The following is a 137,419-nucleotide window of genomic DNA, read 5'->3' as shown; positions in this document are numbered from 1 at the left end:
TCTCCCGCATTCCCCCATGAGACGCCCGTCACTGCGGGGGTGACGGCTTCTGCACTCAGCCCGTCAGGCAGCAATACTTCCTAGGACAAAACACAGTATTTGCACTTTCCTTTAAAAAAAAAAAAGAAAAAAAAAATATCCATGGACACATCTGAAATGCCAATGGCTGCTTTTGAACTTTCCTGTTTGCTCCTCGCTGGGCTGTCCAGACTAAGTCCATAGCCACCAGTGCTCCCCAGTCCCCAAAGTGGTCTGGGGGGAGAAGGAAGAGTTACCACTGCTCCAGCTGTCCTGAGGCATGGGGCAGCCCCACGACTGCTCACGTGTCACAGCAGGGGCACCCAGGGCTCGGGGACAAATGACCTCACGCAGGAAATTTGGGACGGGCACAGGGCTGAGGCCAGATGTCCCAAGCCCCAGACTGGTGCTTTATCCGTGAAACTAAGAGAAACACTATCCTATGGCTCAGCAAAAGGTCCCGATGATACTCGGTGCTTCTTTCCCACCCTCGCACTGGGCCAATTATCCCAACACCATTAAAAAACAGAGTCAGGTTTTCCAGAAGAGCCCTTGGGTGGCATTGCAAGAGTCCTGGACTCAGAGAGGGGCAGAGTAAAGCTGTTTTCCTTAATACCTGCTTTTCTGTTTGAGATGTCCCCACTCCCAGACTGGAGACCCACCAGTAAATCAGCAACAGCCTCTCACTCTCGGTGGGTCATCCAGCCTGAGCCACCAAAGGAGCATCCCAGCAGCCTGAAATGAGATTCACACACCATTCAGAGGAATTGGGAGCAGATTTAATTCAAGCCTTTCCCTGCTGTCAAAGCAAGCGGAGTTCTTGCAGCAAGCTGGATGCAGATTCAAATGCCTTCTAAATTACTATGGCAAATCCTTTCAGTGGGAACATTTCCTCTGAATGGTGTGAGCAACGGGAATTTGGGGCTGAGCTGAACAGCAGCGCCTTGCCCAAATTAAAATACTACAGGAAGGAGGAAAGGTGGAGAGAGCAACATCCCCCCGTGCTGCAGCCCTGAACTCCTCTGCCTGGCTGCTCCGGAGCCAAGGGCTATAAATTATCAGGAAGTGACTTTTCTCGTAAATGGTTTTAATTTTTGTTTTTATGTTCGGAGGGGGAACTGCATGATCTATAGCACAACAGATTGCTGCTGGTTCTCCCACAGAGCTCTTGGGCTTCTCTCAGCCTTTTTTTTTTTTTTTTCTGCTTTCCCATTAACGGGCAGCCCTAAAGCAGAGCCGAGGAGGTTCATTGTCAGTCAAGATCATTCCCAGGCCTGAGCCAGAGATGGACAGATGCAGTTGGTGCCCAATAACTGCCTCTTCCACCCCATCATTTCTCACTGGCAGGAGGAAGGAGGTAGTGAAGTCTTAAAGGGAGATGCTGCTGTGCCTGCTGGGGCACCCCTGGTTTATTGGGGCTGCTGGGCTCCGACATCTTCTCCGGGCTCAGCCCCTCCTTGCAGAGGTGTTTTGTGCTCAGGCATGCATGCACAGCATCCCTGCAGAGATGGATTTATTGCACCCTTCTGAAACAAGGAAAGGCTGGACAGTCTCTGGGGAGAGGAAAGACAGAAAGCCGTAAGGCTGCAGGTGGGGAGGGGTTTGGGGGGGTTGGAAGCAAGGTTCCTCCCAGCATGGTATTTACAACATTCCCAGCTGCAGTGCCAGGGCTTCTGCACCCTTGTGGGACAGTGATGGAGAAAATCATCCCAAATCATCTGGTACAGACAGAGCCACCGATTCATGCTGCCTGTGCAGGATGCAGAACTGGGCAGCCAGGGGACATGGGTCAGAGACAGACTAGCTCGTGGGTCACAAGCCTGCGTGGATCCTGGTGCAATCTAACGGCATGAATCTACTTTGAGTTAGCCAAGACAAGGCTGGATTTGATCAGATTGGCAGTCTGAGAGCAGCACTGGTTTGAGGATCTCTCCTCCACGCTGCTTTTCAGTGCAAATACATCCCTTACTAGCAAGCCACCAGCTTTTTCACTCTCATAAACTTCTTGGGCTCCAGTGAGATGAAGGCTGAGGTCATTAAACACAAAACACCATTACCAGCCAAAACAGCACCGGCACTGCTAAAACCATGCCGTGAGATCAGAAGAACCTGACACACGGCAGCTAGAGAGCAGCAGAGGTGTGATCTCCTGCCGAGCAGCACACCTATGATCTCTAACACTGCCAAACCCCAGTAACAAATTAACACTACAGGACTGTTAATTGGAAGACGTGTCCAAAGGAGGCACCAGCCCTCACGTCTGCATCCCAGAGCTTTAGCTTGTTTGGATGGGGGTCAGTTCTCAGGCATTATCAAAATCAGCTTCAAGCCTTTGCTCTGGATGTTCATTGCACACTTCCATGTATCCCTACCACAAACAGCATCATACACCATGACAGGCTTGCCAGTCTGGCCAGGCATCCCCAGCAGAGCTAACCATGCCACCAGACACCAACCCATGTCCCTACCAGTGCCTCCACCTCTCCTGCAAGCTGAGCTGCCTCTGCTGCCTGTGCACCGCTGTCCCACACATCGCTCCGAACAAGGTCCCAGTGCTGAGCAGAGCCGACGTGGGGGAGCACACCAGCCCCCTTCTCCATTAACGCCATGGAGGTGACGTGCACAGAAAAGCAGAGAGGCGGCAAAAAGCTTCACAGCATCTGGGATGCTATATTCTGTATCCGTGAAAGGTTTCTGCATCCATGAAAGAGCCCACCTTATCCCTTGCCAGAAATCAGTCATCTCATTTCTAACAGTGACATGTTGAGCTTCAGCCCCTTGAAGCTGGACCAAGGAGGCTGGTCCCTCCTGTTCCGCTGTCCCAGCTCATTACTATTACCGTTACCTTTTCTACCAGTTTGATTACCAGTGACAATGCATTTCCTCCTAATCCTGTCCTTTTGCAAGGTCTGCACCCAGCCTCTCCCTCCCTAATTCCTCTGCACTTTTTCTCCCCATGTCCCTACTCACCGGCTGTCTTCGGGGCACCCGAGCCTCCTGTCAGCACATGGCACGCCTTGGCTATTACCCTCACTCATGGGCTCTGGCCACATGCCACTTCGTCTCAACGCAAGCCCGAACCGCTCCCCAAACCACCAGCTGCCCCAATTGTTCATGTCTCCCTCCCTCTCTCCTTCTGCTGAGGCTACTGGCATTTGCAAGGCCACCGAGAACGTTGGGGCGATGGAGCAGATGGTATACAAGGAGATGCTGAGGAAACAGGGTTTCTTACCCCAGAAAAAAGAAGTCCAGAAGGGGAATCTAACTGCTGCCTTCAGCTCCCTAACGGGGCAGCACAGATAGGATGGAGCCAGACTCCCAAAGGTGCACTGCAGAAGGTCGGTGGCCAAAAGCTGCTATTGAAGAAAACTCCAGTTAAGTAAGAGAAAGCAAGAGGGTGGCCCTCAGGCTTGCAGAGGTCCTGTCCTACACAGATTTTTTAGTGGTTTCTACGACACGGTGAGACAGATCAGGACCTGGATCTCGTTGACCCAACAAAAATAGAGTTTGCTGCTGGAGCATGCCTCTTCACCAGCTCATGCCTGAGCAGAAAGACATGGAGCTCTCTGCCGGACTTAGCCATGGAGAGGCTGAGCTAGGAGCAGCCTCTGTGTTAATTCCCATTATCATTCCCGACAGTTTTGCTGCATTTGCGGGTTGGGTCACAAGATGGAGCAATTGCCCTACTTGTCATTCCCGGCTTGAAACCACCGGGCTGTCCTCGGCCCCGTCTTTGGGGAGCGGTGGGGATTTTTTGCATCCTGGATCAGTGGGTTTTTCTTTGCTCGGGTCCCAGGTCCCTGCCCCAGCAGACACCCGAGTCTGGACAAACCTGCTCCTCAGATTCACCCTGCAGGACCACATTCCCTGCACAAGGAACCGGCACAGCGTACCCAGCAAAAGGCCCATCCACACCGGCTGCCTTCCTACACCCACATCCCACCTCTACCCCATGGTCTGTCCCACCACTGGGCTCTCCCCACCTGGGAGGTGGGTGCTGCCTCAAAGCAGCACCCAGAAATGTCTCTATGCCCAGATTTCAGGTCTCTTCAAAGCTGCTGGGGATGAACATGCCTTTGACAGCACCACATGGGTTCAGATCTTCACGCCCAAGTGCCCTCAAGCTTCAGCAGGCAGCTGAGATCCCATCTGGGATGCAGAACTCACCTTGAGAACCACACAGGTCACAGCCTGGTGTTTTGGGATGTGGCTGCACCTCATAACTCTCCAGGAGCAATCGGGGGTAGAGGAAGAGCTGCCCCATAGCTCAGGGGATGGTGGGACTGTTTGATGGACTGCCTGCAAGCATCATGGCAGGGAGGAGGCAGCCAGCCTGGGAAAGGTTGGGAGGGAGAAAATAGCCAGGGAGGGATGCAGGAGGCTGACATCTGCCTGTGGGAAAGGTGGAGGTGGAGGAGCAATGAAGGAGGTGAGCAATGAGGTGGTCTCTTGGAGGAGGTACCTGGGGAAGGAAATAAAATGGGGCAAGGTGCCCGTTTTTCAGCCGATGTGGCGCATCTGGAGAGGTGGAGCAGTGAGATCGCGGAGCATGCCGGGGAGGCATTGCACCGCTGATCTGGCCGTGAAGAAGAGCCTCGGTGTGACTGTTCCTAGGGACTTACTGTGACTCATGCCAGCCAGGAGCCTCCCAAGCAAACCACTTTCATCAGAAAATGATGGCTCACTTGAACTGGAGCTGTTCCACTCCTCCAGATCTCTCCTCATTAAAAACATGTTTGGAACTAGTTGAAACGTCCCCTTTTTCCACAGACACATTTTTCTTAGGACAGCTTTTCCCTGCTGAAACTCACTCTGAAGTTGATTGGCACAACAAAATGGCCTCTGAAGTGAGCAGCTCCAAAATAGTCATTTGGCCTCTCACTTCCCGAAAGCTTCCATCAGGATGGGAAAACTGCGAGAGCTTGGGGAGAAATCCCTTCTCAGAAACTTCAGCCATCAGAGACCAGGCCAGCTACTTTCCTCATTCCCCATCCAAGCCAGCAGCACAAGGCATGGCTGCACGGACCCTGTGCCCCACACACCAAATATTTCGTGGAATTTCGGGGCCACCCAGCAAACAGCATGAAGCCACAGCTGTATAAATATCTGGCCATAACCCTTCCTCCAGGATCCCTGGGACCTCTCAGCATGTGTGTGGCAACCGAGGGAGAAATGCTTGAGCCTTACCCCCTGTCCCCAGTGGGCTCCAGAGAGGGAACGGCTCCAGCTTCCCTCCCGTAGAGTTGCAGCTGGGGTGCAGCAAAGGTTTTGGTTTTTCAAGCAACCCTTGTGTTCATCCCTCCACACAGCTCCGACCCACCGACCTGCTGCCAACAGCTCCAGCCTTTCCACAGGGAGCGATAATTGATATCTCACCACCACAGGGAAGGTGGCTGGACAAGGTGCCAGGTGATCTCATGAGCAGCGTAGACACCACGGATGTGCAGGGGGAGTCCCGTGAGGCTGGAGAGATGGGAAGGAGACCCTGGAGACATGTGAGACAGCAAGGTGCTGGTCCCACAGGGCTTGCCGGCTCTGGCAGAGAGCGAGCCTGAAACCACTTCGCTTGAGCCCACCAATGTTTGTGGGTCAAACCTCCCAGTCCCAGCTCACTGAGACCTGCGCCGATGGCTGATGGGGCTTGGACAGAGACAGGGAGGACAAAATGTGCATATTAGGATCTGCTTGTCTGATGGCGCCTGCATAGGATTGACTAGATCCAGAGCAGCAATGGGTTTCTCCAGCAGAGACCAGACAACACTCGCAAGCAGCAGCCGGGCAGCACACGGTCTCTCATCCTCCTCCTCCCTGAGAGCTGCTGCCTGGAATGAAAGAAGAGCTGAATTTTTCCAAGATGCCCTCACCTGTTTGGTAGCAAACAAGGCCCAATTTCCCCCATGCAAAGAGCAGCGCCAACAAGCCCCATTAACAACCCCCCCAAAAGTCCGAGAGTCGCATCTCCCTGGCTGGTCCTTCCCCGGTCCCCGCCAGCTGCCCCGGGCTGGCCCAGCTGCTCATTCCAGGCATGTTTCTCATGGCCGTCAGAGGAATGCAAAGCCCTGGGGTGTTCATGGAGACCAGCACCAGATCTCTTCCGAAAAGGGACAGCGGGGTGATGTCAGCGGAAACATATTTTTAACCCGCATTCGAATGAAAAGGAAACGACCCAGAGGAAACGCATCAAAAAAAAAAAAAAAAAAAAAAAAGAGCCTCCTGACAATGAAGAGTCCAGCTTTGCTTTCAAGTTATACTTTTCCCAGGACACTGACTCCCTCCTGCCCTCATCCAAGAGGGAAAAGAGCGAGCGAGGGAGCGAGAAGTCTCCCCGCACACCCCACAAACAGGAAGCATCGGCTATATAAAGATCGGGGCTGCGTCAGGAGGCAGAGGGGCAGGACATGGGACGTGCCAGGGTTCTGTGACATCCACCTGGACCACCAGCCCGCCTGAAGACAGGCACGTTGGCTGGGCCAGCTCGTGCAGAGCAGGGCAGCGCTGACGCCGTCCGACCTTCTTTCCTATGGCCGTGCAGCCGGTGTAAGGCAGCCAGCAGGAAGATGCATGCTTGCATCCTCATCCACAGCAAGATAAACCCCAGGGAAATGGAATGAAGGGGCTGCTTCTGCAAGGAAGAGTCTTCAAACATTTTCTTTTCCACAATACAGTGGACAGAGCCTGCTGGGTTGGGCAGCAGGCAGGGCTGCAAGTCCAAGCCATAGCTCAGCAGACAAAAATCCCTGCAGCAAAACCTGGGCAGGGGGGGCCAACACATGACAGCAGGGGTTTTCTAGAGCCTCAGCACCCCAATTGCCATCAGGCTCCCATCATCCCAACAGGATCTGGATCATCATCCCAGCAAGACCCAAATTTCACTCCTAGGGAAAGCCATTAACTTCAGATTTGCTACTAGCTCCAGCCAAGCGTGTCATTTTGATGGGGAGGAAGCAATGGGAGAACTTTCTCCCACTTTGTCCTGCAACATGGAGTGACCTGGTGGCTTGGGGGGTCCCAGTGGCAGCAGAGGGGCTCCAGCAGCTGGCAGGAGTTGAGGGATGGGGCCAAGGTGACGCAGGCAGGAGCAGCAGACCTCACGGTCTGGAGGGCCTCTGTCACGAAGCTTTGTAGTTTCTCATCTTCCAGGGAGCCTCACCAGACACCTAATACCAACTTGCCTCTTGGGAAATATTGTCCAGGTTGAATTTCTTTCCACCCTGCAAAGATATCCCATAAACCTTCACCCACAGTCTAAACCAACCCTTTGTTTGTCTGCATCCCTCCCCAGAAATGCTCTGGGCACCCTCCACTCCTCACCAGCCAGCTGCAATGCTGAACATGCATAAATAGCAATGCAGTGAGTTTCAAGAGAGTGAAACCATCCAGCAGTCAGAGACCACTTCTCCTCTTCCCCACCCAGAGCCAGCAGGTCTCAGCCCATCCAGGACACTATCCCTCCCCACCCCAGAGCTGGGCTGTCACACGGGAATTAAGGCTCTGAGCCTCTCCACTGGCCTGACAGCTGGTCGATGCACAGAAGAAGGAGGTTCACCAGCCCCAGGCATGGCCTTTCACCCTCCCCTCCCCTGAACCCATCCATTCCCATCCAGTGGGCTGGGGAAGAGCCATTGGTTGAAACCTCTGCCAGAGAGGCTCATTAATGCCATTTAATACTCCATTCCTGGAAAGTATGAGGTTCCTGGGCACAGAGAGGGAGAGGGACAAGGAGGGACAGAGGGAGGGAGGGAAGAGAGAAGCAGTATTCCCATGCAGGGCATGCCTGGCCCCACGTGGCACCGTGTGCTGTGAGCTAGCGCAGAGAGTGAATCCCCAAAAAAAGCTTAACACCCCATTAGACTGAAAGTGGATCTGCTCCCCAGACCAGCTCCCCATCCCTCTGCAGATACCCGAACGGATCACCCAGGCACCTGAAGGCAGGGCTGAAACCCAGGAGCTGAGGCTGAGGAGGGCAGGAATGCCCCATGAGGTCCCATGGCGCACAGATGGCTCCAGGACATTTCCAGGGGTGGATCCTCTCCACCAACCTGAAGATCCCCCTGTGCTGTGTCCCGCTGTGGTCTGTCAGGGGCTGAGCCCTGGGCGGCTCAAGTGGGCATGACCTGCCAACCCCGCACAGCCCACGCTGTACACGGAGGCTGCATTTGGAGCATCTCCAAAGCCCTGGGGCCACTCCATCCCTGGGCGAGTAGGTAACGTTTGCCCTCAAAGGCTGGAGCAACACAGCGCGGCAGCTCCAAGCCCCAGCACACCGCGGGTCAGCTTGTCCGAGAGGCATCGGCTGCCTCTTCTTTATTTCATTTTTCTTCCAGGGCTGAACTCCAGCCCAGAAGCTCTTCCCCAGACCTGCACAGAGGAGTTATTTTTAGGCACCGCAGGCAGGAGGCAGGGGCCAAGAAGAGCTTGGACCCGGCTGCAGGAAAGCAGACCTTAGCAAGGCAGGAAAGAACTGGAGGGTGGATACAAGGAGCACTCCCTGCCTGCAGTCACCGCGGCTCCTTCCTCTGTCACCACCGGCTTCCCAGAAACGGCCGCCCAAGGGGAAGACGCTCGCTTGCCCGCCTGTGCACGCAAGGACGATGGAGGGGCCCCGTGTCCAGCCGGGGCCAGGACAGGAGAGGGCAGAGGTGGCGGTGGGAGGAGAGAAGCTTCCAAGAGCATCCCGTGAGACCCCAGCCTGGGGGGATGTCCCCCGCAGAGGCCACACCAGTCACTGGTTTTGCCCCCATCCACTGCTGGTGGGAGCAGCGGGAGGAGGGGGCTGCGGAGGGAGGCAGCTCGGCAAAGGGCTGCGATGCTGCGGCACGCGGGGAAGGGTGCTGCAAGGAGAGGATTAGGGGAGCCTGAGAGCTGCACTGCTGCAACTGAGCAAGCAGGCAGGATTCAGATGCCCATAAGTATGCCTAAGTAGGGTCCATCAGCAGGCTGGAAAGGGTTTGGACCCAGGCACAGAGGGCAGAAGATGCTCCCTCCCCGGTGCTGGAGGTTCCCATCCTCCCTGTGTGCCTGCAGCCCTGAAACTGCTGCCCCAGCAGCACCCCGGTGCCTCTGGGGTGCCCAGCAAGGGCTGCTGACCCAAGCTGCCAGGCCCTCTGCAGGCTCACGGGACAGGTTTGAGAGCTTTCTGCTCTGCTGGTGCCTGGGTGGCATCAGTATGATGCTGATGGGCAGCTTCTTCACCTGGGAAACACAATAGAAGAGGAATAAAAAGAAAAAGAACAGCTTGAAGCTGCAGTTTCCCAGGCTTTAAGGCAAACCCTCCAATCAAGCGACTGTCTGATCTCAGTGTGTCCCATTTGCATCCCCATTTGCCTTATGCCAGTGAGATGATGCCCCCCACTCAGAGCGGCAGCAAGAAGAGATGTGGCACAGCCCCAGCCTCCTCGCTTGCAAAAATGTGGGCAGCACATTCCCTCATCAGTCAGTCTCCATGCCCATAAGAAGATGTGATAATTAGGTGTGTATTTCCTAAAGCGGTATGCACCCACCTGCCCAGCAACACGTACCCAATAGGTTTTGTGTGTATTTGAGGAGGGTGTCTTCTTTCTTGCCTCATGTTTTTGGGAAAGCCTATTTGCCTCAGTGGTCTGTCTGCCTCCAAAATTATGTGCCTGCCCTTGCTGTGTATCTGACAGTTTTGGCACTTTGAGGTAGATTTACTTCTGTTTTAGGCAAGAAGACCTGGTAGACCAATCTTTATCTGCAGATCGGATTTTTCCCTGAAATCGCTTTCCAGCCCCCACGCTCTACCCAAGCAAATGCAAAGTCTTGCTGCAAGGAAATTGTTCCCAGGCTTGCATCAGTGAGTTCCTTGGGTCTGATGGGCCCGGGAAAGTGCGGCTTATCTGTGGGAGAAGAGGGAAAAGGGCAAAGCAGCAGGGCCAGAAGTTTGCTCTGCTGTCCCTCCGCTCAGCTCCCCCAGACGGTCCCTATCTCCTGGCCGGCAAACTGCCCGCAGGTATTCCCACAGTCCCCCCCTCCCCAGCTTTGATGGACAACTTCCTTCACGCTGAATGACACTTGGGGACCCACCAGGGTGTGTGAGGGGTTTCAAGGATGGCTGACCCGGTCTCCACCCCGCAACAGTGACAAGAATGAGCCCTCGCCCCCTCCTTAATCCACCTTCGCCCCCGTCGCCGAGAGGAGCCCATGAACCCTGTCCCCTGAGCTGCGAAATGTGAAAGGGAGGAGGCAGCGAGGGGGGGGAAGGCAGGACCCGCCGAGGCTGGCCAGCACTGGGCATCCCCCGGGGCTTCGGGCCACCCCCAGCACTCGCCGCCCCGCATTGTGGACCGGGAGCGGGGAGGAAGGGGCGCTGGGGACGACCCCATCCCGCCGGCGCTGTGAAAGCCGCCTTTGTTGCGGGGCTGTCACCCGGGCCAAGGCATCCTGGCCTCTGGTTTCTAGGACAACAGGAGGAGGAGGAGGAGGAGGAGGGTGGGCTGATGGGGAGGAAGGTGAGAGACGGCAGCAGGAAGGTTTGGACAGTGCGGGCAAAAGCGAGTCCCAAAAAGTGGCTCGGTGGTTTCTTCAGGGTACCCTCTTGCTGGAAGGGGAGATGCCAAAGCTGAGCCCTGAATGGCAGCCAAGCCCATGCTGGGTGTGGGGTGAGTGAGGAGGTCAGGATGTGGCCCATGGGCCTGACTTGGCTGTAACCCCCACCAAGCTCGGTGGGGTCCCTTCTGCTCGCATCTCTTGGTCTCAGATCAAACCTTCCCCAGTTTCCTCTTGCTCACAGAGTGTGTCACCATTTGAGCTTGCAATGGGACCTGTCAGTCCCAACGGCTCCTTGCCCACTCCAGCTGCCAGCTTACACCGTCCCCAACCTCCCCCACCCATCCCACCTAGCAGACAGGGCTCACGTATATTTTTAGCTGAATATTTATGGTTTGTCCCCTTTCAGCTCTCCAGTTCCATCAGATTTCAGGGGAGTTCAAAGGTGTTTTCCTGCCTCCTACAAGCTCAAGGCTATTTATAGCCGTCAGATGTTGGCAGCTCAGCTTTCATGGACAACTGTACAGTGATGATGTGCACATGGAAGTGGCTCATGGCTTGTGAGTAACTCCAGGACCAGCCACGAGCCTGAGGAGTGACAGGGTATTGCTTACAGTCCTGTGTATGAGAGAGTCAGAAAGGGTGGGTGGTGAAGAGCAAAGAGACACTCCTTTAGGCTGGATATGAGAAAAAAAGAAAAATACCAAATTTTCCAGGGAGATCTCTTAACGCTTGGGATGTTCCTCAGGGGAAACGATGCTAATCCTGCCCCATGGGCTATTTCAAGCGAGGGTGGCCTAGTTGCCGTAGCTGTTCTCGCTGGTTCTAGCTCTGGGGATGCTCTTATTCTTCATTAGGTGCTCCGGAGAGGACGAATATCATAGTGGCACAACACTGTTGCTGATCCCAAAGCCCTGCCTGTTCTGACCTGGATGCCTCCACAATGTGCCACAAGCCCCTCAGATGCCTGTATCCAGCTCCCAGGCTGCAAAAAGGCTTCCTCTGGCTGGGACCTGGGGAAATATTATCCAGGGCTGCATCGCCAAGAGCCAAAAGGGTCACTTCTAACATAGCCACTGGCATGCAGCTGGGCTGACCTTTCCCAGAGATGCCAACAGCCCTGATGGTGACCAGATGAGCTACCAACCATGGGCAAGATCTGACCCACCGTCACGGCAGAGGGAGAGACCGTGGTCTCCTGCACTCGGCCATCTGGCTTGAAGTCTGGCCAGGCTGTAGGGAGAAACCAAAGGGGACTTCAGACTAGAGCTTTGTCTTTCCATAGTGACCATCGTGTCCAGGGACACCGAAAAAGACTCAGCTTTTGGGTCTTTGGGGATTAGATTGCTTCATGGAAAAGGAGAGGTGAATCGGGACTCTTGCTTGCATTTCTGGTGTGGTGTTTTTCTCTGTAGAAGGTGCATATCCCACGTCACTGGAGAATACAGCAGGGTAAAGCAGCCATTTCAAAGTTTGAGAGACCAAGGGTCTTGCACCCCTATAAAAATTCCATACTTACTTACAAAGCTGCCAGGAATGACCAGGCACCAGTGATCTCTGAATACTACAAGGGCTTCTCAAGCCCAGGCTTTGTGGAGCTGTGCAGCCGGCCATGAGGATGAGCACCGGCCCATTCCAGACCTGACTTAAGGCTATGGCGTTTTCCACTCCTGCTAAAAACAAGCTCTCTGCCCACAGCGTGCCTCCCCTGCCGAAGGAACCTCTATCTCCTGCATCTCTTCAAGTGCTTCCCTGCTCCGACCAAGGGCAGGAAGAGGACAAGAATACCACATCCATCCGTGAGCACACAGGAACTCATAGAGAGATGGAAAAGAACTATCCGAGCTGGACAGGGTCCAGGGCAGCCGGGACACACGACCCTCTGCTCAGGAAAAGAGCCAGAGAGAGTTCCATTGCCATAGCCGCCCCGGCTCTCCATTTTACATCCCATCTGAACAAAAACACTTCACCTTCCTTTTTTTTGCGCTCGCACACACCTCTCCCTTCAGCATCAGCTGCCGGCATATGGGAGTGTGGTGGACTATTTAAGGAAAACGCCCAATAACATTACAATTACTTACCATAAAAGCCTCATGTTTCCAATAACAGCCTAATGTTCCAGGCACCTGTCCAACAGACTCAGAGTTTTCTTACCTGCCCACTGCAGGATTCATAGCCATCACACTTCCCAACAGACATCTAGATGTGCCATTGCAAAACTGCAAGGCTCTGCAACACCTCAAAATAGCTGCCACATCCGTCTGCAGCGGGGACAGCGATTAGCAGGACCTTTCATCCCTACTGGCAGTCATCTGCTGGGATCTGCAGCGGGTTGCAGGCAACAACCGGTGTGTGAGAGGCAACATCAAAACCGGGAATTCACCTGTAACCAAAGCAGTCTGTCTCGGACTGGCAGCATCTGCCCGGCTTTGACGACTACTGCAGTTCCACCATGGTCCCCGGATGGTCACAACTTCTCCTGCCGATGGCAGATGACAAGGAAGGGGCCCAGCGGGACCAGATGCCACTCTCACCTCCTAACACGGTCACCCTGACGCTGGAATGAGGTGGAAACGGACAAATGGAGCAAAAACAAAAGGGCTCATAAATGTTTTTCTCGGTCAGATCCCATGAGCCCAATCAGCGATATCCGCAATGGCTTTTACAGACCAGGCTGGGCAGCGTGATTTTGTTCAAGTGTTCCCAGGGAACAAAAAAACATCATGAACATGTGTCTTGCTGAAAACAGTCTCTCCGATATGAAACCATGATTGTTCACCAGCAAAGTTACTTGTGGGCTTGGGAAACAGTTCACGAGCAGAGGAGATGGTGTAACAGGATGTGGGCATCTAATCTCTCCGTACCAGTAGACAGTCATAAGCACTGGCACTTACCCAGCAGTCAGCTACAATTTGTTTGCACACAGGGTTTGCTGGAAAATTGCATCCAGCCGTCCAGTTAATAAAAATCATCCTCACACAGCTCACCGGCAGTGTTTGCTGAATGAGAGATGGATGCTAAATTATTCACTCTGCACCATCGGAGTCTCAGTGGTGGAAGAGAGGGGAAGAAGATTTCACTGCTGCTAGTCATGTTATGCTGTCAATTACAGAGCACTTCATTCTCAGGGCTGTAAGGCTACCATCTGGTACTAAATTCACCACGAAAAATGGAAAAAAAAGAAGGCAGCATTTTTAAGCATTGACTGCTCATCGTACAGCAGTTCTAGAACACATTTTTCTAACATTCATGAGAAGTACAAATCCAGGGGGAAGTGCAGAGTGGAAGGGATAATATGCCATTTAGAGTATTCCACCTACACAGATGTAGAAGAAACAGGAGGGCACAAAATCCCACTCCGCCTATCCTGCCCGGCACACCTGAGAGATCAGTGGCAAGAGGGTAGATGTAGCACAACCTTCTAGAGGTGTCACTGGGCTTCACAGCCAGGCACCTTCCTGTTCCTCCAAGTATTCAGCTGTTCTCTTTGGCTGCTGAGCTACCTCTCAGCCCACTTCAATTTTGAAGGGTTTTAATTCTGACGACCAGGGAAATGAACCTATTTGTAAGGTGATCAGCATTATGGGAGGTCCTTGTTCTCGGTATGCAACTAGAAATGCTCAGAGAGGAAATTTTGAGAAATTGCTGTTGGACATTCATGGCCATGTGCTTTGGTGTCCATGGTGGAAGTGTTTTGGTGGAACTGCATGGTGACAAGACTCTGGATGCATAATCTGTGTTTGGAAGCACACGCAGCCCTGCTGCATACCACATCGAGCCATTCATTTTATCAGGAACCAAACAGAGGAGACACATTAAATAACAGAGCGGAGCAAGTCCCCGCAGGCAGAGCTGGGGAAGAAGATAGAGCACCTTGGCTGGATATGAAAGGCTCCGGGAGAACAAAAGAAGAGAAGGAGGCAACAAAAATCAGATGGGAAAACAAGCTCACTAATTTGTTCAAAGACCCATAGACTCTCAGCACTGAACACTAGAGATTTTGAGGGGCTTTAATAAAGATGGAGATGAAGGCACCATGTGATTCGTTAATCTCCTACATGGCCCAGACAGGAGAGAGGGACAAAGATGCAGTACTGCCATGCAGCTTCCCACAGAGCATCGCAATGCTGGGAAGAACTAAAACAACCACAGGATGCCCTGGGTAAGTCCATTAACCAAGAGGCTTCTTCCTTTTCGTGCCTTTTTCTTCCAGGCCACGTACCTTTCACCCTCAGTACGACTCTGGAGATCATAGAGGCTGGCACTGCATGTGGAGATGATGAGGGAGCTTGAAAATCAAGTTTCAGATCTTCAACCTGCTGTGGCTTGGACTTAAAGCATCCACAACACACTCAGGAAGACAAAACTTGAGCTGTCTGATGCCTTCCCAGACCTGCCTGCTCACAGCCCATCCAGATTACATGAAGCTTTGGCTCCCGTAATATACTGAATGTACTCTGAGTATGTCCCTCCCCAGAGCTTCCAGTACAGGGCTGAGGGCTCCAGTGAAGGCTACAGTGAGTCTGGCCTGCAAGACAAATGTAGACTCATAATAGGCAGCACGGATGTGCCTGGTAAGGTCCTGTGATAGCTGCAGAAAATGCTACAACCTCACCCATCCTTTCTTTGTTTGGTCCTTTACTGAGTCATTGCTTCCAAGAGGAGATTCATCCTTCCTGCTGATGGACCACACAGCTACGTATTGGTGAGATCCCTTGCACAAGGTCTGTACTGCTAGTGGAGCTGCCCAGAGTTGGCAGATCCTATGAAGTACCCCCACTCCTCTGCAAGGTCTGAAACGTGCTTGGAAAGAGGCACCAATGATCTCTAAACCAGCCTCCACCCAGCACAGAAATGCTCCATAGATTCCCTTGTCCTTTGCGGGATTTCTGACAGTCTCCTGTTCCTCTGAGACAAACAGCTAGTCTCTGTCAGTGACTCCTTTAGCATGGGTCCAGAGCTGAGGACCCATGTCCTACCAAACACTACAAAGAGTCAGCAGAGGCAAGGGCATGAAAACCACAATAGGATGGAAAAGGAAAGTGACTGGGACACACACCTTCTCCTTCTCTCAGGAGTCTGTCCATCTTTGGGGATCTGAAGGAAGAGCCAGGCTGGAGTTTTCTGCTTCGAAGGTAGCTCAAGAGTTGACATTTGCAATGCACTGTAAGGTGAGGAGAAAAGCAACCAGCTGATCCGAGGAAGAGACTCTCAATGTGATACTAAAGCCATAGCCTTCACTAACCCAGACACAGCATCCCATGAGCTTTATAGCTGAAGCTGTTGATTTACTTACAACAAGGGTCACTTTTGCACCATATTTCATTCCTGGTGCCCCTCAATACAAGAAGGACCCACTGACAGAAGGGGGCAGAACCTGGTTCTCTCTCCTCAGCACCTTCTTCTGTGCCCCTTGCCATATACTCTGCCCATTGGCTTGACCCTTTGGACGCAGTGGCTCACAGTAGAGGAAGAAAACTCTGATATAAGCTTGAATTTCCAGTCCTCTTTGGACTGTTCCACCTCTCCCATCTCTTCCTGCTCTGGAGAACGGACTGCTGGAGCTGTGCTCATCCCAGTCACCTTGCCAGTTAAGAAGTGGTGCTCCTGCACAGCCAGAGGTGCTGGATGCTCTGCTTGCTTTCTAGCTCGCTCTCTCCCTTTCTTTCTGAAGTTGGTCTTTCTGTCCTTGAGGAGCTGAGGGACGTTCAAAAGAAAGCCAAAAACCCACAAAATACCAGGTGGTAAAGTCCATAGGTGCACTCTCCAGGTGAGGCACTCTTGCACTCACCCCCAGGTACAAACAAGGGCATTTTCCCCATCATTTATTCTCTAGCATGTCAGACTCATCCAGCCCATTTCTTTCCCTCCAAAACACGGTGGGCTTTTAGCCCAAGCATTGGGGGGTGTTGATTTTTAATGCTTACTTATTTATTTTTGACATTGCACAGGCCATTCCAGCACCCGCTTTATCTCCAGTGATCTTTGACCCCTGCCTGTCAGGAGTTCAATCTGGTACGTTCCACTCTTTGCCCCCACTTAATTCTTTTTTAGCTGCTCAGCCTTTGAAACCTGGTGCCATATGCCAGCCCAAAAGAGTCCTGATCAATACCGGGGGACCACGTCTCTGTGACCTTGCAACCTGCACCGTAAAGGGCAGAGGGCAGAGCAGAGTGTTGGCCATGTTTTCATTACGAGATTTCAGCTGCATTTGTTGGAGGGGGAGGGAGAGCCTTTCTTTCTTGCTTTCTTTCTTGCTTTCTTTTCATGAAATTTAGTCCAGCTGGGACACCAGAGCTCCTGGCTGCCTGTCGACTCCTCTGCCTCATTTAATGAAAGTGAGCAAGAGAACCGCTAAAAATCGGGATGCCTGAAAAGGTAAAATAGAAAGATCAGCAGCACATCTCGGTATAAGAAAGGAATTGTTCATGCCTGTCCCTTTCAGACAGCCAGGGTGCTTTGTGGGTGCAAAGCCTCAGTCTCCCTTGTAATGGAGGGACCCATTAAAAGTTGCTCGGTCTTTGGGGAAGAGCCCTGGCAGCAATGCTGCTGCTTTGCAAGGGGGGGCACCTGATTTCTCTCCCTCAAAGCTCAACCTGTTGCATGGCCAAGCCCCTGCCCAGGGAAAGAGTCCCTAGGAAGGTGCTGCAGATCCACAGCTGAGTTGCACGTCCTTGCCTTGCACCCCACATCGCAGGCACGGTCGTGGGGATCCCTCAGCCCACCCTGCTGAGGGGCTGTGTGAACTGTGCCTTCTCAGGGTGCACTAGTCAAGGACCACTGTATTCAAAGGCCGCTCTTTTTTCAGGCACAGACCTGCCTCTTGGTCATTTATTTTTTTTCTCCTCTTCTTTGTGCAAAAAGTACAGGCACCTGCTTTCTGCCCTGATTGCTTTCATTTTTAGAACAAGGAGAAGAACAGATGAAAAGGGAAAAGCTTGTCATGTCTCCTTGGGACAGCAGGGCTTTGATGGTGCTGCTTCCAAAGCGAGATTTAACCCAGCTTCACTTCATCATGGAGGAAAACCCAGCAGTTAAGTCTAAGCCAAGACTGTTCACCCAGGAATGGCCAGCTACCAAATATCTGCAGGATCTTCTCCATTTGCTGCTGTGGGTCCCGTCCCCTTGGCATTTGGTGCTGTGTCGTGGCAGAGCAAGGCTGCCAGGGACCATGTGGCAGGGCTGGGCTGATGGTGCTAGCATCCCGTTTGCAACACACCAACATGCTGTTTCCCTTGGGCAGAGGTCATGCCCAGTGCCATATCTATAGCTGGGAAGATGCTACTCCCCAACACAAGCACCAGACCTCCAAGGGGTGCGGGACGGAGCATGGCCATGCCATCGGCCACCACTGTGCAAGCCAGGTGTTGCCTGGACCACTGGGCTCTGAGCTCGGCAGCCAAATCCTGTTAGACGTCCTGGTTCCCCAAGGTGCTGAGCACCTCCTGTTTCCCAGGTGTCTGCAGGGAGATGTGATCAACCCACACCCTTGACAAGCAATGGAAAGGGCCAGTGGCGTGATTTCATTGGTGTGGTTTTGGCTGCTGCTTGAAGTTGGTGTTAGCACGACTGCCCAAACCAGTCCCAGCCAGACTTTCCTTTCTCCTCACCTTTGCTTCCACCCCTCTGCAGAGGGAGGGACAGTCCCTGCCAGGCTCTGCAGGACAAAGGCTGAGTCCCATCAGGAGTAAAAATTTGAACAATCCTTGCAGACTACCAGTTTGGGGTCAGTGGCTTGCATATGACTCTCTTAGAGGACTTTGGGGGATGTTTTTGAGCTTAGAGTTGACAACTCTCCCTTTTCCCTAATTACCCAAAGCCCCGTGGGGTGAGCACCGCATCCGGGCGCTCCCCAGGGTGTCTGGATTTCTCTCTGAGGCTGGAGAGTCAGGAAAGCCCCCACTTGCATTGGTCTACGACCCAAGTGTTTGCCCAAGGACAAGAACGATGGGGCACCTTACACTCAGTGTGCAGTACCCATTGGTGGCAAGGGGAGCCGATACCCCAGACAGAGGGCACTGCTGTGCACCATCTAATTAACCCTTCTGACAGCTTCGATTAAAAATAAAGGGGCCTTCAGGTCCCTGCTGGAGTGGCCTATTTTACGTGTGCATCTCCTTGGTTTTGCCTCAGCGTATGATGTTCAGGAGGCAGTTATTTCAGGAAAGGTACGCTATAGATAACTGATCTGCCAGCCAGGTGTCATGTTCCTTCATTTATTTTCAATTACTTTGTCTCTTGAGCTCCAGTGAGAATTGCCTGGTGTCAATTCATTTGGTCACCTCCGTGCCTGCCGCACCTCTCCGGAGGCACTTCTCCGGTGTGGTGTGATCTCTCCCCAGGGGCAGCCTGTTACAAAACAGCTCCGCTTCTCTTTCAGCTTCATCTTGTTCTTGTCTTCCGGGCCACCCCCAACTTCGTGCCCCTTGTCAGGGTCACACAGAGTTTCTGGGAGCAGCAGTGGTGCGAGCAGGCAGAGGAGAAAAGGTGAGAAAGCCGAACTCTGGGGTGGGAGCCTCCCCGCTGCTCCTCAGGATGCTCATGACAGCAATAAGCATGGGTAGTGGCAGTGCCCAGCACGCTCAGCTGCAAAGGTTTCCCGCAAACCTCCTTCCCAAGTGCATCTGGCTGTCGTTATTCCCTAGTGGCAAGTGCCAGGCCCCTGGACCTCCTCTGTCCCTTGGCTTATTGCTCTGAAGCTCATTTTCCCCCTCAGCTGCTGAACATTGGGCCAGTTCGGGTGTCTACGTGTGCATACAGTGAACTGGATGAGGGGGCTTGTCTGGCCAGGAGGGGTGTTTCCTTCTTTTCGTGGGGAACTCTCTCAGGCAGAGCAGTCAGGATGAGGGTGGGAATCCAGGACCCTCATTTCAGTTTCCCTATGCTATGTGCACACATATACAGGCAGAGATGCCTCAGTCCCCTAGTTCACAACCTGCCTCTCCTGGTCGAGACCCATGGTCACCCTTTCACCTGGGACAGCGTTGTCCCCTTGGAGGTGCACCCATAGGTCTAGGCTAGCAACACCCGAAAGTCATCAGAGCACAGGAGTCCGGCACTGTCCTGACAAGCATCAGTTTGTGCTGGCAGCCTCAGGGCTTGTCTCATTCCTTTTTCTCCCTCCCACCAATACCAATACCAAGACCAAGACCAACACCAAGACCTTGCTGTGCCCCTCCAGCAGCTCCTCCCCACTGCCCAGCCCCTGCTCCCTGCACAGCCCAGCCAGAGCCATCTGCTGACTCCCTGCCCATCCGTCCATGCCCACCCCGACCCCGGTTCCTTGTAACAGAGTGGGGACAACCGCTGAGACAGACAGCACCGTGCAGAGAAATGGGGATGCTCCTAACAGGGGAGGACACCAATGACACCAGATGTGCCTGGGAGAGGCAATCCAGCCCTCCTGCCTCTTGCCAGAGAATCCCACACAGTCCTTTGTCATTAAAGACGGGCTGAACCCTTCAAATCCAAATTTACCTATGCCTAAGGGAAGTCCAGACCTGCAGCTTAAGTCTAGGCTCTCCCCTAGCTGAACCCCCTCATGGTGGACCACCTTTAGGATGAAGTATCTTCATGCCTGCTTACACTTCTGAACACCTTTTTACCTGCTTGAGCTGCTCTCCAAGTGCAATCTGAGCCGTTCCTGGCATGCCCCCACCTCCCGCTGGCACCGCTGAGCTGGCAGGGCTAATGAGATGGGCTTGCTCGTCTGCCTGCTCACGGTCAGCAGCTCAGTGCTGATGGTGACAACCGCAGGGACCAAGAAGGGCATGATGTAATTTTCAGATCCGCCGGGAAGTTTTCAGCAGCGATGGCTGGAAAAGAACAGCATTTTCCTGTGAAAAAGGGCACATTTGCTCTGGTTTCAATGAGAAAGAAATAAATAGAAAGCCTGGTAGTGACTGTCCTTAATTGATTAGTCATTTCTGCAGATGATAATTGCACATCAAAAGACTGAGATCCTACTGTTTCATGCAAATGTCCTTATGAATAATAGCAAGGCACAGGGGAAGTGGATACAGGAAATAAATCCTTTAGAAGCTACTCAGGAGAATTTGGAGTTAGAGTTCCATTTCAGGAAAACAATTTTGCTCTGAATATGCCTGGAAGAAATATCCTCAACCTCAGCCACTTCCCAAGCACCAGAAACATGGAGTGGGAGGATGCCACGGGAACGCCCGGGTGAGGAGCTCTCCAGCCAGGGGAAAGCATTGCTTCTTCAGCCACAAGTGGAGAACCTTAAAATGCAGTTGGTTTCAGAGCCAGGGGCTGAGACACTGCTGGTCATGCTTGTAGGGGTATGGGAGGAAGCCCAGGAAGACCAGCAGCCATGCAACCTGGTGCATCAGCACTCAGTAGCTGCCAGGGACAGAGTCTGGGGAAGGAGTGAGGTGTCCAGGGGAAGGAGCATGTCAGTGACTGGACTAAAATTGGAAGATGGACCTCCTGTCCCTCCTGCTTTTTGAGCATCACCCCCAGTTTAAGATCCTTTCTGCACATTGCAGTTTTCTGCGCTCTCTGACATGTGTCTGGAGTGTCCAGTCTGACTCCTGATCCCCAGCCTGCAACGTCTGAGGCACCACTTGAACCGCCGTCTCCTGGGCTCACATGAGAATCTCCGTGCTCATTTAATTATTTCAGTGAAGCTGCTAGCCCTGGTGTCTGGCAAAAGAGGCTTGTGAGCATGACTCAGTCAGCCTCCAAAAGCAGCAACGAAAAACAAGAATCTGCTGTGAGCTGCATCTTGATTTTTAAGCCAATCTCGTGATGTTTTGCAGGGCCAAAGCATGGGTCTATAATATCAGGACAGCGCCATAAACTGCAGGCATTTCTGGGCACTTATAAGCAAACTGTCCATTTTGCGAAAGGCCCATGGCACGTTGTCATCATTGGGGTCATGGAGACCCTCTTGCCTGTAGGGAGCAAGACCCCCCTCCGTCCCCAGGGCTGCAGTCGCAGCATGGGTGAACATTTTGCTAGTGTCATTTCTTGTTTGGGCTATTTCAAAGGCTCCTAGCTGCCCTCACGCCTGCCCCCTCACTGGTCTGGGTGAATCCCAAACCCATGATCCCTCCAGGGCCCCATTTCCCAAACATCGCTGAGCAGCACTGAACAGTGGGAGACAAGGCAGACCCACGGGGGCAGCGTCAGACTGTGCTCCCGTGTCTGCCCAGACCGGAGCAGCATTAGCTTCTTCAGGCCAGAGCGGTGGCCAGAGGTCTGCAGAGCAATAAGCTGCCCTCAGCCCTACATAGAGGATGACTGGCCAAGCGAGGAAGTGTTTATGGCTGTGGAGAAGCCATTCTGCAAATCTCTCCAGCCTAAACTCCTGCCATATGGACCCTACAACCTATGGTGACAGCCGGGAACTAGATTTGACCTACCTGGTCCTATCCAATTCTGTATGCCCAAGTTCCTACATGCATATCACCTTCAGCACTAGTTAAAAACCAGCTGGTATTTAATTATTCCTTCGTCTCCTCATCACCGTCACTGATGAAGTCACTGACGAAGCAGGGCTTTGGAACTCAGAGTAGGCTGAATTCCCCTGCTGACCCGCTGAAACTGCCACAGCAGCCAGGTTCGGATCCATTACCTTCAGATGTCTTCGGCGTGGAGGGCTGTCGAGAGCTCCTTCCCTCTTTGTAGTCAGTGAAGAGAAATAGGCACTTTCAGGGCATGAGTCATCTGACCTATTTAGCCATCTTAGGAAGAGATGAATGAGTCCTTAAGAGGGCTTGTTTCTTTCCACTGTCTAGACAGCCAACCTCTCGACTGCAAACACCTGCCCTTGCTCTCCTGGAGCACGCCAGGCACCCTTCCCAGGCCGGTGAGGGATGCTGGCTTCTCGTGGGTTTCCAGCAAGGGCAGAGGGCTGGATCACACCTGGACATGCTCAGAGGGATTTGAGCTCAGCCTAACTTTGCTTGCTCTGAAGGCAAGGGAAGATTTCAACACCAAAAGGGTGGAAATTCACTTCTGGAAAACCTTCTCTGCCTCTGAGGGAGGGTTTCGTGGAGCTGAGCTTGCTCTGGCCGTGCTGGTCCTAGGACAGCATGGTACTGGCCATTTCAGCTCTGAACAACATCTGGCAGTGTTAGCCAAGAAAAAGTAGCTTACTATTCTAGGCTAAACCAGCAAGAATCACCCAACCATCCAGGTGGTACAGCTACATGACTGTCATCTGGTGCTAACACCAGTTCACCTGGGGCCCTGTGCTCTATGCTGTGTGCCACGGTATGCTTGAGCCTGTGGAGTCTCTACCTGGTCTTCACGTGAATGCAAAACAGAAAAGATTGTGCAGTTTAAAGAATCACCCTAATCTTAGAAGAAAGACCAATTACTGTCACTTTTTGTGATTCCTGGGACCACAATGACTTTCTTTACACAGGAGGAGGAAAATGTCTAAGCAAGCAATCTTTTTTCAGATTGTCACAGTCTGTAGGACTGAGGACCTACCTGTGCTCCTCTGCTAATCCCACATTACGGTTTAGGTCCTGAGCTCTCCTTCAGCCTTCGTCTACAGATCCACAGCTGATAACAATCCATAGATGCTGGTAAGATTTGGTGGCATGAACTGATGAGGACGGGGAAGGCTTGAGAAGGTCATACTATACAAACCAAAAGGGCTCTAACATAGTTAAAAGAAGGCTGTGCATCGTGCATCTAGGAATGAAACTGGTTGGCTGTGTCCAAGAAAGAGGGACTTTGGGACTGAAAAGAGCCAATGGGTGACAAATGGCCTAAAGTCATCTTTGGTTTTAAAAGCAGGGGAAGAGTGAGTCACAGCAGGGATTGGAATCACATCTGTACTCCACAACCCTGAGGCAGATTCTGAACACTGTGGTTGAGGCATTGGAACACATTTTGGAAAGCATGCTCTGATACCAGCGACGGTACAAGCAGGACTCCAAAACCAGTAAAACAGCCTGAGAAAAGGCTTTATGGTGAAAGACATGGAGAATGCATGTTATTAATTAAGCACAAAGGTTGAGAGGGCTCTTGAGCACAGGTCTAGCCTAGCAAAACCATCCTATGAAAGGACTCATGCAGCTAGAGAAAACAGGTTAAGCCAGAGTCACGGGCTAGAAGCTGAAGCCAACAATTCAAATGGGAATAAGGGAGGTGCCACTACCCATGGGATTCATTAGCCACCGAATCTACGTGAAAGGACTTCATGCTCTGGAAGTGCTTGAATAAAGATCCACCGTCTTTGTGAGAGAAGAGCTTTAGGTGAACAGAAGACACCCTCGAGCCAAGAAGGAGTTACTGGGCTCTGTACATGCAGAAGCACATGAAACACTGGCCTGTAATATGCATGGAGAGATCGGAGGCACCAGCCTGCTCCAGCAACTGCTGGTACTATGGCCCAGATTCATCCTTTTGGGGCTAAACACATCACTGAGGTGCCTTCTGCAGCTGGTGGGAAGAGATAGCCATGTCCAAAGTGCAGCTCCTCCTGCAGAAGATGTCCATTGCCCTGTGGCATCACCCTGTCTCTTCTGGCAGTAGAAGAGGCTTTGGGAATGTGTTGGAATCTCTGTGGAGTCACTGAAATCCTCCAAATCTCAGGGATTTCTTACCTCAGTCCCTCCCTATTTGCTCTCGCTACAGGAGCCTACCCTTCCTCAAGGATCTGGGACAGTGGCGGCAGGGAAGCACACATTGGAGATTTCTGGGGTTTTCTTTAAGCATCAGGAGAGGGCTCCCAGGGGAGATCTAATGGAGTTAAAAATGATCCCCCCAACATTCAGTCCATGCCAGCGCAAGCCCAGCCGCCCAGCACCCCGCAGCCAGTAAGAGCCCTGCCGAAGCAGGAGTCTGAGTCATGTCCCAGCCATCATGAAGACAAGAATGAGACCACGTTCAAAATTAATATATATTTTTATTGAATAGTTGCTCTAAGTGGGCTTGTGAAGCCACCCATAGAATTACTTCTTTCATCTCAGCAGTGGTTCAGTAACAGTTATTAGCTTTGCAAGAGAAGAAAACCAAACAGAAGAGGGTGCATTAAAATAAATAGGTTATTTTTTTTTCTTATCTTTAAAATAAACTTTTCAAATAAATACTTTGGGTTTTTTTATTTTTTTCCCTTAAAAGGTACAAGAGTATTGTCAAAAAACAGCCATCAGGTTATAAACATATATTATACCTTATAGAAAGGAACCCAAATAAAGACAGCCGGTGGAGGGATCTCTTTATACACTGTACAGAATGCCTTTGTACCAATTAAACAGAGAATTAGAGGCTTCGGTTCTTGGTACGAGACTCTCCTTTGAAGCCAAGGGTGATCCGTCTTCGAAGGAGAACTTTGTGCTGAGGACACCTGGGGAGGCAGGAGGCTGCACGGCCGCTGCCCGTCCGCAGAGCATCGCAAAGGCCTGAGGGAACCGCTGGGAAAGGATGGGCAGAGGGGAAAGGGAGGGGAAGGAAGGGGGAAAGGGGCTCCGCTGGGACAGAGCGGCAGCACGGGCCAGGCGGGGACCGGCCGTGCCAGCTCCAGGATGACCGCACACCTCGGGGCTGATGCTGCCATGGGGACAGAGGGTGTGAGAAACCTCCTCTCCCAATGCCCAGGCCAGCTCACCAGCAGGGGTTTGGTCCTGCTCATGCTGAAGCCCTTTGGGGTGCTGCAGGAAGGCGCAGCAGGAGAGAGACCCAGCGAGAGACCTCGCACTGCCTCCCCTCGCCCGGCACTCGCACATTCCCTCTGCCCCACGGAGGCGTGTGATCTCTTCCCAGCCATCCGACGTCCTTCCTCCTGCAAGGGGACCGTTCAGCCTCCCTGGCTTGTGCCCTCGGGGGATTCTTCCGCAACATCACCCCACGCAGGATGACGGATCTCACCCGCGCAAGCTCCCCACCTGCACTCTGGGAGAAAGAGTTTGCAAGAGATCCCGATGCTCACTGAGAAATGCCCCGAAGCAGACTGAGCCCAAAGAGATCACAGCTCTGGTTTGGCCCACATGGACCAGATGCCGACCAGCAGCCTCCAGCTGCTGCCAGCATCCCGCAGGTCTGGGCTCCGCGGGCTCCTTCAAGGAGACAAGCCTGAACTGGATCCTGCTGAAGACCAAGAATGGGCTTTGGCCTGGGGGTACATCCCTTATCTACTTTCCTCACATGGTGATCACAAAAAGTTAGACCTTCCAATATCCGAAGACCTCCCAGTTTTCTCCAGCCTCGAAACACCCAAGGGCCAGAGACAGAGAGCAAACTAACAAAGCGGGTGCTGGAGACAGCAAGTTTGGGGCACGGTGTGCTCCTTCCCTGTGCCATCCAGTTGTGCAAACCTTGCAGCAGCTCCTCTCACCCCTCCGCTCATCCCTCTTTATTGCACTAAAGCAGCCGTTCATAAACTGTTACTCTGTGCTTTGGCATCTTTTGGTCAATGACACTTGCCCGCCAGTCTTTGGGCTCACACGTGGGGATGGGGAAGAGCGAACTCGGTGGGATTTTATGGGAATCTTGAGAGTCGCAAAGAGCTTCCCCCCTATTCTTTGAGGGACTTGGCTGGCACCGATGTTTCTCAGGGATGGGTGGACAGCAGCCCGAGGACCACTTCTGCCCTTCCACCAGGAGGGATGGGGAGCTGGGATGGGAGGGAGGCTCCACCTTGGTCCCCAGTGACCCCTCCTCACCAGTGCTGGGACTGATCACACGTTTGCCAGTAAGGAAGGGGGGAGTGCAGGACCAAGGGAAGTCTTGGGGAAAGCAAGCACCAGCAAGAGCTTTTGCGTGGAGGGAGATTTGGAGGTCTGGGTGGGAAGAGGAGGGTCCTGCATTGGGAGCAGAGCAGGGGGAGCTCGGGTCCTGCTCAGTAGCTCTGTCCTCCTGCTCCTTTGGCACCTGAGTCTCTCTTTCCCTGTCTAAATCTGCCCTACAGCCCTGCACATTTCCTGGCAAAAGAGCCCACCACCGGTAGAGACACACAACACAGAGAAACGTTCCCTCACAAAGCAGATCCATCCTTGTCAAATCACAGGGGCGCAGGGAAAACAGAGGACTCAACATGCGACTCTCCCGAAAGAAAACCAAAAAAGACACGTCAGGACAGAGAGAAACCCAAACTGCCAGGACAAGCAGCTGCAAACGAACATCTGGAGCAGATGTTATCTGACTCATTACAGGGTGGGGCAGGAAAGGGGCTCACAACCCCAACCAAAATTGGAGTCCTCTCTGCAGGGAAACCAAACTGTCTGGCAGCCAGAGATGGGGAGGGAGCAGGATGGATCTGGTCTGAAGATGTTAGGAAAAGCTCAGGAAAAAAACATGATCAGAGACTACCCACAGCCTTCCTGACACCAGATGAGTTCAGTGAAGCAGAGCTGGCCTCCTTGGAGAGCTTTTGGCAGATCCCGACCTGTCCTTTCTGCTGAGAGCAAGGAATGGGAGCTCGCTGAGGCCCCCCCAGGTGGAGTGGGAAGCAGTAACCCCACGTGAAGCCACCAGCCCCTACGAGCAGGGTAGGGGCCAACAGCTCTAAACTTCTCTAGCCCATGCAACTGCAAGGCCTGGATGCGGCTTTGCATTTTGCCCTCAACACAGTCAAACCAAAGCCCTGCGCCAGTCTGACAGCCCTCAGCGCCCACCTGGGGCTCTCCTCCTCTCCAATTCCCTTCTACGTGTGCCGTATTTCATAAAATAGATCTCACAGGTTTGTCATTTCTTGGAGATGAGGCATTCAAGAGACCTGGCTGGACTCCTCAGCCTTGCACCCAGGCTATGGCATGATTCCCCGGTAGAAATGGGACTTCCGCACTGACCCAGAAAAAGCCCATTAGGTAGAAGGCGACTGGCAGGCGTCCTGGCCTCCTACCAATTTACTGAAGGTAAATATGCTGCAATAGTAGTGCAGGGCTCCGCCTCGCCGTGCTTGTGCCAAGCAAAACTGGCTCTGGGGAGCTGATACATGGACAGCCATCTTCTCATCCTACAGCTCCAGCACCTGGGGGAGGTCACCCCGTGCTTGCATGACTTCGGAGGCCGTGAAAATGATGAAGCTTCACATGTTGAGTCATTCCACCATCAGGAGAGGAAGCAATGAATTGCAAAGATACAGAGGTGGTAACTAAATTTACAAGTAGGATCCATTTAAAAAGGAGGAGGAAAAAAAATCAAAGTAGAGCAAGTTGGAAAATTCTGTTCATTAGTTTTCTTTAAAAAGTTTCAATGAACTATTTCACATTCTCATTCAAGTGAGACAGTTCCTCAGATCCTCAGTGGAAAAAGGGACCTTTTTTCCCTAAAAAAGTCTTACATTTGGGGGGGAAAAGAGGTTTAATCAGCACCAATAGAAAAGTGAACTGTGCGTTCAAAAAGAAGGGTGCCTCCTGGGGGAAGTCTCTTCCCCAAACATCGCTTGGAAGTAGGGAGCCAAGCAATTATTGGCATATGGATAAATATGTTTGCAATATATTTTATAACTGCTGCCACAGAGACATGGACTGATGGGAGTACACACAGCTCCAGGGCATGCTCTGAGAAGGTCACTGCCTTAAAACCCAAATGATTTCAGAGTCCAGGACTGGCCTCAGAGGATGTGCAAACTGCACAGATGTGGCCTTCTCCCTTCTTAATGCCAGGAGATCCTCACTGTAACCCAGAGCATCATCCTGAATTCCCCACAGCTTATGGAAGTGGGCTCTCCACCTTTGGCCAGAGGAAGCATCTTTCAACATCCCCCCTCAGGCTCTAGGCTGAAATCAGGGTGAAGATTTTGGTCATGTCCATAACATGCCCCAGGCACAAACTTCCCACCAGGGATGGGATTCATCTCCCCTTCCACAGGGAACCAGGAATTCAATGTTTGGGTCCCATTTGAGTCAAGGGAGACAGGCACCGCCAGAACATAATTTAATGAATAATGTTTTCAAGCAGGATGAATCACTCTCTGGAACTGTTTTTCTCTGCAACGGAGGGAGCTTGGATCAGCTGCGATTTTTAGATAGCAAATGTACGGAAAGAGGAATCCCATCATCAGAGTCTACCTCCTGCCTCACCCCACAGCCAGCACTAAATCCTACCCTCTTTCTGCAAAGCAGACCCCCCCAAGACAGTCTGTAAACCTCCCTTCCCCTCTCTCCCGACTACCTAGGAACTAAAGGTCTAGGATTAGCAATAAACAGACTGGGAAATCATCTTCCAGCATGTGCAAGTGTACCAGGAAGCCAAACCTTGCATCTGGCACCATTCACAGCAGTATCATGAATATTATTAGTAATAGACCTAGCCATCCTAACGTTATATTTATATATACAAAAATAGATCCACAGAACTCTACGTAAAGAGGTGGCTGAGGGAAGGCGATGGATGAACCCTGGACAGCAGGGTCTTGGAGGAAGCCAAGGGACATGTTGCATATATTTCTCCAGGGGAACCACCCGCTTCCCTCTGCACTCACACACCTCAGAGGAGGGACAGGGCAGGCAGAGCCGAGCACTGGGACATCACCCTGGCTCCAAACTCCCCCAACCGATCGGCCGACATCAGCGAGGTCACAACTGAGAGCTGGTGCCGTGCATTTGCAAGCGGAGATGGGGCTGAGTCCAGGACCAGGAGGAGCTCCCCTCAACTGCAGCGATGGGTTGGGCTTATTATCATCACAGCAAGTCAGCCGTGAAGCACTGACCCCAATTCAGGTTTCCTTCTGGTCTGCAGATGGCCCAGCCCCAGGGCTTGGTTCAGACCCATCTCCGGTTTGCCGCAGGCAGCCGCCGTTGCAGAATACCCTCAGCAGTGCCAGCAGGATTTGCCTACCGCTGGTGTTGGTGTGACACGCCGGTGGGCCAAGGAAAGCGAGGTGAGGACTCAAAGGCAACTTCTGCAGGGAGGGAAGGTCGGGTTCCCGTCTTTCAACGCCTCCTTCTGCTTCTGTTTCCCTCCAGCCCAAAGCAGGAGTCGCAGAAGTCCCTGCTGGGAAGTCCCCCAGGACTGGTGCTAATTGACAGGGAGAGCAGTGCGAGTGGCAGCTATTGACAGTTGGGTTCGGGGTATTTTTTTTTTTTAAAGTGAATTCAGTGCTGGTGGAAGGTACCAGATCGGGGCTCTCAGGGCTCAAGGATGGAGCCGGTGCCTGTGGCATCTGCTCGGTGGTGGGATGGAGCTGGGCAGCAGCTCCCATCTCGCCAGGGTTTGCGCTCTGGAGGCAGCTCTTCAAGGCTTTGGGAAATGAATGGCAATTTCAAACCAGTTTCTTGTTCTCAGCCAAATCCCAGAGGGGACCTTTCCCTCGCTGCAGTCGGGCAGAAGCGAGTGGGCTGGGCTGCCTCCGATAGCTCCTTCCCCTGCCAGAAGGTTTCTAAAGCTTCCCACACCTTCCCTTCCTCTTTGAGACAGAAAAATACGATGCCACCTCTTTTTGAAGCTCGCTTGCTTCTCCCAGCGGCTTCCAAGCCCAGAGGGAAGCCACTGCCACCGGTGGGACCCCGTGGCACCCCAGCCCCTTGGGGAAAGCGGCTGAGAGGAGAGAGGCCACCCACAAAAAGTGCTGGAGAGAAAAAGAGAGAGAGAGAAGGAGGTCTGGCTCCTGGAGGACTCTTGCACAGGGGATGCATTGACCTGCCTCTTCCCCCCCATCAGGAAGGAAGATACCATGGGGCAGCGGCAGCTCCTAAAACCCTCTGAGAGCAGAGGACTCCCCGGGTCACCCTTCCCCATGGGGCACGGCCAGGGAGGGCACCTGCAGCTCTCTCTGCCTCTCCTGGTCCCTCACCCCTGTGTGCAAAACCACCGTTTCCCACCAGCCGGGTGCCAGCTCCCAGGGCCACCCAGCCGCCTTCGTGTTCCCAGAGGCTGGGGGACCCCCCCAGTTCACCCGTCTCCTTCCTGGGAGGTGATGGTGGGTAGGGGGGAGCGCTGCAGAGCGGAGGGAGCCGAAGGAGGAGCGGGATGGAGGGGAGACGAGGAGGAGGAGGAGGAGGAGGAAGGAAGAGGAGTAAAGCCTGCTTCTCCTCCCCGGGAGGGTCATACCGGCTTATCCAGCGTCTTGGGGAAAGGCGTGCCGCTGGAGGAGGAGATCTTTCTGCAGACCGTATTGGTGTGGCTCTGGCAGCGGCAGCCGGGTCGTTTCAGGCCGTCGTAACCCCGCTGGCAAAGTTTGAGGCACCCCAGGGTAGGAAAGTAGCAGCAGAGGCAGGGCATGAGGAGAGAGAGGAAGCTCATGGCAGCCCAGCGGGCACAGCAGGACCCCGGCCCGCAGGAGCAGGGGTCGTCGGCGCAGGTGTCCTCGTCGTCGGTGGAGCAGTGGTAGAAGAGACCCTTGACGCAGCAGAGGCAAGTCCCGTAGTCGAGGAGGCTCTCCGGGGAGCAGAGGCAGCGCTGGTTGCAGAGCCAGCAGGAGGGCAGGCTGCGGGCGGCCGTGCAGCGGGCGCATTTGCATCGCCCGCACTCCTCGCAGATGAAGAGGTGGCCGGTGTGGAGGGTGGGCTTCTCCGCCACCCCCTTCAGCGGCGATTCCTCCGGTTTCAGCTCGCCGGCCCGGGGCTGCGTCCGGATGAGGGAATGCCCGGAGTGGGAGGGCGTGAGGCTGCTCAGGAGTCGCTGGTCGGAGGCGGTGGTGCTTTGGGAGACGGAGCTGGCCGTGCTGGAATGGCTCATGTGTTGCTGCAAAGGTGGCATCTGGTGCTGTTGGCTGTGGCTGCGGTGCAGGTCCTGGAAGGTGGAAGACGCCAGGCGGTCCTGGGACCACTCTTGCTTGTGTGGTGGCTGGGACAGGGATGGGTTGGAGCGGGCTTGCTGGAAGCAGACAGCCGGTCTCTCCACGTAGTTGTTGCTGGCACGGATGGAGCGGATTTGGTCAATGGACAGGACCTGCTGGAAGTCCTCAGCGGGTGGGTCCATCGTCTCGTCACAGCTGAGTTCAGCCACACTGGAAGAGAGCTGCATTTCCAGGAGCGAGGAGACCCTGCGGCATCAGGGCACATCTAAAAATCCTGAGGGATGGGGCAGGAAGACAGAGGAAACATTTGTGTTACATTTTATAATGGATCCATCCACACAGACCGGGAAGCAAAGACTGGCTGGAGAACTCCTAATGCAGTTATTTCCAACAATCGGACTCAAAGTACTTCTGTGCCTGCGGAGACTTAGGCTGGACATGTCCAAAAGGCAAGGGCTGTAAGAGCTGTCCCTTGAAACAGGGGGGGACGGCATCCCCCCACGCTTTTGAGCTTTTCGTGTCCTTCCAGAGGACTTCCCACCCCTTGCCAGCACTGACAGACCCTGTCTGTCCTCCCTCTCCTTCCCCAGGGTAAAGTGCCTGTCCTCTCTAGAGGAGGGGAAACTTGAAGCTGTGACTTATCCAGAGCCAGTGACAGAACTGGGAACGGCATCTCCTCTGGAGCAGGAGACGCTGTTTTGGGGCTTCCCAGTACACCCCCAGCAGCCTCCCAGTGCTGTAGCCTGTACACACCAGAGGCACAGGGATGGAGGGGGTCTGCACACATCTCATTTCAGGCAGCAGCAGCAACAAATTGCAACTAATGAGGCACACGCCTGGCCAGGGACAGGCCAAGCCCACAGACTCCCCGAGTCCTGGCGGTTCCCACCGCGGCATCCCTTTTTCCCATGCACAACCCAGCGACAGCCCAGGAACCAATTTACCCCCGTCACGAACGCTGAGAAGGGCAGGTTTCCCTTTAACCCCGGCACAAACGCAGGGTGAAGCAGGGAAAGCTGACTTCGCAGCAGGCAAGCCCCGTCTTGCTCCTTGCACCGAGGTTGCCATGCTGTTTGCTGTTGTTTTCAGGAAACGGCACTTCCCGAGGCTGCAGCGCTGGCAGCGGCGCCTGCTTTATCCAGAGGGAGGGTCAGGACCATCCGAGGGCGGTGGGCTGGGGCAGGGAGGACCCCCCTCATCCCACAACTTACCCCCCCCGCCCGGCCCCGGCAGGTTTGACCTGATGGCATCAGCCCCATCGCCAAAACCTGGGGCTGCCAGACCTTGCCGCTGGCGTCTGGGTAAAACCTCCGCGGGGCTGGGTGAGGAGAGGGGGCAGGCAGGAGGGGGTCTGCAACGGAGCCAGGTCTTGGCCCTGAGGAGGAAGGGAGAGAGAAACCTCCCGCTTCTGCTCCCGGCAAAACAGAGCTGCCCAGGAGCGCACAGAGGATGGAAGCAATTCATTGCATGCCAGACCCCAGCGAAGAGCTTTCCCCCAGCGCTTCCAGCCCAGATTTCAGTATCGGATACGTGCTTTCCGTGCACAGCCAACTTCCCCAGGACAAAGCCATTCTCCTCTGGCAGATCAAATAAGTGATCCCTCAGTGACACAGATACTGTCACGGTGCCCGGGCCCGCAGGAAGACTCTGTTTCAATAGAAAGCTCCCCACCGGCGTTGCACATGGTCAGCAGGCCAGGCGGCCGGCGGCGGCGGCGGCTTTCAAGTAGGTGAGGGGCCACAGGTAGAATCTGCTCATGCAGCAGAGAGAGGCAGAGGGAAGATTGATTTTCATTAGCTAGGCTGACCTTGAAGAGCAGGGAAAAGCAAAGGCAACTTACTTTGACTGTTCAAGCAAGATCTGGTCTCTCCCATCCCCCTCCCCCCGGAAAGAAAAGGCAACCGATCTGCTTAGATTTGGGGTTTTCCTGCGCACGGAGCCCACCTGCCGTCCCCTCCACGCGATCTCAAGCGAGATGCTCACCCCATCCAGGGAGACGCAGACAGTGAATGAGTCGCTCTCCCAGGACACCCACAATTGATTTGTACACCGATTTGTTTAACAGAAATATCAAGGTGAATTAGGAGGGCACGGCTGACCCAGGGAACGATTTGTGAGCATGCTACCAGGATAAGAATGGGCCGCAGAGGCAAAACACCCTTCTGTGAGCTGTCACCTGCTGCCACTGAGCTCCTCACCTGGGAAGGTCTTACTAAAGCACAGGCCAGTGACCTGAAGCTCCCTGGACCCCTGAAGAGATATGACACATCTCAGCCTGCAGCCAGGACCACGCAGAGGGGAGCAGAGAGCAGCCTCAGAGGGTTCCCACGTCCCTCGTGACCCAGATCCCATCTCGGGGTGGGATTGTTCAGGGGACAATGCTGATTTACACCCGGGGAGGAGCTGCTCCCATCTGGGTGTCCATCCCTTCTAACCTGTGCGCTGGGATTTGGCAGGACTTAGGCATGAGGAATCAGCCAGCGAGACTCCCGTGAGGTTCCTGTGTGGGGCTTGAAGCAAGGTGTGACCCAAAGGGAGAGACCGAGGCAGCAGAAGCTCCCACTGCGATGGAGGCAGTGGAACTGGGAGATAAAGAGCACCCAAAGGGCAGACCCAGTACAGCTGCCCCCAAGCCTCTATGCAAGATCCGGAGCTCAGGAGACACGAGGAGACCCGTGAGCCATGCTTAGGCAGGAGGAGATGCACAGGGGACACTGCAAGGAGGAGCAGAGCCCCGGGGACAGCAGGCAGAGAGAGGAGCTGGCAATCGGGCCATGCAGTACGTTGCAACACGGACACTTAGGATCGGGATCCAGGGCTTGGACACAGCATCCCAGGCAAAACAGGTCCTGGGAGGACCCCCAGCACTGAACCGGGGCCTGAATGCTCCTGGACCTACGATCCCCAGGTGTAGGGGTTAGACATGGACCCAGACTTGCCTGCCGGGGGGAGGCAAAGGTCCCTCTGGCACCCAAGGGGACATGAGCCAGAGGATCTGTGGGTCCCGCAGTCCAGCGGAATGGAGGGAAGAGGGACTGAATGACCGGAGCTGGGACCCTGCTCCTCCCGTCCCCCCCAACTTGCTCCCTGCTCCAGCCCGCTCCCGGGGCTGCAACCAGTCCATATCCCGGCCCCGGCTGGTCCGACCATCCCCGAGGCGCTGCCGCGCCCCTCCCTGCCTACCTGCCTGTCTGGGGGGGACCGGGGCAGCGTGTCCCCAGCCTCCTCCTCCTCCTCCTCCTCCTCCTCCTCACACCCTGCCTGCGAGGCAGGCATGCCAGCCCCGGAAACCGGGCAAGCTTTATGGCCGCCAGCAGCCCCAAACCTATAAAGTTCGTGTGATAATGGGCCAGAGGAGGGATCGTAAAAGCAAATGATTTACAGGCTGGAGGTGGCTGCAAGCCGGGGACGAGCTGCACGGGGCGCCCAGGTGGGAGAAAAGGGCTTTTTTTTCCCCCCTCCGGAGGGACCCCCTCACCCCGTCCCGGGTGGAGCGGGGCGGTGGCGGGAGGCTGATCCCGCGGGCAGCCCACGCGTGGCCCGGCTCCGGGCTGCAACCCCCGCGCGCCGGCTTCCCCCAGCCCTCCGCGCAACACACGCCACGCGTGGCTCGGACCCGGCCCGCAGCCCCCCACACCCCCCCCCGCCTTCCCAGGACCGTCCCCGTTCGGGACTCCCCAGCCCCGCCGTGCGCACGACCCACGCGTGACGCCGACCCCCCCCACCCCCCCACGCGAGCCCGGCACCCCCAGCCTCACCGCCCGCTGCCAGCCCTCCCACGTCCACCCCCCCGACCACCACCTTCCCCTCCGCAAACGCCCCACGCGCGTCCCCTCCCCGTCCCGCCGCGCACTCACCCCCCCGCCGTCCCCGCCGCCGCTCCATCCGCCCGCGGAGCGCCGAGCCCGGCCGGGGCCGGCCCCGGGACGCCGGCGGCTCGACCTCGGCGGCGGAGCCGCCTACAGCCGACCGGCCCCGGGCATGGACGCGGGGCGGCTGCCGCCCGGCCGGCCCCGCAACCGGGCCGCGCTCCCCGCGCCGGGGAAGGGCGGCGGGGCCGGGCCGGGCCGCCGGCGGGGAGAGCGAGGGAGAAGGCGGCGGGAGGGCTGCCCGGCTGCCGGTTGTGAATGCAGGCTGGTCCCCGGCGCTCCTTGTGAATGGGGGCAGCGTGGAGGATGGGAGGGAGGGAGGGATTTATTGCTGCCCGTTAGCATCTCTCTCTCTCTCTCTCCCTCTCTCTGCCGCTCGCCTTCCCGGAGCTGGAGCTCTTAATGCTTACCTAAGTGGCGTCATCCAGCTGAAATTGAATCGGCCCATTAGCGGTCCCCATAGAGCCCCGCGCATCCGCTCCCCAGATAATGACTGCAACGGAGCCCGGGGCTGCGGGATGCGGCAGGCGCTATTTAAACGTTTCCGTCGGCCTCGGGCTCCGCTTCCCTCCCTGCACCCACCGGGACAGCCCACCCCGGGACCCGCCGCCCCCCGGCCCGTCGTTCCCCCTCCCCGGGGACGCCCGCGGCGGCCACACGCTCGCCGGAGCCCGCTCGCAGGGTCGGCGCCGCCTTCGGCCCGGCGGGGGCACGCAGGACGGGCTCGCTTCGGTCCCACGGCCCGGGCGCGACGCGTGGGGAGCGGAGCGGGTCTGGCCGCGAAGGGCCCGCGTCGGCTCCCGGGCCCCGTCCCCTCGGGGGAATCGCTGGGTCCGCGAACGGCGGCGAAGTGGGCGCAGCCACCTTCCCCCCTCTCACACACCCGTCTCGCCGCTTCCCGGGCGTCTCGGGAGGCATCGGCCAGAGCCCGGCTGCCGTCCACCCCCGATACAACCACAGAGCCTAAACTAGTCCCCGAGTTAGCTCCTGCAATAGAAGCTCAGGGCAGAGAGGCTGGAAAGGGGCTTTTCCCTCCCGAGACCCACAGAACGAGCCCGCGCACATCCCGTTCTCCCAGAAACAAAAACCTCGGACTCAGGCTCCAAACAGGACCTGGACCTTCCGTCCCAGACACCTCCCTGACTCGCTGCGCGCTCCCTCCTTGTGCTGCTTTCTCGAAGGCAACCACCGCTGCTCAGGGGCACCAAGGATCCTTGCGGTACCCCTCGGCCCCATTTATAAATAAATTGGACCTGGTTTGACAGCCCCAGAGACAGAGGCCTCTCCTTGATGACACTGGACATTGGTTGTGGATCCCACCGGAGCTCCCACCCTCGCTTTATTCCTCTCAACGCTTCCAGGTTGGTCACCCATCCTTTCTGGTAGCACTCACCAGATGAGCAAAGCAACGTTACCAGCTCAGGGGAGGCTGAGAACCTGTCTCCAAGAAGCGAAGCTGAAGCCATCAAGCCCTCAACCATCCCAGCCAAGTCCCTAGCAGCACGGGAACCCGCTCCCCCGGGACAGGGAGCTGCCCGAGGCTCGGCCACGCGTTGTCGGTGTTCGCTGCCGATGGGCAGCGCAGGGTCTGGGGGTGTGAGAGTGGGGGGGGGGTGAGGGGGAGAGTTGGAACGGGAAGAGAAGGAGCCTGAATAAGGGTGACAGAACCAGCTCTGCCGCTTTTCGCTCTAACAGATGGGTATAAACCAGGCTGATCCCACTGACCTCAGTGGCTCCCTCCCAGCTGATGCCAGCAGAAGCACTGGAGTCCTCCCCAGCACGGGCCAGTGGCTCTACTCTCCCTGCGTGGTACCCAGCTGAGCCTTTCCAGGCTCATTTTTAGGCATTTCTAGGCTAAGGGTTTCTCCATCTCCATAGGATCCCACCAGAGATGCTCCTCCAGGAGGAGTTTCTCCAAGAGGAACGAGTCCCTGGCAGCATTCCTCAGCCTGGGCTACAGCTCAGAGCCTTAACGCTGCATCTCTCTGCGCTCCCACGAGCCCCTCCTCTTCTCCCCATCGCTCTCAGCTCCGTCTTTAAAGGCACAGAAAGGAACCCAGTTGCCCGGTTCCCAGCGACTGCCAGCTGGCTGCGAGCACCTGACTCCTAAAAGCACGTGTGATGTCCTCCCTTTCTCCCAGCCCAAATCTATCACTCCCACCTTGAGGTGCCGGTGATTCAGGCTTCCCTCCGCTGGCTCACAGCATCCCTAGCGCAGCCTGCGTCGTGCTCAGCCAGCGCTGCTTTATTCCTCACCCGCTGCCGAGGGAGGGCCGAAAAGGCATGAATGCAGAGATACCGAGACAAGTGGGAGGGTGGGAAGCGGAGGGAGAATAGCAGCCTCCTGGTGAGTTATTGACCGCAGCATCTCTGAGGAGGAGGGCTGGGAACCCGAATGCATTTGCAAAGCAGAAAAGTTTAGAGCCGCTCCCAAAGGAAGGGTCTGGGACAGAGCCTCCGGCAGGTTTTTGGCTGTTGGAAGGGGGATGTGGTCCCCTGATGGTGCACAGCCATGATATGAGCCATGTCAGAGGAAGGTGTGAGACTCCGTTAGATTTCTGACAATCTCTCCCGGCGCAGGGTCTGCGGGACCGAGCGGCTGCCCCTGAACGGGGGGTTTAACATCCCTCCCGCAGCGCTGTGACAGCTCGGGCTGCGCCCCACGCACCTTCGCAGCCACTACCTGCAACTGATCCCAGCTCCTCTTAACTGGTCTTTTGAATCGGTTTCACTCCTCCTCCCAGTTTGAATCTGCCACCTTTTAACCCCTCGAACGCCCTTGGGGTCCTGTCCAAAGGGACGGGGAGAGAAGCAGCTCCCAGGAGTCCCATTCTCTGCCCTTACTTTAGAGGCTGTCAGCACATCTCCTGCCTGGGACAGCTGATAGAGCCCAGATACGGGCAGTGAGATGGCAGCAGCGCATCCCCGTGTTCCCAACTCCAGCTGAGCCCGCTCGGCAAGTCCTCAGCGCCTGTTGCGGATCTCTGCCTTGGGGGAACCCTCATCCCTGGCAATCCCTGCAGGTCGCCAGCAATTCCTCCCTGCTTTCCTCTTTCCATTCCCCCTGCACATCCCCAGCACCGCAAAAAAGGTGGGGAGTCACTCACCTGCCTTCCCCTCCTCAAAACCTGTTTCTCTAGATACACACGCATATTCACAAAACCAAAAGAGCTAAATTTGGAGCCTGGAGAACTTGGTTGCAATTTTAAAACAACCAGGAGAGCTCGGCACTGTTTTCTAGGCACGTTGTCCAGCCGCCCCCAAGCCTGACCACCTCTGGTCCTGCCTGTGCAGACAGCCGAACAATTAACCGCTGTGGATCAGTCCAGAAGCGGGCAGCGGAGAGGAGAATATCCCAGAGCAAGGCTGAAGATGTCTGATCTCTTCTGATACTATTAGACAAGCTTGGGCACAGGGGGAGGGCAAATTCATCTGCAGTTGAAGATGATGTGGGGGGGGCAGGGGGAGGAAAAAAAAGGAGAGGATAAAGAGAACATGCGATTCTCCTGATTAAATCAGCCAGAAACAATGAGGTGCTGGTGCCCTCTCATTTTTAGATTCACAGATTTTAGGGCCAGAAGGGACCGTGATGTTCATCTAGCCTGACAGTCTGTATTATGTAAAAGCCACTTGAAGCCAGACAGTGCCACTAGCTTTTCAGAAGCAACAGCAAGCGCTGGGGAACTTATTAAAAGACTGCGATTCTCCTAAGGTGGAGGGACACGTGGCTCCCAACACACGCTTTGCTAAGGAGGAGGCCAGGTACATCAACCCCACCAGGCTCAAGCTGAACAGACGGCAGCGCTGAGGGAAAGAAAACATCATTTCCCTTCCCCATCACGCAGTTCCTTTGCCCAGCAAAGAGGGATAAGCAAGCAAGAAAAAAAAAAAAATAGCAACCCCTTCCTTGCATTTTCCTTTTGAACCTTCCCTAGTCCCCCAAAAGAAAACACCCTACAGGGATCCCGGCCCCAAGACATTGCTTGGCCATTTTGGTGTAAACCCCCCCCCACCGTTTGCAGCGATGCAGCTTCGTAGCAATCAGAGCTGAGCCCGACCCGCCATGCGAGCCAGATCCTGAGCTCGTTACTCAGCCTGCAGCACCGCGGAGGTGTAGTCATTGACTGCAATGTGAGTTTTTCTCTGAAGATGGAGCCAGGCAGCATAAAACATCAATAAAGAGCTCAGGATGAGTCCCTTTAATGAGCTGAGATTGTAACACGCTGACGGAGCTTGCCAGAAGCTGCCCATTCTGTCAGGAGGAGTAGATCCTGCTGGAGAAGTGTTAAGTGGGTCCTGCTGACTCATTGATGCAGATGGCTCCATCCCCACGCCGCCGGCGGCGAGGCAGGAGGTGCCGTCTCGGGGGAGAGCATCCAGCGCAGGGGCTGAGCGAGGCAGCGCCCGGGCTGAGCTGGTACCCCGGCATGTGAACCCAGCTGGAGGGTGAACATAAAAGCAGATGTTTGGGGGTTTTTTTCCCCCGTGTCCCACTGCGTATAGCGAGCGCCAAGCATTGGGCGAAGCTCAGGACGTGACGGTGCGTCAATGGGCTCCTTGTGCTTCCATGTTTGTCCCCACGAGGTTCCCTACCCAAATCCACATCACCCTCCCAGCAGAGAAACCAGAGCAAAGGCGTGACTCAAGCAGCCAGTGTGGCTCCAAACGCGCAACACAGAGACCCCAGCCCTGAGCTCCTCGGGAACCTGAGCCGGGTGGGCAAAGCCAGAGAGTGCCTTGGTTATAGAGATATTGGGGGGGGGCTGTCAATACAAGCGTTTCCTCGCCGGGAAATTGTTAACTCCATCTTCCAGCTCCCTGGAATGACTGGCAGATGCCTGGGCACATGTTCTGCCTGTGGTTCAGGCAGCCAGCTCTGGAGCTGGATCCCTCACACCGTATCAGCCAGCTGGCTGCGTGGGGTCCTTCCTTCGGCAGACGAAGGGCGCAGAGCTGAAGGCTTCTCGTTCCCATTAGGAACAGGCTGTCTTTGGTAAGCCAAAGCTTGAGGTCTGTGTGTGGGGGTGATGTATATTTCCCCACCCAAAACCCATTGCTATACCCGCTGGGGAATCAAGGACCAAAGGGTTTGCACCCTCCGGTGCAAACGTCCCCAGAAAGCCCATGGAGCACCGGTCTCTCTTGCCGGGCCTGACCCCGCATCCGCAGGACACACGCTCTTCATCCAACCTGTGTCTGTGTGGCACCTTCAACCCCTGGCTTGACGGCGATGTGATGCTCCCACGACTGTCTCTTCTGTCCCCAAGCCCTTAGGGTCACCTCTCTCCCTGGCTTCTATGCCCAACGCTCCCTGTGATGCTTCTCCACCACCCTGATCTTTTCTAGGAGCAGCCAGCACCCACTGTTTCAGGTCCTCTTCAGGCTTTCCAGAGCTCCCGGACTGAGCTCCACCACACGTATCAGGTACCCCTCCTGCAGATGCCTGGGTGTGCTCAGCTTTCAGCAGACCTGCTGGTCCATGCAGCCTCCAGCAGATCTTCCACCTCTTGTTCCCCTCCAAGCCCAGGTACCCGACCCGAGCATCCTCCCTCGCCTGGGTACCACCCTCCCCGCTCCAGACCGAGCCCTCTCACGCCCCGCTGAGCAAAACTCATTCCCCAGGGATGGAGGTGGCGGGTGGGGAGGGAGGCAGCTCCCCCCAGTTTCTTTGCTTTCAGCACTTTGAGTTCCCGTTTCAATGTCACTTTAACTTGAGCGCACGCGTGTGCAGGGGAGAAAGGCTTGGTATTAAATTGCCAATCTGGTCACATGTTGCCTGGGATTTGGCCGTAGCTAAGCAGCACCACCCCCGCATTCACTTTTTTGGCTGGTGACTCCTCTGCTCGGCGTAAAGGCAGAGCCGGCGAAGAATAGGAGAAACTGGAGGGGGAAGGAAAAAAAAAAAAAAAAAAAATAAGGCGAGTCATTGTGAATGTCAGGAGCTCCTCGGCTGCGGGTGTGACAGCGATCCTCCCCCTCCAAACTCGCTCCGGGTGAGAGCCAAAGAGAGAGGATTTCATTAGGATCTGGTAGCAGGCTATTTTCAGAGCTGACATCCTACCCACGGCTAAAAATAGCTGGTCCCCTCCACGCAAACCAGGGTTTCTTTTCTGTTAAACTTTAATAAACCTCAGCAAGGCTCAGACCTTGCTTTCTCCCCACACTCTGCTCCCTTGCTTGCTCCGCTCCCTTCCATCATCCCTTGCTTTCCCCCTTCACCATCCCTCATTTCCCGCTGCCCAGGTGTCCTCTCCCATCTGGTGGTCCCCGCTTGCAGGGACCAGAGTGGAGATGTCACCGCGGTGGGGCTGGGGGACCGGAGGGCTGGGGTCACCTCCCACCCAAAAGCACCATCCTGCACACGGAGCCGGGGGCTCTGGGAGGCCAAGTGGGCAGCGAGGGCTTGAGAGCCCCGAGCTGCTGCCAGGCACAGGCAGGGAGCCTCGAGCATCCCTCCGGAGCCCAGCCCCACTCCCAGATGCTCATCGGAGTGCCCCAAAAAGAAGGGACCAGCCGCTGTACCCCGGGAAGGTTCAAAAGCGCAGCTGGAGCCCAGCTGCAGCCCCAGGGCAACATCTCCGCCAAAGGAAGATGCTTTGCTTCGGTGCCCGACGCTCCCACGCGGTGATCCCAGGGCACGTAGCCGGGCCAGGCTCGGAGGGGTCACAGCACGAAGCCATCCCACCTGTAGAGGCTGGCTCCAGCACTCGGCCGCAGTCACCTCTAAGAGGGCTCTCCTCAGAACACCCACTAGCCTAAAAACCACGTCCCTCCCCCGGGTCCTCGGAGCCACCGCTGCTGCTGGCTCTCCTCTCCGAGGGGCTGCTCACAATTCCCTCCCTTCATTAGCACTGCCACCTCGGAGGTATTTATAGCCCGCGCACCTACCCCCTCCTCCCGGCTTTTTTAAAGACAACACAAATATAACTCCTTCCCTTGCTCCTCTTGACTCCAGCCCAGCCTGGCAACCCAAAATCCCATGGCTTGGAATAACCAACCTCTGCAGAGACCTTCCCCGCTCGGTTCATGCACCTTCCCCAAATCTTCCACCTCTCTCCGGTCCCAGCGCAGCCAAGCCTCAGCGGAGGCTGCAGCCGCTCTGGGCTCTGCTGCTCTTAGAACGGAGCAGAGGTTCATCAATAGATGCCTTCTCGGCTCACCCCAGCTGCCCAAAACAGCGGGGAATGGGTCCGTCCCTGCCAGCTCAGAGCACCCTGTGCACCGCATCCCCAGGCAGCTTGCGCCCAGCACCCGAGGCGCACGGGCAGAGCCGGTGGGGGACAGCCTGGCGCACCACGGGGACACCCAGGATGCTCGGGACCGGTACCGTCGGCTCAGCCCAGGGCCCACCAGCACCACGGGCTCCGCTCGCCTTCTCCCTCCATCCCGCGCCGGGTGCGCGCTGGCCCTTCGGAGGCCCTGGCCGCCGGCCAGCCAGCCATTTCCTGGTAATCTAATAGCTGCAGCAGATGAACTGAAAATGCATTTCCTGCCACCGTGCTGTAAAATTTTTATTAATGTAAGGAGAGAACGCAGCGCTGGCTCGCGGCACCCGGGGCCGTGGCGGGGCGGAGGGCAGCGGGGGGCCTCGGCAGAGCAGCCGGGGCCAGGGGGGGCCGAGGGATGGCAGCGGTGTCCTGGGGATGCTGTGGGAAGGTGGAGGTACGGGGCTGCATCCCCCGCCGGCAGCATCTAGTATGGGGAAACTGAGGCACGGGCAAGGGAAGTGCCTCGCATGGAAGTAAAATTGGGCAGCAGTCCCCCAGCTGCCTCCCCAGGGCAAAGGACCGCCACGGGTGGGTTTTGCAAGGTGGGCTCAGCCCACCCCGACTGCTCTCTCCAGCCACGGGACAGCTGTGTCCTTGAAAGCCACCTGGGACAGGAACCACAGATGCTGCAGGTCCTTCTTCCTTGTGCTCCTCTCCCAGGGGCACCCGCCTCCGCGAGGATCCCAGCCAGCAAAGGGGATGGAGGCAGGGTGAGGGGAGCCAGCGTGCCCTGGCAGATGGGCACCGCGGTGGGAGACCTGTCACACATTCCTGCCTGCCCTCCGTACGGCATCTCATCCACCTCCTGCCTGTCTCCGTGGCCTGGGCTGACCCCTTCCCGGCTGGCGGAGGGACATCCCAGTTAAAATCCCCCATTAAGGTGCTCCTGGGTAAGGAACAGCCTATACCAGCCAGTAAATAGTGACCACTGGCCGCTGAGTTTGCCCGGGGAGGGAGCAGAAACACTTGCTAGGGAGGAGCAAGGTGCTGGCGCTGGGACACGCGTGTCCTCGCGGCTCTATTTCAGCGGCGGTTGCTGTGTCCACACATGATCCACAGCCCTCAAGGGCTTCGCAAAAGACCTGCAGGGCCAGCAGCCAGCTCAGCATCCCCTCTACACCCCCTTCAGCATCCCCCTCCCCACTCACCCCCAGCCCCAACATCCCACCCGGAGCGTGTCACCGCCCCAGGGAATTCGGTGGGTGACATCCCTGCGGCGAGTGGGAGCCGGCAGCCCTGGGGCCACAGAGCTGGAGCCATTTGCGCAGCCCTTTTCCCACTCGGAGTCTGCTCCCTGCGCCAAGGCAGAGCTAAATTGGAAAAACACACACAATGACCTCTTGTGGAATGTAGTATGAATATTTGATAGGTCTAATGTAATCATATCCAATCGATACAGGCAGGAATATCTCTCTCCCCCCTCCCTGCGCTCTCGCTCTGCCCTGTCCCTTCCTCTCTTTCCCTCTCTCTCCCTCGCTCTCTCTTTCATTAATGCATTCTCCACTTTACATTATTTATTAACTTCCTTCCTTTTTTTTATTTAGAAAAAATAAATTAAATAACAGTGGTTATCTGGAGGCTCGGACCCTCCTGCCTAAGCGCTTTTGGGCCAGGCAAAAACTTTTCTGACCTTCTCTCACCTGCTTGCCTTCCTCTGCTGAGACAGAGAGGCTCTGCCCCACGGCCGTGACCCCCCGACACCCCATCCCTCGCTGCCCCCCAACACAGACCATCTCCCACCTCCCCATGGGCACCTGCTCTGGTGGTGATCCCCAAAAATCCCCGGGCACGTGGGATTGCAGGAGGGGCCCGAAGCCCGTACGCGAGCCCCCAAAGTGCAGGCAAAGCCTCGGAGGTTGAGGGTCTCCACGTCAGGCCAGAAGGACTGTCTGCTCCCACCTCCGGCACGGCAGGGGCCAGAGGATTTCCCCCGCTGCCCCCAAACTGAGCCCGGCTGGAGCCAGCGAAGCGGCGAGGGTGGTGGTCAGACCCGTGGTGAACTGATGCTCCGCTCCAGGGTCTCACAAACCATCCACCCCTCATCCATCCCTCGCTGGGCTTCCCAGGAAAAGCATCTTCCAAGACAAGCTTCAGGGCTCCATTGGAGAGGTGGAGGGGGTGATGCCAGTGTCCCCCAGCTGTCCGCGCACCCCCCTCCCCCAAAACCCACCTTTCAGCAGCGGCTGGAGCTTGTCCGGCTGCAGATCCCAGCCACCGGCACTCGGTGTGGTGGGACCCACAAGCGGGAGGAATGGGAGGCTAAGCACGCGACAAGGAGGGGTCTTCTCCCACACCAGCACCAACGCGGGGTGAACTCCAGCCCCGTGCCCCCACTCCTCCACACCCACAGAGCGGGCGACAGAGAGCAGCAGAGATGCTTAAAGCCCCTTAAGGGGCTGGGAAAGGTGAGGAGGAGATTGAAGCTCCCTATATGGGGCTGGGCTCTCCCTCCAGCTATTTCCAGGGACTTCCCAGAGCTGCCAGGTATGTCCTGGCAGGCCAGGGATGCTCCCCAGGGATGCTGCTGGTCCATGCTGCCCTACCAGGGTGGGCTGAGCACGGCGGCTCGCCTGAATGGGGACAACCCCACGGTCCGCCTTTGTGCCAAGCACCCTGACACTAAGACCCCCCCAGGGCCACTTATTAGGACAAAGAGACCCCGGGCTGGAGAGCTGCATTCCTCCGCTCTGAGCTGGACCCGAGGGGCCATGGAAAGGCTGGGGCAGGGCCAGGCTCAGCTGCAGGCAGTGGGAAAGTTGGGGCGGATGGGGAAAGGGGCTGTGCAGCGGCCAAAGTGGTGACCCTGGGGTGAAGGGTATCCCTGGGGTACGGGAAGGGGGGTCGTGAGCCCAGGGATGCCGCGGGAGGGGGGAAAGTTAGCAGGCAGCCCTCCGCGGTCACGCTGCCTCAACGCAGGCAGAGCTGCCCTTGCTCCAAAATAAGGCGACTGGCAAAAAGGGGGACCTGCACGCACCACCCCTCTCGTCCCCTGCCTCCGAGGTGGGTGGCATTGGGATGTCCCTTGCTCGGGGACCGCATCCAGCAGAGCTGGCCACCTTGCAAGGAGACACCACGGTGTTTTGTTGGCTAGTTTTGAGCTGGGGAACCCCGCTACAAGGCTGCGTCCCCTGCCGATGGCCGTGACGCTCCCGGGTCCCAGCGAGGTGGGAGAGGAGCCATGGCCTGAGCCCCCGGCGCAAGGGATCAGGCACAGGGATGATGCTGGGGAGCCCGTGCAGGAGCCATGGGGCAGACCTGGGGACATGGGACATGGATCCCAGTGCGGCTCCGACCCTCAGCTCGGACACACAGAGCCACTGAGGTCTTGGATTTAAGGGGCTCGGTCCCCGTGTGGCTTCCACCTGACTCATCCCACCTCCTCCCGCTCACCTCCAGCGGAGGCTGATCTCCTCCCTCCCCAAATATCTGCTCTGGGGCAGAAAGAGCATCCACCCCTGGCACAGGAGGGGAAATTCTGGCTGTACAAAGGCTCACCTTTCCCCTGTCTCCATGGGGAGGCACGGGAAGGTGCAGGTGCTGCCCCATCCCTGCACCAGCATCGCGGGTGTCTGTCCCTCCAAGGAAACCCCATTTTCCTGGGGTGAGGCAATGTGAGGCTGAAGGTTTTATTATTTTCCACGAGTGGAGGGTGTGAGAGCAGCCTAGGGGAGGATCTTCGGCTCCACAGCAAACACACAGGCAATAAAGTTCAAAGGAAGGACTCGTCTTTGCCCACACTGGCCAACTCCTCCCTTTCTGGAGGACATCACCAAGCACACATCCACGGAAATCGGCAAATTAAGCCGGTTCATGGTTCCTGACTCAGTTACCACTTCTGGTAGGTGCAATGGCTTATTTTCGGCCTGCAGTAATTTGGAAAGGATCCTTCCCGCTCCCGTGCTATGGGATATGGAGACGACCCCCAGGGCATGGCCGGAGGAGGAGGTTGGCCACTGCTCTCCAAGATGCCACGATCCAAAGCAACTTTGCTGGGGGTCATCACAGAGCAGGCTGGAAGGAGGGCGATGATCCAGCCTCAATGTTGGACGTAGCTTCTCCCCCACTGCCGGTGTCCCCAGGCAGCTCAGAGGGACATGTGGGATTTCAGCTGGGAACTGGCTTGAAAAAATCACGGGTTCCCTGGGGAAAGCACGTCCGCATCCACCTGGGTCTGTTTGGAGGGAGCAAAGGACTGTTCATCCCCCAAGCAGGGAGGGCCGAGGGTTTCCTGCTTCCCCACTGAAGGGTTTCCAGAAGAGTCCCATGGAGGAGCTGCATTTCCCCACCACTGGATCTCATGAACCAGGGCTGCTCAGGGCACAGGGCAAGAAGAGCCACCCAGGTCTCCCAGAAAACCAGACACAGCGCTGGCAGGGACCTCGGGGACCGTGACAGCTCTCCCCAGACGGCTCCCCCATCACCCTCGCACCCGGCTTGCGGACGTGACAGCACTGCCATCGCACGTGTCACCGCTGCCTGGCCCCGGCTCGTGCTCCCCTCACGGCTGGGTTTTGCTGAACCAGGAAAATCAATAGTGGCTGTCTGCTGATGGCCAGACCGGGGCGGGGGGATGAGACGGAGGAGAGGCAGGGGCTGAGGCAAGGGGGAGAGACAGAGAAGGAGCAGAGGGACCCCAGTGGCTCAGGAAAAGGCAACAGAGGCACATGGCAGGAGAAGGTTTGGACGGAGGAGACCTGCAAGGATTTGTCTCCCATCCCTGGAGGGTCTGGAGGATTCACCTTGCTGATGCAGCCCCCTCCTCCCTGCCCCCCTGGCAGAGACCCGGCTGCCGTAGACACACGGGAACCGACAGAGACTCTGCTTTAATGCGAATCACTTATTGACCCTGCAGAGCTGAGGGCGGAGGAAGATTGAAAGGAGGAAGTGTAGGGAAAGAGCTCCAATTAGCAGCATCAAAGCTATATATTATCCTCTGGAACAAGTGCCCGGGCCAGCAGGCAGCGAGCCAGTGCAGCGCCTGCTGCGCCGCGTGGTGCTGGGGGTGACCTGGCCTCGCACACAGCCCAGGGACCCCCCAGAGCATCCCCACTTGCTCCCCAGGCAAGACCCCCACGCCCACCACCCTCCTTCGCAGGAAGAGGCTGCGTGGCTCGGGATGGCCACTTTGGCAAACACGTGGGGTCGGGAGAAGGGAGCCAGAGCCGGGGAGCCCACCAAGCATCTGCTGGGACCACGGAAGGGGCAGGTGACATTGTGCCAAAAGATGGGTGGAGGGAGACCTTCTTCCTCAGCCACTCATGCTCTCCTCACTGGACCCAGATGCCCACGGTGGTGTTCTGCATCATTCGAGTGATTCCCTCCAACTTTCCCAAGGCACTGAGATGCTGGAACAGATGAGGAAATCTGCTGGGAACCCAGGGAAAAACTGCTCCATGGCAGAGGAGCAAGAAACAGAAGAGCTGCTGGGATGTGCGGCCCAAGGCAGGGGGTTTGGGAGACGCCAGCTTTGCCTTGGCTGGGAGAAGTTCAAGTCTCCTGCATGAGGACACCAGCAGGAGCTGGGTGCCGGGGGGGACACCCATATTTCCTACTGTCCTCCCCTAAGGAGGGGACACCCAAAGGATGTCTTCAGAATCCCTCCACTGCTGCAAAGAAAAGACCACCGAGAGCAAACGCTCCATTTCTAACAGAGATCCAACCCCCTGTTGCCTTCCTGCTCCAGCATTTTCCACCACACCTCTCCCTCCAATACCTCCAGCACCTTCATTTACCCTGCAAGGGTCCCAGGGACTCGTCTCCGACCCCAGGGATCCTGGGGGGTGAGACAGAGTCTCACCTCCCCGAGCCACCCCAACATCCCTGGGCAGATGCTCTTCCCAGGAGAGCTTCAGAAGTTTCCTGAGCTGATCAAGCCCCTTGATGCATGTTCCCCTTTCCTTTGAACCGCATCCCTGCCCTCAACAGGCAGCAGGGAGCGAGAGGACCACAAAGGCTCCAGCTCCCCACCCATTGCTCACCCATGGCACATATTCAATAACCCATAATTATTTGCCTCTTACGGGCCACATTGAGCACATATTCCAGCCTGGAGAAAGGAGAGACTTTCCAACCTAATGGCTCGTGTCAGGAGCCATGGGATGAGCTCCCGACCAATTGCTCAGACCTAAGAGCACCCCCTCCTCCTCTGTCTGGGGTCTGTAATAGCCACAGACATCACTGGATGCCTGCGGTTGAGTGGGACCTGCCTGGATGAAAAGGGTGAAGGTCTGCAAGAAGAGCACAGCTCACACCCCAGCCCAGATCCCTTGGGGGTTCTCCCCCTCCATGGTCCCACAGCCAGGGACGAACCATGGGTCCCAGCCGCACCGTGGGTCGGGGGCTTGGAGGATGACACCAAGGGCAGGGCGGAGGGAACCTGGATTGCAGGGAGATGCTCTCCTTGCAGGTATCCCACCAAGAACAGTCCCGTGAGCTGGTGATAAAAATGCTGCCTGTCCGAGGGGGAGCGGAGGGAGCGAAGGCAGCTGGCAGCATGCAGCCCCCCAGGCCAAGCTAATCGGAGAGAAACTGTGACGTAAGGCTGGGGGAAGCAGGGTCCCGGCCTTTCCCAGGCTCTGCCGTGCTCCATGCTCCGGTTCCCTGCCAGTTTATCGGCTACTGGAGCGCGACCAAGGGAACATCGGCCAGGACAGAACAAACAAACATCCGAGTTTGGGCTTCCTTCCTTCCTTCGAATAACCAAAAAAAAAGGCGGGGGGGGGGGGGGGGGAGGATTAAATTAAATTAAAAAAAAAAACAAACCAAACTGAAAGAAGTCAAATAAATAAGCATTTGTGTTTCCATGGGGACGTGATGCTTTCTTGGGAGTGGGAGCTTGGCCTCAGGGAGAAGGAACGCCGGAGCAGCAAAGCCAGTGATACCACAAGTGGCCCCATGGGCAGCCCACCGCCGCGCCACGTCCCTCGGCTCCAACAGCCCTTGGATCAAGCGCTGCACAGGCAGCTGCACACCACAGCCAGGATCACAGCCAGATCAGGGGCTTTGCTTCAGTTTTGAGCTCACTTTCTTAACACAGTAGCATGCTCCAGGTTTTCCTGCTGGGCTGTTCCCCCAATCTTCTTGAAATCGCTGACCAATATCACTGCAAGAGACAGATGTTTAGAGGCGATTTTAGTCCTAATAAGCATCATGAAAGGAGAGAGTTAGGAGAAGCAGAGAGGCTCAATCCTTTATTATACACCAGAAAATCCCCCTGGACTCTCAGGTCCCTTACACACAACCACATTTCACCGGTTCACAGCCTATTTAGAGGGGAAGTCCTCGCAGGCAGAGGTTGTTTTGCTCTTCCAATTTCATTACAACAGCCTTGCAGCAGCGGTAGGATAGGACTAGCCAGCAACTGGAGTTCCAGTCCATGGACCCTCCTCTCCTTCACCTTCCTAAAGGGTCCTCTGGATTTTCCTCTGATCCTGCTGTGCCATGTCATCCATGATGGGTTTTGTTGGGTTGTGCTGAGTTGGGCCACGTCACATCATTCGCGTTGGGTTGGGATGTGTCATTCTCATTGGGTTGCATTACGTTGGATCATTCCTGTTGGGTTGGGTCATTCGTGTTGGGTTGAGGTGGGCTGGGCTGCATCACTCAGGTCGGGCTGTAATACGTTGTGCTGTTTGGGTTGTATTGGGTTGAGTTGGGCTGGACAGTGACATTCAGGTTGGGGTGGATGTGCATGAAAATGAAACAGTTCCTACACCCACTTTGACATTTTTCAGAATTTTTGTCCTGCGAACCAGGATATTTCCAGGAATACCCCCTATCTGCTCCGCTGCCCTTTGTTCTTGCTGCTCTTGTGGAAATTACCACATTTCCTGTAAAATGTGAATTCCCTGTCCTGACCTGCGGAAATATCCCCCAATTTTTGCCAGCGCAGAAGCCACGCGTAGAGAGAAACCTGCAGGTGCCCCGCACGTCACAGAATGCACCACTTGACACCAGCGCCGGTAACGCAACCTCCAAGAAATCCCACGAGCAGGGAAGAGAGACCGATTTCTTGCACGACCCATCAGAGGGGAACGAGCGAGCCCAATGGAGGACGCATCTGTAGGATGCAGAGTCACTTTTCCTCCGCGTGTGGCGATGCGCTGCTGACCTCAGAGCCCCGCGGCGCTGGAGCTGCCGGCAGGGACTGGCAGGGCCTTTCCCAGGCAGAGGGCTAATTCTGTATCCTCCGGGCCGGATGCGGTATCTCGTCACCAGCACCCATTACAGAAGGGAAGAGCATTGTGTGGGCTGTTGCTTTTTTTAAAACCGTTTGTGACCCTGGGACTAGCACGCGAGTGAGAGCCACTGCTGGAGGAAAGAGGGGAAAAGGGCACAGGGGGACGGGACGATGACAGAAAATTCCCAGATCCCAGCTCTCCCTGGGAAATCCCCGGAAAGATCCCAGGCACTTTCTTTCCCAGCACATGAGGTCCTACGTGCCGGGGCCAAGCAGCAGGTGCATGTCTGAAGCGCCGGGCACCTGGGGCAGCCAGAAGCCGGTCAGCGCACCTCCGAGGGGGGCCAGCACTGCCTGCCCCGGCCCCACAAGACCCAGCAGGTACATGCCAGCAGCAGAGGCTGAGCTCTGCAGGGCACAAGAAGGACTGAAATCCCACTGAGCTCCATAGACCACGCTCCACACCCCAAAGGGTGGCTCATCTAAGAAACAACCCCGCGAGCCACAAACCGTGGGAAGTCCTGCCGCCACCGCATTGCCTGTCCCAAACGCAGCCAGCGGAGACACCACAGGAGGGGGATCATCCCTCCCCAGAGCCCCCCAGTCTCCCCCAGACCCTGGACAGCAGCCCTTCAGTTGATTCACTATTATTTGCTCGCATCCGTCGCTTACTTCAGGAACATGCTTGGATCCCGCAGACAGCCGGCCGAGTCCCTGCTCGGCTCAGGGGCTACGTCAGAGGTGCCGAGAGTGCCAGGGCACGGTGGGAGAGGGGCCGGGGCTTCCTGCCAGGACCACGGTGCAGGGAGAAGGACCAAGGGACAGGCGACAGGCACTGTCTGAGCACGAGGAGCACGGGGCCAGCTATCACCCGCAGCTGTTGCCTCCTCCAGGGAGCCGGCACGGGGGCACGCTCGCACCCCGGCAGCCCAGGAAAGGCCCGCGACAAATTCTCATGGAGGCCGAGATGCCTCTGCCGTGAGCTCACCGAGTGACTAACTTGTTTATCTCCCTTGGGAGCTGCACCGAGTTTTTGGGAAGCAGCAGATCCCCGCCAGCTCCTCTGCCTGTTCCAGGCGCCACCCCCACCCCTTTCCTGAAAAACACTCTCAGAAAACAGAAAGCTGTGGTGACACACCACCACGTCCCCTCGCTGCGAAGGCAATCACAGCAAGCGGCCATCCTGCCTCTTGCCAGACCAGCGCACCCAGGAGTGCAATGGCAGGGAAACTGGAAGACAGTACTTCTCAGTTTCTACTCTACAGAACTCAAAAAGCCTGAATTTTGGAAAACCGGGCGTGGAAACTGCGGCACAGCACAGATAGGGGAGAAGCGCTGGTTGCTTCGCTGGGGTGGTTTGTCCACACAGGTACCGGGAAGGCACAACTGAGACCTCATTCCGCCCCATCTCCAGCACATGAGATGGGGCAGCTGCCGGCCAGGGATGCGGCTCCCATCCCAGACACCTCTGAGGACACCAGGGCTCAGGACGTGTCCGATGTGCTGGGTGGAAGCAGGGTTAGCCCACTCTGGGAGGTTCTGCCATCGCCACTGCCTGCCAGCACAGTTTGTCCCCAATTGACAGGGACATCATCCCCAGACACCCTCCAGGCCAGAGAGCGACCTCAGAGCACCTATGAGGAGAAGCAGGGTCTGGGGGGGCTTCTCCTCAGCACCACAGATGGGGCACAGACAACTGCTGATGGGACGAGCAGGGGGCTATCCACTCCCCTACAGAAACATCACCTTTAAGCATGCGACTGATGGGTTAAAGGCACCCACACCTAACCAAACCTCAGAGCTCCGGTGCCACCCTGTGTCACGCTGCCAGCCCCGCGTCCCCAGTGCCGCTGTCGGAGCCGGCTCCCTGGATCCGGACCCAAAGGCAACTCAGCACCACCATCCCGCCTTGAAAACGGTTGCTGCTAGAGAAGAACCCTGAAACACCCGAGATCAGAACTGCTGCCCTAAGGAACCCCGCGGTGCGTCCCCCACCCCGCTCAGGGCAAGGTGACCGGCAGGTCTAGCTGGGAGATGCCCCAGGGCACCATTTCAGGGCTGGGAACACGGTCCCAGCGAGGCGCTGGGAGGGCGAAGGGGCCGGGGGGGTTTGGAAGGGTATGTGGGGGGGTGGCAGCCACCATCGCCGGGACGAGGCGGCCCTCCAGCGGGCGGACCCGCTGCCCGCCTGGCTCCGCGCCTCCCCTCAGCCTCCCTCACACACGAGTCGGTGTGCCGGTGCATTTTACACCCCAAAAGGTCGTGTCTGCCCGTCCTCTCCCTCCCCTCCCCTCCCCGTCCCCGGCCGGTGCCGGCGGTTCCCGAAGGCTCGCCCCGGTCCCGCTCCTCGTCCCGCCTCATCCCTCCCTCGGCAGACAAGCCGAAGAGAAGCGGCGAGCCGGCATTGGGACAGCGGCTGCCTCCCCCGGCCGGCCCCGGTCCCAGCAGCCATCACCAACATGGCGGCTCCCCGCCGCCGGCGCCTGCCCCAGCGCAGTGCGCATGCGCCAACCCCCCCCCCCCCGCACATGCGACTTTCTAGGCTGCAGCGTGCCTCTCTATGGTCTCCCCCCCTCCGGGGCCGCTCTACCGTTAAAGAAATAAAGCGCCCCTTCGCGACGCTCATCGCACGCCCCGCCTGCTCCATGGCGGGAGCCTTTCCGGAGATAGTCTCCATCCCCAGAGACTTTTCGCCCTTCCCGCCGTCTCCGCGTTCTCAGGACCACCAGGTCTCTATGGTGTGTGTGCGGCGCTCTATCCCCCCCGGCAAATCTCGACGGTGCGTGCGGCGCTCTATCCACCCTTTCAGTCTCTACGGTGCGTGCGGCGCTCTATACGACGGCCTCCCAGCTCTTTATAGCCGCCGGGGCCGTCTATCTGCCGCGTCTTCTGTCGCCGCCCGGTGCGGGCCGGGCCAGCTCTGCGGGAGAGGGGCAGAGCACGGCCCGCACCGTCGTGTTCCCCCCCACCGCGCTCATCACCCTTTTCATACCCTCTCTATGGGTGCAGGCGCTCTACCCCCCGAGGGTCGCTCTCTATGGCGGGCGGCGCTCTAGCCGAGCGCACCCGCTTCTCGGTGGTGCGGCTCCGCCCCGGGGCGGCCCGCGGCGACGCCGCCTGAGGCGGCCCCGGCCCCGGCTCCGGCTCTGCCGCCGCTCCCCGGGCTTGGGGACCGGTAAAACCGCTCAGGAGGAGCCGGGGAGGGTCCGAGCTCGGGGGGAAGGGTGGGAGCTGCCGAGATGGGTCGGGGCCTGAGGGGTGGAGGTCGCGGGGGGGTCCTCGCCTCAGCTCACCGGAGCGGTTGGAGCGGCCGGTTCCCGAACCGGGGCTGGCTGCTGGGGTCGGGCCTGGTACTCTCACAGGGTCTCGTCCTCTTCCCTTCCCTCAGCCCACCGTGCCGCTTAGCCGGGGAAGGGAGGTGGAGGTGCGGGGGCTGCTTTTGGGCTCGCCTCAGCTGGAGGGGAGCCAGGAGCTCAAAATGCAGTGTGTAACGTGGCTCTTTTTCTTTTTTTTTTTTAGTCTTTAAAAGGTCAGCCTGACTGAAGAGCCTTTGGTTCCTCGGCTTCCTGAACTCCGTGCAGCAGTAAATGCGTAAAAGCTTTCCAGCAGCGTTTTTTGGCCTGGTAGGTGCAGGGTCCAGGAGAAGGAAGCAGAGAAGAGCTGTGACCGGCCAGCGGAGACCTTTGTAATTCATTCAACGTCCCAAGCCCGGCTGAAGCCTCGCTCCATCTTTTCCCCCACCTCGGCCCCATGCTCGCACCGTCCCAGGTAACGTTAGCTGACCCAGAGTTCAGGCAGGGTTTAAGACGTCGGATCCCACTAGTCTGTGAATGAAAGCTTGCAGCCAAGGGCAACTTGTGGGCAGAGCTGTTTTCTCTCCTTCCCTGATAAAAGGCAAACCCCTCCCTGCCTGGGAGTGCTGCCTGACCCCTCTCTGCCAAGGCAGGACCCAGAGTGGGTGAATGAAGTGATTTAATAACAGGAGTTTACTGCAATAAATGTCCCTGTGGGGGATATACCACAAGTGCTGGCTGCTTTGCTGGAAAAAAGAATTAGAGCTTGTTTCTGTTAAGCTGTGCAGCCTGAAAAGGCTTTGCTTGAGAGAGATGAAGAAACTGGAAACAGGAGACTGCGATAAGGTTGTGGGAAGGGGGGGTCTGGAGTCAGGTGGTTGGTGTTAAACATGGTGCGAGCAGATAATTACCTTTACTTCTAGGAAAATGAAGTAGCTGTGAAGCTGGCAGTGTCTGGGATGTCTTTATTAGCTCCTTAATTTAATTGAAATCCCTTGCGGGGAAGGGCTGGAAGGGGAATCTGATTCCTCACAGCGGAGATCTAATATAGTTGTCTGCTGCAGTCGGTGGGAGGAGGGCAGGAGCCTTTCTCAGCAGGGGACAGCCGATCTGCCTTTTGTTTCTTTTGTAATTAATAGGTAAGCTAGCTCAGCTTGGGCTGTTAAACCTTTAACTCTGCTGGCAATTGAGTGTCTGCGTTAAAGAGATGCCTGCCATCCCAGGGGACCTGGCCTGCCACAGGGGTTTGTCACCTGGGTTAGTGTACTTCGATCACCTGTCTCTGGCACAGCCCTCTCAAGGCAGCAGCTCTGTCTCAGCCTTTGCGGTGCTCCTCTTTTTATCCATGTTCCCTTCATAAAGGTTACCTTTGCTCAAGCAGTGGCACTGTGTGGTGTTTGGGTACATCTTCCAAAGCTGATAGAAATGTCAGATTAAATACACGTAGCCAAGAGGCCAGCGGGATGTGAACCCTGTCTGAGACTTGCAGACAATTTCTCGGGCTGCCTTGAAAAACGATTTATTTTCTTTTTCTCTCTCTTTTTGAAGTGTAAGGCCTGCTGTGCTTCTGAAGCTTTCCTGTTTCTTATGGATCAGATACCTTTGCTTTAGCCAGGTGCTTCTAGCAATGAAAAAGGATGCGTGAGTGTAAGCAACTGAATGTTTGGAAGTGCTTAATGAAAAACACATAAATTTTTTTCAGATGCCAAATGAGCTTGAAAAACAGGCTGGACATGCTGTCACAGAGTGATGAAACAGGTCTGTTCGCAGCACCAGCAGTTAGGGCATCAGAGCAGCTTCCCTAATGCCACTGTGTTCCTGGAAGGTTTTGGCTAAAAGCTGGCTAAAGACCACAGATTTGTGTGGTTTCTCCTTCCATCTATGTTTTCATTGCTGAAACTATTTGGTTAATCGTTTTTCCAGCTCAGTATTTTTCTTTGCTCAAAATGGGAACTGTGGTGCTTTATCAAAGAGCTTAAAAACCAGTATTAGTTACTTCAAATGCTGCTTGTGTCAGCAGTGAGACAAACTGCTGAAGGGCTGGGCGGGAAGTCTTCTGGACAGACAAGCCCCTCATGAGGCCCGGTCTTCCTTCCTCCTTCTTTCACAGCACCTCTCTTGTCTTTTCTCTCAAGAGACATGTTAATTCCTCAAATCACAATATATTTGAGTTTTCTGCATTTCCCTCCAGTACCTGCAGCTCTGTTCCTCCTGTTCACCCTGTTGCTTCTAGCATGGGCTCTGTGCATGCTCCTGTTTTTCATCCACCACGTGGTGGACTTTTGGATAGGAAGATATTCACGTGTAACGTCTGCATGGGATTTTTGTCTCGCTTCAGCAGAGGGGCAGACTTGGTAATTGAACATCTCTCCCTTCTCAAAGTCCACTTGCATTTACATGCAGGATAGTTTACTGTCTTTTTTCCTCCTGCCCTTTCTTTTTGAATTTCAAGGGAAATTTTGTCTTGAAATATCTCAGCTGCTGCATTTCACTGCTGCCCAGGTGAGCTGCGTGTGGTCTGGACTATGTAATGGTGAGAAGCATAAAGGTGAGGTAAACAGGAGGACTGGGGGAAAGAGCTAGCTGTTCACATAACTAATTCCAGCCAGGAGAGAGCTGTTAGCTCTGATTAAACAAACACAAAGGCAAAATGTAAATCCTCTCTAGTCATATAGGTTTTTCTGTTTTCAACTCCTCTTACTTTTAGTATCTCTTGGAAAGATTTAATTTAAGGCTTCTCTGTGAGCTGTTTGTGGTGTCTGCTTCCAGCAAGAACAACAGAGAAGCAAGAGGTCTCATTGATTAGATTAAATATCTGGGTCACTTACCATTACCTGTGTTTATTCTCTGGTAAGTTTTGATATTGGAAGAGGATGAGATAAAAGGAGCGTGTGCAGAAAGAGATAACTACGGCTGGAGCTGCTCCAGGCAGAGGCCACTTTTTCTAAATGGATTTGTAGATGAGCTTTTCCTATCAGTCTTGGGTCCTGTGTGAGGAGATATCAGTGTGTGCAAACAGGCTTGCTTCTTTCCCCCTGCCCCTGTTGGGTTAGTGGATATCCTTGATACCCAAAAGCCAAACTGGACAGAGTTTTCCCTCCTGGGTGTCTTTCTCAAAGAGTAGTCTTAAGCTTTGTGAGTCGTAATGCTTGGTTCAGGGAGTTAAGTCATTTCTTTAAGCTTTGTAAAGCCAATAAATATAATAGTCAGCTCCTGGTTTTCTATAGCTGCAGATTTTCTTCACTTAGTTATTAAGTTTGCATATGAAATTTGACTAATTCTTTTGCCTTATACTAAATTTTCAAAGCTGGTGGGGGAAGTAAAGCATTCTCCCAGAACTTAGCATTGGCATTTCTACAAAACCCAATATTCTCTCTGGCTGGCTGGAGACTACCAAAGGGAAAAGTAAGTATTGTTGTGTGTCTTCAGATGCCTGGTAACTCTGGCTCAGGCTATGTAAGTTCTTTGGTGCCCCAGTTTCTGTCTGTAGCGAGAATGCTGGAGTCTTCCAGGATGTTGCAGCTCTGTCAGCATCTGTAAAGAGTTTCACGGGCTTTGCAGCAGTGTTTGAAGTGCAAGGTCAGTTGTATTAGCAGAGTTCTTGGTTACTGCAGGTGTCAGGCAGCAAGCAAGGAGCTCCCAGTGCCTCCCCCCAGCTATGTGGAATGAAACATCAGCTTCTGATCTGTTTCTGTTTAATATCTTTATCAACGATCTGGAGGAGGGGATCGAGTGCACCCTCTGTGAGTTTGCAGAGGACACCAAGTTGGGCAGGAGTGTTGATCTGCTTGATCCCTCTGCAGAGGGATCGATGGGCCCAGGCCAATTGTACGGGGTTCAGCAAGGCTCAGTGCTGGGTCCTGTGCTTGGTCACAACAACCCCATGCAACGCTACAGGCTTGGGGAAGAGAGAGCGGCTGGAAAGCTGCCCGGCGGAAAAATACCTGGGGGTGTTGGTCGACAGGCAGCTGAAGATGAGCCAGCAGTGTGCCCAGGTGGCCAAGAAGGCCAACAGCATCCTGGCTTGTATCAGAAATCGTGTGGCCAGCAGGACTAGGGCAGGGATTGTCCCCCTGTACTCGGCACTGGTGAGACTGCATCTCAAATGCTGTGTTCAGTTTTGGGCCCCTCACTACAAGAAAGACCTTGAGGTGCTGGAGCGTGTCCAGAGAAGGGCAATGAAGCCAGTGGAGGGTCTAGAGCACAAGTCCTGTGAGGAGCGGCTGAGGGAACTGGGGTTGTTTAGCCTGGAGAAAAGGAGGCTGAGGGGAGACCTTATCGCTCTCTACAACCGCCTGAAAGGAGGTTGTAGTGAGGTGGGGTTCAGTCTCTTCTCCCAAGCAACAAGTGACAGGACAAGAGGAAATGGCCTCAAGTTGCACGAAGGGAGATTTAGATTGGATATTAGGAAAAATGTCTTCACTGAAAGAGTTGTCAAGCATTGGAACAGGCTGCCCAGGGAAGTGGTGGAGTCACCATCCCTGGAGATATTTAAAAGACAAGTAGATGTGGCGCTTAGGGACATGGTTTAGTGGTGGACTTGGCAGTGTTAGGTTAATGGTTGGACTGGATCTTAAAGGTCTTCTCCAACCTAAAGGATTCTATGACTTGCAGGACAGCCCGATTCCCTGCAGCCTGCTGAGGAATGAGTACAGCATTTTAGCAGCTCTAGGAATCAGAAACTTCTGAGTTGAAATCTTTCTGTAGTGCTAAAGCTGTCAGTGACTTGGGCACAGACTGTGGCTAAGAACCTTGCAAAACTCAATGGCTGAAAAGTGTGCATCTTAATCTCAAACCATGTTCTCTTTATAAAAATGTTTCCTTTTTTTTTTTTTCCCCCTAGAGCTGGCTGTCTGTATTTTATTTTTTTCTTGCTTAGCACGTTGTCTGGGAACATGACACCTCTGTTGATTTTATTGTTATTCCCAATTTTTGAGATCTCTGCACTGAGTCAACTATGAAGTGGAGAAACTGGTTGGACAGCCAGAGCACCAGTGCCTGTACTCTCCAGATAAGAAAATGAAGGAAAATTAGAAGTCTAAGATAAGAAATGCTTTCCAAGTCTGTGTCTTATCCAGTGATACCACATTTCTATGCACTTTGGACAAAAGTGCTGTTAAAATCTTGCTGGGTTTAGACCTGACTTCCAGAAATTAATAAAAGTGACAGGGCGTTTAGACCTGTTATCTTAGAACTTAAGGTTTTTGCCCTTGTTCTTTGTATTGAAGAGAGAAATCGCCTTCTAATGTCTAGCCTAAAATTAACCACAGTTGGTTTCTCTTCCATGCTAGCTGTGTCCTTCAGCAGACATAGAGATCTTCCTCCTCCTCACTGTTTTGCATGCTTTTTCTAGAACTGACCTAATTACTGGATTCCTCTAGTTCTTGGTTCTCTAACCAAGTTCACTTTTCTCTACTTCCCTGATCACTGTTGTTCTGTCCAGGAATGGTGAATTCAAACCAGGAAGGCCGGAGAGGGGACAAGACCTGCAGCAGATGAGGCTTTGCCAGTATTTTGCACAAGAGCATTGAACACACAGCTGTCACTTCTGGAATTACTTGGCCTGATAAATCCTAGGATCTCATTTGTTTCTTCTCAGGATTATTTTCTGCTGTGGTTTATGGTGGTCACAAAATAAGGCAAACACCCTTGTCTCTCCTCCTTCTGTTTCCAGCTCATGAGCGCAGTTTGGATAGCTTGTTTGTTTAAAAAATTCATTGACTCCCTAACAGTTAATTCCCTGTTGCTTCCATTACATGCAGTTTTTGAGGGCAGCCAGTTTTCACATGTGACTTCATGGTCTTTCTCCAGGGTGTTGGTGCTATCTGCAAAAGTATCTACTGCAGCTGGTCTAAACAAGGGTAAAGCACCCAATTTTGTGGATATTGCTGCATATGTGTGTTGTTAACAATAAGCGTGGATTGTAGGTGCTGGAAAAAGCTTGGCAGCATGCCTGATTGCATTGTCACTGGGAGAGTGCAAAAGTGACGCCGGTACTTGGACTTGGCAGTGAAGGTGTTTAATACGAGACTCTCCAAATTCCGTGTTTAGTTATTTTTCATGTCCAAATGGTGCCTGGGAGGTAGGTGACACTCCTCTCTGGCCAGGCTGCCAGTCATCGTGCCCACTTCTTTTCTTCCTTCTCAATGGACTAGTTCTCACTCGCCTCTTTTGTCAGTAAATTACAGTTGTGGAGGATGATACCAGCTTTCTCAGAAGTGCTCAGGGTGCCTGGCATAAAAGCGCAGAGATCGAGACCGGAATGTGATGCAGTAGCACAGCTGAGTCACCTTGTTCTTTCTCCTCCCTCTCTCCTAGCTGCTCAGGATGTGGTGCAGAAGGCTGGCGTGTGTGTTCAAGATGCCATGCCGGCAGAGTGGAAGCACTAGACATCAGTCACCGAGGCTGCCCCATGACAGAAGGACCATCCTCGCTGCTGCGCCTCGCTGGCATCACACGGCCCCAGAGTCCCTCAAGTGTGCCTGGCAGTTACACGGTGACCATCTAGGTAGGTGTGTTGGGTGCGTGTGTACCTGCTTTTGAGTCTGTTTGGGGAGAGGAGTGAGATTTTCCTGACCTCATTCCCTGGGAGTGGTTGTTTTTGTTTTTGGGTTTTTTTTTTTCCTTCTGAAATGGCCTGCATTAGAGGGCTGCACGCTGAAGTCTGTTTCATGTTCCCTTTCGGAATTCCCAAAGGCAGGATGGAGCAGGTTTGTCTGCTGGCAATAAGTATTTTATGATAAATGAGGCAATGCTAAATCAGAAATCAAATCGAGGGATTCCTGAACGATAACTGCATCTGAGCCTTGCTCCGTCAGTCACTTGTTTTCTTTGTAATGCTTGGGGCTCTGACTTCCAAGTGGGATGGCTGGTTTGGTGTGTGCCCTGCTCTCTTGCCCCCACTTGTGCAGGTTTTCCTTAAAACACTGATGCATGAAATGCAGTTGTTGGAGCAGGTTTGCAAGCAGCCTGTCTGTGGGGCTGGATGGCATGAGCAGCAGGAGGCAGGGGAGGCGTAAAAGCCTTTTCGATGCAAAACGTTCCTCACTGTGAGACTGCTGAAAGAAGCCACAAGGAGAGTGTGTCTTAATGTGAAGTAACAGCAGCAAGCCAGTTATAAATGCTGTCTAATGCTGATTTTTGTCCTTTTGGTTTTGGAGGTGACTTGGTAACTGAGGCACATGTTTCCCCATGGCCTGTTTGGTTTGGTCTAGTGTTTTTCTGCCTGGGTGATGTCCCCTGAGGCTAGTTAGATGTTGGTACTCTGAGTTACTTGCAAGCAAAGGGAATTGCTCGGTGCTTTATCTAACAGTGGCCCAAGGAAGGATATTACTGTTTTCCCACTGCAAAGTGACCTCAGATGCTAGGATTTCAAAACTGAGTAGGGCTAGAGCAGGAAGGGCTCTCCTGTTGCCTCTCCTGGCTCTGACCCCCTTCTGAAGGGCTTTGAGTATTCCTAAGCTGTCCCAGGATGGAACAAGGAGGAGAGGCGTTATTGTAATGCTAAATGGGTATTAAAGCTTTGCATCAAGGTCTTGGTGTTGTCTGTAATGTTTGTATAGTTTGGATGTTGGTGTGATTATTTGGTTGACTCTGACCTGTATTCCTGTGGTGGGGTTTACAACCTTGTTATGTACAGCAGTTGCTGTACAGCTCTGAATTTCCTACTTGTTGAAGAGAGATGATAGCAGGATGAGACTGCCTGTAGACTTGGAGAGAAGGGAGACCATGGTGAGATCGCTGATGGCCAGGCCTCCTGTGAAGATATTCTTCCTGGTCTTCATCATGTGACAAGCTAGCTTAATTTACATAGAGGTGCTAAGACTAACAGCCTCTGCATCCCCTATAAGTGGGATCATAGCTTATGGACTCTCAGCTTTGGTTCTTGGCTTTGTTTTTTCTTGCTGTTCACACCAGTGCATCTTTTGAGCCTGTCCTTCTTTGCAGAGCTCAGGTATGCGAACACGTTGATGCGCTTCGATTTCGTATGGCTGCGGGACCACTGCCGCTCAGCTTCCTGCTACAATGCCAAGACGAACCAGCGCAGCTTGGACACAGCAAGTGTGGACCTGGGAATCAAACCCAAGGCTGTCCGAGTGGATGAGACCACGCTCTTCCTCACGTGTAAGTAGCAAAGTGACTGGACCCTGTGTGTTTTACGGGCCGCCAGCCCTGCTTGGAGGGAGCCTTGTTGATGGATCCCACTCTTAGGTTTGCTGGGAGAGGGCACTCTTATCTCTAAATCAGTGGCTGTTTTGGGAAGAGATTTAGCTGTAAGCCAATTCTAAACACTGCTCTTCTGAGCAGCACTTACTGTAAACATGCCTCAGTCTTAAATTTGTGTCTGTTTTTCTCCCCACCCCCCATCCACCCCCACCCCCCAGCCCTTTTTGGGTAGAGATGTGTTGTGTATCTTCAGTGTCTGGGTATTTTATTGGTTTGTTTGAACACAGCAGCAATGCAGATAGTGAACAGATCAGTCAAAGAAATGGTTGGTTTTCTTTTCCTTACCCTGTCCTGTTTGAGCTGGTATCCCTGATGAGAATTCACATTTTCTGTCCTTTCTCCTCAGCTTCCCAGCTGCTTGCTTCCTTTTGTTGTAGCTCACCTTTATTTAGGGGCTTGTCTTCAGTGCTTTACTTCTCCTTGGAGTCCTATCAATAGAGAACAAAACCACTGAAGTTGAAACACTTTGCTCTGAATTTGGAGTTATTGCAGTAACAATAATGTTTTTAGGACCTGTGGCCTTAGCCAGATAATATTTTGGATGGCTTCAGGGTGTAAAGAGTCTGTCACCAGACAAAATTAAAAGGGTGAGGACTGTCCTAGACCGGTAGTTGCACTGACCGCTATCTCGGGCTGTTCAGTGTGCTTGTGGTGACTGTGACTCTTCTCCCTTGTCAAAGGGCCGGATGGGCACGTGACGCGGTATGGGCTGGAGTGGCTGGTGAAGAACAGCTACGAGGGGCAGAAGCAGCAGGTCATGCACCCGCGGATTCTCTGGAATGCAGAAATCTACCGCCAAGCCCAGGTCCCATCCGTTGACTGCCGGAGTTTCCTGGAGACAGACGAGGGACTGAAAGAGTTCCTGCAAAACTTCTTGTTATATGGAATTGCTTTTGTAGAGAATGTCACTCCCACCAAAGAGGACACAGAAATCTTAGCGGAAAGGGTCAGCTTAATCAGGTAACTAGGACTGCCTTGGGAAGGCCACTGACAGCTTTGTAGAGGAGCCATGAAGGGTAGACTGTTATTTTTGTTTGGAAAGGTGCTGCCTTCTTATCCTATATATTGTGCAGTGTAGCCTGGTTTGCAGACAAAAGGTCTGGGTCTTCTACAGCCTCTGGCCGCTCCACTTGAACTGATGGAGATGGAGTATTGCAGTGTGGGATCTGACCTCTTTTTAAGGCAGAGCCTGGAGTTGCTAGGTTATGGAGCTGCCTCGGAGCATACGGTGACTTTTGTGATAGTGGGACTGTGCACAGAGAGGAGTGACTGAAGGAAGTAGCCTGTCTGGGAAGACTAGAGCTTTGCAAGGAGAGACATTTCCTGTTATGACTTGAAAGGTTAGGAGTGCAGCCCTGGCCCTGGGAGCCAGGGAGATCAAAAACAATTTGTATCTCTCGCTAAAGAAAAATATTGAGAAATGTTTCTTCTGTGTTTGTTTAAAACACACCAACAGCATGGCAAGCCAGGGTTTGAGTTTCCAGTTTTATCCAAGCTACAGAAACAGTTTAACTTGCCTTGGGCCATTGGTAGTGGAGGGATTTCTTTTAATGAATAATCACACCAAATAGAAATGAGGGGCTCCAAGGAATATCCACCCAACTTTTTTCTTCGGGTACCCTCACCCTGTAGCCCCTGAGTACTGTTTGTCCTTGCCTTCTGTCTGTTCCCTTCCGTGTACATTGTAGAGGGGAGGTGGATGATAATGCAGCATCTTAAGAAGAAGAAATGGGATTATTAGGTAACCCTACAGTGGGTACAAGCAAGGGCTAGCTGCACTCTAGCAACTCCTCCTGTCACTCACTGGCTTCCTTGATTTGACTGGAGCTGATATTTGGTATGGCAAGAAGATCTGTGTTTGTGGAGGGGAAGCAAGATTCAATGTTGTCAGTCTTCTCAGGCAGGAAAGAGAGAAATTGAATACTGGAGGAGGCATAAGAAGCACCATCTCTTGACAATGTGAATTTTGTTAAGTTGTTCTGCTTTTAATTTACTCTGTACATAGGATGGAGGGAAGTAATCTCAAATGCAAGAGAGGATCTGCTTTACCACGACACTGATCCCCACAGCGCTTTGTGATAACTGCCCACCTCTTTTGCAGGGAGACCATTTATGGTAGAATGTGGTACTTTACCTCTGACTTTTCTCGGGGAGACACCGCCTACACCAAGCTGGCTCTGGATCGTCACACCGACACAACCTACTTCCAGGAGCCCTGCGGGTAAGTGTTTTTTTGCACAGTGCAGAAGGCAGGAGTGATTCACAGTCATGACGTTTCTAGCAGCACGGGCTTCATTGTCTCTCCACTGCTGCTGATGGGATGTACTTCTAGTCACACAGCAGTTCTGGGTCCTGTCTGATACCTGTGGGGAGGGGTAGTCAGTAGACCAGTTTTTCCTATGCTTGAAACTTCTGGGCCTTCCAGAGTGCAGGCAGTGAAGGACTTAGCTGTTAGATAGCTGGCTGCTGCTTGGTATTGCTGTGGTTCAAGTAGTCTTTGCAGTGACAAAGAAGGCTCAGCGCTGTAGTTGTTCTGTGCTACCCTGAAGCTTATCTGACAGTCTCTTCTGAAATCACCCTTCTCTGTCTCCAAAGTGACTCACAGCATTCAGCCTCTCAGAAATGAGCAGTTGATTTGTCTTTTGAGTACATCTGGCAAGGCTCAGCTCCTCCTGCAGCAAGTGCCCCTTATCAGCTGTTGTACAGAGTTGCTGCAGAAGTTCGCTTTGACTTAATCCTGCTGACCTGGGGCAAGCCCTCTTTGCCCACATCAGCCCTGTCTCTTTTGCTGGCTGAGCTCTGTTAGTGGTAGCCTCCGGGGAAGGAGGGAGAACAGCTTGCCTTGGCACAGCCTGCAGTAGCTGTCTCTGCCCTCCCAAGCTGTGTGAGTGGTAACTGACATACGTGCTGTGCTCACGTATGCTCTGTGCAGTCGCTCTGCTTCAGTTCAAACAGGTTGGGGTTTGCATTTTGGCAGTGGTGCAGCCCTGTAGGCAGTCAGAAGCCAGGCTTCCCCAGCCCTTCGAAGTTCACACCTGTCTGTGCTTTTAAAAGGAGTTTGCAGCTACAGCATTGTTTCCCAAATGCTAGTTTGTAAACTGTTTTTCTGATATAGCCTCTGGGCTGTGAGTTTTATACACAGCTGGAGAAGGAAAGGCAGCGGCAAAGGCAGCAGCCCTGATCATGGTTCACAGTGAAGTGCAAGAGACTTAGGCTTAATTTCTAGCTTAATTTTTTTTTTTGTCTGCTTTCATCTCAATCAAGAGAGGAATCATCGGGAAATGGCCTGAGGGAGAACGGATGGAAGTACTGTGATCGTCTTATGGAACTAGGGCTGCAAAGAGAAGTCATCCAGTCCACACCTCCTGCCCTAGGGCAGGATTAGCTCTTCCCAAGCGAGGCTGTTAACTTGCTAAACATCTTAATGGGAAAGGTCCGCGGTGCAGAGCTGTAAAAGCAGAGGAGGACTAAGGGGTGAGATCTGTTGGCTGCATGTGAATTTTCAGAGCAGTTCTTCAGACCAGGAGAGGTAGAGTTACCCAAGTGGCACCCTGAGCACTGTTGTCTGGGCCCAGCCAGGCAGGAAGCTTTTGGGTGGTAGCATTCGTTTTGAAGCAGCTCGGTGTCAGGAGCAAAATAAGTGGATTTTGTGCTCTGTGGAGCTAGAAGTATATGTGTAAAGCATAGGTCCTACCACACACTTCAAGCCACATCTAGTTGGCTTCCCTGTTTTCAGCGAACAGCTGATTGCAGAACCCATGTGCTTTCGTGACCTGCAGTGTTACCTGCTTGGCTGACTTGTTTTAGGAGCTTACAAAATCTTCCCCAAAATAAAATTTAAAAAGTAATTAGTAATCAGAACTTCAGCCTACAAAAGAGATTTGATTAAACTGCTGGGTGCCAAAATTATAGAGCTCATTAGCTATTTTTATACCTTTCTTTTCTACTTGGAAGGTTTCCCTTCAGGTAGGTGTATTCTCATCTGCAGCCAACTGAAGCATCTCAAGCAATGACAGCATGGGCTAAATTAGTAGGGCTAACCATTAATGCTTGCAATTCTGCAAAACCATAGTTGTGCAGGAAGAACATGAATTTCTGGCTTTCCTGTCCCCCATCTCTGCCAGAAATCCCTTCTTCCCAGGCTGTTTCAGACTTGCTTCCAAAACACTTGAAACAGTCTTTGACCTGCTTCTAAATGAAATGAGGTGTTTTTCAAGAAAGATGTGTTCATTTGAATGTCTGCTTTCCCTCATTGCTTTGGCTGAAATCAGCCAAATCTGACAGTTCTTAAGTTAAATTATTGCAAAGGGTAGAGGATAGAAACTCCCCAAGCTATGGGAAAGACCGCAGCGTTATCTCACTCATGAGGTAGCAAAGAGCCTGCCCTCGGAAGAGGCATCGTCAGTGCCCTGAGCTGCAGGGGGGGTTGTTGCCTTTGAGGCACAGAGTGTCCTTTGCTCCAGCGCTTGTGGGCTGACTTTGTAAAACTACCCCGAAACTGTTGTGGGTAGAAAGGTGGTTAGAGCACCCAGGTGAAAAGGTGCTGGTGAGAGCGGAGCTGGGATGTCCTGCCACTTCACTTGCTGTGGCTTAAGAGGCCCTGAAGGAAGAAGATAAAGGCTTTCCCCAAAGGTCACAGTTAATTTTCTAAGGAGTGAAGTTGGTACGCTGAAAACTGGGAGTAGGTGGCTCGAGGCAGCTCCTGGGTATTTGTTCCTAACCATACAATGACTGCCTTGCTTGGATGAAGGAAAAGAGAAGCTTCAGAGGAGTAATAGAAGGACAAAAGCTGAGCTAGATGGCTTCCTACTAGAGAGGGGGTGTCGCTGTAGGCGAGCTGCTCACTGGGGACTCCTGCTCCAGGCTTTCCAAAGGGTCTTTAGTGTGTGGCGTTGAGGGACTTCTGACTGCTTGTGGGAGACCATGATGTACATGCCTTTGAGTGACAGTCACCCTGGACTCCCCTTGCAGTTCCTGGAGACCTCAGCAGTACAACCAGCATTTCTTTAACTGTCCTCATGTTCTGAGATGTTCTGGGGAAGTTAGTTTTATGCTTTTGAACCTCTGCATCCTGCTGCCTGGATGGCCTTTGGGTGACACAGGCCTGACCCTATACCACTTGAAGTCTCCCAGACTCATGTCATTTGATTTGGGAGGCAGCACAGGCAGTTAGCCTTCTCAGAAAGCAAAATGTGTGAGATTAGGCCTGAAGAAATGGCAGGTACAGCCATTTCTTGCTGGTCTGTCTCCATTCCCGGGCAGGTCTTAGTAAAATGAGAAGGGTGGTGCATATATCTACACCTGACTGGGTCTGTGGGGAACGCTTTCTGACCACGGGACAGGCAGCCAAAAAGGTCTTTTCTCTTGTGCTCTGGATTCTCTCACTCATGCAGCATCCAAGTGTTTCACTGCCTGAAGCATGAGGGCACGGGCGGGCGGACGCTGCTGGTGGATGGTTTCTACGCGGCAGAGCAGGTTCTCCGGCAAGCCCCTGATCAATTCGAGCTGCTCAGCAAGGTGCCATTGAAGCACGAGTATGTTGAGAACGTGGGAGACTGTCACAACCACATGATCGGAGTTGGGCCGGTTCTCAATGTCTATCCCTGGAACAATGAGCTTTATCTTATCAGGTAACACCAGCGTGAGGCCTCTTGCTTATGGGGAGGAGAGGGAATTGTGGCAGATGGTAGTGGTTTTTCAGAAGACATTATAACCTGAAAACCGACGTATGTTTGAGGGGCAGGGGTGAAACCACAGAAACATCCTGCGTTTCCTCCTGGGCTGTGCATTGTTGCTTTAGAGGAAGTGTCAGAACCACTGATACAAAGATGGGTGTCAATGCTGAGCTTTGTTTTTTCACTCCTGTCATCCTCCCTTCGGCTCCATTCCCTCATCTCCCTTCATTTGAGAAGCAGTAGAATTCAGCCCTTGTCTGAAAAAGCCTCTAGAAACTAGCCTGGCATACAGGGAACAGGGAGAGCACAGGCTGGTCCCCTTCCAAAGGAAATGTGGGCTGCTTTCTGAAACTGCAGGTTGGCTTAGTGCAGGAGGCTGTCCAGAACTGCTTTGCACTTTTATTCTGAACAACCCTCAGTCTTGCCCATTGCTGTGGCGCATCCTTCCATGGAAAACCAGCAAGAACAGTTTTACACTTGACAGTAAACTCCTCCTTGCTCCCAGTGTTGTGTATTCTCCTGAAAGTCCTGCACTTGCAGCATATCCTCCCTAGTCATTTCTGTAGCCTCTCTTAAATACTGGCTAATCCTACAAGCTCCTGAGGTTCCCTTTAGAAATACCTGGCTGTGCTTGTGGAGCCATGTGGGCAGTCTCTTATCTCTTCTTCACTTCTAGATACAATAACTATGATCGTGCTGTCATCAACACTGTGCCTTACGATGTTGTGCATCGCTGGTATGCTGCTCACCGCACACTCACCGCAGAGCTCAGGAGACCAGAAAATGAACTGTGGGTCAAACTGAAGCCAGGCAAGGTAGGACTTGACGTTGGGAGGCTCGTGTTTGTTTGGTACAGGGAGGGTGGCAGGGTGCTCCTTTGGATGTGCAGGCTTGTTGTCACTAAGGTAAATGCTTCAGGCAAGCTCCATATGCTGCAGTTTTCCTGTTTACAGCTGCTTTAAGGTGCCCTGTGTTACAGTACTGGCATCTGTTCTGTGTGTGTTCCTACTGTCCTGAAAGAATACAAGCTTCCAGATATGGCAGAAATGTTTAATTCAAACTCTGCCTCAGAGGAAAGTTAGTCCCGACTGAGGGAGAGGAGGAAGATCTTTCTAGTCACTGAAATGAGGACCCTCAGAAGCAGAGAGGCTGGGAAACACTTAATGTTCAGCCTTTAACTTCTTCCAGAAGAAAATTTTATTTTGATGGAAATATAAAGGTGTGAGAAGCTGAATTTAGTTCTCTTCTGAGGTTGTTTTTGAATCTTTACATTGCCAGAGAATCACAGGAGACCTAGGCTTTCTTCACTGTCCCAGAAAGGGCTAAGGTGCCTTAGCACACCTTGGTACTGAAAGGAAAAAGCTCTGCCCTGTGTTTGAAAGGCTGATGCTGGGTGCAGCTTTGGAGGAGCTTGAAGAGCTAGAGCCACAGTTGTACAGTTGAAGGTATTGCAGTGCATGGCTTCTTCCTTCGACTATGCCTGCTTGAAGTGGTTTTGTTCCTACAGGGTCTAGATTCAGCCTGAGCCCAAGGCCCCAAAAATGAAAGACTCCAGTAGGGAAGATGAGCTTATCAGAGCCCCCACACCTCTCTGTTCCCAAGGATGCCTGGGGGGGAAGTGACACCATAGAGACAGAAGATGGCCAGTTTCTGTTGCTGTTGAACTATTGCCCAACCTTTCCAGTAAACAAGCAAAGAAACAGCCCAGAATGTATTTCTGTGCTTTGCTAGCTGTCGCGTTTTAACTTGTAGTTAGCAGCAGAGCAGAACTGCTGGCTTCAGGTAAAACAGCTGTGCTAGATCACATGAAGCATCTGGCTATAGTCTCATGTGCTGTCTCTGACGGTGTTGAACAGGAACGGTCATGCCCACCATGGCATACCCTTACTTGCTGTTCCGGTCTCTAGGGATCTCTGGCTCCAGGACCTGTTCTGTCAGAGGATCCTGACCCTGGCTGTGGTGGTTGCCCTTCTTTTGATGGCCTTTTCTCTTTGCCTGCAGGCACTGTTCATAGATAACTGGCGTGTCCTGCACGGACGGGAAGCATTCACAGGGTACCGCCAGCTCTGTGGCTGCTACCTGACGAGAGATGATGTGCTGAACACCGCACGCTTGCTGGGACTCCAAGCTTAGCCCAGACCATGCTTTGTGGAGAGGCAGTCAGACCTCCAGCACCACTGTGCTGCTGCGTCACCACGCCGAAGATGTTGCACATACCTCAGACACCTCCACCCTCTCCAAGCGGTTCTCGGTGCCTGCTCAGGAGAGAGAGCAGGTGGAAGCCAAAGGTTATGGGAGCTTTATGGGACCGTATTCTGCCTTTGAGCATGGTCAGCTCTTGCTGTCTGTGCACCCAGCCTGGTCTTTCCAGCCAGCCAGTCTGTCTCAGCTCTGCTGAGTGAGGGTTAATCACACCATGGGAAGTGCTCCCAGCACCTATTCATGTGAAGTGCTCCTCCAGTCAAGTGCCTTCAGGATCTGAAATCTTCGCATTTTTCCCTGTTGGTCAGCCTTTTTGTCAGCTGGCAGTTCTAGGGTGTTTTTTAGCAGAGCAGAATGGAAATCTCTGGGGTCTTGTCTCGCCCCAGGCTGGACTTTATGCCTTCTAGAGAAAACAAAAGTCTGTGGTCCCTATTTGATGAAAATGCCACTACTCAAACTGAGGGCTGTTGGCGTATTTCAGTGACTTCTTCCATCTTAAACACACTACAGATCCCTGTAACAGTCACTGATACAAGCCATGCTGCTTGAGAGATGGCCTGGAAAGAGAACCTGGTACAGTTAGGGTATTTCTGAAAAGGCTTGGGTTAGAAGGAAAGGAGGAAGTAGCAAGATCTGCATGTTGAGAAGGAGTGATGACTGTGGTAGACGAGGGTTGTACTTCTCACGTTTCCTTGACTTACAGTAATGTAATGCTTGTGTTCTTTCTGCCTGTTGCACTGTGCTTGTATCAAGGGCGAAGGCTCAGCAGCTACAGTATTTGCTGACTAATTTCCCACTGTGCCTGCTCTTTCATCTTTTCTGAAGAAGGAATTTTTGTTAGGTCATCATTACACTGGCTGATGGATGAGGCTGACCATTGGTTTGGTTTTTGGTTGTTTTTTTTTCACCACATTCTTCTGCATATGAAGGTAATGAACACCGAGGTGCCTTTCAGCTCCTGGTAGTTGGGAGGATAAATTGGAGTCTGGTGCATTGAAGGGCCACAGTATAAGGAACAAAAGAGAATCCCATCTTTATTAGAAACTTTGGAATTTTAGAACCAAGAGAAGATTTTAGGATTTGTTTATTTTTCATTCTTCCTTATATTTGGGAGTGTTCACTCTGCTCTGGCTAGACCTTAAAACAGGGCTGGTTCCTTTCACTCCTGGCTTTCCTGTGCAAGCAAGATGCTCTTGTGTCCAAGGTGCAAGTGGAGCGCAGATGCATCTGTGCTAAACTTGCTGCCCTCATTTATTCTAAATACTGAATATATAGATCCTGGTGTTAAGAGACACTCTTGAAAGCTTCTCTTCATGTGGACTGAGCTACCTGATGCCGTCTTTTTGCAGTATTTCCCGTCTGTGGTGAGCCACTACTGCAGTCATCAGGAGTTGAAAGGGGTTTCTGAGTGAAGGCTTGGCAGGAAGCTGTTGATCAGAGGATATGTGAGGAAGTGAAGCATCAGCAATGGTGGCAGGTAATACAAGCTTGAAGTGAGCTGGCTTCTGTCAGGTATGTCTCCCAGGTCCTGTGAACAGCAGCCCCGGACACAGGCAGGAACTTGAATTTTCCTCTAGGCTGAGTCAGTGAATTTCTTGAGCAGCCTGCAGCATGCATTCTGTTACCTTCTTTATCGGGCATTTTGTTCATAGGTTTTCCTTAGGTGCCAGTTACACCAGCGTGACTTAGATCTGAAATTTTACAAATCTTCGTTAATCATGTTGAAATAGCAAACCAGTTACGTACACACTGTCCCTCACGCAGCCCAGCTCCAATGCTCCAGGGTTGGCTTCTGGGTGAAACCGTGGCCTGGAGCATGGGGGAAGAGGTGACAAAAGCCAGTCTCTGTGTTAGTTGACAAAGGAGGGGACAAAGGACCCTGATCAGTATTTGAAACCCTTGAGCAGTGGAGCCCTCTTTCAAATTATTTGAGGGTATCAAGGGTTCCTGAGTTCTTTTTTCCTCCCTGTGCCCCCAGGATATGAGGGAAAGAGCTTGGGTAATGTGGAAACTTTCCATTAGTCAATGAGATCAGCTTTACCTTCCCTTGCTCAGGTGACCTCTGTCTTTTATCAGCTGCAAGCTGAAAATCTGCTGCTACCCTGAGCTGGAGCATGCAGGACTATGGCTAGCACAAGGGAGAACTGACCAAAGTGTTTTGATGACAGATTGTTGTGACATAGGTGCCTTTCTGACAAGGAATGTGGTGACTGTAGCTGTGCTTCCTGCTGTGGCCGTTGCTGCCAAGGGCTGTGGTCTTCAGACACCAACCTCCTCTTATGAGCCAATTCCAAGCCAACGGGCTCCTCAAGACGATTGTGTAATCTATTGTGGGGAAAATTGTTCCTGGTGAATGTAGAAGAAACACATTTCTTCATTTGAGTAATACCTATGAATTTAGCCACCCTAACAATAAAATGTGGAGTGGAGAGAGCTTTGTTTAAATCTGGTGCTTCACCTCTCCCCACTTCCCAAGAGGGCTGAATTCTTCCTAAGCAGCTTGTGAGCATCAAAACTTTATTTGAAGGGACATGACTTCTTGGCAGTTGCCATCTGTCTCATGTGGGTGTGTGTTGTGCCATGTTACGGAACAGGTTCTGTTTGCTGTAATGATACTGTATCAGGTTTTGTAATCAAGCTTTTTCAATTCTTTCAGCCAATAAATGAACCGCTTCCTTCTCCTTCCCCCTATGCTGGTGATCCAATGTATGTGTTTAAGACGTTTTCCAAAACTAAGAAATCGAGTCTTCAAATAAATGATTTATAAAGTGGTCAGCTTAACAAAATATATATTTCAAGCAATCACAAACTTGAAAGTAAGTCTGTATTACCCATCGAAGGTGGAATAAACATGAGGAGCAGTAAACGAATGCATCGCTGTTGAGTTGTTCATTCGTTCACTGGCCACACGATGGCAGAAGATGCAAGAAATTAATATCAAAAAGTCCCATCCCTATGTGGCTGTAGGGCTAGCAGCGGTGCTGGTTCTGTTTGTTCTGCTGTGCTATATCCATTTCTTCTGAGGAACCCCAGGAGCTGCTGTTCAAAAGCCTGTATGACTATGAACATTTTTAAAGAGCTGCAGGCTGTGATAAAAAAGGGTGGAGGGCGGAATGGAGATGATGTGAGGGGACATGGAAGGAATCTGAAAGTGCAGTGGAGGTGATCTGAGGGTACATGAGGAAAAAGAGAGGTGATTTGAAGGCAAGTGAGGCAGGAAGGAAGCTGAGCTACGTGCAATCTGAGGGCAAACAGAGCTAATCTGATGGCACCCAGAGAGGAAAGGAGCTACATGAGGGCTCTTGGAGGGCAGCGTGTACCCTGGGGTCCTTGGTTCCCATCTACGTATGTCCCAGGTCCCACAGTTTGGTCCCTTTTGCCACCGGGGACCATCTCTCCCTAACTTCCACTTGCCCTCTGGTCTGCTCCAGACTGCCCCATTTGCCATCCAGTGCCCCCCAGCATCCCTCTATTTGGTGTCTTGTCTCCCCAGGATTCCCTTTTGTCCCCTTGGGACTGCTCCCCTTCCTCTTGGGTGTGCAGTACAGCCCATCATTCAGCTTTTGGTGCTCCCCAGAGTCCTCAGTCCTTCAGTGAAACCAGACCCCCCCTTACCTGCTGCTCCCATCAGGAACCCCCATTTTTCATCCAGTATGACCTAGAGCTTTCTGTTTTCCTCCCAGTGTGCTCCAGAGCCCCCTGCTCAACCACAGGTCTCAGGATTGCTCTGTTTCATCTTCTGGTGCATCCCTCCCTTGGTCCCCTCAGTGCAGCCAGGAGCCTTTCACTCCTCACAGGGCTTGCATAAAAAAGAAATAAGCTGCTTTCGACCCAGCAAAGAATAGTTTGATAGAGGCTACCAAAAAAGGAAAAAGAATGTATGTATTGTTCTTGCAACTGTTTGATCCATGCTTCCCTCAACTACAATCTATGCGTAGTGATTAAAAGCCTTTTCTTACATAAAAAAAAGTTTTAATTCTGCACTTACTCTACTGAAATTATTCTTAGCTAGGCTGAAAAGTATTTACATTTTTTAGCTTTACTCCTCATTTCTTTCCTTTTTGGCTACTGGGAAACATAGAAGCTATTTTAATAGGGTCCTTCAGCTAAGTTAACTAAAAATGTATTACCTAAAGTTAATTACTAACTTAATTAAAAACCTCAGTTCAAACATGAACTGTCAGGATCAGAGAGACACGAACAGTTTTGCTATGGAAATGGGGCAATATGAATTTACAGAAAAACAAGGCAGAAGCAAATTAATATGTGGCAAGTATCACAATTTGAATGAAAGACAGATGGTGCAAGCGAATTTCCTTGTGATTAACCTCAGAGACGTGCAGGAAGAGTGGACTGCTGTCGATAGCACGTGAAACATTAAAGGTAATGTGCAGACCACACGGCAAACCTCACAGTAACAAACTCTCCTGGAAACTCTTCCTTACACCTCCTGCTCTTCTTAAATAATTTGCAGCAACACAGACATCTCTGGTTTGAATTGACAGTTTTGAGCAAGGACATGTGAGTACTCGCTCTCCCATGTGCCAAACAACTGACATCTGCTAATTTTACCCAGTGTCTCTTTTCTCCTCACCTTTTTCTGTTTGAATTTCAGACTTCCTTAGTCATTAGCCAGAGAAATTATGTATTCATTGACAGATGTTGCTACATCATTAATGGGAAGTACCCATTTCCAGTTCATTACTGTTCATTAACTGTATCATTGTAGCACCTCAAGCCTTGGGAATGTAACAGCGATAAATATATTGGATGAGGGAGAGAAGCAAATCGTCACCTAGTCCCCCTTTAATAACTTCAATAGATTTAGTGAAATAAAGGGAAAACCTCAACAAACTCATAGGAGTGGTGATTATAGCACCAGTCCGAGATTTTCCAAGTGATTAATTACTCTCCTGTTATTTCACACCAACCCATCTACCAGACATGTACAATTGACTTGTGGTTAATTAATCCCTTAGAGCATCTCTGAAGGGTTTAGGGCTGGGCACAGCAGCGGTGGGGCTGAAGGGGCTTGGGGAGACAGGGCTGGCAGAGCACCCTCTGCTCCGCTCTGCCCTCCAGCACAAAGAGGCAAAAAAGGGACAAAAAAGGGGGGTTTATGTGAAAACAGCCACTAGGGATCACCGCAAAACCTGTTGCTCCAAAACAGTTTGATTTCTCAGAACAGCCAAACCTCAAAATGTTTCACAGGCAGGGAATTTTATTATTTTACTGAAAAAAAATGAAGGCAAAACCAGCTCAGAAACTCCTGTTTGGACCCCACTGGGGCAGATCACTCCCATCTCTGCAGAGCTTGTAGCATCGCACCCCGGGGAAATACCAGCAGGGAATTCTAACTAATATTTTGATGAAGAATTCGGGCTTGAAAACACTGGAAAGGCGCAAAGCAGAAGCTGTAAGGCAGTAAGAGCTGAAAGACTGCTAAAACAGAAGAGAAGATGTGAAATAAAGAGAGAATAAAGATTCCCCAAAGTCAGAGTTACATTCTGAGAAAATATTGTGTGTTTAAAGAAACAAACCCCATCTAGCACCAGTTAAAGACACTTTTAAATGCACATACATAAGCCCTGGTGAAAGGTAAGGAGAAGTTTCACTATTGGCATTTGCTGAGTCAGACTTCAGTGTCAAAAGAGTCAAAAAAAGACACTTGTGAAGGGCACAGAGCACAAGGAATCTGGCTGAACACAGGAAAAGGGGTGTTAGCCCATTCTCCTGCATCAAAATCCTTCTGTTAAAACACTGGTTATGCAGAAAACTCATTTTTCAGGAGAAAGCATCTATCAACCAGCACGTTTGTTCTGGTCCCTCCAGAGAGCAGATAGAGGGGGGTGCTACATGCATTGCTGATTACTGCCTGCTCTCCATCTGCAAGCATTTGTTCTATTTAGAGGTTTGTATTTTGCTGATGTGCATATTAATGTAAAACACGGGAGTCACAGATGGTGACGCTTTATGCTCAGCGACATGCAAGAAGGGGCAAAACTATTCCCTGCATAAGTTTAGGGAAGGAAGAAATGAGTATATTTTGAATGACAAGAATATATATATCCAAGCCCTTGAGGACTTGTAACTTAGCTCATCTGGAAAAGCTGATGTGCTCCCCTTGGATGAGCTCTCTAAACACAGCCTGAAGCCACTCCGGGCATAGGGACAGCCCTTGACAAGGCTTTGCATCAGCAAGTTTGCAGCAGATCACCTGGATAAAGGATGCACATAAGCTTTTTCCTCCAGTTTTCAGGTTTAATCTTGATTTCCACAAGATTTTAATTTTATTTCTACGTCCTTTCCACATATTTGCAGTCATTGTGTGTATTTTTCTGGATATTGTAAACAAATACTTTTCCTTTAATGCAGCTCCAGGTGAAGAGGATTTGAAGGCAATTAGGTAATAAAATGGCAGTCTTTTCCCATGAGTGTGTTGATGAATTGTGGTCCATAAAATCAGCCTCAAAGCTTTCCCTAGGAAAGAGAAGCAAAGGGGGTTGTGGTGCTTTCCTGTGTGCAAAAGGAATGGAAAGTTAAGTACTGGGGGAGGTGCGTCTTTTTATGAGTAGCAATAACTAGCTGGGCTTTCTGATATGTAGTAGGGTGGGAGATTTTCCACTATTCCCAGAGCATTTTTGAGGGGGAAGCCAGGAGGAGACTGCTGGGTCCCAAGATTAGGTGATCCTCACTAGGAGAATGTACAATTATATCTCAAATATGCTGGCTCTATCCAGGCTAAAAGTGAAGGGAAGGAACTTTGCTCTTTCCAGCTTGTACTCCCTAAAAACTGGAAAAACTGGGTGTTTTTAGTGATGTTCAAATGCGTTGCACAGCATGTTGTCTGGCAGAGATGCTTGCTTGAGTTGGAGATGCCCCAGCACGTGCTCAGGGGATCAGTGCTAAAGAAATAACGTATGTGTTGCTAATCAGAAAAGGGGATGCGTTTGTCATGCAGACTAATGTGGCTGTCAAATGTTAATGAATACGAATAAATTCTTTGTGGGTGTAACTTTTCAGTAGATGTGTATCAAGACATGAGACCGCACTGCGGCCTGGGGTGTTGTGGATGGTTGTTACCTGGCAGCTGCTGCCACAATTGGTAATTCTAAGTTGATTTCTTCATATTGAAATATAGTGATCATGGTGGAATAGTAATTTTTTCCTTTAGCTTGAGTATTTCTCAGCTATACTTAGATTAGACTTCAATTTCTTTAGGCTTGTAACTCTTTAAGGGTTTTGATTTAGGTGCTTTAACCCTCTCAAAGAGGAAACTGTGGCAATAGGAGCGTGGGCGCAGAGCCCTGCGCACACACTGCCTGGGGCTGGGGGAAGGCAAGTCCTGCTTTGCTCTGCCCTTTTTGAGACCTAACCGCAGAAGATGAGTTCATCTGTGAAATGCTGCTGTCACCAAACCATCAACTTGAGTAAAGCAGTGCTTTCCCCCCCCCCCCCCCATTTCCCCCTAAAGCACAAATCTGGAGATGCTGGCTGGTGCATGTGCAGGGCTGGAGGCTCATCCTGACCAGAGGAGGTGGAGGGAGTCATGGCAATCCCAAAACTAACCTGGGAAAGACATCTATGGGATTTCTTAAGGAGAGGCATTACCTGAAAGCATGTGGTGCCAAATGCATGGCACTTCGGCTGTGAAAATGGACTCTATTATTTTCCTGGTGTCTCTTGACTGATGATGTGCCATTGCCCATGGCAATGGGCTGGTGATGACATCTGTGGTCTGTAAAGCCCTTTCAGTGGGTCCTTGCTTCCCCACCACCATCAGAACAAATATCCTCAGAGCAATTTCAGGATGCTTCAAAGAGAGAAGACGACTCCAATGCGCTTTTCCTGTTACGTACTGGCGGAGACAAACTGGATGTATTTCATATCTGTAGCTGCAAAAGGGCCAGAAAAAGAGGAAGTACTGAAAAAGGAAGAAGTTCTTCCCCAGCCAGTGTAATACTGCAGTTCTTATTTACGAAGAAAATGTGCTCATCTACTCAAACTCTGGTTTTGGGGGGCAAAAGAAGATCCTGAGTCCTGCCTGGTTTTGGACTGCTCCTCTCTGACCTGCAGGGACCAGGGCACCGGGTTGGTAACTCATCCCTGGGCTGCGGTTGCCTTTTGGAGACCTTCAGCTTCCCCACGTAGGGAAAATCCAACAGGCCCATGGAGGTATCAAGGGGTTGTTCTGCCCACCTCGCCCTGCTGTCCCCTGAGCTGCGAGTCTCCATCCTGAGAGAGGAAAATAGCCAGTGCTGGCTCCCAGCTCCTTCCCATGCCCTGCGGAGATCCATGACCAGCAGCTTCCATCCTCATGGTCATGGCTTGGCCATGTCCTTGGGCCAGGAGACACGGGCACTTCCCCACGGTCCCGGTTGCTTGTCCCATCCTGCTCCTGCCTCGTAAGTCCAGGAGGACCTGAGCTACAGGGCTGTGGGACCAAAGCGTGCCCGAGCTGGGTCAAGAGAAGGGGATGGTATCCAGGCTGGCTCAGTTTGGAGATAACTCTCTGCAGCACTTGTGACTTGTGGTTTGGGGTTTATTTCTGGGTGCTGGGGGTGTGAAAGGAGGTATCTCCAGTGGGGTTGTGGTAGGAAGAGACCTTTTCTGCTATGCTTTCATGAAACTGAGGACCTAACTGGCATTTGTCTTTAGATACTAGAGAAATGGGTAGTTACCTCAGCTGGAGAAAAGATGTATTGAATTTGGCCGTGCTCAGCTCTTTCCTGAGAATGGGTCCCTGCTGCTGCTCACCGACAGCGGTGGGGGGGGGTTCAGTGTCGCCTTCGGACAGCAAACCCAAACCAGGCACGTCTCCTAGCCACACGTAGGAGTCTTTCCCCCAGCGATGGGGGTGGAGGCAGCAGTAATTGGGGTGACGATGGTCCCGGCCACCCCCACAGGCAGGAAGGAGGAGGTGGGAGCTGGGATGTGTCTCGCTCACCCAAGCCTAATGGGCTCTGCCGTGAAGCCTGGCAGTTCGAGTGTGTCATGGAGGCTGCTGTAAATAGTCATATTTTTACCATTTATGCACTTTTAATCCCCATTTATTACTCTTGGTGCTTTGCAGAGCCGTATTACAGTGTGGCTTCTCAAGCTCTGCTGTAGATGGAGGAATTCTTAAATTCCTAACTTTTTGCTTGCTAATGAGCCTTGTCCTGTCTTTGCCACCGGTGCTCTGCACGGTCCCTGTCTTAGCGTGAGGTGGAGGTTTCCCACACTTCAGACGGGTAATGCTGCTTTTGCAACACTGAGCCTATTTTGCAGCTCTGGTACTCTCGCCTCCTGCCCTGGCATCGCTCGTGGCTCTAAAATAGCCTTTGCATGACAGTGTGCACGTGGCATAGGAGCCTCCAGGCCAAAGGAAAGGTCCCACAGCTGCCAGGACGGGCAGGTGGGTCATGTGGAAATGGATGCTCAGGTATTTCTGCAGTGGGTGCTTAGTGGTGTTGGGCTACATCAATTCCTGAGCATGCATGCAGCCCATAAAAAAAAAAAAAAAAAAAAAAAAAAAAAGCGTATAACTTTATTTTTAGAAATTACTACAAAGCCGTGAAAGGTAGGCAGGATGTTTGTGTCAACACTAGAAAAGTACCAGGGAAGGGACCTCCTGCCTCTTGGGAGACTGCTGGAGGTGAGGGAGGTGAGGATGAGCTCATCCCCTGCAGTTGCAAACTGCGTTTCTGAAAGACTTTTAAGGTGAATGTCGGTGGCTGCGTGCAGCTGCAGAAGGCTGAGATCTGCCCCTAAATTCCAGCTGTTCTCCCCAAAGCTGACCCAAAGAGGTGCCATCCCATGGCAAAGGAGAGCCACTTAAGCAGAGCAAGGCTTTTTGAAGTGATCGAGGACTTCTGCAACACGACTGTTACGTCCGTCAGGCCAAACCAGGCTAGAGGTAATGGACACCATTGAGCGCTGTGCTCAGGATTAGGATGTCACACGGCTTTTGCAAAGCAAACCTGAATTTTGTGATGCACCTCATGAGGTTGGGGGGGGCTTTGGAAAGTCAGGGGACACTTTTCAGGGAGAGAGGGAGGGAGACACCCCTGCAAAACTTCCACCTGTCCCTTGCTTCATCCTTCAGAGCTCCTTGGGCTGGGTTTGTTGGCAAACTGAAGCCTTCATAGTCACACCACTTCATGCTACTGCAGCTAAGGAAATCTCCAAGGAAACTTCGAGACAAAATCAACCTCAATTAAAGGCAAGTTCTGAAGCTTTCACAGGCTTCAGAAGTGCTGCTAACACTTCTGCTCCTGCACTGAGACAGGGGGACTACCTGCTTTGAGTATTTTCTGTAACCATGAAATACTAATAGGTTTTTTTATATAAAAAAACAAAACCCCACAATTTCCAGAGCTACCGCTTATGAAAGAAGGTCAGGACCATGAATGTGCTGTGATAGCAAGAAATTACTCTGACACAGAGGTGGCTGTGTAATACCTTACTGACCACTGGAATAAGGCTGAGCTGGCGGCTGAGAATCCATTTTTGAGTGTTTACATGTAAAGCAAGAGTTCTAGCTCAAACCTTGATCTAATTGGGGGTATACAAACACCAGGTGCTTTGTGCCTGCCTCACTCCTGGCATTATTCTCTGCGAACTTTCAAGCTAATAAATCCCCTGTTTAGTCATGATCCTAGCTGGGTGCAAATCTGTGACAGTGACCTTAGAGGACAAATCCTCTTTAAAATCACGGCAGTAAAAGTTCTGAACTACGTAATCACTTGCCTCCAAGATATTATGTTACTGTAATGTAAGAAACTTCTCCTATCACTGAAGAGGGATGTTAGCAAAACTTGCAGAGTCTTGCAAGGCTTGGTGCCTTATTGGGAATAGGAGATTGCCTATGTAACAGTATTGGAAACATTGAATTTGGGTGTGGATGTAGCAAAACTGGGAGCAATGGGGTGAAAAGCAATTAAGGGTGGGTTTATTTAGGAGTCAAGGGAGAAGAACAAGCATGGCAAAGTAAAGAGGAGGGGGGTTAAAAGGGACAGTTCCCACCTATTTTCTCTACAGGTGTGCTCTCTAGTCTGTGCTTGTACCGGATCCCATAGCAGACCTGAAGCCAGACTGGCTGGTGAATAGACAAGGGGTCTGGGACCATGCACGAGAGGGACGGCAGGTCTGGAGCTGGGGGCGGGAGAGGACATGGGTCTGGGCCAGCTGCTGCAGGGGTGTTTGTGTAACGGGAACAAGCGTGAGACCTGCGAGTGAGCTGTGAGCCCCATCAGCTGGAGAGTAAGAGCAGGATCAGGCCCTTCGCATCCTTCATGTCCCTGTAAGTGCTGTGTGTGGGTATGGGGGTGTGTAAGAGTCGGTCAGAAAATCAGCGTTAATCATGAACTTTAGACGAACTTTGCTTCATTATAATACCAAAGCACACCTCCTGGTCGAAGGCTACCCGCCTCCAAGACTAACCACGCCTCGGACACTGACCCGCGCCTGCGTGATAGCCTCGCTCGAGAAGGGCAGAGATATGATAATTGTATTCTGGGAAGGGTGGAGACTCCTGAGGCAGAGGTGGAGCAGGGTGTGTTACTAACCTTAAAAGCTGACTTCTGAACAACGGAAGTTGGAAGCTTCCCCACCAAGGACCACGACGATCGACGACGCAGCATCAGCTGGACCCGGGACCGTTAGGATGTTGTGAGATCAGGGGTGGTAGCTATAACCCCTCTTTCTCCCCTCTCTAAACGTAACTTTACTTTTCTCCTTTCTTTCACCCATCTCTAACTATCGCGTGCCTCCTCACAGGCAACACGATAAAGTTTTACTGTGTGATTACTGCTATCCCCTTTGGTGTTGGTCACCTTAATTTTGCACTTTCAAGATCGTAGCAAACGAACCATCACGAGTCCACCGAGTGGACCGTGACAGGGTGCCGGTGAAAGTGCTGCTTGTTGGCTGTATGGAGAGTGCCTGCCTGTGCTGGGGTACGTGCTCTGTCCTGTTGCTGCCTGTGCTTGGGAATGGGACCCACTTTGGCTTTAGTAGACCAGGACCATTGCCTGTGCTCAGGAAACCCACCTGGTTCAGCTCCCCTTAATGTGAAGCGTGATTATCGAACACCAATATGATTTACATTCACTTAAAAAGCAATGCCCTATACAAACATATATATTCAGATGGTGTTTCCCAGCTCTAAGCTCACTACGAAAATGAGCAATAACATCTGAAAGCTTCAGTCAAGTTGCTTTTCCTTTTATACATCTCAGCTGTGCATTGATGGAGCAGGCTTTGGATTAGATTTTGGGGTGAGAGAGAAGACAGCTGGAGATGCTGTAGCACCAACCCAGAGCCCAAGCTAACCCCGATCTCAGGCAGAGCTGGCAGAGAAGGGGAAGGCAAGAGAACAGTTGGAGGGGACTAGTTGTACGTGGAGGGGACTGGGATGGGTGCCCTGTACCTGGGGCCATGGGGGGCAGCCTGGAGGGTGTCTTGGGAAGGAGAGCAGCTGCCATCCTCTCAAATTTTCCCTTGTTCCCAAATCCTTATAGGTTTTTTTTCCTGCCCTCCAGAAACCGCTGCTTTTTCCCTGACCATCACTATCCTCTGCAGCTCCTTCACTGACCTCCTGAAATGTCACTGCCTCCCCTCCTGTTCACCTACCTGCTTTGACACCAACTCTCCAGCCCCCCCGCTGGAGACTTCTGATGTACCCTCATCCCTCCAGCACCTCCCTGAGCCCTCCCCAGGGCTGGCTGCACCCCACCACCCTAGTCCTTGGGTGTCCTGACAGCAGGTATAATCCTTTTGAGCTGAAGAGATACTGCAAAGACACCAATGTGCAGCCGGACTTCACCAGGGCTGTCTCAAGTGGTTAAAGTGGCCCAGAGCTGCTGGCCACTGACGTTCTCCCCAAGACACGTCTTCATGCAAATTTTTAGGTCAGTACAAATGCTCAGCTTCTCACAGCTGTGCCTTTGCTGCACCCCCCAAGCAAGCAAGACATGAGCTCTCTGCAGGGATGCTGCACCCTCTGCTCCATCCTGATGCTCGTCGGTAAGTCTGGGATGGGACAGGCAGAAAGCGACTTGGGGGATGTAAAAGCTGGGACTGAGATAATGCTGAGCTGATATAGTAAGAGGAAGCAGCTGGTGGTGACCGTGAAGTGCCCTCCTGAACCACAGAAGGCTACAAATTTGGGGTTGGCGGGTGGATTTGCCACAATATGGTTCATATAGTCACTGCCAAGCATCTCCCAAAGCCACCCCCGAGAAGGCAGTGGTCCAGCTGGACCCAGCAGAGCCGTTCGCTGTGCTCCTGTTCACTGCATCTACTGCTGTATCAGTGCCGTGGTTTTACCACTGGTAATCCTGGACAACCCATGAAGGGTGGTAACAGCAGGATGGCTGTAACTTCAGAAGATCTCTTCTGCTTTCATCTCTGTGATGATAATACACATGTGAAAAGGCTTTTGCTGGTTTTAAATGTGGGTTGGAAATCGTGGATGTAAACCTGAATGTGCATGGCAACAGGTGGTCCAACCCCTGGGTGTGCCCATTCCTGAAAGGGAAGAAAAATTCTTTCTTGGGTTGATTGACTGCTGTTTCTCAGCCCATGCGACTCCCTGCAAGCCCCGGCGAGGCAGAGCCCGTGGCTGCCGGAGCTCGGCTCCCCCATCAAATCCGCTGCCCCCCAGAAAACTCCGGGTGCAGCAGCTGCACGCTGCTGAGCGCCGGCTCCTGTGCGTGGAGCTGCCGCAAAGGGGGCGGTGGGCCGAGGTGGGCTGCGAACGCCCGCTCGGGGCTGCGCTTGCAGAGGGGACGGGGCAGCGGGTCCGGCCCGTGCCATCGCGCCGCGGGGTGAAGAGCGTCGCTGATCTGCCCCTTCCCCTCCTCTGCAGGGGGAAACCTGGCCGTCCTCGTCAAAATCCATCAGGATTCCATCAATGGCACCGAGGGTCAGTCCGTGCTCCTGCCCGTCTCCTATGGATTTGCTGGTGCCCCTCAGTACCCAATGAAGATTGTCTGGAATTCCAGTAACATGCACGATGAGCTCGTCACCTGCTCGGTGCTGAAATGCTCCCTGGATGCCGGGGGAGTTCCCAGATTGTGCTCTGCATTAACTTTCTACCACGACACGTACCGTAACCGCTCTAAGTTGTTCCCCACAAATGGGTCCCTGCTGCTGTCAGACCTGCGGCTCAGCGACAGCGGTGTTTACAGTGTCACCTTCAAACCATCACGCCAAACCTTTCACATCACCCTGACCGTCCACGAGCAGCGTTCCACCCCTGATCCTCCAGGTGAGTGTAAGCGTAAGGTCGCAACCCTGCGCCTGAGCCTGACGAGTCCCACAAATGGGCTTGGGAGATAGGAGAGGAGCCCGGGCTTACGGACCAGCCTTGCCAGCCCGTCCTCCCTTTCTGACCACCAACCCTATCTCAGCACGCTCATCACCATCAAGGGGAGACCTTCTGGGGGGCCTGCTCAGGGGTGGCGAGTCTGGAGCAATGGGGGGTTCATCTTCCCATACCTCGTCTTGTAAGAAGTAATCTTTGATGCCGAAGGGCTGCGATCGGCGCAGCTCCCAGGCTAGAACCGGGAGCTTTGTTTTACGGGATGGACCAGGTCGGGGTCCTCTCTGCTGTTTCCCTGAAAATCAGAGGTGATGGGAAGCATCTTACAGCATCGGCATTCCCAGATGTGCAGGGCAAGCAGCAGAGCTCGGTCTTCCCAGCAGCAGCAGCAGCAGGAGGAGGAGGAGGAGGAGGACCCTGCAACGGCAGGCAGAGGGATGGTGAGCTGCAGGACACCTCCTGGGAAGGTGCCTGTGGTTCATGTTGTGCTCGGGAAGGGACGAGGGGCTGCACGCTGGCTCTGGGAGGCACTGCGGGCCCTCAGCTCCTCTGCACAGGACAGGAGGAAGCTTGGGGACAGCATTGTACCCCCCCAGAACTGTCCTGCGGGCACCCGGGTGAGCTAAGAACCCCGGGAGATGCGCAGCAGAAAGGAACACGGGGCGTGCATTGGGGTCTCGGGGCAGGATTCGTCTCCTCACCCGGCAACAGCGCAGGCAGCTGCCGACGTTGGGCGTCAGACGCGAAGCCAGCTCAGCGGCGAAGCGTGCCCAGCAGCTCGCCATCTCTCCAAGCACAGGCTCAGAGCTGGCTGGAGGAGGGACTGCCACTCGCATCCCTTGTTGTACATTCGGAGGCTGCTGCTGCCTCATCCTGCTCTTCCTGCAGCTCTTCTTCCATCTCCGATGGCACAGGGTGAGCGCACAGCTCTCCGGGTGAGGTACCTTAGGCTCTGGGCTCCCAGGGGAAGGCCAGAAATGCCGGGGATGGAGCTGGCTCCTCCGCGGGGGGAGGAGGGCGAACGTGCGACAGCAGCCGGAGGTGGTACCCGAGGGAAGTGCTGCGGCTCGGGGCAGCACCCTTACGGCAATGCCTGCGCTGGATAAATGTGCCAAACCCTTTCCAGAGCCTTCTTTTCCTTGTGTCACCCGCGCCGCTTTTTCCCTTGCTGGTGGAGTGGCCCCGGGGGCCAGGGAACGTGGCAACCGTCCTCCTGCAAAGCAAACGTGCTTTGTGTCTGCGGCACATCCCCCTCGCTGTGCACGAGCAAACGTGCCCGGGACGTGCCCGCCGATGAGGCAGAAGCCCGTGGTTTCCCCAGTCTAAAATGGTTTCCCAGTGGCCCGACGTCACTGGCACATCTTTCCTGGGTGAGAGGTGGCTCGTGCTTCCCCCGGGGCTGCCCCGCTCGATGCGGGGTCCCGCACAGCCCCAAGCAGCAGCAGCAGCAGCCACCCCGACCTGCCCGTGGGCACGCAGTGGAGGGAGCCCGGCCCCCCGCCCACCACTCAGACACCCCTCTCCCCATTCGACACCCCCTCTCCGGTCAAACCAGCACCCCTTCCTCCAACAGCCTCTTCCCCACAGCAGCCGAGGCTGCATCTGCAGCATCGCTTTGGGCTCGTCCAGCAGCCAGGCAAGAGGGGAGAGAATCTTCCAAAGCTGCTGGCAAGCCCGAGGCGGGCAAGGCACCTCGGCGTGGGGCCGCCGGGAACCAGAGGCTGCTTTTGCGGGGTGTTTGCCGATCCCACCCTCAGGGCGAAGGAGCGGGCGTGTGGGGCCCCTCGGCGTTGTCGGTGCGCTGTAAACCACGCTGGGGTTTCCAGCGAGCGTGTCCAGGTCGGAGGAGGTGACCCCCTGCGTGTCTTGCAGTGGTGCTGCAGACGAGGTTCGTAGCCCCGTCCCCGGCGCGGCCGTGCTCCCCCGGCGCCGAGCCACGTCCCCCTGTCGCGGTCACGAAGCTGCGGTCGGCTCTGAACGGCAACCGCTGTGACAAAGTTAAAATAGATGGACGGGGCTCCGGTTGCCTCTTGGAGGGGGTGGCTGGGTGCGAGAGGACCCAGACCCGTGCCCTTGCTCCCTCCCTCGCTAGTGGGATGCTGGCAGGCGTTAATTTGGGAAGTGGAACCAGCAGCAGCCCTGCCTGCCCAGGGAGGGACTGGGCATCTCCGCCTGTGCATTTGCACCGCTGGCTGGGAGCTCGGCAAAGGCTTTCGCCTGGCTCAGGACCAGCAGCGAGCAGGGCACGGGAGCGGGGCCGGCTGTTTCTGGGACCCCCGTGGGCCAAGCTGGCCTGCTGCCCCGCCGGGACCCCCTCTCTTCCCCGGGCCCCTCCGCCAGCAGTCGCAGCAGCCCGCCGGCTGCGGCTGCAGAGCCACAGGAAGAAAGCCCGGGCTCGCACCCTCGCAGGCGAACCCTGCAGCCCGCAGGGACTGAGGAAGAGTCACTGACTTCCTCCCCTGCCGAGGCGACAGCTCGGAGATGCTCGCTAGCAGCCTCGGCGCAGAGCCCGCTGCGTCCAACCCCGTGCCGGAGGCGTGGTGAGCGGCCGGCCAGAGCTCCCAGTTCAGTTCCTCTGCTGGGCTCGGAGGAGATGTCCTGCGGCCGGAGCTGCCGGAGCCTCGGCTCCCTCCTGCTGCTCCTCGGTGAGTCTGGCCTGAGCCGGGGGTCCCGGGGGACGGAGCAGCCCGGCAGAGGGGGGCCGGGGAGGGGGACGCCGGGGACCCTCGTCCCCACGACGCGTGCCGTCGGCGGTCCGCGCCGGCATCGCTCCCGGGAGGCACCGGTGATGGTGGCAGGGGCTGCTCCGTCCACCCTGGGGATGGAAGCGAAACGTCGCGGTGCGCCGAGGGGCCAAGGGGCAAATCCCGCTGAGGGCGCCGGGTGTTTGGAGCCCTCCTGAGAGCCCCGGCGAGGCAGAGCCCGTGGCTGCCGGAGCTCGGCTCCCCCATCAAATCCGCTGCCCCCCAGAAAACTCCGGGTGCAGCAGCTGCACGCTGCTGAGCGCCGGCTCCTGTGCGTGGAGCTGCCGCAAAGGGGGCGGTGGGCCGAGGTGGGCTGCGAACGCCCGCTCGGGGCTGCGCTTGCAGAGGGGACGGGGCAGCGGGTCCGGCCCATGCTCTCGCGCCGCGGGGTGAAGAGCGTCGCTGATCTGCCCCTTCCCCTCCTCTGCAGGGGGAAACCTGGCCGTCCTCGTCAAAATCCATCAGGATTCCATCAACGGCACCGAGGGTCAGTCCGTGCTCCTGCCCGTCTCCTACGGATTTGTTAGTGACCCTCAGTACCCAATGAGGATTGCCTGGGATTCCAGTAACATGCACAATGAGCTCGTCACCTGCGCGGTGCTGAACTGCTCCCTGGATGCCGGGGGAGTTCCCAGCAACTGCTTTGCACAAACTTTCTACCTGAGCGAGTACCGTGTCCGCACTGAGTTGTTCCCCGCAAATGGGTCCCTGCTGCTGTCAGACCTGCGGCTCAGCGACAGCGGTGTTTACAGTGTCACCTTCAAACCATCACGCCAAACCTTTCACATCACCCTGACCGTCCACAGGCAGTGTTCCACTCCTGAGCCTCCAGGTGAGTGTAAGCGTGAGTGTGCTCAGCAGAATTCTCCTGCCCTGCCTCGGCCACATGTGCAGGAAGGTGCGGGTGCTGGCAGAGTATTTGTCCCTCTTCTCAAAGGGATGAGCTTTTGTGGTAAGGAGAGGATTCCCAGGGATATCTTATACAGTGCTGTAGGTCTTTTCTTCTTACTACAGGAAACCCATCCTGGCCCGCTCTGCCAGCTTAATCACAGTATAAGGGCTTCCTGCTCAGATGGTTGTCTCTAGATGAAATATTTTCTTTTGCCAGACTTGCATTTGCCAGCCCAATGTGAATGGCTACAGACAAGAGAGATGGGCTGAGAAACCTAAGCACTGGCTTTGGGTCCTGTACTGCAATAAATCCAGTATTCACTGGGGACAACAGGGCAGTTGGGGATAAATCTGTGGCCATGTGGACTAAGAAAAGTATACCAAATGTTTGTTATTTATGCCTGTGCAAGATGTGTGTATCACAGGGCAGTCAGTTAAGCTGGCAGCCTCGGTCCCTTTGGCAGGATGGGCTCCTCTTTAAACCTGCCTGAGTCTGGCGTGTTTATTCACACTGCCACGCAGTCCCGATGATGTGTCTCACACCCATCTCTCTTTCTGCGTTTATGTCTTGCTGTTCCCTGGCCTAGTTTATCACTCTCCACCGCGAACACAGGGGTTTTGAAGACTTAACTTTGCAGTCAGTAAATTCCCAATTGCCTCCCTGGGTTTTGCCTCCTCTGCTGGATCTCTGCCATCTCTCAAGGCACAACACAGAGCACGCTTCCTTCGTACCAATGACTCTTCCACACCTCTGCTGCCACCCTACGTACAAAGTACGTGAAATAATTTCGGTGGCAGTATCTGGCGTAGTTCAGTACAAATCATTGTGTGTAGCACCTGAACATCTGTGCCTTCTGTGCTATGACTGGCAAGCTCCTTCCCTATCCCCTCTGGCAGTGCCGTGAGATGTGCACATGCCTTACACTCTTAAACAGGCTGAGTATTTTTTTTCTGGGCTGACATCCAAACGCGAGCCTCTCCTCAGCACGCAGTGAAGCCGCCAGCTCTCTTCACGGCAGCGCAGACAGGGAAGCCTCCCACACGGGAAAGGAAACCCATTAATACTTGAGCTGTGGATGTGGGTGCGCTTTTTGTGATGCAGTATTTCCCTTGACCTCTGTGTCCATAGTGCTGCTCTCCAGCTCCTCATGCTGCTCTCTGATCCCAAGGAGAGTGCTGGCATCAGCAGGAGTGCTCTAGAAAACGTGGTGAAACCACTGCAATTACTGGTTTAGAAAGCACTTACACCACCTGTTTTCTTTCAAACAATAGGCTCCAAGAACCCGGACCTCACCCATTCCTATGTAATTGGAATTTGTTCTTCAGTCTCCCTCCTTCTGCTGTTCCTGCTCTTCTGCTGCATATGGCACCGGGGTGAGTGGGTCTGATCCTGCTTTTTACCCTTCCAGGTGCATCCTCCAGCTCACCCAGGCATATTCTTGGGTGTAGAAGGTAGTGGAGGGCTCAGGAGTTGCCTGGGTTCTGCTCTTCACACCAAAATTACTCCTTCTGTAAGAGCACATCTCAAATGTGCCACCTCCTTCCAGTCGTAAGAGTTGCTGAATGCATTTCAAGTTCATAATGCAGCTTAAAGTGGAAGGACAGCACAGGTCTGTTGCAGTGGTTTTCTGGAGAACCCACACCTTTTGGTGCTGCAACCAGAATCAAGATACTGCAACATATCTAGTCTGTAAAAGAGGTACAATTTCATGGACTCTGAAATGCATTCTCTAGGCGTGGCCATGACTATTCTGTTGTAGTTGCTTTAAAACTCTAGCTGGGGAGAATACCTTGGGGTGTTTCCACTTTAAAATAAGCCAACAAGGTGCATACCTCCACAGTTTCCATCAGTGACGTCTTCAAAACCTTCATCCCTGACAATGCCTTGGTCAGGAAACAAAGCCATTTTTTTCCAAGGGGGAGATTTCACTTGCACTTAGAGAAAGCGGTTACAGAAATCTCCATCTTAAAGACAAAATCCACATCACCCCCCTGAGTGAAAGTGCCAATAGAGGAATCCTGGTTCTCCAGCGGTGGGAGAGAGGAAGGTGCAGACCATCAGCATGCCTACCAGATAATAAAAATCTCTTTTTCCTAGGTGCAGCTCGGCAGCAGAAGAGGAGAATCATTAAACAACAGCAGGTACAGGGGAAAATCTGAAAGCTCTTGGGCACAGGCAGCTGGGTAACTGCTAACCACTGGCTGAATAAGATGTACTGAGCTGCAAGAATCGGGTGCTGGATATAAAATTAGGAAGTTAGTTCATTATTGTAAGGCAAGGCTGCAAAGTGCCTGCCCTTTCCCCAGCTGCACACTTCCCCTCCACTCCCTCCCAGTCAGACCCCAAACCAACATGAACATTACCTGCATGGATGAGGAGCCTCGGCACAGCTTTGGCCAGCAGCAGCAAGGAAAATGCAGAACGGTTAAATGCAGAGAAATGTGCAGGCAATCACCCCTCCCTGCTTCCTAATCTCATGAATTTATGTTAAAGTATTTCTTCAGGGAGCGGTGTGGATGATCTGGGGACTCATCTCACACAGAGTTTGACCTGTGAAAAATAAATAAAGCAGAGAGGAAGAGGCAAAGAAACCTGAGAAGGAGACATGAGAGCAAGATGGCTCAAGTAATTTCTCTGGAAGGTGACTCCATGGGGGTAGCAGGTGTCCCAGAAGTACTGGAGTACTCCAGAGAGCATGTCCTGCAGATCCTACCAGCCTACAGTTGTTTCCACACAAAGAGGGGGTTGTGATTATTTTTTTTCTGGTGAAAATAGCCAAGGTCAAGGATAGGTTCCCCATCCTGTCCTCTCTGGTCTGGAAACCACGACAAAACTCCAGCAAAGGTTTGCATCCCTGTTTCCCGTGTCCATCAACTCTCCCATCTGCTCTGCAGGCTGTGTCTGCTTTGTCTGAGGTGTCCTTGGGCAAAGCAGGTGTCACCCTCGAGTGTACCTGATGGGCTGAGCCAGTTTTGCCTCCATGGGTTGAGGGAGCTGGGACCAATGTTCCCCCACTGCTATTGTGGGTAAAGCCATCTGTAGCTCCTGCTGCTGCCAGCTCCTCGTTGTAGCTCTGGACCCCTCTTGATCCCAACACAGCCTCTGGAGAAGGCTCTTGTCTCTGCTGTTTTCTTTGTCCTTCTCTAGGTCTCAAGCGTGGAGGAGTCCCACATGGAAAGCCCCGTGGTGATGGACATGGCAACCATTTATGCCAGAGTTGGAGACAGCTTTGAACAGTCATGGCAGAGACCGACACCAGAGGTCGTGTACGCATCCGTAACTTCTCCTGGTCCACCACAACAGGACACTGGACTCTACCATCTCCTGGTTTGACTCTGGGAGCTGCCTCAAGTGGGAGCTTTGCAGAAAGTAGTTGTGCCTCAAAGCAAAGAGGCTGTTTGTGTCACTGATGCTGCACCCTCGGTGCTCCCCCTCCAGCAGCTCTGCACACTGACCCTAGTCTGTAAAGGATTTGGAGTGAGAGAGTACAGAAATGCACTAGTTTGCCATGAACTGCAGTCTCTCTCGAATTTGAGGGATAAGCTGGGTTTTGTACTCTCAGGAAGCCTCAAGGAGGAACTAAGACACCCAGTGTAAGAGAAAGATGCTTAAGGCAAGGGCAAATCAACAGTTTGTCTGTGGGAAGCTTGCTTCCATAGACTCACCTTAATTTGAGAGGTAGTGGAGAGCATTAAACATTTTAATCGTGTGTCCCAGGTTCACTACCAATGATCTTGTCATATTAAAAGAATATATGAAGATCCTTTGACCTGAAAAGTTGTCCTTATTTTAATAAGTATGTCAAGTAATTATTGAACAGACTCTTCCTGCAATAAAATTTGCTTGACCTCGGGATCCCAGGGCAACAGGTTCCTCTGTTGTTTTGAAATGCCCCTCTGAAATGCAAGGAGATGAGGGTTTCTGTACAAGCAATTTCACTTGTTAATGTGAAGGCCTTAAGTGGCAGGATAGATGAAAGTACTAAAAAGGTGAAGAAGCGGCAAATAAGTACACAGGAAATATGGCTTTCACTCTTCAGGCTAAAAGACATACGATCACTGCCTTACTGACAGTCCTCTTGGCAGAGCTGGGGGTCTGTCTCTGCCCCACTACTGGAGGTCTTTGTGAACGTTATCCCTGGGGAGTGTGGAAGGGCAAGGGAGGACTGCTCAGGACCCAGATCTGGTCCTCAACACCTGCCAGCAGCCACAGAGCCTGTTGAAAGGGTCAGCAGAATAACCTCTTGGTCTCCCCCCGTGCCTGCTAAGCCACAACATAATCTCAGGACTGGAGCAAAATGAAGACCTAGAACTGAATTCATGTATTCACTAATCACCCAGAAACCCAACGCCCCGTTACCAGCACCTGTGTCTCCCAGAGCAACCTCTCCCTCCTGGAGAAAACACCTCTGGGGAGCCCAGCCCATGGGCTGTGCTTATGGAAACACCCCAGGCTGAGCCGCGGCTTCCCAGAAGATAGTACCAAGAGGCAGGAGCAAGCCCTGACCCTCTGCAGATCTCTGAGTCAGCAGTAAAGCTTTTTAGCTGTTGCAGGGCACGCGCAGACCATCCTGTATCTCCTCTACCCCTGCGTTGTCCTCTTTGCACAGTGGTACCGGGTGGTATCTCCGGTTGCCTCGCACCACGTGGTGCCGAATGCCTGCGGAGGGAGAAGAAAACTCATTGCCTTGAAGCTGCACACGCCGTGAGCTGCTGGTTTGGTTTGGATGTCTGCAGCGTGGACCTGCACTTCACGGGGGGGATTCAACCCTCCCTGTGAGACTCGGGTCCTGGTGTTACTCCAGGAGCTGTGGTACCCCTACGAGGTGGGCTGATCTCAGTTCGAGTGTTTTCTTGAGCTATAGAAACAAGGTAAGCTTTGACTGACTCCCTTCTCTAACACTCTGAGTTTGGCTAAAGGAAACTTTTGATGCTTCATGTGCTGCTGGGAGTATAAAAATGGGATTTGGGTTAAGCAACCAGCTAGGTCAGCTTCCCTCTTGGAATGAAATTATACTTGGGCAATCAGATTATGCCTAAGATAGGCTGAAAACAGCAGAAAGTGAGGTTTTGCAAGTTTCCAGAGTTTTGCTTTATCCTTCTGCTTTTTGGTGAAGTTCTGAGGTAGAGGGCAAGAGGAACCAAGTATGTTTGACACAGACCAGCTGCTGTGGTTCTGTGTGAAAATATATAGGCATGTGATGGGCCAGAGAGATAAAGGAGCACAACCTGGGAGATTAACCCGCTGCTGAGCTGTTGTGCCAAGTTGGCAGGTCAATTTAGTATGGATTTTATATTGGACTTGAAAAACAGAGCTATCTAGCAAAATTTGCCTGCTGGGCTGGTGTGTTTCCATATATGAAATGCTTGCTGTACAAGGCTTAGCGCTGAGCAGGCTGCTGATGTGGGGCTTGATTAGTTGTAGCATGAAGGCATAATGTGATTCTTGTGGTTTTACTGACCCCGCTCAGCCTCATTAGAGCCACTTCTGTGAACGACCCTTTTCCCAGGGGTGAAATCTGCTGTCTCTTTAGGCTTATTCCCCGTTGATAACTCGCATCAGGTTTTGAAAGACACCTCTCTGGGGCTGGAGTCTTTGGTGTAGAGGGTGAGGAGCGCTGCCCTGGCAGGAAGGAGCCGTGCGATGGGGCTGGCCCCTCTCTGGCCGGGTGAGCTGGCGCTGGCGTGGAGAGGAAGGGAGCGGAGAGGTCTCAGCGAGCTCCTCTAGAGTCAAAGGGCAATTGCAGCAGCTTCCTGGACATTTCACAGAAGAGATGCAATTTTCATTTTTGCCTTAACATGCTTAACAGGAAGACTGAGCTTAGTTTCTTTCTGGAAACTCGCTTGCTCTTTTTCCCCTTTTTTTCAAGCTAAAATTCAATTTCTGCCATGCTCAGCCTGTCTCAGGCATGGTTAGGGGGAAGGCTGTCTTTTGGCTGGACTGGAGGCCCAAGATTTGGAGTGAAGGGTTTAACAGGAACTTGAGCGCCTGATTCTGGAAGTGAGGTGCCGCTTGCACTCAGTTTTTGTCAGTTGTGGAATGTGCCTGTCATTTGCCAAATGTGTCAACCAGGAAAAACAGGCTCTGCTATTACATGCCTGCTCTGGAGCTCCCAGGCTTTGGTATATTTGCTTTAGCCCATGCATCCCTGCTACCAGAGGCTGCTCTTCCCATCAGACAGCTGAGCTGGGTAGCAAGAGATCCATGCACCTCCAGAGAGAGGCAAGTGTCTGCTGGTAGCTGGCAAGATGCTGCATTAGCACTAATCACATACAGGTTTGCACTCGTGAGGCTTGCCTAGATCTGCCCTCGATGCTGGCCGATATGCTAATGGGATAACTGCATTTGTGGCATCGTGCTGTTGAAACTCTACAGTTCTTTGGTAGACCGCAAGTCTAGCCTGGGGGAGGAGAAAGCAGACCCTATGCTCACCTCACGCAGCTGAGCAGCTGTGAAGTCCTTGCAGCAAGCCCACAGCTCCTCTTGCAGCCCCAGAGCCCGAGTGCCCGCGAGGTTGCAGCCAGGGTCTCGCCTCTGCAGGAGGGAGAGCACGCTGCATGCAAAACAGAGAGGAAACTGCAGAAATTAATGGGGAAGAAAAAATAAAAGTGAGAGGACACAAGGCTGGCCACATTTGCTCCATGATGCTCCTCGTGCTTCCTTGTGTCTACCTTCTCCTCGCCACCTCTTTGCTCACCCTGAGCTCCCACCACAGGAGACGTTTGGTCTTCGCCTACGCTGTGTCTCCCATCCCTGTCTCTAACCCATGTCACAGCTTTATCAGCTGTCTTCACCTTTTCATTTCCTTCTCTGAGCAGTTTCTTCGCAAGGCTTTGCCCCCCAGGCCCTTCTTTGCTTGCTCTTTGAAGCTCTCGAAGGCCAGTGTGGCTTTCCTTGTGGCTGCAAATGGCTCGGTGCTTGCAGAGCTCAGGTGCTCGCTGGCTGCATCTCAGAGAAAGCTTCCTCCCGCTGGACACCAGTAGCCTTGTATTTTAAAGACTTCAGGTGGGTCACTGGTCCTCTCAATGGCCTTGCTGCTCATCGTAATTCATTCTTCCACGTTTCAATCCACCCCAGCCCCATGTGGCTGAATATCATCCTTTGAGACTGCTGCTGAATGGGTGGGGAACCTGGTGACAAAGGACATGGCCAAGGCACCCAATGCCTTCTTCACCTTGTTTTTTACCAGTAAGACTGGCCTTCAGCAATCCAAGGGCCTGGAGAAAGTCCACAGCAAGGAGGACTCCCTCGGCAGGACAGGATCAGCTTAGGCAGCACTTAAGCAAACTGGACGTGCCAGTGGGCCCTGAGAGAATGCACCCACGAGTCCTGAGAGCTGGCTGACAGCATTGTGAGACCACTCTTGATAATCTTTGAAAGGTTGTGGCAACTGGAAGAGGTTTCTGAAGACTTGAGGAGAGCTCTTATCCTCAGAAAGGGGCAAGAAGGAAGACCCAGGGAACTACAGGGAAGTCAGCTGCATCTCAGTCCTTGGGCAGGTGATGGAGCAGCTAATCCTGGGAACCATTTCCCAGCACACAAAGGACAAGAAGGTGATCAGGAGTCAATATGGATTTATGAGAAATCCTGCTTAACCAACCTGAGAGCCTTCTGCACTGAGGTGACTGGCGTGGTGGACAAGGGGAGAGCAGTGGGTGTTGTCTACCTTGACTTTAGTAAGGTTTTTGACACCATCTCCCATAGCATCCTCATAGAGAAGCTGACAAAGTATGAGTGAGATAAGTGGATTTATCAGTTCCATGGGTTGAAAACTGGCTGAACAACTGGAACCAGACACGGTCCTGGGCAACCTGCTCTAGGTGACCCAGCGTGTACAGGGGCTTGGACTAGTTCATCTCCAGTGGTACCTGCCAACCTCAGCTCTTCTGTCGTTCTGGGATCTGACCACACTATTTGTTTAGAGGGAAAAAGTGTCACAGTTGTCCTTTGTACAGGGTTGCTCAGAGCCTACGGGATGCATATCATGGCTACCTGAGCTGATTTAAAGTGATGAACGTGGCGCAGTCAAGATTACAGTTGTCTGCCAAGGCTTCAAGCTGCGCCTCTTTGCACGTGAGCAGGCTGGAAGAGCTCACTGTCCCCTGGTTTCCCAGAGCTGGCTCTCCAGACGACACCTTCTTCACTGGGACTGATCAGGTGAATCAGAGTCCTTTTTGCTGATTGCTTTTTTTCTCTCATTTAATCCTAGGTGGGGAATTTCAGGACCCCCCCCATACACAGAGCTCTGCACAGACATCTCCGCTGACCACCCACATGAATATAGGTGATGGCCAGGAGCACACTGGCCACAGCAAAGCCCTCTCCTTGCCCAGACTGCCTCAGCACGCTACTGTCCAGATCAGTAGTTTTGTGGACAGGACTCATGAGTCTTTCCCTCTTGCCCTTTACTGTAGGGGGGTGGCAGTTTGTCTTCTCCAGCCTGGGGAGTGCAGAAGGGGGTGAGCAGCCATCAGCTGCTTCGTGCATGTGCTTGCTGCATCCCGGGCTTGGTCCTGCTGGGGGTAGAGGGGTCACTGACCGCTGTCTGCAACAGGGATGCCGAGGTTGATCACAAAATGCAATTTACTTGTTCATCCACATACTTCTGATTTTTAGCAGAGACCGACGATTGTCCCTTCATGACTTTGGGGTTGCAGCAGCGTGGGAGTGAGAAGAGAGAAGGACATGGGGTTGCGTGTTCAGACAGCCTGTCTTGTGGCATGAGTTTCATGTCTGCTGATGGTTGCCTGCTCTTCTTTTCTATCTCCAACCACAATAAGCTGCACTGGCCTGAAGCGGCAGGCATGCAAACTCTTCCTCGCAGCCAATATTTACAGGTTTGTGCTGCTGTGTTTGCTGTTCGGTCTCTCCCAGCCCCTCAAAAGATGCAAGGTGCAATGCAAGTGCCAGAAACGCTTTTAAAATACTTGTGAAAGGAGTAAAGTGCTAGCAGAAACCTGCCTCAGTTTTTCATTTAGTTTAAGACTAAGTGGGGAATATGTTTTTAAAGTTTCCTTCCAGCAACCTGGAAAGATTAATGTGGCCAGAGTGGCCTGACTGACAAAAATTACTCTGTGGAGCAGCTAAATGAAAAGGTCGATATGGATGATGGGGACGTGGTGGAAGCAGTGAGTGGGCAACACTCATCTACGGCAGCTCATCCTTCCTGCAAGCAAATGAAATATCTGCCTGGAGAGCAAAAGCTTCGTGCTTCAGTGTCTTTCTGAAGACACCTTTGGGTGAATGATCATCCCAAACGTTGCTGTTGCACGTTGATGCATCCATTGTAGCTGCCAAGGGCTACCCAAGAAACATGCTGCTCCAAGGAGGGAATGTCCCTGGGGAAAGGACAGAGCTGTTACTCCTTTTCACAAATTGCATTTTCCTGCTTGTGTCTCGCACCCGTGCCTTTGCACAGCTTTCAGTTGCTTTTAGCTTCTCAGACATCCCAAGCTTGCGTATAATGCATGCAGAACGCAGCAGCCCTTTGCTGCAATGACAAGGCGCCAACGGACGTGTGATACGACCCCGCAAATACCCGGCCCTGCGTTGAGGAACGAAGTGGATGGGAACAGAGAATCTGCGCTCTGCTGGGCATGAGGAGAAAGAGAAGTTAAATTAAAAATGAAAATGCACAGTTGGCCACAAAACAATGTGGAAGGCAGAATCTGAGTGAGAGCAGCCTCTCCCTTAACACGCACACACAAAAAAAAAACAACGCAAAAAGTCTTGCTTGGCACACAGTTTGTACTGAGCTAGTTGTGAGCTCCACTTGTCTTAAAGGTCATTGTCCTTCCTGTCCAAAAATGTCTGTCCTGCCCATGGGGCTAAGCAACCTGGCCAGGGTATAGGAAACTACTGAAATGGGCAGATGTGACAGATTACAGCGTGAGGAGCATCAAAACTCAGAGCTGGTGTGCAAGGTGCAGCTGGGTTTCACAGTGGCCGAAGTGAAGGAAATGAGAAACAATTGAACTTCTCAGATAACCATGGGGACCACTGGGAACCTCTTGGGGAGCAGACTTGCAAGGCCAATATTGTCTAGGTAAAGCCAAATTGGCAATACCAGCTAAAGCTCAGATTGTCTAGGTAATGGTGTCAGGAATACTAGATTTGCGGATGGATATAGCAAAATGAGGACCAATGAGGAAAAGTAATTACAGGCATATTTATTTAGAAGGAGACAGGCAGAGAAAGAAAGGGTCAAGAAATAGGAAAAGGGATGGCAAGGTCAGCATCGGGCTGACCATGGCATATGGGTCGGACGTGCTTTGGCAGGCGGGAGGTGCAGGCTGGGTGCTTTCCCTGGCTGGCAGGGAACACGCAGATGGGGCTGATGGAGCTGATGGGTATAACTGTGGTGGGGGTCTGGATCCAATGATGCCTACATCCACCCACCTTTTCCTAATGCTTTACACACAGCTGTCCTGTCCCAGCATCCATCTTGCTCGGGGTTTGGTGGTCCATGGGAGTCAGATGGGGCCAGCCGTGCTCGGCAGGGCAGGAAAGCTTTCCCCAGTACTCTGGGGCAGAGCTCAAACCTTCCCAAGTCTCTCATCCCTCTCTTCTTCAGGCTAGAGCAGGAAACTTGGTCTCCAGGTGGTCCTCTGATCCCAGGACTGTGTCTCCCTTAAAATGAAATTCCCTTTCCAGAAAGCTTGTGGGACATGGATGATCCCACTCCACATCTGCCTTGGTGGAGGAAAAAGCTACTCGCAGTGGGACAAGTGTTTCAGAGCCTGCCTGAGCCTCTGGCCACCTCTAGAAACAGGCTGGAGGATGAGTTCAACCTCTGCTCTGCTCAGGGGGCTGGGGTCCTCTCCCATGAACAGGGTGGAAGATGACTGAGCTGTAAGAAAGGGACCACGGACTTACTGGCCTCAGGGCTTGGAAATGAACTGGGACATCACCTGTAATTGATGCTGCTGCAAGAATTGAAATAGGAAACCTCTCCTAGAAGAAGAGCTTGTCACGGCTTATTCTCTCTGCTCTGCCCTTTCTCTCAAGCTCAGCGCTTCTTGCAAGGCCAGCTCCTGCGTGACTTGCAGCCCTCTGCCTGCCCCAGCGGAAAGATGATTCGAGGTCTCTAGCAGGAGGAATCGCTGCTCCCAGCCACGGTGCCAGGAGCGATCAGGTAGCTCTGCCTTCCCGCGCTGCCCACTCGCAGTGCCGGGGAGCGGCCGGCATCAGAGAGCACGGGGACGAGAGCCAGGAGCTGCCGCCTGCCGCCGGGAAGGGTCCCCTGGCAGAGAGGCAGGAGAGGAGGCAGCAAGGAAGGAGAGGAGCAATCGGCAGGAGAACAGCAAGGCTGGAGCCAGTCTGGGCTGGGAGTAGCCGCGGCAGTGCCCTCGTGAGCACTGAGTCGGGAATCCAGTCCTGAAGACGGTGAAAACTCCTCGCACGGTACAGCCTGACCTGTTATTCTGGTTACAGTGTGGACTTTGAAGGGGCTATTTTAAAAGCATGGCGATTTTTGACCCATTTTTCCTTGACAGATGCTGATGAGCCGTCCTGTGGAGCTGCTGGGGACCAGCTGGGTGCTCCTTGCAGGTAAATCGTCCCCAGGCTGGGCCAGGTACCAATGCCACCTGGTGGGCTCCGGGCCAGATCCTCGCCTGCTGCAAACCCGCAGAGAGCCTGAGGCTTCAGCGGAGCATTTGTGCATGGGGATCTCTGGTCCGTATAGGTTAGACTTTTTAGATGGGGCAAAATGCTTAACCTGAAAGGGAAGGGTGTCTCTGCTTTGCTGTCTAAAGACAGAGGAGGTAGAAACAGCTCAAGAGCTAGGCACAGTGCCAAGACTAAAAGTCTACTGCAGATAGATTTATACTGGGACTGATATATGTAATAGCACAATTTGTTGCAGTTATACTCATGTGAGCAATCTCACAGTCTTCCTTATATATGCACTGTCTGCCTTGAAGTACCAACGTACGAAGATTTTCAGGGTGAACATCTAAAATGGAACAGAAACCCATTACAGTATACGCAGATTTTCAGATGCCGTGGTGTTTGAGTGTCTATAGGATGAGCTTTGGATATTGCAGTTGTAAAAGATGCCTGTGATGAAAGTATTTTCTCTTATCTACTGCTATTGGTACCGCGTGTTCTGTATAAATAGTGTTTTCCTAGAGTAGGGGGATTTTCAGTCATAAGATTACTTTTTCTCCCTGCACATCTTACAGTTTCGGGGGCACGAAGGCACAAAAATAAAAACTGATAGCTGTTTCTCAAAGTTATGAGAGTGAGAAATGAAAACCATCAGATGAGCTTGATTTACTTGGATGGTTACGCCTATTTTCTTTCCCACCTGTGCTCCAAAACTACTAAGAGAGATGACTGGTCAAAGGCCGGGTTTCAGGATTGTTTGCAGAGACGGCAGGCGGCAGTGTAAATGCACATGAACATCTGCTTATCGAGGCAGGAACCAAGTCACGGTGGAGAGAGAGAGAAGAGCAAACACAGCCTGTGCAGCTGGTGGGTCTGCGGCAGGAGCAGCCGGCCGCCCGAGGCACACTCATCCTGCCTGCCCAGCACCCCTCCGCCTCGCCGCAGGCAGCCGGGTGCTTGGGGCCACCGACGCTGGAAACGTGTTTTCACGACGTCTCTTTTTGTCGGGAAACGCGGCTGCGGGTGCTCGGTGGTGGGTGCCTGGGGACAGGCTGGGATTGCTGCCACCGGTGCCCATCTCGGTGAGTCCCAGACCTGACGCTCCCATGCAAGGGCTAGACTGGCAGCTTTGGCAAGGGGAAGAGGCCCTTCAGCAGAAATCCTAGTGCCTCCTTCAGAGCAGCCTCTTAGGAGTACTAGGATCGCCACTGGCAACTAACGGGCCCTCTGCCTGGGTAGATAAATACCCTTTCTTTCATTCCCTCTGCCTAGGGCTGGCGCCTTTCTTTAAAACCTTTAACCTCACCCTTTTTTTTTTCTTTTTTTTTTTTTTTTTTAAAGAATCCACTTTACAAGATAGGACTGTAGTAGTGATTTCCACCTGGCTTCCTAGAAAGCTCTTTTTTGGAGAGGCGGGGGGGGAGCTGGGAGCTGTGACCTACCCACAGCAGCTCCTCTTGAAGTCCTCAAGTGCCTGTTAGAGCCCAAGTCATGACAAGCCCAGAAATTGCCGTGGGTTTTGGGGACACACTGCGTCCCACTCTGGTGGGAGTATGTGGACACTTTCAGCCCCAAGCAAGACCAGGAATTGGGAATGGGTCATGGAAATTAGGTCAGAATTGGGAACGCTTGTCCGGGAGTAAGCATCACTTGACCTTTGTGTTTGGGTGAAAAACATGTTCTCAGCCCTGCAGCCAAGTATCTCAAAACACCCTGTGCTATATTTAGGCACCTACATTTTTTTCTCTCAATAATGTCTCCCTGGCACAGGTCTGCCAGCACACATGTGTCCTTGGCACAGGAGGTACCAAAGCCTGTCCCAAGTTATGCCAACTTGCTCCGTGTCCCCGGCTCATCTCCCCTTCCCCTGCCATCCAGGGCTGCTGGTGCCTTTGCAACAGGCTGCAGAAGGGAGAGAAAAAGCCGCCGCTGTGGGATCCTCGGTGCTGCTTCCTGGGCCAGATAACATCACGCACATCTACTCCACACAGTGGGAATACCTCGATGGCACCAGCTCCCGCACCATCCTGCAGTACTACAGGGGGTCTCACGACCCAGCCATCTGCACGCCCTACGCAGGACGAGCCATTTTCCATCCATCCAATGGATCTCTCTTGCTGGAGGACGTCCAGGAAAGCGACAGTGGCATCTACAAAGTGACTGTCAACGCGGGAGACAGGGAGAGCCTGAAAATCCTGCTGGAAGTCCTCAGTAAGTGGTGGGCATGAGAGGGAGGAGCGGGGTGATGGATGCAAGCAGAGCAGTGGCATTGTTTGACTGTCTATGGCCCACCAGCCAGCCAAAGGGATTTGGAGAAGGGGTTTGAGCTAAATCTAACGGGCCAATCATGAGGTTATTTGAACCTGCCATGCATGGAGGCATCACCAGGGAGACTTTGGGAAGAGGTTCCCAACCTGTCCCAGTGGAGAAGATCTGGTGGTGCTGCCCAAGGAGACTTTCTAGGGTGCCTGGCTGTGACAGAGGGCTGGGCTCCATCCTGGAAAGGCAATTTCCTCCTTTGTTTTCTACTCTCAGTGCCGGGATGGAGGGACTGGTGGGACGCTGTGTATCCACTGCCACCCGCGGAGAGTACCTCCGGCACTTTTATGAGGGAGACCAGGCAGAGCCAAAGGAGCTCAGCCCAGCAGGGTAGGCTTTATGGAGAAGCCACACAAAAAATCTCCCCCTCAGACCCTACTGATGGGTAGCCTGCTTGCAATTTGCCAGCAGCAGCCACTGCTGCGCAGATAAGAGCACACTTTAAATACAATTTCCTCCTCGATATCGCTCTCAGCAATTCCCTTTAATTATTTGCTCTGGTGTTACCCTTTCTCTGCTGTAATAACGTCACTGCCATAAAGCTACCACAGCCCTTCACCACCCATTTCTCCTTTCCACACATATAAACCCAAATGGGATCTGCATCCTTTTCCTCTTTTTTCTCATTTCCTGACATATTTCAAAATGCTCTGTACTTACCCAAACGCAACAAAAACAATGACTTGGCTAGAAAAAAAAAAACCCTGAACGCAGAAAGCACAGCAGCTTTATGCAGCTCAGGACTTTCCAAGGGAAAGGCACATGCGATTGCACTGTTGCAGACTCAGGGATGCTGCAGTGAAAATTGCAGCCCAGATCCCCATCATGGATGCTCCAGGTCATGTCTGAGAGAAGTGCTGGTGTTTCTGTCCCCTCTCCAGAGCCCGTGTCTCGCCCTCAGCTCCGGAGCAGTTCTCTCGTGGTCCAGGCCACCGGCGAGGTACTCTGTGATGTGGTGGAGGGCAGGGTGGACGCCATCACCTGGAAGAAGGATGGGCAGCCCCTTCCCCCAGACAGAGGATTCTACCTCTCCAACAGCTTCAGCGTTTTGTACCTGAGGTCGGCAAAGAAGTCAGACTGCGGCTCCTACTCCTGCAATGCCAGCAACAGGATAAGCTGGCAGGAAACCTCCCTAAACATCACTGTTGCAGGTGATCACCACTGGGGTTTTCACCTCCCACCGCTCTTCCTTTTTTCCACCCTTCCCTGGGGTTCCCTGGGTGGTTTCATCCCGTCCCATCCCATCCCATCCCATCCCTCTGCCTCCATCCCCCAAAGCTGGGCTGCTTTCTCATGAGGTTGTGGCCCACGTGCTGTTGGCAGGAGCTCCCCATCATAGGATGATCGGCAGCAATTCCCAGTCTCTGCTCCCACCAAGGCACAGTCCTTGGCAGGATGGGTGGCAGGAGATTGGCTGTTCCCACTTGGAGAAGGTCCCAAGCGATGGCCCCTGGCCAAGGTGATGGTGAGCAGGGTATGGGCAGGGGGGTAGTGGATGGGAAGCCCACAGGCAGCATGCGTCCCAGGTTGGACATCTCATGGACCATAGCCTGCAGCAAAAAGCGCTGATTTGGCCACCAGCTGGCAAATAAATTGAATCTGTCCTGGTGATGGAGGAGCCCCATGACGCACCAGAGCCATCCATGCTGGTGCTGCTGGTGGCCTGACTCCCGGCTCCTCGGGGGTTTTTTTCCCAGGTCTCTCACCTCCCTTGCAGGACGCGCTGAGGATTGCAGTGGTTGCTGTGGTCTTTGCTGCTGTCTCCGGATGGGGATTAATTTTTCCTGTCTGCCAGTCTGAAAAGCTAAGAATAAGTGAGTTTTCAGTTGGAGGGCTGCCAAACTCTCATTTCCTTCATCTGGTGGGGGACAGTGAGGAGCGTTGCTGTAGGAAGAGCTGGTAACCAGCTACTTCCCTTTCCAGCTGTCTAAGCATCTTGTCTTCACATCATCTGGAAGGTCTTTATAGGATTAGAGAAAGTTCCCTTGGCAAATTTTTTTAGTGGTGAAAAAACTGATTTTACTCTGTTTTCAAACTAGGTTAGATCCTGGTATTTCCCAGACATTTTTGTTCTAGAGAGTTGAGGTGATTGATTGACACCTTTATAGAAAAAAAATGTTTCTCAGGAGCATTTTTTTTATTACAAGGCTCCATTTGTAAGAGAGTCTGTTTAATAATACAGTGTACCAGGGGGCACAGAGCCCTTTCCAGCTGCCCACACTAAAGAGTGGGTCAAACCCACTGGGCCCTGGCCAGGGATACCCCACAGCATCCCGGGTGGGAACGGGCTGCGTCCCACCCCGAGGAAGGGTTGGGGGCTGGCGCGGGACATCACGGGGGTTCACGGCAGTCACCCCACGCTGCTCTGGGTGTCTAGGAGGGGAGCTGTGGAGGTGGCTCAGTGCCTACACCTGCGGGCTGGTGTGCATCGCCTCCATCCTGGCTGGCACCGCCGGGATCCTCTGGATGCGAGAGGAAGGTAGGAGGTGGCTGCGGGGTGGTTTGGGGTGGGGGGGGTGATGTGCAGACCCCACTCCTTTCCCCTGTGCAGGGTGCAGCACGGGAAAGCAATCCTTGCTGTGCAAACCAGCTGGGGTGAAGACCTCATGGGAGATGTAGAGGCTCATGGGGGTCAGAGAGGAAAGCAGTGCCCGGAGAGGAAGGGTCACGCAGCCAAACACGTGGGGATAGACCCAGCCAGAGTGACACGTGTCTCCCCCATGTGTGATCTCAGCTAGTCATGGGGGCCTGGACCACCGTATGGATTACACACCCATCTATACGATTACTATGGTTATTCCCCTTTATCCAGAGCACCTTCCCAGAGTTAATTGTAGAGGGGCAGTTAAAATGATCAAGGGATGGAGAGGCTGCTTGCAAGGACAGGTTGAAAAGGCTGGGAGTCGGGAGAGGGTGGAAAAGGGATATGATGGAGGGTTACAAAATGATGAAAGTGGTAGACAAATGCAAGAACTGGTACTCTACCTTGTCCTGTTTTCTTTCAGGCCCTTCTATTGCGATCATACTGCCAGAGATCGCCCTTACATATGTGATGGTGGTAACCTTCCTGGTCTCTGCCACCGTGACCTTCCAGCCTACAAAGCTCACCCAGCTGAAAAGCAAAACAGGTGAGCTGTTTTACCAAGGATGGCAGGGAGGGAGATAAAACTGGTCCACAGGGTTTTTATTTTGCCCAAAATCTCATCCTTAACTTTTTAAAATGAAAACTTTATTTCTACTTCTGTGCTAACTCAGGCTGGTGGATTCCCCACCAGACCACGGGTGAGGGCAGACCCCCGTCCACGTCTCCTAACACATATTAACATCACTTTGTCATCTTTCTCTCTGCCAGCACAGCGCACGATGGGCTACGCTGCTCCTGGAGGAGTGGTTTCAGTGGTGCTGACGACCAGCTTCCTCATAAAGAACATCCACCATCGCCACGGTGAGAGGGGATGCTCCAGGGACCACCCAAGGATGTGTTACAGTGAGGCTAAAACTTGTCCACGATATTTAATCCAGATATCCCTTCAACTCAGCCATTCAGATTTAGTCCTGCTCAAAAAAGGTCCAACAAATTGGGGTTTTCAGGGCAGTGAAATCTTTGCAAAAGCAGAACTAGTTTTTATCCCCCCCTCCTCACCCCCCCGCCTTTTTTCCTTCTTGTGTGTGTGCATGTTTTCACGGTGGCAATTTGCCTTTCTCCCTTCTCTGCTCCGGATGGCATTTTATGCTGGCGCCTGGTTGGTTTGACCACAGAAGAAGGATGCACGGATTTCGTGGATGTGACCGCCCTCACAGTCAGCACGGCGGCCGTGTCAGCCCTCCCGCTCCTCACCATCTTCCTCTGCTGTAAGTATCCCTGCTCCTTCATTTCCCTGCCCCTCTGAGTGCCTTATATTTAGTGAGCTGGTTTCCCTCTGCCCCCACACGATCAAGCAGCCATGTGAATTATTTAAAAACTATTTGTTTGGCTCTTCCGAAGACCCCAAGCCCTCTCCATTGACTGTTTCCCTTCCCTGGTGAGCCCCAGGCACCAGCCCCGAGTACAACATCCCGTGCCGTGCGTTCGGTGCCTCTCATACACTTTCTCCTGATGCCTTTGTCCTTTCGCAGATCACACAACTCAGGGGTGGCTGAAGGGCCGTGACTCCAGTTGGGTGGACAAGGAGAGGTACATTCCCTATTGCTTTTTTCCATGTAAATTCATACCATCTTGAAGGGAAAGGAGCGGGATATGGAAACTACTGAGTGCCTTGTTTTAAGTCCTAGACCCCAGGAAAGATGCGGTCCAGCGCTGCCCTCCCAGCCCCTGATTTCACCCTGGGTTCAGTGGGTAGCTCTGGGGGAAGTCCCCATCCAGCAAAAAGTGTTTGAGTGCCTGCTCAAATCTCCCCACAAATCTCTCCCTTGCGGCCTCAGCCTGAAGCCCTTAAGCCTGAATTCCTCCTGGTTTCGTCCCAGCACTTTGGCTTTCATGCTGTGGATGCATTTGGGCTTAGTCAACCCGCGAGCCCTGCGGGAAAGCCCCCGGGGCATTGCAACCTCATGCGCCTCAGCCAGCTTCTCTTTGCCCCAGCCAAAACCACCCTGAGATACAGAGGAACGAGTATCGCAACCACAGCCATTTGTAGGGTCTTGATGGGTCTTTGGGCCATGCAAGGGTGGGCACGGAGAGAGGCCACCGCAGCCCTCGCCTCTGCCTGGCGCTCGCGGCAGGGCTGGATGGGCACACCAGAGCCCCGGCTCCAGCGATGCTCAGCACGTCCCACCTCCTCTTCCTTCCAGGTCCTTTGAAATGTCTCAGCCCAGCAGCAAGGATGCTGTTTCCACCTGTTAGAAGTCGGTTGGGGTGTTTCTCACTTGGCTGAGTCAATGTCATCTTTCTCCCAGGTTTAATGGGTTTGTGGCTCTCGGTTTTAGTGAGTTTGGGCCTCTGCGATACCTCTAATAAACGGCAATGAGATGAACTCATTTCTGCCGTTTTGTTTTTTTAACGCAGAATGGGGGGAGGCCAAATGCACATTTTTTCCCTTTCTTTTTCTTGAAAACCAGCCCCTAATGCAGAGAAGCGCCTTTAGAAGCAGTTGCAGGAGTCTCTCTCACTAGTTTATCACAAGAATGAAGCTGCGTCTTTAGTTAAATGGAAGCGGGTAACCAAACGCACCCACCTCACCCTTTCCCGCTGACATGCTTGACTTCTCGCTCCCCGGTGCAGATGATCTCAGGGCATGTTTGGGGGGGGCGGGGGGGCTGTGGGTGTCAGGCTCTCTCCCCCTGAATCCACAGGTCTATGTGCCGCCTGGACCCTTTAGTATGGGACAGCATCTCCAGGGGACCGCTGTCCCCCCCTACGGCGAGGCTTGGGGGGGGGGCCAGTAGCTGACCCGAGCCTGCTCTTTAATCTGTTTGCTTAAATGTAAATCATTCTATCCAAGCCCTGACCCTGTGTCAGGGTGTGTTGATATCTCCTCCGCTCCCAGCTGCGTTTTCTGCCTACGAGGAGGGGCTGGGCTGTGGGGCCGTTTCGGGGTGGTGATGGGGAGGCCAGAATTTGGATGCTGCCTGCACGGAGGCAGTCCTGCCTGCACTTTAGGGCAGGGGCTGTCTCGCTCCTTGTTTTTTCCTGCCTGAACAGGCAGCGTCACATCCGCAGCCCCCCCACCCCCACTTCCCCATTCCTGCGTAGAGAAACAACAGCTTCTGGGCCTCTTGTATCAAGAAAATGGGGGAAAAAATCCTGTTACCTTCAGCAGGAACCGTACTTTCTATGGACCCCTCGCCAAAAGACCGGACGTAGGAGGAGCGTGCAACTGAAGATCAGGAGTTAAGCAAGATGGATACAGAAGAAAAGTATACATTAAAATCAAAAGTGAGGGGTTAGACTCTGGACACCCTGTGGTTTTTACTCCCAGTTGAGCAACGACCTGTGACTGGTTTTAGCCGTTGGAAGAGAGGGAAGCCACGACTTGTAGCTTTGTCTGGGGTTAAGTCCTCAGAGTCTGGCAAGTTTCAGGAACATCATACTGCAAGAGGCCACGGAGGTCATTATGGCCTTTGACATCAGCTAATTGCACAATGCAAATTGAGTGGTGGAGAGGAAGTAACTCACAAACCTAGCAAGTATCTCAGGGAAAATGCCCTCATCCCATCAGGATGCCGATACAATACTCAGCTTCTTGCTGGTACCTGAGAGCAGCCTGCTCTGCTGTACCAGAGATCGCAGCTGTATTAGAGGTAGGAGTTAAGAATTCACCCAGTTCTATGGCTTTTTAAAGTCTCTTCTTCAGTCGTGTGTCGTCATCCCCCCCGCTATTCCTGCAAACGTAACTGAGCCCTGCAGTTCTGCGTGCTGGAAAACTCACGGCAAGGGGAAGCAAACACAGACAGACTGATGGTTACTGCCATTTGTAAAGGGAATTTTCTCCCTCTTACAAGCACAATGTCTAGCTAATGGATGGAAAGGAGCTTCGCTGAGGGGCCATGGACCATGTTTATACATCTCTGAGCATTATGTCCTGCTTTCCTGTTGCCCTAGTAGCAGCGAATATGAATTATTTATTGCTTTTGTGTCTGCTTAGCCCTTGTCAGCAGGGTCTCTGGCTTTTCTGTAACACCATTAAGGTTAAAAAAAAAAGTGGCTGATTTAATCTAGCAGGCTAAACTAGACATGCTGAGGATGCATGGTTGCTCGGGACCATGGCCAGATGGCTTGTGAATGCTGACAGGGACAGAGACTCCACAACTTCTCTGGGCAGCCTGTGCCAGCACTTGGTCACCCTCACAGTTAAGACAGCGTTTCCTTCTATTTGGACTGAATTTACTTTTTAATGTGTGCCCATCGCCTCTTGGCCTGTCAGTGGGCACCACTGAAAAGTCTAGCTCCCTCTTCATTACAACCCGCTTTAGATTTTTATCCCCCTTGATGAGACCCTCCTGAGCCTCCTCTCCTCCAGGCTGGACGGTCCCAGCTCTCCCAGCCTCTCCTCGGGTGTGAGATGCTTCAGTACCCGAAGCATCTCTCTGGCCCTTTGCTGGACTCTCTCCGTATTCTTCCTGGACTGAGGAGCCCAGAACTGGTCCCAGCACTCTGGATGGGGACTCACTGGTGCTGAACAGAGAAGGGTCACCTCCCCCGACCTGCGGTGATCCTCCTCCTAATGCAGCCCAGGACACCGCTGGCCACCTTTGCTGCATGAGCACGTTGCTGGCTCGTGGTCAGCGTGGTGTCCACCAGGACCCCCAGGCTCTGCAGAGCTGCTTCCCAGCTGGCCAGCCCCTACGTGTCCTGGTGCCCGGGGCTGTTCCCCCCAGGGGCAGGACTCGGCACGTTCCCTTGTTGAACTGCACAAAGTCCCTCTCAGCCTGTCGAGGTCCCTCCGGATGGCAGCATGACCCTTGGGTGTACCAGCCGCTTCTCGCAGCTTTGCATCATCAGCAAACCTCCAGGTCATTAATGAAGATGTTAAACAGGACCGGGACGCAGCATTCGCACCACCCCTCCGGGCCCGGCTCTTCAGCCAGTTTTCAACCCATCCCACTGCCCAATTCTCTGACCCAGACTTGGTCAGCTCGGTTTCGAGGATGCTGTGAGCGACGGTGTCAACGGACCAGCTTGCCCAGCCCGATGGTGGTGGGTAGAAGGTGGCACGTGGTGAGGAGCCAGAGGTCCCAGTGGATAGGGACGGGCTGGAGATGCTTCCCAGAGCCGCAAGCTCTCTGGCGGAGTGGGAAGCTGAAGGTCTGTCGCGGTCGAGACGGACAAACGACAAGTACGTATTCTTATAGTACAAGCAAAGATGTTTTTTTTATTACTACAAGCCAGCAAATTTCTACCCATTATACTCGCTACCTTGTACATATGTCGGTCCCTTATTGGTCAAAAAGTTGTTTTTCTCGCCCCTCATTGGGTGACTTTTTCAGGTTCCTTATCACAACTGCAAACGGTCAACAAGTTCCTCAAACTTAGTTTCCCAGGCGTGCTCCCCATCCGTCCTCGCCCTCCCATGGGAACGCTGTAACCTCGTCGAGGCCGATATCCTCCCCAGGCCCCTCGGTCCAGCCGAGCTCCTCCACAAAGGTCCAGGTCCCCGCGGAGGTGGGTGCCGGGGGGCAGAGGGACCATCTCGCTGCCTGGTGGTCCCATGGCCGGGGGGGGGGGAAGAACCCGGGGCTGGGCAGAACCGGGGTCTCGGCCGCTTCCAGGGTTCTCCCGTCCCGCGGCAAGCGGGAGGGAGAGCCGGGGGGGGGGGGCAGCGATGGAGGCGGCTCAGGCTGACGCCGGTCCCGGGGCGCAGCGGGGGACCCCGCGGCCCGCCCCAGCCCGGGGTGCCCCCTCAGACGCCCCGAGGGGCCTCAAGCCGCCGCCTCCGGGCGGTGCCGGCCGAGGGGTCTGGCCCGGCCCGCCCCGCCCGCCCGGCCTCCCCCGCGGCGGGGCCGGCGAGCAGCGGGCAGCCGCCCCGGAGCGGCGGTGAGTGGGGCGAGGGCGGGGGGACGGGACCCACGGGGCCCACGCAGGGGGCTGCGGTCGTCGGGGTCGCGCTGTGGGGCCGGGGCGGTGGGCGCGGGGACTGGGGCGGTGGGCGCGGGGGCGCGAGGACTTCGGCAGGGGGAACGGCGACTACCCCCCATGAGGCCAGGGACCTGGAGCAACGGGGATCGTCAATGGGACGAGGGACTGGCGCAGCGTGAACGGCAGCTGGAGCAGCGGGGCTGGAGACTGGACCCATGGGGCCAGGGGACTGGGGCGGTTTTGCTGGAGCGATGGGGCCGGGGACTGCGGTGGTGGAAGCTAGATAGTGGACCCACGAGGGTGGGGAGTGGAGGAGAGAAGGGCATGTGTACTGCAGCGATAAGGATGGTTTCTAGAGCAGGGGCCCAGGGGGGTTCCCCCGCGCTTCCCTGCAGGGCTGCAGACACTCTCCTCTGCTGGGAACTGGGCTCTTCTCCCCAGGCTCCGCTCTCCCCTCCTACACGGCTCCAGAAATACTTACAGGCAGGCAGATTCATCGTAAATCTCAATGGTGCTGTTTATACAGCTCCTAAACAACTGGCTTCTCCCCCTCATTCCTTCCCTGGTTATTTGCGCACATCCGGAGAGCTCTGCTCGAGCATCTGCAGCCTCGCCGCTGCGATGGTGTGTCTGCTGGCTTCGGCCAGCCACCGGCTGAGCCCCGGTCACCTGCACCGCCAGCGCTGTCGGAGCCGGCCGCTCTGCTGGTAGCGGACCGGGGGCTGGCTGAAGCCCCTCCGCATGCGGAGGAACTACTCGCGGCACCCGCAGTTGGGTTTGGCGGCCTTTTTCACGTGTGCCTTGGGCTCCTTGGTCCCAGGACTCTTTGCCGAGCTTAATTTGTCCCGACTGCAGGATGTAAAGAGCACTGGACAAGGGCAGGGTAAAGTTCTAGAAGTCTCTGAAGTAACTCATAATTTGGTTATGAGGAAGGGGGTTTCTTGGTTTATTTAGAGCTGTACTTACGCATAAAGCTGGCCTTTTCTAGAGGAGCGTTACGCCTGCTTTTTTGGTTACTCTCACTTTTGTTTGAGCACAAATGAGTCTGGACTTTTTGAGCTGTCACAGTTTGTATCAGCCTTGAAGAACCTTCACGATAGTCCTGCTGTTTACAGGGGACTTGGGGCTTTAGCTGAGCGCTGTGTAGCATTTCAGTTTTTCTACTTGTTCTCAGTTATACCCCTGTTGCCACTTTTTGCTGTGCCTCAGGAGATATGCGACTCAGAGAGCAGAGCTAGACGTTGCTCGGTAGGGTTTCATATTTGCTAATGTGATATTTAATCTTTCAAAGCTGTGGGATGATTTATAACAGGATTATTTGCATCTCTTTTTTTTTATTGTCAGGGAAGACCAAAGATCATCCCTTATATTTTTGCAGTAAGGGCTTTGTATGTGAGCAGAAGGAACACATGGTGGTTTTAACGTTTATTATACAACCCTATCAAAGGGCCTCATAGTCCCAGCCAGTACCACAGGTGCCTGTGGTGCCAGGTGTGGGATCTGGCCTTTGTCCTTGCAAATCACACATCCCTTTTGTTTCTTCCTATCTCAAGGTCTGTCATTACAACATCTGTTATTATTAGCCTAGGTCAGGGGAAGTACATGCTTTTAACAGCTCCTAATACAAACTCCGGTTACCCAGGAGGACACAGCACTCTCCTGCAGGAACGGGCTCATTCCGGATCTGTGCCTCCAGATAAACATGGGGTTTGAGCAGCCCCATCCCGCGTGGGGCCAGCCAGCCCCAGCAGCCCCACGCTTGGATAACGCCCAGCCCGAGACCTCCCCCACCTTCCTTTTGCCAGGAGCTGAAGAGGTCTTCTCTTTACCCAGCATCTTTACTTTCCTAGCACGGCTGCATGGGAGCTGGTAAGCGATAATGCCAGAGCTGACAGCCAAGCGCAGTGCCTGCGCCCACGCTGGTTGCGCTCAGCTTCACCCCGTGGGCAGCTGCAGCTTGCTTTTTGAGACAACAGCAGACCCCTTTAACCTCAAACGTTGGCAGCTGCCAACGTCTGTGATGAAACATGCAATCTGACGGAGGAGGAGGAGGCAGTTGCAACCCCAGCGGAGCATTTCTTTGGTCCCCTATCCCTGTGGGAGCCTCTCACCCCTCTCCAGCAGCAGGGAGGACTCGCTGCCTTGCTTGCAGAAGGGTTCCTAGCAGCCTGGAAGAGGTTTGTAGTGCTAGGGACCTTCTCTTCCACCAACACAAGACATTTTTTGTTTGGATACGTGGCATGCCTTGGCAGTATCATAGCCCAACTCACATAATGAGCTACTTATTCTGCAGTTGAAAAACAGCTGACACACATCCAGTTCCTATAAAGGCTGGATGAGAGGCTGCAGTGCCTTGGGCGTGGTTCTCAAATGCCGCATGCGTTGCCTTGTAATGACGATCCTAAGATATTCCTTAAAAAGACCTATTTGTAAAACTCCAGCAGGCCGCAGCGTGATTCTGTTTCAGCTTTTCCGTGTGGGTTTTGTTAAGATGAAAGATAATACAGCATAGCAACAAAGCTAGAGGCCAAGGGGAAAACATGATAGCCTTAAGTATGTGCGTTTTCACAAGTCCAATTCCTCTCCCTGTTCATGTAAGATTCTGTGAAAACTTCTGAAAATATCTGCCCCTTACCAAGAGTGTTGCTTTGCATTTAAAACCACCTGCAACAGACTGCAGATGTTTGGCTGTGCTAATGCCTTGTGTGAGACGAGAGGCTCCCTTCAAGAGATAAAACAGTCCGCGTGATAGCAGGCAGATCTAACCCACCCTCTGCCTTCCATGGGCATTCTTTACTCGAAGGCTCTTACCCTTTTCCCCAGCCATGTATCTGAGACACCTGGTCTGCTGGTGGAGGGGAGAAGGGAGGAGGAGGGGTTAATTTTTCAAAAGAGCAGCAGCACTTTGAGCAGGAGGTGCGGTAGGTGCCCTCCTTCCAAATACACCTTATTCTCTGTCTCCTGGGATAAGCCTTATCCCCTCTCCGTAGGCACGGGGAGAGACTGTCGTACCCAGCTGCACTGGGTGGGAAGAAGGTCACTTCCGCACCTATTTGGATCTACTTGGATAAAGGAAATCCTCCGTCTCTAAAGAATATAAATGCTTTTCCCGCAGCAATTGTTCTTATATCCTTAAACCAGCCCTGTAAGCTATAAAACAAAACATGGTTCTCATTTTGCTGGAAAAAGCCAGAACCAGTTCTTGCCTACATCTCAGAGAGCCAGAGGATACCAGAGAAAACGGCCAAAAAAGAGGCTAATTTAGCACCACAACCCTCACATCTCGAACCCTCCTCCAGAATCTCAGGGATTTTGCAGAGGGAAAGAAAACATAGTCTCCTGCTTCTTCTCCACTTATAATTAGACCTATCGGTTAATGATCAAATAAAATACCAATTGTGAGGAAATCCTACAACAGAAATGACTCCATGTACCCTCTAACCTAGGAAGAGCACAACAAGGAGTTCATGCAAGACACGAAGGCATTCAAATAACCAGCTTTCTACAGGGTAACATGGCTTTGCAGCCTGCAGCAGCCACTCTGTCCCAGATAATGCAGGTTTTTAGCTGCACAGAAGCAAAATCACCCTTAAGTCGGGTGGTTTTCCCCAGAACCTTATTTCCTGAATTCCTTTTAGCAAGGCAGAAACCAGGGACGTGCAGTTGGCTTTTCTGGTGGTGGGGACATCCTGGGCTGGAGATCTCCATTGCAGGGCTGACAACAATATACCCTGGCTGTTTTCTCTTCCCTTGGGTTTGGGTGTTGGGGTTTTTTTTTTTCCTCTTCACCTTCTTGGGCTCGGGGGGCTGGGCTGGGGGGCTGCTTGACCAGCTGCTGGGCATGCTGCGCCTGTAGGCAGCTCCATGGTGGAAATGACTTCCCTTTCAGATGCTGCTCTGCTGTTTGCTGGGTTCCACAGAGGAAAGCTGGATGCTGCCAGGAGGTAACGTCTCTCCTAAGAGGGCTTAGCCTTAAACACACCTCCTCACCCCTGTATCAGAAGTCAGTTCTTTAGTCACCGCTGACCTCAGGCTGTTTCTAAAACAAAGCACGTCTGTAAAACAGACCATCTTGGCCTCTTCTGGTCCTGGCTGAAACTCTGATCACAGGGCAGTGAAAACCCTTTGCCAAAAAATTGTCCCACTGTCCACTTTCCCGCTGTCCTCCGCCCTCACCCTTACTCCAGAGCCTTGCAAAACCCGACAGTGAATACAGTCCCTCTTGTCTAAAGGCCAAAGCTTTCAGTCTGGCTCTGCAAACCAGCTCTGAGCGCTGGTGCCGTTCAAATAACGCCCCGTCACAAAGTGTGTTGGAGGCAGGCAGGTTGTTCTCGAGCTCTCTCATGCCCCCGATCAGTGCGGTGCGTGTTGCAGTCTCTGTAGTGAAAAAACTACAGCAAAAGGTCTGTAAAAAAAGTTGGAGAAGACCCAGAGAACAGCAGCCAAAATGATCAAGAGCTTGCAAGGAGAGACTGAAAAGTCTGGGAGCCTTCAGGTTGGAGAGGAGGGGGTGGGAGAGGGGATGGGATGGAGGTTTTCAAAGTCATGAAGTTGATGCATAAGGCGGGTGCAGAGCCGCCCATATTCACTCCATGCCACAAGAGTCAGGGCTGCTTGAGAAAGCAATGAAATGTGTTAAACCTGAGAAGGGAAAGTACTTGTGTAGGTGTTTGGGTGTTGAACATGTGGCTCCTGCTACCCTGGGAAGCTGTGAAGGTGGTTGCTAAATATAAATGGGCAATTTCATGGCCAGCAGATGCAGAAATAAATACTAAAGGGACGAGGCAGGGCTGTACCTGCTAGCATCATAAAGCTGCAGCAGACAGGAAGGGCTGCAGAAAGTGGCCAGGCACTCTTGTCTCTCCCAATAATTGCTGCACCTATGCTGGTCTTGATGCTGTTCGATATCAGTGGTCTTTGTGTCTTTTTTTAATCACTGTAGTAAATTGGTGCTGAACACAGATGTGGTCGTGATGGTTTCCCCGAGCTGCGCTGTTTTGAGCAGCATGGGCTCGGGCTGCTGTACAGCAACCCCTTGCTTCAGCCTGTGCTGAAGATGCAGAGATGCCGGTGCTGTGGGGACACGTGGAGAAGGTTGGGGGCTCCCCCTTCGCTGTGCTGAGCACCCTGCACCTTTCCCAGCCCCTGCGTGGCAGATGCTGATGGTGCTTTTCACAGTGTCCTTCACAGGCCCATCCGCCATGCCGAGAGCGGCCGTCCCAAGAGCACGTCACTGCAGAAGCAGCTCGTCCCTCGTGCTGGTTTGAAAGAGCTTGCAGGTCTTTACCATGTTAAGGTGGCCGCAGGCAACCATCGCGGTCTGTGAGTATGAAAAGGGACTTGTGTGGGGCTTACACCAGCCGTGGGTGTCCTTGGAGAGCATACGCTTGCAGCATTTCTGTGCTCTCCTTGCATCCCTGCTCCGGGCTGCGGCAGTGTCGGGAAAGGCGCGCGCTCTGGGGAGCCGTCCTGGCAGGTGCCTCCTTCCTCCCAGAGCTGCAGCATCACCATACCTGGGTACCACCATCACCTCTTATAAGCAGCTCTCCTCCACTGCTTGCCTGAGGATTGCTTCCCTGTGAGCCTCTTCTCTGCTCTCGGACCATGGGGTACCTTCAGGTACCCTTCCCTGAGCTTCTGAGCCTCTCCTCCATCATCTTTCCTCTTTTCTTAGAAAGACTTTGCTTTTGGCATCTGTTCCTGTAGCTTGTTCCCTCTTCAGCAACCAGCATAACCTTTTAAACGTGCTAAAAGCGGCTCCAGGATGACAGTTCTGGAGGATTTGGGGGCTGGAGATACTAGACATGACCTTCCACTTGCAAAGTTCTTTTATGCCAGCACTGCTACGATGGGATTCTCATGCCTGGGTTTTGTACAGCCAAGGGTTTGTTTCAGAGTCACACTTGCAGGCTGACTCCCACATTAGCTTCAATTTCCCCTGGGGAAACCGTAAAACATTTTCAAGACAACGGCTCTTATGTAAAGGCCTGCTACACGGCAGTTGCAGCAGAGAGCCGTTGCATTACTCAGAGGGGCCAGGAAACATGACTACATGATGACTTAGCACCTTCCAGACGCGTAAGGTCACTGGGCGCCTAGCTAAGTGGGAGCATCAGTTTTGCAGGGCTTAACCCTCTCTTGAGAGGATGGTGAGGCTGAGGCTGAATATGCCTGTAGGTTTTAACAGCTTTTAGAAAGGTGAGCTCTCAGACACCAGTTATTTAGCAGCTAGGACTACATAGTCCCAACAAAGTGCATTTCAGAGCTTGTTTTCCGAGCAATGCTCTTACTTTCAGGTGCCAAGGGAGCAGAACAAGATCCAGGGGTGAAGCTGCACTGATTACGGTCCCCACTAGGAACTCCTGGTGTGCAGAAACCCCCAAAAAGTCCAGTTTCCCATCATTTTCATTCCAAAGGGCAAGGAATTGTCTTAACCAGCTAAGAAGCATTTATGTACCACACCAACAGAAATGTTACCGTTTTTATCTTAACAGAAAGAAAATCAGATACGTGGCATGACATGCTTCGGGAAGTCATGTGCCAAAACTTGGTAACTTGTGCCAAAAAAAAGGATGTACAAGCAGATTAAATTGTTCTTTGGCTTTTGCTTTAAAGCTAACCCATCCTGCTCTGGCATCTCTCCTGTTGCCAGACCTGTTGCTGATTTTGCAGGGGTCCTCTGCAGTGGTGGAAATTGCAGAAAGAAGAGTTGCAGCTGAAGGGTCCTCCATAATGATGCATGCACCAGATATCAAGAACGTAAACTTCACCGAGTGGGAATACATAAGAAACTCCACATTTGAAGTCATCCTGCAGTACTATGCAGATTACGCATCTCCAACTATTTATGCAGCTTACCAAGGCAGAGTGGTCTTCTTTCCAAAGAATGGCTCAATTCTCCTGCAGAGGTTACGAGAGACAGACAGTGGCATCTATAAAGCAACAGTAGATCTGATGCAGGATAAAGCTTGGACAACCCTCCTCGAAGTTATCAGTAAGTCAGATGTGTTGAGAGGATCGTTTTCTCAGACCAAGGTTTCCCAGTCAGTGCAGCAGACAGGTCCACAAGGTGGTAACCAGAACAAGAGCCAGAGAATCACAGAATATCTCGAGTTGGAAGGGACCCCTAAGGATCATCGAGTCCAACTCCCTGCTCCTCGCAGGACTGCCTAACATTAAACCATATGACCAAGAGCGTCGTCCAGACGCAAATGGAACTCTGACAGGCTTGGTGCCCTGACCACTTCCCTGGGGAGCCTGTTCCAGTGACCAGCCCCCCTCTCAGGGAAGAACCTTTTCCTAATGTCTGATTTGAACTTCCCCTGATGCAGCTTCATTCCATTCCCTCGTGTCTTATCGCTGGTCACCAGGGAGAGGAGATCAGCACCTCCCTTTCCGCTGCCCGCCTTGAGGAAGGTGTAGACTGCGGTGAGGTCACCCCTCAGCGATGAGGTCAACCTTCAGCCTTCTCTTCTCCAGGCTGAACAAGCCAAGTAATTTCAGCCGCTCCTTGTAAGCCTTGCCCTCAAGGCCTTTCACCATCTTGGTTGCCCTCCTCTGGACACACTCTCGTAGTTTGATGTCCTTCTTGTGTTGAGGTGCCCGAAACCACACACAGTACTCGAGGTAGAGTGGGACAGTCACCTCCCTTGACCAGCTAGCTATGCTGTGCTTGATGCACCCCAGGACACGGTTGGCCCTTTTGGCTGCCAGGGCACACTGTTCACTCATATTCATATCGCTCACATCTGATGAGCAAAACAAACACCATGGTAATGATTTGAGGAACTCGGGAGCTGCAGGTTGTGGCCAGTCCCTTGGAGCTGGGGCCAGAAGCTCCTTGGTAGCAATCCCAGGGGAAGCTGCTGTCTCACCAGTTGCCTACTGACCCTTTCAGGATCAGATCCTGAGATCAGCTGGGTTTATGGATGCTTTTCACTGGAGGGTGGGTCTGCCAGGCAGATGTGGCTGATCCCGTGTGGCTCCCTGCAGGAGCTCCTCCTGTGTAGCTCCAGGCCTTGCAGACTCTCTTCCTTCACACCAGCATTGCCTTTCTCTGCCTCTCAATTTCCCTGAAAAAATAAACAGAAATGAGAGCTCACCCTGTTTTCAACTGCCCTTTCCTAGAGCTCAGCACCACTATGTGGGCATACTGCACGTAGGGCATCCAGAGAGGAAGGACCTCAGGAGCATGTGGTAGCTATCAGGTAGAAGTCCAGATGTAGTTAGGAGCAGCCCCGACCACTGCAGGTACCTAGGCATCAGCTGAGGGACGGAGTCAGCCCTCCTTTTGCATATGGCAGGGGCCTCCAGCGTGCGAGGCTTGCTTCTCTGTGCTTTGGCCCGTGTGGAGTTGGACCAGTTTAAACGGAGCAGCGGAATCCCATGTTGCTGCTCTTTGGCTGAACTTCATGACTTCTTTGATGCCTCCCATACTTCCCCATGCCACTGCTGTGTGGGAGAAGCCCGCCTGGGACACCCCGTGGCAGACAGTGTCCGGAAAGTCCCTGTCATCACTTCCCAGCATAATCCCAGCTCTATCTCCAAGGGTTGGTAGTATCCATCCTAGGGGTGACGCAGTGGCAGGGATGGGGACATCTGCTTTCTGCTTTGAACTTGGTGGATGTTGCCCTGCTCCTGCAGTATCTTCTCTCCCTCCAAACCGACCTGGGGTGTAAATCAGAAGGGAAGGACCTGCTCGCTCCCCACGGGGCTCAGTATTCTTGCATGTTGGCCAGTTTTCAGGTCCAAAGCAAGGCAGTACTCATGCTCCTGGGAGTTCTACCATGCTGCTCTCTGCTTTTCAGAGCCTGTGCCCCAGCCTGAGCTCCGGTACAGTTCAAACCTGGCAGGTTCGCCCATCGAGCTGGTCTGCATGGTCCCAGAGGGAACAGTGGATTCCATCTCCTGGAAGAAGGAGGGACATCCCCTTCCCCCTGAACAGTGCTATCTGCTCTCTGGAAACATCAACGTGCTGCAGATAAAGAAGGGAGAGAAGTCGGACTGTGGCTCCTACTCCTGCAATGTCAGCAACGTGATAAGCTGGAAGGAGACAGCCCTGAACCTGACTGTCACAGGTTAGCCTTCCCCTGCCGTGGTGGATCCGATGGTTTGTCGTGTTGTCGCAGGTCCACCCCGCAGGATGCAACCGTCTCTCATGGGCTTTCCTGAGCAAGGAAGACCCAGGACTCATCCCTCACATTTTCCAGCACTTTGCAGTTTCCTGGGATCACCGCTCTGTTTCAGGGTTGTCCCCAGCATGGGGTTTCCCTCCTGCCCTGCCTTGCAGGTCTCACGCCTCCTCTACGCCACGTGGAGAGGCTGGCCATCGTCGTGCTGATGTTCGTCACCGCCTCCGCCATCAGCTTCATCATTATGCTGCTCTATCAGCTGAGGAAGCACAGGATCGGTGAGTGCCAGGACTGCACCCCAGGCCCGCAGACTAAACCCTTCTCTCCCCACCGTGGAGAGGGCAGGCGGCAGAAAGCCTCAGCCAAGTTCCTTCTCCCCTGTTGTCCTAATTCACTTAGGTAGTGGGAGGAAACATGCTCAGCTCGTGCATTTCTTCTTATGCCTCTGTAGCTTGCACAGAAAGTAAAATTCCCTAGAAGCAGCTAATCCCAAATGGCTTTGTGAGAGACGGAACCAAAAATATCACAGTACCAAGCGTACCAGTCATTCCTTTCCCATTCCTTGGGCATTGCTGGGAAGAAATAAAAAGTGCAGGACTCGCGGGCTGCATGGCAAGAGCCTTCCTGCTTGGAGTTGGCCAAAGATCATGTCTCATGGGTTTTGGTGACCAAGCACACTGGTGTTAGGGTCATGACAATGGATCTGTACCCAAGGAGCGTACAGGTTAACGCGGGTGCTTCAGTAGCCACATATATATTGATTAACAGAAAACAAACCTAAAGACATAGCCAACAGCAAGTCCTCTCACACAGTCTTTGTAATCTGCTAGTGCATTCTACCCACCAGAATATTATCCCCAGAATAACAGAGACCATCTGGACAGGAGAGGTGAAGCCCTACAGCTGGCAGGAAAGTTCTCCCACTTGTATTTGTCTTTCAGCATTAACACTGGGGATGTGCGGGTTGTGGTGCTAGGTCTTGCCTTTGGGGGTAATCTCCCCTGAGGAGCTCTCCGTGCCTGGTGCTTGTGGCAAGAGCTTGTGCTATGTTGGCTTTCCACCATGAAAAGGGTCTGCAGAGGAAAGCCAGCATTTGTCAGGTCATTATAGGAGGCAAAAACTCAGGCAGAAGTGTTGTAAAGTGTCTCACTAGGTGGAATTGGTGTCTGGTTCAGTGTGGAGCAAGCCCAAATCTGGCTGGTTTCTCCTGCTTCCTCCTGAAGTCCAAAGCAAGCCCTTGAAAGTTCACCAGGTTTTCTTTTCAGGGTTTCTAAACCTCAGGGATTCAATTCTTTACAAAGAAAACCTGTGCTGGTTGTTTGTCTTCCCTTTGCAGGCTGCACCCATCCTGTTTGTGTGGTACTGAGTACATTTTTCTTTTTTCCCAGGAAAGGAAGCATGGAAACATAGCCTTCTGTCCACCTATGGACTGCTGTGTATCTCCTGTCTCCTCCTGTTTGCCGCCTCCATCATCTGGATGCTGGAAGAAGGTAGGATTCATTTAAACCTGATTTGTTCTTGATTGCTTCAGTGTCTCATCTTTCATCTTCCTCTAAGTCTCTACAGTAGCATCTTCGATGTAGCAGTATTTGATTAAGAGAAATAGAATTTAGACTTCACTGCTCTGTAGCCTGCAGGCGCCTCTTTCTCTGCTCTTTTGAAACCGAAGGGCTACATTAGTCCCTTTGCACTCTTCAGGTACCACTACCCCCTCTCCAGGACTTCTCAAAAATTAAAAAGTGGTTCAGAAACCACTTCCACGAGACCTTAAGGGACCACGGGCAATGAACACAAAGCTTGGCTGTTCTAAAACTGCTCCATTGCCAGTTCTTCCCTGCTCCAAGCTGAGGCTGCCTATTTGTCATGCCATGGGTGCTCATTTGCTACGTGCTGAGCTGCAAGCAGACATTAAGCCCAAAGAAACAGACCCCCCCCCCCCCGAAACATGTGGGTCTTCTCCCCATTCTCTGTGGAAAGAAGGGTGCTGCCTATGTGTACCTTTATAATAAATGCTGCCTGCTGCCAACTTCTAGGATAAAAACTGTCCTCAGCTGGAGGATATGGTCCCCTGGCCAGCAGCGCTGAGCCAGTCCCGCTTCCAGACCCACCCCCCAGGCGATGGGGACCCTTCTCGGCCGCAGTCTGCAGTCCTGCTCCTGCTGCACAGCCCGGTCGCACGGGGGACCGATCCTGCGCTCCCAGATGCAGCAGTCAGGTGCAGGGTCACCACGAGCCAGCTTGCCTTGCCTTGTTCTCAGACCACTGCCTCCACCAGTTTCCATCTCACCTTCTGGTTTACTTCTGCTCCCACAGGTCCGTCCGCCGCCTTCATCTTGCTTGGGCTGTTCTTCCTCACTGCGGCAATAGGAACTGCCCAGGCAGCAGCAGCAGCGGTGTGGAGACCAGTGGCTCCCGATCACATCAAAATGTGTAAGTTGCTCTTTATGGTCTAAACCTTGGTGGAAAAGGCCTGATAAGAGCCCGGGAGTGAATTCCTTAGGTTTGCACTCCCAGGAGGGAGCGGAGGCTCGGCACGCTGCTGTGCCGCGCGCCCAGAGACGTTGCCCACGCCTTGCTCGCCCTCCCACCGAAGCCCAGCTCCTCCACATGCCAGCCTGAATTCCTTATGCATTTTCCTCTCATCCGTCAGCTATTTTTCCCTCTCCCAGGGCACTGTGTCATCCGGAACTCTACAGCCCCCACAGTACTGATCGTCAACTTGTTGTTCACCATCCTCTTGCTCCACAATATCCAGCAGCTCCATGGTAAAGGGTGGCTTGGGTTTGTGCCGTTGGTGCCCTTGCTCGCCTTTCTTCTGGGGACCGGTAGGGTATCTGGGGGGGTTTGGCTTCACAGAGGGCAGGGAGAGTCCTTAGGTGGTTTTGCATGGCTGGTCCTGCAAGAAACCTTGTTGTAGTCGACGTAGTCGTGGCAGCTTTGTGCTGAGCGGGAAGGTCATAGCTCTTACGTAGCAAAGCAAGGTTTGCCCCGGTGGCTCCATGATTTGAAACACAGGGATTCCCCCCGCCTTTCTGTCACATAGGAAGTCCCTGGATTAAATTCGTGGTGCCTAAATGCTTAGAGGGGGGTGTTGGCCAGAGAAGCAACTGCTGACAAGTTCTCCTTTTCTCTTCCGCAGAGCGAGGCTGCTCAGAGGCCACTGATCTGACGACCAGCTGTGTTTTTGCTGGCGTAACGATCCTCATAATACTGCTGGTCCTCCTCCTATTGTGTAAGTAGCCCTGCGGTTTCCTTCCAGGAACTGTAATGAGCTGCTCAGCCACTGAGAACCCCCCTGCTCAGCCCTCACACCCTCCCCTGGCAGCAGGTATGAGGAAAGATGCTTTCAGTTAGATAAAAGCCAGACTTTTCTTCTAAAGAGTGGGACTGTCCAAATCAGCCGAGGACCCAACTCTGGTGTCCATCCTTTTAGGAAAGCTACAGTAGGTACTGGTCCCTGCCTGAGGTCCTTGCCAGCACCTCTGCTTTGTCCATGGATGCTCAAGGAAAGCGAGTTTCTGCTCCAGAATGTCCTACCATGGTCTTCCCTAGCGATAGCCATACCCTGATCAAAATAACCTCAGCTATGGCAAGCTTTGGGAGGAGAAAACTGTCTGATAAACAGGCAGAAATAGGTCTGGGAACATCTTATGACCTCAGCGAGCAGCTGACCAGTCATCCCAGTGAAGTGAGGCTTGCAGAGTGAGGTCAGGTAGTTCATTTTCTATCCCTCCAGCTCTGGGATGGGAAGGAAGAGAACAGGGAGGCGATTTCCACATGTCTGCTGTGGTTTTTCCAGCTTCTCCTTTTAAAGTTCCTGGTTTCTGCGGTCTCATCATGTGAATCCCCCCATTGCCGTGAGTAGCAACTGTATGTGGCCCCAGCCTGCACAGGCTCTGCGGTGGCCCGGTCTCGAGGGCCAGCTGGGCATCCCAGTGGGCTTCCTGAAAACACTGGCTCAGCCTTCGGGATCACAGGTAGCATCTCGGGGAACTGGTAAGAAGGAGAGTCAATAGCATGTTGAGGAGAGGATGCCCTCGAGGACAGGATTGAAAGGGGATGCTCATGCTTTCCTGGAGTGCACGGAGCATTTCCAGGTCTGAAATACAGGAAATATTGCAGCGAGTCCATACAGCCAAAGGGAGGCAGGGTAGAGCCGTGGGGGCTTGCAGGCAAGGTGGGTGTCGTAGGCAGAAGTCCACTCTCCATGCTGCCTTCTTGCTTCCCCTCGCCCCCGCAAAACAGGGCTCTCCTGGTTTTGGAAACAGAGGAGCTCTGCTTGGTGAAAGGCTCCCATCTTCATTGCTCTCTGCAGCCAGTTTTTCTTCACCCATTCCATGAAATGCCGGGTGTGGCCCGAATTGCCGGGATGTTGTTGGAAACCCAAGAGTTACTTGGCCTTTCCTTTATTTCCAGATCACAGGAATAAGCAGAAGGAGAAGATGATGAAAAACCAGCATGCCACCCAGACTGCACAAGTCCTGCGCACCTCGGTAACTCCCTGCCATTAGCTGGTCCCCTGCTATTGCAAATCCTTATTATTTAATGACGAATATTTAGTTCATAATGAATATTTATGAATATTTAATTCGTAATAACAAGGAAGCACCTGCCTGCCTTCCTGCAGAATGCTGTAGGCTTTGTCCTCACCCTGGGGGGTACGCAGCGAGCCTGCTGTAGTTCAGCTTGGTCCCATGGGACCCGTGGGGTCACTGCCACGTCCTGGGGAGCTTTCCTGGGTTTGGGGGTGCTGTGGACGATGCCCCGAGCGCTGCAGTTTCACCTCCACTGCAGGGACATGCTTGGCTGCATCTCGGTGTCCCGAGTGTGCCAGTTCTCAGGGCTGTTGCAGTTTGATTTGGGTAAAAACATACTCTTCTACTACACCTAACCCAGAACAGCTGCAAATAAGACGCAGGGGAAAACCACAGGTCCTTTACCCACAACATCAAACTAAATACACACACCTTCTATATTCGCTTCACTCTCTCCCTCTTCCGCCCCACTTTGGCTTAGAGAAACCTCCCTCCCTCCCACGCCAGCACCACGAGCGCAGACTTGCCCCACTCCCACCTTCCTCCCCTGCCTCCTTATTTCAGAGATACCAGAAGGATTTGAGGGTCAAGGGACCCCCCCCCCCCTTTTACTTCTCCCGCAGCTGAGCCTTAGGCTTGATGTCGGCACGGGGGGGGCTGATGCTGCACCCCTGCATTTCAGGGTTGCTGGTGCATGTGCAGCTGCAGCCTTCCCCCCCACCTCTGGAGGGGGTCATGGAGTGGGGGGGGGGGAAGATTTACTGCCTCCCCCCAGGGCAGTTTCTGGGGGTGATTTGAGGGATTGGGATGTTTAAGAAGAGTGCAACAGCACTGGGGGGGGGGGGGGCGAGGAGGGTGAGGAGGGTGCAGTGTGGCTGAAGAGCTCCTGGTCCCTTTCGTGCCACCAAAGGACGTGGTCCTGGTGTTTTCAGCAGGTGATGGAAGAAACCCAAGTACAGAGGCAAGAAGGGTAGTAAATGGTCGTCCCTCCGCCACCCGGGGAGCTGTGCTCACACACCGCGAGCAGCTGGGGCAGAGCCCCAAGAAGCTGGGAAGATGCCGTCGGCCGAAGCAAGGCATCTGTAAGCTCTGCCTCTACCCTAGTGCTAGCAGGGCAATGCTTTTGGCAAAAATCTTGCCAAAAATGTTGCCACCCAGCTGTCCGAGCTGTAGCTCCAGGTGGCAAATGATAAATTCCCCACCCACTTTCCCTGCCCTCTGTTTGGAAAACCCAGGCTAAGAGAAAGTACAAGCCATTGCTCTTACTAATGCTGGTTATCACCCAAGCAGGGGCAGCTTTTCCATGACCCAGAAATTGTCTCAGATTCCAAACCAGAGGTTGACCATCCTAACGCTGTCACACCACGCGCCTCCTTTTTTTAATATGTTAATGAGACAACAGAAAAAAAAAAATGCCAAAAAGACATGTAAATGTCAGTCAGGGGACCCAGCTGATGCTCTGGAGCGTTTCAAGGAATTTGATCAAGTTGGCTCAACCAGAATGTACTGCTGCTATTAATTAGACAACTGCAAAAGAGCAGATTAACTCCCAGCTTTCGCCGCTGGCCTGGTCAATAGTTGTTCTGGTATAAAAGAGATGGGGACCACGCTGCTCAAGCAGTCCCAAGATGGACTGCTCCCAGAGGGCTGCCCTGCCTGTGCTTTTGCTTCTGAAGCTTTAAGCTGACCCCGGTTTGTTTTCAGCAGAGCTCTGCCAGACTCTGCCCGCTGAGGATTTTGGTGTCACCACCCATCCGTGGTGCTGCTTTCTGCACCGCTTCCTCCTCCTGCCTTTCTAAGTCCCTTGTGGGTTCTCAGGGGCGGCAGCTCTGCGATCACACCTTGCCCTCTAGCTTGCAAGGCAAATGTCCCTGTGTCCCACCGCCTTTCTCAGAAAACTCGGCCCAAGCCCTCGTCCGTCTGTCCTACGCCTGCTCCTGTCCTTCCTTGTCTGCTGCCAGCAGCTCCAGGCACAGCTTTGACCCCACACTCCCACCCCTGGAAAGGATGCCTTGCCTTTAGGAAGGATAACCAGGAAAGGCAGGTCCATTTGTGCCTTTGGGGTGGGATTTTTTTTTTATGTATTTTTGTAATGTATTTTAAAGCATCCCTGAACTAGATTGGCCTGAGCTGATTTCCCTTCCATGGTGTCCCAGGTTCGGCTGGGATAGAGTTAATTGTCTTCCTAGCAGCTGGTATAGTGCTGTGGTTTTGAGTTGGTATGAGAAGAATGTTGATAACACACTGATGTTTTCAGTTGTTGCTAAGTAGTGTTTACGCTAAAAGTCAAGGATTTTTCAGCTTCTCACGCCCAGCCAGCAGGGAGGCTGGAGGGGCACAAGAGGTTGGGAGAGGACACAGCCAGGCCAGCTGGCCCAAATTGACCAAAGGGACATTCCATACCGTGTGACATCATGGCCAGTATAGAAACTGGGGGGAGTGGGGCTGGGGGGATCGCCGCTCGGGAACCAACTGGGCGTTGGTTGGCGGGTGGTGAGCAATTGCAGTGTGCATCACTTGTATATTCCAATCCTTTTATTATTACTATTGTAATTTTATTACTGTTATCATTATTGGTTTCTACTTTTCTGTTCTAGTAAGCCATTATTATCTCAACCCACGAGCTTTACTCCCCCCCCCGCCCCGATTCTCTCCCCCATCCCACTGGGTGGAGGGGGAAGTGAGTGAGCGGCTGCCTGGTGCTTAGTTGCTGGCTGAGGTTAAACCATGACACATGGTTAACTGACCTTGCATTCATGCTCTGGCTTCAGCAGTTTCCTTTGCAGGTTGTAGCATTTTACATGAGGTTGGAGTAAGTTCTGCCAAAGTCCTTTTTGTTGTCCCCCTTGGACAGGATGTCAGCTCTGGAATGTGTTCATCCATAAAAAAGAGGAAAAAAAACCCTTTATGTTGCTTCTTTCTTTGCTTTGTTATAGCTGTTCTAATAAATGTTTTTTACACGGATACTTCCCTGTGTATCCCATCCTGCTTCCTCAAGCAGAAGACGACTCCATCCTACTCCCGACCCCTCTCGTGGGCTGGTTCCCGCCCCGGCGAGCGCTGGACCAGGTCTCGCTGCCCAGGTGAGGGCTTTGTTGCCGTTTGCGCAGCTGCCTCTGCCCTCAGCACCCCAGCCGGGCGCTGGTTTACATCGATGAAAGGGGAATGCTGTTTTCGGAAGAAGCCGGCTTCTCACTCTGCGTTGGACCTGCTTTTTCCCGGCTGGGATGGGGCTCCAGGTCTCCCCTGGTGCAGCCAGGACTCGTCCGGGCTGTTAAGCCACAGAAGGGTGCTGGGTGCTGCACCCTCTCTGGGGGGGGCTTCTCCCCCAACCATCACCAACTCCCTTGACCTCCTTACTTCAAGCCCTCCTTCCCCTGCCTGAGTGCCCGCGGCCCTGCCGAATCCCCACCAAGCCGTGCCGGCAGGGATGCTGTGGGTAGCAGCGGGCTCTCTTCCCGCGTTCGCTTATCCTGTTGGCTACGTTGAGACATCCCTCGTCCCCACCAGGCTGGATTCAGGGTGTCCCTCCTCGCTGGGGGAGGACCAGCCCTCTCCCCGGCTGGATTTATGGTCGGGAGACGGGTGCTCCACCGCTGTGGCTCGGACAGGGACGGAAAGCCCAGGGCAGGGACACGTACCCAGTAACGCTTGCCTGTTAGAGTGCAGCTGCAGGCAGCAAACAAGGAGCAGTTTGGGATGCTGTGGGTCAAACCTGGGGTACAGACCTGAGAATTGCACCGTTTTTTGCCCCTGCTGAGCTTAGACCACGCAGAGGAGGAGGGTGGGGAGGGATTGATGACAGAGCCAGGAGCCAGGCAGTGGTGGCTGGGCAGGCAGATAGCAGCTTTGGGGGATCCGCTGGGGTCTTGGCTTGCGGCGGGGGGGGCAGGGAAGGGTTGTGCCCCAGAGAAAAACTGGCAGCAGGGACTGCCACCCCATAGCAAGGAGATAAACAACCTTCCAGCCAGACAGTGCTGGGCCAGGAGCCTGCATGTCACTGCAGCCCCATGGCAGGACCAGGACGAGGGACATGGCAAACCCAGGGAGCTCCAGCCATTAGCCAGAATACAATTAATTAACTACACCGAGCTACAAACCCTGTGAAATGGCTCTCGGAGAGCTCCAGGCCCCTGGGGTATCAGGCCAGAGCTGCATCCATCCTGTCCCAGCGCATTTCAGGTTATCCGATCAAGGACCTTTCCTGTGCAAAGGGGAGAGGGATAAACAAAAGCACACGGAGAAACAGCCCAGGTAGACAGGGGCGAAGGGAGATGATGCCAAAGACCAAAAATCTCCAGTCAGCGATTGATGGGCCACCAAGAACTGACAGGCAGAGCTTTGGAGAGGACAAACCTGGAGTTTGCAACTGATAAGAGGAGGGAAGCAGGAGGAACAAGAGGATTTGGGGTGTTTGAGAAGAGATGTGACACTGCACAAAACTTATTAAGGAATGGTTGGGGAAGGGGTAGAGAGGAGGAGGGTAAAAGAGGCTGGTTGAATATAAGCAGTGCTTGTCTGACTGAGCCCTGATCACCGCAGTCTGCCCCAGCTTCTTATTAAATCCTTTCTTACCTATCTCTGTCATCTCACTCTCCATCCCATGCGGGATGTGCTGTAAGGACTCAGTGACAGGCGGGGACTGGTGTAAGCATCTGATGAGAGCAGCCTTAAAGGTTATAATGGGAAAAATACTGACGGAGAATGTCTGCTAAAATGCTGACAGCAGAAATGTCTGCAAGCCTGGGCGCTGCCAGCCTGGAGACCAGGAGCATCCTTGAGGAGCGCAGCTGGGTACCCGAGAGCCTGAAACAGCCCGAGATACCGTCCATAACCACAAAAACAACAACAAACTTCTCATCTGGAAAGGGGAAAATTAGTCAAAAAAGGTGAAAAACTGTCTGGGAAAGTAGGAATCAGTGACAGGTATTGGCTGCTTCAGCTGGAGGAATAGAGAAACAGCCCGGGAAAGCAAAAATGGGCCTGAGAAAAATAGGAAACAACATTATCTGTGGGCTGTTCCAAGTGAAACAGAAACATCAGCTCCAATAGTGGTGTCCTACGCCCCCTCATGTCTCTGTGGTATAATCTACCCAAAACGGAGCCTCTCCCTGGAAGAATTTCTCTACATGAGACAGGACCCCAGCCACGAGATGCCTGCCTGACTCCAGACTTCCTGACGTGGATCATCCATGCAGGGAGACTTTGTCCATCACCGACTGGCCTCACTCCTGGGAGCAGTTTGATGAGCACTATACTGGTAACATTTCAAATAATACATATATACAGGTATTCATATAAGAAATTAATCATAGATATAAATACTTCTAATATTGATATGTAGATACATAGATACTTGCTGCTTTAGTAGTGGTAATTTTGGTAGTAGCTTGAAATATATACATATACTTGCTTTTCTGGGAGTAATTTTTTAGTAACTTGAAACACATACTTGCTTTACCAGTAGTAATTTGTTTGCCTGGCAGACTTGAGCACACCAAAACACTTCTGCTGCTTGGGACAGGTGCTTGGTCAGATTTTGTCTACCCTGCTACAGCAAAATGATTGAATTTCACAGTCTTTTGCCAACAGCTTTGCTAATTAAGTGTAAGGCACATTAAGCTGCCAAGGCTTCCCAGGGAGGGGGAAGAGACACACGAGGGAGGAAGGACACAAAGGTACGAGCACAAGGATGAGGACATGGAGATGGATGCTGGGAACATCTCTTCCACAGGTACATCCCAGCACATCTGACATGCTCCGATATACAAACGCAGGGACCTATTTACTCCGGGCACATTTAAACTCTGCATATACTTTTTGTCTTTCCCAAAGGCTATTTAGCTGTTACAATGCACAAAGGTATTTCCTACAGCCTAGAGGAGGCTTTTCTGACTACAAACACAGCTACTATGCATAAATCTGCATACAAAGGCCAGCAGATAAACCTGGAAGCTAAAACGTCCCTTGAAAAGCATCTCTGACCCTGTCTCACTTGGGTGGCATCTTCTCACAAGTCCAGCAACCCCTGGGACTACAGGCTGTGCCAGGGCGGCTGCTTGCCAGGCCCCAGTGACTCAGGGAACTGATACAGGTTAAAAATATCCTCACCCGGCTTTAGAGCAAGGTTGTCGGGTTGGTTTTAACCCCAGCTCAGTCCTCCAAGCTGCGACCGCCGCAGGAGGAGCCGGGCTGCTCGGCAAGGGAGGGGATGGGGATGCAGGACCCCCACAGCAGTAGCAAACGACCTCCCCAAGCATGTCAGCTCTTCCCACAGGGCTGGAGACCGGGGTAAATCTGGCACCTTCAAGGTCTGCCACCAGTTGCAACCCACCACCGAAGCCTAAAGCCTGTGCGGGGTCCGGCAGCGGGGAGCACATCCCTCCGCTACCGCAGCCCTTAGATACCCCCGAGCTGTTATTTCCCACCCCTGAAGATGACAACAATATCAACTGGGATAACGCACGCACTTTTATTAGTTGCAACAGACATTAAAAAACCACAACATCTCCAAAATGATTTACAGAAAACTCTCCAGCAAGTTTAGAAAAGTAATTTTTGTAAAACATCTGGCTGCATTCGTTTTACACCTGTAAGTGCAACAGCGAACTTGACAACCTGCATTGCAGCTTAAAACTGAGGTTGAAATCTAGTCTACTCCTCCCAAACTTCTCCGCTTCCTTTAATGCTTTAACTGCAACACAAAATCCCAGGCTGAGAAATGGCCCTTTGCTGCTGGCCCCTTTATATCCCGGTTATCTCCCTGGGACAGAGCCTCGCTGTACCATCTGCCGGAGCAGCGGCAGAGCAGGCAGAGCAGGCAGCGTCCAAGACAGTCAAGCCACGAGCCAGTTCACTCTCCCACGATTTTCCCATTTGCCCCGGAAAAAGGCACGGGACAGCTTAGTGACTGCTCACGCCACGGGATATGATTTGAGCATCTCCTGGGTGCACTTCTATTCTCCAAAGAGAAGGGATAACTCCGAGGAGAGGGAAACCCACCGCTCCCCTGGCCAGGAAAGCCCTTTGCTGCAGAAGCAGGTCTACAGGCAAGACCCAAGCACCAAAAACATCCACCTGTACCACTCGCCATTTGCTGGCTGTGGCTCGGAGCAAGGAGAGGTCCCCAAGCCACCAGCTGCTCTGGGAGAGAGATGACCATCCAGTAGCTAGACCAGGGCACCCAAAACGCCTGTCCCTACAGAGGTGCTGGGGACCGGCTCAGACAGGGTGCTGGACCTGGGGTTGTCCCCATCAGAATGAAAGATGGGTGCAAACGCCCCGGCCTGATGATCAGCAAGGCACTTTGTGAGGTCCAGCACTCCTGGGAGAGCATCCAGTTTTCTCCAGGATGAAGATGCCAGTCGTGCTTCCAGGCTAAGTACTTTCAACTATAAGAACGAATAATGACCCCTTCACAAGCAAAGCCCAGAAGAGCTTTGCAGAAGCAGCATGGGGAAGGGAGGCAACAGGAGCAGGGGCTAGAAGCAGCGCTGCCCTGGCCACATCAAACCAGACCAAGTCCACCATCACGCGCAGGAGCGGCAAAAGGGAAGGACAAGCTTGCATCGGCACACGTACGACCCAGGTGGCTAGTGCTCGGGGGACGTCCCCAGATCCCGCCGGAGCCCAAGGCTGCAGGACAGAGGAGATGCGCTCGGGATCATCCCTACATCTCCCATGCCAGGCTGCGTCGCTGCTCTAACGCAGCCGGCCACAGGGATTTCTTTGGTGTTTCCTTTCTGAAACACAACTACTTTGCGGCTCCTCCATCCCCTGCCGCCTTCCACTGGCTCCACTCACCTCCTAGACTCCCCAGTGCACACCACAGCAAAACCCTGCCCTTTTTCCTCCCTCCGAGGGCCAAACCGAGTAGAATGCCCACGGTCTCAGCCCCTGAGCCACGCTGGCCGAGTCTCAGGCACAGCAGCACACCGCGAGGCCACGGTGAGAGGCTCAAGCCCTGGGGAGGCAGGGGCTGGCACCAGGGCACTCCCCAGACCGTGTGTTTGTCCGGCGGGGATGGTGGCTCCTTCCAGAGCCATCAGCCCATCCGCAAGCACTTACCCCACACAGCCTCTGGAGAAAGCCAGGAGAGGTGAGGAGGTCTGGAGCACAGCGGCAGCCGGGTCAGCAGGCACGACCATGCCCACCTCTCCCCCAGGGATGTGCAAGGCACCCAGGACGACATAGAAATAGCCCAAGCCGGTGTTTGACAAACAAAGAGTTGTGGGGTTCAGCAGCCTGAGCAATTCAGAGGTGAGCCCAGAAGAGGCTGGGACAGCATCAGACATCCAGCACTCCCCAGGCAGCATCCACCAGCACCGTCAGCGGGAGGCAGCAAGGGCGCAGCTGCTCAAGATCTCCACCTGCAAGGAGAAGAGACGTCTTCATCTAAGCCATCTCCTGGGTGTGGATCCTCCATCTGCCACTCACTTAGCACCCCTCCGAGGCCCCAGGCAGCTGCAGGGTGTCACACGCTGGCGGTGGCAGTGCTGAGAAGGTCTGGACTTGCGCTCTACTCCAAATTTCAGGAGCTACCTCAGCCAACTTACCTCTGGGAGGAGTTATCTGGGACCTGGCTGCACAAGACAACCAAGAGCTCTCTTATTTTTGCCTGGCTGCAACGTAGCATGGGGTTTCCTATCCTTAGGGGATCACATCCTTGTCCTCACCCTCCTGGAAGCTTCAGTTAACAGCCCGAGTTTTTTGTGGTCACATAGAGCGAGCAAGCTCCAAGAAGATTTTGAGAATCACTCAGTTCCCAGAAACCTCTGGAGCCCGTTGGAGAATTCAAAAAAAAACCCCACCCATTAAGAAGCATGTTTCAGAGTGCATCCACTCTGCCCCAGGGGCTGTGGCAGCTTGGTTTATGCCAATCTGGAAAGCATTACTGGAAACCAGAGTTTGGCCCCATCTGAGTCACAGACGTGCTTTGGAGAAGCTGAGCTTTTTCCCCTTCGGGCAAGATTCTGCTCTCCCAAAAATCACAGTGTGAGTTTTTGCCTGCTTTTACAATGGGAGGAATTGGGACAGGACCACTACTTATTACCCTAGTACACCCAGCTTCAGAAAATGTGTAATGGAAATTAAAAAGCCAGCTTAGAGCAAGAACAGGTGATGGAGCAAATGGATGACGGGCCAGGAGGAACTCTGACGTTCCCTGCTGCCGGTGATCCTGTCCTCCCCACTGCCCAGGGGTGCCCAGCACCTGCTTTGCCAGAGATAACCAGCACTATCAGGCTCTGGGTGGGGGAATCAAGGATATTTCCAGAGCAAATGCCAGTGGGGACTAAACAGGGGGAACAGCAAATCCTCTGAGGCCCTGGAGTGGCAAGAGCAGGCTGCCTCTTACATGAGCAAGGAGAGGTTGGCAAAGGACCCCAAACTCTCCCACTTGTCTGGCTTACTCGGTTCCAGCCAATAATAAATTTTGACTTGTAACTACAACTGGAGGAGCAGGGCCACCCCCGAGAGAGGGGCTAAAGGCATCTTACCTACAGCCGTTGCGACACGGGCGGTCCCTTCTGCACCAGACGAAGACACCTGGGGACAAACCAGTCATCATCTCCATTAATTGCCCTAGAGATGGTGCTCAGACAAAGCACAGCAACGCTCAGCCAGGAAACCTTGAGCCGGGAATGAGGAGGGGGCACTGAAGAGCCCCCCAAAGCAGGGTTGTCTCCCTGTTTGGGGTCTGGAGGTAAACCACCCCCCTGCCCATCTCCACGCTGCCCCACAGGTACCCATCGCCCCAGCCCAGCCGATGGCCGGGGAGCAGAGCCGGCCACCAGCTCTGGCCACGTGTGAGTGGGTACAAGGGGAGCGTCACGGGGATGACGAGAGCAGGATGAGCTTTTCCAGCACCTACCCAGTGCCTGGAGGCTTTTCACAGGAAAAACCTGAAAACTTTGTGCAATAGCAAAACATACATATAAATCACCTAGGGAGAACCTCCTACTTCTATTTTAAGCTGCCAGATCCTCTTCTCAGGTCTGGACTTGGGCGTTTCCTTTTTTTTTTTCCCCCTCCAAGTTTGCAGTTGGCAATCTGAGAATTAAAATCCCCACTTTGCCAGGGACTGGGGACGGACCGGAAAAAATGCTCTTCAGCTCCAAAAAAGGAGGAAAAGCAAGACCACTGAGTAAGGAAGCACGTTTCCCTTCTGCGGGCAGAAAACTGCAGCAGACCATGGTAGCGGGGGCTCAGTGCTCTCATCCTAGAAGGGACGTGCAACTTCCCCCAGTGCCCATGGGACTTCGGGACGGGGAGGTTTGGCCCAGATAAGGAAAGTAAAGTATAATCGCATGCCTGCTCTGGACATGCAGGAGACATTTTCATGACAACCCTCCCATGTCTGGGAGCAGGGAGGCAAGGGAAGGCAACGGAAGACAACATTACCTCGTCAGATTGGGGACGCCCTGCTTCAAACAATGGCAGTGACAAAGCCCCAGCCCTTACCCATGGGACGCCTGGGTGAGGAAAGCCAGGTCCCAGCAAGGACGTGCCGCATCAGCCAGCACGGACCCTCTCACCCCATCCCTTCTCACTCGCAGCCCGCACCATAGAGCCCACCAGCCATGCAGCAGCCAGCCAAAACGCCAGGGTAAAGGGTCAGCCCCAGCACTCACCTGCGAGCGAGCCGACAATAACACACACCAGGATCACGGGCAACACCACATTCGCAGCGTCTGCAAAGGAGAGGATCCACAGTCTCTGCAGCCAGACTGAATTTAACCCCCTACACACACCCTCTAAGCAAAGAACCTGCTGCTGGGCAGTTACGCTCAGCACAGGGACATGGAGGCACTGGGCGAGAGGATGTGGGTTTTGGGGCTATTTCCCTTGTTTCTTTTCCCAGGCATCAGGAAGAAATCCCCACTTACTCTGAACGTGGAGCAGGAAGGAGGTTTCATTCTGGCTGACTTCGTTGCGGACCACGCAAGCGTAGTAGCCGCTGTCGTTCATCGATGCTTTAACGATGCACAGGGTGGTGTTGTCAACAAACTGGATGTGGTCACTTCCCAGCAGCAGCTCCCCATTTTTCTTCCACCAGTACAAGTCTGCCTTCCCTTCCAGGACGTTGCAAACCAGTTTGGTGTTGCCTCCTGCCTTCACTGACGAGTTGCCCACGATTTCTGGCTCGGACAGTGGTTCTGGGAGAGACAGAGCAACCGTCAGCATTCAAACCCATGGCTCCCCGGGTGCCAGAACCAGAGCACCCTCCTCCGCAGCGGTTCAAGCTCTCCGGCTGTGGCGGAGGGTTTGCTACCTCACCACTCACCCACAACGCGCAGCTGGAACCAGGCCGTGGCCTCCGACTCGGACCTGAACCGGTACAGCCGGTCGTCTCCCTGCTGCAGCACGATCTGCAGCGAGAAGTCTGTTTCATTGAACCTCGTGCGATTCTCGTAGGGGAGAGAAGTGTTTGCGGGTCTATCGAAAGCATAGTTGACGATGACTCCTTCTTCTGGGCCACTTTTATATTCCCACAAGACAACTTTGCTGGCCTTCAGCGGCGGTATCGTCAAAAGCACAGTGCAGCCCACGGCCGAGACAAGTCTCTCCGACGCTGGCCTGAGGTCAGCCGAGTAGCATGGAGAAAGCGTGCGGGCTGAAAAAGAAATGAGATGTTACTCAACGGCTACTGAGATTCAACTTCATCCACCTGGGAGGTGGCCACAGAAACCCTCCCTGGCTCAGCCCCTCTGCAAACAGCAGCGCTGGGGACTCGATTATTTGTGGCTTTAAGCAGCCACATGGAAAAGCAGAAGGTCCCGACGGTTGCGTACAAGTTCCCTTTGTATCTCTCGCCTGAAAAACGCAGTTCTTGGCCTTTATGGTCAGCTGGTGTATCTGCACAGCTCCAGCAGCTCATACCCAGGGGTGACCACAGACCCAGGGGTGACCAAAAACCCAGGGGTGACGGAGCTCAAGGAGCCCTCACCGCGCACAGGCGCTTTCCCGTCGGATCACTGCCAAGAAATTGCTCTGAGAAACGGGAAAGCCTGCAAGCCCCTTCCCGATCTTCCTGGAAAAGCTTTTGTCCGGGGAAAAGAGGGGGTTAAGGAGTGCCCAAGTCTGGGATTTGCTTTTGCTTCTTCCAACAGGAGCCAGGAAGAATTCCCTGCAGCCCCAAAGCCCGGGGGGGGAGGCGAGGCGAGGCGCAGCCCGGCTCGCCCTGCTGCAACTCGCAACTCTTCACAAGCCAGCAAAACACCCCAAAACGCCCGGCGCGAGGTCCACGGGCACCCTTGGAGCGTGTGTCCGTGTCCCCCCCACCCACCCACCCGGGATGCGGTCCCGAGAGCGCTGGGGCGGGGGCGAATATCCCCCCCCCCCGCCGGTAGAGACTTGCCTGTGATCCCCAGGCCGGCTGCCGAGCTGCCGGGGCCGGCGAGGAGGAGGAGGAGGAGGAGGAAGAGGAGAAGGACGGGCAACATCTGCGGGGCCGGAGCGGAGGCAGCTCCGCCACGAGGCACCGGGACGCTCCCGCCGCCGGGGCGGGGCGGGGCGGGGCGGGGCCGGGGAGGGGTGGGGCTAGGGGAGCCGCCCCTCCGGCAGCCCCGCCCCTCCGGCCGGCTTTTGCCGCTGTCGCTCAGCGGGGTGACCTTGGCACAGCAACGAGGGGAACCCCCGGCCCGCCCCGGCTCCTCTCCTCCTCCTCTTCTTCTTCCTCCTCTTCTTCCTCCTCCTCTTCCTCCTCCTCTTCTTCCTCCTCTCCTCCTCCTCTTCTTCCTCCTCTCCTGCTCCTCTTCTTCCTCCTCTCCTCCTCCTCTTCTTCCTCCTCTCCTGCTCCTCTTCTTTCTCCTCTCCTCCTCCTCTCCCCCTCTACTCCTCCTCTCCTGCTCCTCTTCTTTCTCCTCTCCTCCTTCTCCTCTCCTCCTCTCCTCTCCTTTCCTTCCTAGAGCAGCCAAACTTAACATGCAGGAAAAAAAAAAACCCAGATGCCTCCGGCTGCCCCTCCTGTACCAGCTCTATTTGCCACGGTGCAAAAATAAAACCCCAAATGCCAGGTCAAAAAGGGCGCTGGGGGAATGGCATCGACATAGTCCCTGGCCCCGTGGGGCCTTTGCGGGGCTGTGAGGGCAGGTGAAGGAGCCCACGACAGCAACAAAGAATGGGGGTTTAATAATTTGCCGGAGCAGCCTTCCAGCTCAAGGCAGGGCTGTGCGAGAGGACTGGCCCATGGCTGAGAAACAGCTCTGCCTGCGCAGGGGAGAGTCTCCCACTGCTCCTGCATAAGGTTTATCACATAAAGTACAAGGCAGGTTGGGATTTTTTTTCCCCTTCTCCACATGGTTTCCATCACCTTAGCAGCTTAGGAGGGCGGTGAAGGGTGCTTGCACAAACACCACAGCTGTTTTGCTGCAGCAAAACCCTACATGGTGCTTTGCGTGGCCCAGTGCCCCGATGTCTGGGGAAACCAACCCTGGAGAGACAGAGAGATATATATAGATGTAGATATAGATA

The 137,419-nt window shown here is 53.4% G+C and overlaps 6 protein-coding genes across 31 annotated transcripts; 4 read left to right on the top strand and 2 right to left on the bottom strand.

The window, feature by feature from the left end:
- Positions 1–24,389: 24,389 nt before the first annotated feature.
- On the bottom strand, positions 24,390–37,628 carry SPRY3 (sprouty RTK signaling antagonist 3). Of its 4 annotated transcripts, none has more exons than XM_075053887.1 (2): positions 37,214–37,628; positions 24,390–31,457 (listed from the first exon to the last, which is right to left on the bottom strand). In XM_075053887.1, the coding sequence occupies exon 2, from the start codon at positions 31,408–31,410 to the stop codon at positions 30,490–30,492; it is 921 nt and encodes a 306-aa protein (XP_074909988.1). In that variant the 5' UTR covers positions 31,411–31,457; positions 37,214–37,628; the 3' UTR covers positions 24,390–30,489. The 4 variants fall into 4 exon arrangements, with proteins under 4 accessions (XP_074909988.1, XP_074909985.1, XP_074909987.1 ...); XM_075053884.1 differs by lacking the exon at positions 37,214–37,628 and adding an exon at positions 35,463–35,578; XM_075053886.1 differs by lacking the exon at positions 37,214–37,628 and adding an exon at positions 35,041–35,435.
- Positions 37,629–53,565: 15,937 nt separating this feature from the next.
- Positions 53,566–72,586, top strand: TMLHE (trimethyllysine hydroxylase, epsilon). Of its 7 annotated transcripts, none has more exons than XM_075054168.1 (9): positions 53,566–53,674; positions 54,019–54,267; positions 60,111–60,300; positions 61,740–61,916; positions 62,699–62,978; positions 64,120–64,239; positions 67,412–67,648; positions 68,370–68,508; positions 71,245–72,586. In XM_075054168.1, exons 2-9 carry the CDS (start codon positions 54,250–54,252, stop codon positions 71,305–71,307), a joined length of 1,224 nt encoding a protein of 407 aa, XP_074910269.1. In that variant the 5' UTR covers positions 53,566–53,674; positions 54,019–54,249; the 3' UTR covers positions 71,308–72,586. The 7 variants fall into 7 exon arrangements, with proteins under 7 accessions (XP_074910269.1, XP_074910263.1, XP_074910264.1 ...); XM_075054162.1 differs by having other exon boundaries at positions 53,567–53,674; positions 69,695–72,586; XM_075054163.1 differs by having other exon boundaries at positions 53,591–53,703; positions 69,695–72,586.
- A 393-nt stretch (positions 72,587–72,979) lies between these two features.
- On the top strand, positions 72,980–90,958 carry LOC142043249 (uncharacterized). Its single transcript, XM_075054188.1, has 6 exons — positions 72,980–78,300; positions 82,420–82,903; positions 83,748–84,149; positions 87,378–87,779; positions 89,111–89,212; positions 89,937–90,958. Exons 2-6 carry the CDS (start codon positions 82,852–82,854, stop codon positions 89,996–89,998), a joined length of 1,020 nt encoding a protein of 339 aa, XP_074910289.1. The 5' UTR covers positions 72,980–78,300; positions 82,420–82,851; the 3' UTR covers positions 89,999–90,958.
- Positions 90,959–91,169: 211 nt separating this feature from the next.
- LOC142043245 (uncharacterized) lies at positions 91,170–108,818 on the top strand. Of its 2 annotated transcripts, none has more exons than XM_075054161.1 (12): positions 91,170–92,710; positions 95,029–99,242; positions 99,335–100,531; positions 101,328–101,660; positions 102,650–102,919; positions 103,466–103,582; positions 104,146–104,247; positions 104,774–104,896; positions 105,121–105,255; positions 105,528–105,620; positions 105,885–105,942; positions 107,522–108,818. In XM_075054161.1, exons 3-12 carry the CDS (start codon positions 100,234–100,236, stop codon positions 107,583–107,585), a joined length of 1,593 nt encoding a protein of 530 aa, XP_074910262.1. In that variant the 5' UTR covers positions 91,170–92,710; positions 95,029–99,242; positions 99,335–100,233; the 3' UTR covers positions 107,586–108,818. The 2 variants fall into 2 exon arrangements, with proteins under 2 accessions (XP_074910262.1, XP_074910261.1); XM_075054160.1 differs by having other exon boundaries at positions 101,220–101,660; positions 105,121–105,213.
- An 803-nt stretch (positions 108,819–109,621) lies between these two features.
- Positions 109,622–126,910, top strand: LOC142043248 (uncharacterized). Of its 16 annotated transcripts, none has more exons than XM_075054177.1 (13): positions 109,622–109,866; positions 114,170–114,224; positions 115,223–115,374; positions 115,459–115,602; positions 116,933–117,274; positions 119,088–119,357; positions 119,570–119,689; positions 120,800–120,901; positions 121,725–121,841; positions 122,081–122,176; positions 122,551–122,643; positions 123,828–123,904; positions 124,879–126,910. In XM_075054177.1, exons 4-13 carry the CDS (start codon positions 115,569–115,571, stop codon positions 124,918–124,920), a joined length of 1,293 nt encoding a protein of 430 aa, XP_074910278.1. In that variant the 5' UTR covers positions 109,622–109,866; positions 114,170–114,224; positions 115,223–115,374; positions 115,459–115,568; the 3' UTR covers positions 124,921–126,910. The 16 variants fall into 16 exon arrangements, with proteins under 16 accessions (XP_074910278.1, XP_074910283.1, XP_074910277.1 ...); XM_075054182.1 differs by lacking the exon at positions 115,223–115,374 and adding an exon at positions 111,923–112,149; XM_075054176.1 differs by lacking the exon at positions 115,223–115,374 and adding an exon at positions 111,864–112,149.
- A 3,494-nt stretch (positions 126,911–130,404) lies between these two features.
- Positions 130,405–136,480, bottom strand: LOC142043250 (transmembrane and immunoglobulin domain-containing protein 1-like). The gene is made up of 6 exons (XM_075054189.1): positions 136,305–136,480; positions 135,231–135,560; positions 134,833–135,102; positions 134,578–134,637; positions 133,444–133,492; positions 130,405–132,315 (listed from the first exon to the last, which is right to left on the bottom strand). Exons 1-6 carry the CDS (start codon positions 136,387–136,389, stop codon positions 132,303–132,305), a joined length of 807 nt encoding a protein of 268 aa, XP_074910290.1. The 5' UTR covers positions 136,390–136,480; the 3' UTR covers positions 130,405–132,302.
- Between the last annotated feature and the right edge of the window lie 939 nt (positions 136,481–137,419).

Source organism: Buteo buteo, chromosome 22, assembly GCF_964188355.1.
Source record: "Buteo buteo chromosome 22, bButBut1.hap1.1, whole genome shotgun sequence".
Classification (NCBI taxonomy): Eukaryota; Metazoa; Chordata; class Aves; order Accipitriformes; family Accipitridae; genus Buteo; species Buteo buteo.
The sequence above is the reverse complement of the archived record's forward strand: the minus strand, read 5'-3'. Positions and strand labels throughout refer to the sequence as shown.

What these genes read in the sequence shown, in the direction of transcription:
- SPRY3 (XM_075053887.1), bottom strand. Translation starts at nt 31,410, where the DNA reads ATGCAGCTCTCTTCCAGTGTGGCTGAACTCAGCTGTGACGAGACGATG.
- TMLHE (XM_075054162.1), top strand. An exon ending in TACTTCCAGGAGCCCTGCGG is followed by an intron (nt 64,240 to 67,411) that starts GTAAGTGTTTTT and finishes TCACTCATGCAG; the next exon opens with CATCCAAGTGTTTCACTGCC. An exon ending in AATGAGCTTTATCTTATCAG is followed by an intron (nt 67,649 to 68,369) that starts GTAACACCAGCG and finishes CTTCACTTCTAG; the next exon opens with ATACAATAACTATGATCGTG.
- LOC142043249 (XM_075054188.1), top strand. Translation starts at nt 82,852, where the DNA reads ATGAGCTCTCTGCAGGGATGCTGCACCCTCTGCTCCATCCTGATGCTC. An exon ending in TTCCACTCCTGAGCCTCCAG is followed by an intron (nt 87,780 to 89,110) that starts GTGAGTGTAAGC and finishes TTCAAACAATAG; the next exon opens with GCTCCAAGAACCCGGACCTC. An exon ending in CTGCTGCATATGGCACCGGG is followed by an intron (nt 89,213 to 89,936) that starts GTGAGTGGGTCT and finishes TCTTTTTCCTAG; the next exon opens with GTGCAGCTCGGCAGCAGAAG.
- LOC142043245 (XM_075054160.1), top strand. Translation starts at nt 100,234, where the DNA reads ATGCACATGAACATCTGCTTATCGAGGCAGGAACCAAGTCACGGTGGA. An exon ending in CCTCTGGATGCGAGAGGAAG is followed by an intron (nt 104,248 to 104,773) that starts GTAGGAGGTGGC and finishes GTTTTCTTTCAG; the next exon opens with GCCCTTCTATTGCGATCATA. An exon ending in CCAGCTGAAAAGCAAAACAG is followed by an intron (nt 104,897 to 105,120) that starts GTGAGCTGTTTT and finishes TCTCTCTGCCAG; the next exon opens with CACAGCGCACGATGGGCTAC.
- LOC142043248 (XM_075054184.1), top strand. Translation starts at nt 115,569, where the DNA reads ATGTTAAGGTGGCCGCAGGCAACCATCGCGGTCT. An exon ending in GCAGGCAACCATCGCGGTCT is followed by an intron (nt 115,603 to 116,932) that starts GTGAGTATGAAA and finishes TCCTGTTGCCAG; the next exon opens with ACCTGTTGCTGATTTTGCAG. An exon ending in CATCTGGATGCTGGAAGAAG is followed by an intron (nt 120,902 to 121,724) that starts GTAGGATTCATT and finishes CTGCTCCCACAG; the next exon opens with GTCCGTCCGCCGCCTTCATC.
- LOC142043250 (XM_075054189.1), bottom strand. Translation starts at nt 136,389, where the DNA reads ATGTTGCCCGTCCTTCTCCTCTTCCTCCTCCTCCTCCTCCTCCTCGCC. An exon ending in GTTCCAGCTGCGCGTTGTGG is followed by an intron (nt 135,103 to 135,230) that starts GTGAGTGGTGAG and finishes TGTCTCTCCCAG; the next exon opens with AACCACTGTCCGAGCCAGAA. An exon ending in TATTGTCGGCTCGCTCGCAG is followed by an intron (nt 133,493 to 134,577) that starts GTGAGTGCTGGG and finishes GTTTGTCCCCAG; the next exon opens with GTGTCTTCGTCTGGTGCAGA.